This window comes from Dermacentor variabilis, chromosome 11 (assembly GCF_050947875.1).
Source record: "Dermacentor variabilis isolate Ectoservices chromosome 11, ASM5094787v1, whole genome shotgun sequence".
In the NCBI taxonomy this organism is placed as follows: domain Eukaryota; kingdom Metazoa; phylum Arthropoda; class Arachnida; order Ixodida; family Ixodidae; genus Dermacentor; species Dermacentor variabilis.
Genome location: NC_134578.1, coordinates 19,902,599 through 20,046,777, shown reverse-complemented (window position 1 = coordinate 20,046,777; position 144,179 = coordinate 19,902,599). Strand labels below are relative to the sequence as shown.

The window sequence follows — 144,179 nt, the reverse complement described above, 5'->3', positions numbered from 1 at the left end:
CTATTTTATCGTGATCAGGGCGTACACCAGAATAATCGGTGAGATGCCCGAGCACAGAAATTTCACGACCGACGACCGAAGTGGTACTTGAACGAATTTAGTTGTAGCCCCGCCTGACGGAAAGCAGATAGGATTGTCGATAGACGTTTGAGGTGTTTGCAAAAGTCGGAGAAAAAATTATCACGTCTTCCAGGTAACAGAGGCAGATGGACCAGTTGAAACAGTGTAGGAGGGCGTCCATCATTCGTTCAAATGTGGCCGGGGCATTACATAAACCGAAATACATAACTTTGAACTGATACAGGTCATCCGGAGTAATAAAAACTGTCTTCTCGCGGTCCATGTCATCGACGGCAATTCGCCAGTAGCCGGAGCGAAGGTCGATGGACGAAAAATATTGTGCTCCATGCAGGCAATCAAGAGCATCGTCAATGCGTGGTAGCGGATAGACGTCTCTCTTTGTTACCTTATTGAGGTGTCGATAATCGATGCAAGATCGCCAATTGTTGTCCTTCTTTTTAACTAGTACAACAGGGGATGCCTATGGGCTGCAAGAAGGTTCGATGATGTCTCGAGAAAGCAACTTGTCAACTTCATGTTGGATGATATGTCGCTCAGTAGGTGAGACGCGGTAGGGTCGCCGAGGAATCGGGCTCGCATCACCGGTGTTTATTCGATGTTTTACGACAGATGTTTGTCCTAGAGAGCGCTCTCCAAAGTCGAATATGTCCCAGTATGAGGCAAGGAGGCAACGTAGTTCTTGAGCACGCTGGGACGGAAGGTCGGGAGCAATCATTTTTGTTAGGGCATTAAAGTCTGAAGGGACAGAAGGCGAAGCAAGAGTTGAACACGAAGAGCTGTCACAAGTTAAAGCCGAAATGTGCTAGTCTCTGGCTGGCGTTATTTGCGCCAGGGATATTCCGCGCGGTAGTACTTGTGTACAAAGTCCAAAGTTCACAAGCGGAAGGCAGGACGTGTTGTCCGAAATGGTAATGACGGTGTGACGAAAAGCGACGTTATGCGAGAGCAGGACATCCGAATTAGGGAATACGATGTACTCATCGTCTGGTACAGGTGGAACGGGGGAGACACCTATGTAGATAACGGCACGGTGAGGGAGGCGAATATGCTTTGTGGAGCATAGCCGTATGGGATCACTATCGGGAGGGTCAATAGCAGCAGGTAGAGCGAGTTGCACAGCATCAGCAGAACAGTCTACCAAACCATAATGTGTAGACAGAAAATCAAGGCCCAGGATAACGTCGTGAGCCCCCGCCTCCACCCCCCCCCCCAGGGTTCTAGGACATAAAATAAAACAGAAGTATGATGTCCGGCGACATTCACGTGAGCCGGGCACATGCCAATTGCGGCTGGTGTTCCACCGTCGGTAACTTGTACCACAGGCGACTTACAGGCGGAGGGGCAGGAATGAGGACTTTCTTGAGACGATACCGAAGCTGAGCATTCATCACAGATACGTGCGCGCCTGTGTCAATCAGAACCGTAACAGGTACACCATCCACGTTCACTATAATGAGGTTCCGATGTGTGGGCAAGGTCAGAAGAAGATTTTTGCGTCGGGCCGGTTTGGCACCATCACCTCCACGTGCTGCACCCGTTAGTTTTCAGGAAGGGTGCGCCGGAAGGTGCTAGCGGACGGTTATCGAGGAGATGGGGGCGATCGGAAGAAGCGGCGACGTGGCGAAGGAGAGCGGCTAGAGCGGGTAGGAAGAGAAGTGTCGCCAGAATTTACTGGCTGCGTTTGCGGGGCGAACCGAGGAGCAGCATGAGGGCCATGTGAGGGAAGTAGGGCCAGGGGGTCGAATTCCACGAAGGCCGGCAGTGACGTGAAATATGGCCGATACGGCCACAAGTGAAGCATATAGGCCTGTCATCTGAAGTACGTCATTTGGCCGGGTTGCGATACCACGTTGGGGCATTCAGGTTGCGGGTGCATATGACAGTGCTGGACGGAGTGTAGTCAGGCCGATTAACTGAGCAGACGTTGGTCAAGTCAACGTTGGCCAATGCTTGGCGCACGACGCACTGGTTCAATGAGACGGTCGCCTAGCAATTGTCGGGGCCATGGGTTGGGGTCGTGACAGGAGATGCTGCTTCTGTTTCACGTCGGATTGTATGTAGGATATCATCAGAGCGATTAAGCGTTGGCGTACTGCGGAGGTCTTCGCAGGTGGACGTGGCAGCCGTGTTGGGAAGGCGGGGAAATGGTTGGGCAATGCGGTGACTCTTGGCTTCTTCGAACCGCCGACATTTGGTAATAATGGCTTGCACAGTGGAAGAATTCTTGAACACGAAGAGATGGAAGGCATCATCTGCTATGCCCTAAATGACATGTGCAACTTTATCAGGTTCGGGCATATTCGGATCCACTTTGCGGCACAGAGAGAGCACGTCCTGGATGTACGCTAGGTAGGATTCAGTGCACGTCTGGATACGTGAAGCGAGGTCTTTTTCGGCGGTGCGCTGACGTCCAACAGGCTTGCCAAACAAATCCTTGAGCTTCTGTTTACAAATGTCCCACCTGGTAAGTTCCTCCTCGTCTGTCTGAAACCAGACGCGTGCTGTGCCAAATTAGCGAGCACGATGGTCTGGTCCCAGTGGTTGCTGGTGCTCACCCACTCATATAGTTGAAGACAGTCTTCACCATCAGTGTCGTCAGTGCCAGAAAAGGTTCCTGGGTTGCGGGGTTGTGCTAGAATGACGGTGGGCATGTGTGCCGACGGGCCCTAAGCATCCTCGCCTTGAGCTGTCATTGTAGATGCAGCCCAGGAGCGCCCGCTGCGTAAATCCGTCTTGATAATGATCCCACAACCTCCACCAAAAACGTTGCGGGGTTAAAAACAGTCAGACGTATATTTACAGGATATTTACGATAATTGTAGCAGCGGACAAGATGGTAGACAGCGCGCGAAGTCCAGAGCGTTGTCTTCTTCCGACCAAGATGAAAACATCTGCGTCAGCGTGTCATATATATATATATATATATATATATATATATATATATATATATATATATATATATATATATATATATATATATAATGTGTGTGTGTGTGTGTGTGTGTGCGTGCGTGTGTGTGTGTGTGTGTGTGTGTGTGTGTGTGTGTGTGTGTGTGTGTGTGTGTGTGTGTGTGTGTGTGTGTGTGTGTGTGTGTGTGTGTGTGTGTGTGTGTGTGTGTGTGTGTGTGTGTGTGTGTGTGTGTGTGTGTGAAAGTGCACTTGCACGATCGTATACCGGCCATATTGTAAACCGGCAACGGATCCATAGCGCGGACGTGAACTGCAACACAAACAGGCTGTAGTCGTCATGCCGTCGCGTTGTCCTTCCGTCGTCGTCATCACTTTATCGCCCTAATTCACTTGTGACGTAGCCTCCTTTCACTTACCATACCGTCGCTTTTTCTGCCATCATTTCAGAGCGGTCATCCCATTATCGTCCTTCTGTCGTTTGTGGTTCCATTGTCGTTACTCCTTCGTCATTCCGTCGTCGTCGTGCCGTCGTGGTCCTACAGCGTTTCGTTTTAGTGCAAGTTTCCTGAGATGTTGAAACTGTTTATTGAAGTCGACGTGACGTCCAGATTTGACGCACCAACCCACTCCGACATTCCGAGTCGCGCTGACCACGCGCACTCGGACATTTTCAGACCTCCGAAACTTTTTCGTCGCGATCGGCGAGTGGATTAGCCAGGGCGAATCTTTGCTTAATCACGTCCCTCTCATTTTGCTTCCCCCCCCCTGCCATTTTGCTAAAATGCTTTTTTTCGGCGCTGCTTCCCGCCATCTGTGGAAAGCTTCAGCGCAAGGTGCCAGCAGCTTAGTCGATGTGCCCAAAACATCGTGACGCTATTCGCTGCTGGAGCATGCAGGGCCGAGGTATACATATCTTGTACACGGTCAAGTTCACGCAAGTGGTTTCAAGGACTGCTCACCCACACCAATCTTTAGTAGGACGTCCTTGAGTTGGTTCATACTTGAAGCAAGGTTGTCCTCGTTTGTTTCTTTTTTGCGCAGTTTTAACCTTCCGCAGCAAACGCAAGACAAAGTGCTAAAAGTGCAGACATTGTCGCCATTTCCACCGATGAAATGTCGTACCTCTGGACGACGAAACTTCGCTGAAAAGTCACCCTTACTGTTTCTTCAAAAATGTCTAATCCATAACTCCGAACGCGTAGCGGCGCCGCACCGACTACTGACGTCAGGCGAAGAGAATGATCAATAAGAAGAATAATTTTAAGTTGTAGGTGTAGCGAGGTCACCTTGCGCCGTCGAAGCCCAAATAAAGGTCGTTGCTGCTTGGAATGGCTGGCGAAGAAAGTCCACTTCGCGAATGGCAGTGCGCGCAACTATAAGTGATCACAACTATAAGTGATAATTTACACTAGTGAGCATGCGATGAACCTACTTGTGTAAATGTGAGGCTTGGCGTCACGGCACGTACACCGAGAGGCATATGTGGATAGCACAGGGGCATGTGTTGAGTACTATAGACTCGTCACCTTATACTACACCTCCGTGGCAGCATTCCGTTGAAGGCGAATTGCTAGAACGATCGTACGCGCACCGCGCATTAGGTGCGCGGTAAAGAAACCCCCGAGAGCTATCCAAGCAGCGCGTGTTTCGAGCGTTCTCTGTGTCAGGTATTCCGGTATGGTGTGTCTATTAGTATTAGTATAGTGTGTCCGGTATTCCGGTAAGCGCAGGCGAGCTAGGCGTTTTGACGGATGGACGGAGGTGTAAAGTCCCTCCGTACTATTACGGCTGTGATGAAGAGACAGCGTAATCGTGAGCGACCTGAGCGGCCTGCACGGTGCAGCCACCTGGTGGAACAGAGCTCTACCAGCCATCCTTTTGCCATTGCGTTTCAAATTCAACGCATAAAACAGCGTTTTCTAAGAAAAAAAGAAAGTCTAACTGGAACCCCAATCCATTTCGTCGGAAACCATAAAAAAATTAATATATCGAAAATGGTGTAGTCCTGGAAATCGTTACAAGTGGATGCACCTTGCGAACTCTCCAGCTACAAATCGTAGTTTGAGGTGTGCCACAACATAATTAACTAAAAGTCCATTTGCGTAATTGTGTTAATTATTCAATTAATTATCTTGATTTCTCCTTGAAGTAATGGCCTCCTGATCTAGTAATATTGATCAAGGGTTAGAATTGTGCTACCTGCCGCAGGCAATTCTTAAGGATTTGGTGCAGCTAGAGAAAGCGCCCTGTATATTCAGTGCCCGATATACGGATATATGACGCAAGTTGAGTTCCGTCCAATATCGCAGAAAATTGTAAAGCATGTTTTGTCCTTGAAGAACGGGCACGTACACAGTGACCCATGTTGACGTCAAAGTGCTTTGCTCGAATTCGACCGATACTTTATGGCTCATCATTGCCAAGTTGGCATCAGAATAGTTCAGTGAACAGTGACACATAGCCAGTACCGTATACCTAGTGCAAAACACCCACGGACCCAAGTTTTCCCGACGGTTGATTTGAAACCCTGCTCCCTCAACCCAGCAGCCCGATGCACTACCCATTTCACCATGGACTATCCAGTGACTTAAGTTGGGGAGAAAATGATAAGGTACATATATAGACTGTCAGCTTCCGGAAAGTTCGTGAAGTACCCTAAAAATGCTAATCACATTAATGTAGTCAATACCCAATGCGTTGCGGATACCAGAGGACCATTCATTGCCCGCGCCGACGCTGCGGGAACACCGATCATCGGCCCAGAAATCTGTGAAAACACTTCTATGCTTTTAATGCGATTGGCATTCTTAGAGTACTTTGCGAACTTTCCAGAAGGCCATTTTTCTATTTATAGTGCCCCTAACCATTTTCCCACCAACTTGGGTCACGGGTAGTCCATGGTATAACGAATAGAGTATCGGGCTCCTGTGCTGGGAGGAACAGAATTCGAAACCAACCGCCGGAACAACTTGAATCACTGTGTCTGGGACATTTGATATGTGCTGCTCTTTAATGGATGTCTTTAATGAATGTTTTTTAATGAAGCAGACCCAACTATGGTCACTGGGTATGTGAAAGAATTTCAATGAACCTCTTTAACGCTAACCTGGGTCACTGGTTAAGTATTCCTGGGTTTCTACACGTCTTTAATTATCCTCTTCGACGCCAACTTGGGGTCACTGAATATGTGCCGCTATGTGTCCCATGAAACACAAAAACAGCTAAAGAACGTCTAAAGTGCGTCTTTCAAGGATGAGCGATAATTTTTTTTTTAAATCTAAGATTAAACTTTATCGTGATGTGCAATTCTTGAAAGCCTTTTGTAGCTGTGATGACTCTACGTTAGTACCTGTCTGGAAAACTTCTCAAAGGAAGTTCTTGATTTTTTTTTTTTTGAGGACGACAGCTTTGTGCGATCGTCTTTGACTTGCGTGGGAATGTCCGTGCGCGTTCACATGTTCACCGCATACTTCTTTCGTCTCTTTCTCTGTCTCTCCCGCTCATTATTAAAATTCAACAGTATATCAAGGAAAGGAGAAAAAAGAAGATGTACGAAAAGATAACTTGCAGAAGATTACTGCAAGTTACACCAGGCAACTTGCAACCCCATTACGCATTCGGTGTTCTGCCACTCTAGCTGTTTAGTAGATGTAACCTTTAGAGTGTTAACTAGCGCTAGCGTTAAATAACTTCTACGCGGGTCTGGAGCGTACTCTCAAGGTTTCACATAGTATACATGAGCTCAGCAGCAGGCCTCTTAACTCTTAGGTCAATGTCTCTTATGCCAACGAAAGGTGCCAAGGCTGCAGAATTCGAGACATTCGTTGTGAAACGGGCGGGGAGAATAAAGAGAACCGAATGATTTATTTTGTTAATTACACGCACAGTAATCCAACACACAATGAAGTCAGGAAAAACATCTGGAAAATTAAATATTCTCTCTTCAGTAATTGAAATGCAGAAAAAATAAGGGAGAAAAAGTTAAAGTAAAACGCAGAGGAAATTTCCACCGCTCCACTCTCCTCAAAGCAAAGAACAAAGAAAAACTAAACACATGTAGATACAGATGGCGCACACACAACATCAGCTGTCACCGCTTCAGCAAGGACTCCGGCAGCCCTGTTTTAAGTACATCCTTGTCTGATACATGCAAGCCGTCACGGTAACAGCACGGTAAACGTAACGCGGATTTCTCGCTGTCGTGTAGAAATCAGGCTTCACGATAGGTTCCGTGCAATGCCCGAATGTGGAGCGTCTTCGTAGTTTCAAATGCTTTCGGCCAGCAATGAGTTTCACGTATACACGTGCCCCGCCCTGGATCATGTCGCGCATTCAATCTCGGTGAAAACATGTCGCGCTGTGGTACGGGTGCGCTTCCCGACAAGAGCAGTCTTCTATCGAGTGACCTAGTTGTTTACAAAAAGAATATCGGTGACTGCATATCCGTAGCCCGTAAACAAGGTCTTTGATATGTTAGTGAAGCTCAAATATACAGATTATGTTACTGGTGACGTTGTCAGTTATGTAAAGGTACCCTTGCGCATGCTCAGGTGCTTCAATGTGCCCGTAATGTGCACATGCGCGTAGACGTAACTATGTATATAGAAGTTCATGTATGTTAGGAATATCTGATGCCGAGGTTTTTTTTTTCCTGTAACGCAGGACAGAGGCGCGCATACTTGGTCAGCCATACAAAGGTTAAATGAGCCACTTCGCAGGTACTTTCATATAACCTTTCTTTATTTAACTCCCCAAATATATCAGCCAAGATAGCGACTGACCCAGCTGCTAGGTATTCATGCCGCACCCGGGGAAGTGTACGCGAAGAAAGCTTCGCCTAGAAAGCTACATTGTTGTTGGGATATAGCAGCCTTTCCCTCACCTCGTCCCTCAGCTAACACGTGACGACAGCCATTTGTTGAGCTTGATCTCCGGGAAACACCCCCACGGCGGCAACGTGGCGGACAAGGCTATATGCGTAGTGCGCGCCGATGGACGCGCCACTGGTGGCCGTTTGGCGAAGTACGCTCGGGAAATTAGCCAGCCACGTGCCGTAGTTTTCTGCGTCGTTGGTTGTGCTCCTCTGCTTGATTCACGTTTTCAGAGGAAAATGAGCAACACCCTTCGCATGTGCGGGGTGGCCAAAGCTTCAAGGCATGTCGAAGAAGAACTGTTGCGGTGGCATGCTCAAATATCGGCGAAAGCGTGCCAGCGACACGGTTCTAATCATTGCCTGCAAAGCCTCATCATTGGGGGCTATGGTAGCAATGGATCGCTGCAGTTCGGCGGAAAATTTCCGACGACCAGAATCGACCTCATACCGAAGAATACGAATCCCGAGTTCAACGAGGGAAGAAGAGCGGCGAGGGCCAAGGCTCTCATCGACCAGCACGCCAACGACGAGCACGTGCGGTACGTGGACGCGGCCGAATACCAGCGGAACGCCTTCGCAGCGTTCGTCATAGAGGCATCAGCCGGCGCCACGAGGACGGCAGCGAGCGTGAGAAACGCCGGAGCGGAACAAGCGGAGGAGGTGGCCATCGCCCTGGCTGTCGCCGACCCAGACTGCCACACGGTGCTGAGTGACTCGAGACGGGCGGTGCGAACCTTCGCCAAAGGCCAACTCTGCAGGAAGGCCGAACGCGTATACTGCGAGCGGCTAAACTACAAGACGGAAAAGTAAGACTCAAGTGGTTCCCGGCGCACGTGGGCGACGCGTCGGAACGCAATGAGAACCACAATGAGACGGCACACGCAGCGGCGCGAGCGCTCACCAACCGCGCCCCGGCGGCAGACCGTCCGACGGGGTTCGGAACTAAGGACCGCATGACGGACTACAACGAAATCACGAAGGCCTACCGCCTGGCTTGCAGGACTCTCCCGCCCCCGCCCCCAAGGCTGAGCAAGCGGAGGCGGTACTGCTGAGACAGCTCCAGACCGGATCGCTACCGAGCCCGGGACTGATGCATCGCATGTACCCAGAGACATAGCCGACCGATAAGTGCAGAGTCTGCAGGAGGGAGACGGCAGATTACACGCACATCTTGTGGGACTGCCTTAAAAATCCAGAAGCAAAATCAAGAACGATCCCACCGCGGCTCGAGGCAGCCGCGAAGAGCTACGACCAAGACGAACAGCTCTGGGCCGTCCGCCAGGTCATCGGGGCGCTCGAAAGGCAGGGACCCAGCTAGCCGGCAACGGCGAGGCCCGCGCTGTAAGATTTGTCGGACGATCCTACTGCTGGCATACAGTTGTAGAAGTTGTCGGACGATCTCACCGCTGCCACCATTTGTAAGGGTTGAAGGTCGTAGGGACGAACTTGGGAGAAACTAGGCGAACAGGGTTTATTTGCAGTATTTACATTTTAAACAAGAGATACATCGACAGTCTAGCGTGGCTCCCAAATGTAGCACGCAAGACGAGCATACAGCAAACGAGTACTATGCCGAGTACATTGACGAGCACGATCACGAGCACTATGACGAGTACATTGACGAGCACGATCACGAGCACGCACTAGCAGCTGAGAACAGCCGCTTATAAACACTCCATTGGTCCCTAGTTCCCTAGGTGAGAGAACCGTTCGACCAGTCATCGAAGTTGACCCGCCGGTTGTCCATTATCTTGAGTCTTGAAAGGCGCGTCGGTTCCCCGAGCTGACCCCCGCAGCGCGGCTGTCGGTTGCCCATTGTCTTGCGCCTCGAAATTTCAGAGCTGCCTTTCTCCTGTAGTCGCCACGAGTGTCAGCAGACTGTGACGAATCCTGGGGCCCCCGTACCGCAAAGCCCGATTTTGTCAGGGAAAGCTCTTCTTGCTGCAGAGACCATGACGACCCGGCAAATCAACCAACAATACGTTGGGCGCCAAACGTGGCCCGCCCTGCTGTCGTCACCGATTCTCAGCACGAGGCACATGGTGGAGTAACGCTGTCGTCCTCGCTGGTTCTCCGAAGGGCGCCAGCACCGCGGGTCGATCGAAGCACGTGCAGCGGGCTGAAATAGCTTTGCAGAGCAGTACCCCTGCAGGCCGATCCTAACAGCGCTCAGTAACGGCGACTTCGTAGATAACGTAGGCCCTCGTCGGGGCGCGCGAGCGCCCAACGTCACGCACAAATAAAGTTGGCTCCAATCCAATCCAATCTTGACCTCGTGCTTTCTTTTGTCGTGTCGGTGTTTCTTGCGCTCGATCACGTTTCCACGCGTAAGCAACGAAGTTGATCACTGACTACTTATGTTTTGTTTGGTTCGTCCGCCATGCAGCACGTGGTTTAAATGAATTTCGCTAAAGTTATGAACACCGCTTGACGCTCATTCCGTTTTCCGCTTGTTTACCGTGTTTCCCTAGCTAGGCAGCCCGATTGCACGAGTGCATCGTGTTGTGTGTTAAAGCTACTGAAGCTTGCAATAACTGAAATTATTGGTTTTATGTGGCCCGGTAAATCCTCGCAGAGCTGTCGCGTACTTCATGATTTTGCATTTATTTTATGAGCGGCATCACGTATGTTGAACTGTGGCTAGTTGCTTCATGCACAAGTGCTGTCGGTTTTTTCTTTTTTTAAGTGCGAGGTTTACACCTTGCCTCGTTTGTAAAGGCGTAAATCACGCTGTGTCTTATCGGGATGATAGCATGCAAGTGCTTCTTTAACGACTTTATTCTCCGAATACATCTTAGATATTGTGGTTTCTTGGGATTTGCGTTAAGAAGACAGGTAGTTCATGGCGGGAATTGCTAATAGCTGCTGCATATGGTATTTCTGTTCAATTATCGCTGAAAAGTTCGCGTAATGTTTGGGAAGTTCTTACACTTCGGTGCTGTCTGAGCAGACTTACCACGCCGAGTGATTTGTTTGTTTCACAACGTAGTCTCTTTGGTCATGTGCATTTTGTACTCTACTGAATTAGTTTTTATTATGCGTACGCCTCACAGGACTAAGCCTGGCGGCGCATGTATAAACAGGCGCATGCTACTCGTTTCCAAAGAGCAGTAAACCGTTTCTTTGAAACAAGGAATTGACTTCTTTAAAAGTGCAGTATCTATAAGATAACCAAAGCAACGCGGGATCTAAAATCCAAAGGTCCCGACAGTTCCCTCAATTTATATTTAAACAAATCAGCACGCGATAAGCTGCAACATCACAATGGCGAGATTCTCTGACGCCCGTGAGCAGCTGCCTGGTTCGTTGGTTGTTGGCGCCACGTGGTACAGTTAGTATAGTCCCAAGGAACTGCCGACAAGTTGCGGGGTGGCCTTCGCAGTGCTCTGTGCTTCGGCAGGTTGGACAAAAAGAAACACAGAGTCATCATGTACGCCACACTGAGCGGTCTTCTGCGGATTTCCCCTGAATTCAGATAATATATAGGCGGAGCTCAGTGCAACCGCACTTCGAATAATACGGTTCAAATTGAATTCACCGCTGTCGGATCTGCGAAGTTGTAGTGGGGCTGAGTCACCCAGCGTCACAGAGCGTTTTATCTCTTCACATTCGACGTCACGCCCCCTGCCTTACATGCATCGCTTCCTGTCGTCAATAAACGCTGTACCCCGGGCTGTACCCCGCCCGTACCCCAGCCCGTACCCCAGCCCGTATCCCAGCCCGTACCCAGGGCTGCCGGCCCACTTACACAGACCGTTAGAATAAATTTGAATAAAGGAATTTTAGTGAGGATTTGCCGCACCTTCCAACAAGTTCTGACAACCGCACGAGTCACCTTTCCGGCATCTTTTTCCCGCTAATCACGTGACTTTAAGTGCACTTTGCGTTAGCCATCACAAGCTAATTGACCGCGACAAATAGCGCTGTTTAGCCATTTCGCGTGAATTTATGGAAGGGATGGAAAACTACCTCCACGAAAAATTGCGCGTTCAGGTACCTAATTGAAAATATTTACTAGTTAAAATTTTTATGATTTTCGTTAGGCCACATGTTGAAATTACGTAACAGAAACTGCGTAGTAAGGAACCTTTGTTTGGTTAGCAGAAATATTAAGACTAACGCCCCATTTCAGATACCCGTACTTGAAGAATCTAATAACTAATGCAGTGGCGTTTAACTTAGCACTTGCCTCAAACGCGTCCCTCTGTAGCAATTCGCCACCATCTTTACTTGGGCTTTGATGTACCTTTTAGCACATTTTGGGCCCGGATATCTCTGAAGTGTAGCTAGCCCTAAGATTTCTGCTAAGCATACATGACTCCAATATTAAACAGGTTTAATCTCGCAATTACAATACCTGCTCTGCACCGATCTATTTAAAGAGAGTTAATTAGTAAATGTAATTGATCACCGCCGTAAACATTGTCTTTGGTCGTGCAAATCACACCAGCCTTTCCAGGTAATCCAAGCCGAATCGCGCTATATGTTCCATCAGATGTGCTACATCATATCAGATCAGCTTGAACCAAGAAATGCTAAGATGTGTATGGGATTTCAGGCAACGAGCTAGGCAGAAGAAGAGCGTAACACAAAAGCATTTTAACACCTTGATATTTTGAAAAATTGATTTGCACTGTGACCTTATATTCTCTCGTAGCGTTCCCTGATTCTTTTCAGAAAAGGGCAGTTGTATTTCTTTTTCATTCATTTAGCTTTTAGTTAATGCGTTTCGCCAACCAAAACATTATTTTGCAGCATAACGTCATCTTCGCTTTTAGCAGACCGCACTCGTTATAAGAAAAAGAGTGGTTTACGTCGCTTGCTGCTGCGAACATAAGAGTGCGCCTTTCCAGTTTTACCCGTTGCAAAGCTCACATCACCCTTTTGCCGCTGTGGAGGTCAATCGGTGTCTGTTGCGACAGCCTGCGATGTCCTGTCGGGTTGTTTTGCTTCTTTGACATATGACCGTGTACCAATGCGCGAGCTAAGCCGGATGCGTTCCGTCTGTCGCCATGCAATTCGCAGAATTTAGAGGTTGCAACGGAAAAAACTGCCTCGTGGTTATGACAGCATAACGCCAGGTGATTGACAAAAAAATGTTCTGTCTGCGCGTTTTCGATTAGGCTCGCGGCATCGAATGAAAGTCCACCAACGCGTCTTCATCGTTGCATAGAAACGTAGGCTTCTCGCGCGTAACACAGTGGCATTTCGCTAGTGTAGAGGTTCGGGACCACAAGACGTCCTCGTTTGATATGCCAGAGTATAGGCCTCGAAATGCCGCACATGGCTTCATCGACATTATCGGGATCGTTACGGCAGGGCTAGCAAAGCTTGCTGTCGTAGTGTAGCAAATGAAGGCTGCAGTTGCGGCGACGTTGCTCATTGCAAAATGAAAGGGAGCAACGATGCCGCCCAACGACAGTGCTGCGCATCTATTTATTTATTTCATTTCATTTATTGTCACCTTGAAGGCCCGAAGGCATTACACAAGGAATGGGGGGGGAGGGGGGTCAATACAAACACGTGTATCTCGCATTTGCCTTCTGGTTGCGCTCCACGTGTTCCAGCCGTGAGCTATAGATGTATCGTGACGTCATGACGAACTCAGTGGGTACCGAAACTGGCCCCGAATTCACAAAAAAGGTTATGTCTCCAGAACTATTCGCAAGAACCAATGCCAGCCGATTGCAATGTTGGATATTTTAAAGCGTGCAGTGGCCGGCCAATGCCTCACGAACAAAAATACTTGTGAATTGGCCTCCTGATTGATAGAGATGAGTGCTATACAAAATTATTTACGGGGGCTTAACTCTCACGGATAATTTTCTTTTCTTCTTTCATTTAGATTGGTTTGACATGAAGAGGAAGTTTTAGCTCTGGTGCTCCTATATATATGCACGGGGAAAAGTAAATTGTTTTTCTCGACAACCACTGCTGCAAACTTGATGAGGTCTGTTGTATTTAAAGAAAAGGAAGTTAAGGTGTAGTGGCTGCTGGTAGCAAATTTTCGGTTTATGTCGTCAGTTCTTTAACTAAAATTGATAAAATGTGCAAATTCTCAGAAAGGAAACTATCACGTTTAGAAATCTGTTACTCAGGAATGATAAAGCATATCACGGTTCTGCAAATTGCGTCTAATATTGCGTCTAAAGCGGACAAAGTTAATATATAACACACGGCTCTAGAAAAAACGAGTAATATGTGAGTAGAGTTTTTGCAAACACCTTCGTAGCTATATAATGTAACAAATTGAAGTAAGATGTAATTTAACGTGCCAAGGTGTTTATCGACAGTGTACGCAACCAGCGAGAGTCGACCTTGGTGCAGCAGTCAGAACCCTACAAGCAGTCAGAACCAACCCCGTGCGTAAAACGCTGGTGAAGCTCCTGATTGACCGGCACTTCTTCATCGTATATAGTTTTCTCTACATGCGCCTGGCTAACTGGCGGTTCTTCTTCATACAGACGTAATAAATTTGTCCACTTTGGATGGTCTAATGATTGCTGTTTACTGAAATGTGAAAGCAGTTCCTGGTGCATAGCTACAGATATGTAAACTTAGTGCTTATATTTTTTTTTCAAACTTACGGACTGTTGAAAATTTCTTTTAGGCAATCCAGGCCCAAAATCAATATCCAGCTTTCAACAGTCACTAGAATTTATGTTTCTTTTTTCAGATATGCAACCGATTTCATTGAAATTGGTACAGGGGCTATCTCAGAAAAGCGTTGCCGCGTTTTACGTGTATTTGAATAGGCGGCATCGGACTTGGGCCCGGGCTGACACTTTCCCTTCACTTTAAAAGAGAAATATACGCTCTTTTATGAACGGTAATGCCTCACTGGCCGTCTGGCCGGCCCACAAGGCTTTCTCAGCGGTAAATGTGTCGCGTTGAGATCAGAATCCGAACTTTATTTTCCGACGACATGTTGGGAGTGCAAAAAATGTCCGGGCCGGCCTGCTTGAGTGTGCCGAGACATCCTTGAAGACATCGGGCAATACAGGTACTGCAAAATTAGTCTGTGGTATTAAACACTATTTAAGTAGCAATGGTCACTAAGGGTTACGGACTGGATTCCAAGGGAAGGGATGCGTAGCAGGGGGCGGCAGAAAGTTAGGTGGGCGGATGACATTAAGACGTTTGCAGGGACAACATGGCCACAATTAGTACATGACCGGGGTAGTTGGAGAAGTATGGGAGAGGCATTTGCCCTGCAGTGGGCGTGACTAGGCTGATGATGATGATGATGATGGCATTCAAAAAATAAGTGATGCTATAAATAATGTCCGCACTACGTTGACTGCCTAATAAATTGTACATTTCTTGTTGCCAAAAATCAAACAATGCATGATTACCAAGGAGATACTTTTGCTAAGTGTATGTATATATATATATATATATATATATATATATATATATATATATATATATATATATATATATATATATATATAAGTACTACATGCAACTTAGAACTAAGCTTATATAGAGTACTGCGCGCCTTGCAACAAGGTGTGCCCTGAATTGAGAAGCGCTCCATATTTTTCCAGATTCAGTCAACCGCTGTATATGTTCAGCTTACTGTATCAGTGCGCTGAGATCGCGAAGAAACCGTGCACTGAAATATGCAGCCGCATTGTTGAAGCCGCGCAAAAAAATGAAAGATGGTGTATACAGCTTCTCTTATTTGCCTATTAGCTGCAGCCTATACGGGCTCATTCTCTCCGACGTCTCCTCTCTCTCACCTATCGAATCCCCTGGACCCTGCCCCAGTACAGGGTAGCCAACCGGAGATAAATATCTGGTTAACCTGCTTGTCTTTCTTTGGCCTCTCTCTCTCTCTCTCTCTCTCTCTCTCTCTCCGACGTCGCACGCCACGTCGACACGAACCACCCACCATTCAAGGGCACCGTTTGCCAGCACTGCGTGCCTGGGTAAGAGGCAGCGCCTGTCTCAGAGCCAGTGTATTAACCGAATTTCGGCAATACAAACGAGCGCATCGAAACGAGTAAACTCAACGCGTCGTGCGGCGCGGTGGCTGTGGGAACGCTGGCTCTTTGTTATCCACCGAATACGCGACGCTCCTTTTTCCTGGAACTGTTCGCTGTCGACGGAGAGCGTTCGTACGTGGAGCCAAAAGAAATTCTCTCCGCGGCAACCTTTATAGTTATAGCGAGACGGGCATTGTGTGTGCTCGGCGTGTTCAATGGCGGCAGTTGACATTTCCAGCATCTCTTTCTCTCTCTCTCTCTTTCTTCTCTTCACAATCACGTTGAAGTGGCGTCGGCGTTGATTGCCATCTCTAACGCCACGAATATCCGGCGGCGCCGGTGCCCCAGCTGTGTATATAGTAAACGCCAAGCTTATTATATTCTTGTCTATTCTTTCCTTTCGCGTTCTTTGAAGACCGCGACACTTATGGCTAAGTCCATATAGTCGAGAAGGAGGAGAACAATGCAGTGCGCCTTATCGACCGCATTCCTCGTCAAATGTTCTTGCGCAACAATGGAAAGTTTCGGACATGTCCGCATACTATTTATTACTGCTTACAGAACACCGAAACACCCTAGTGACGTAAGCGCTGGCTGTAGAGCATGTGGCACCACCTTGAGACGATGATGCCAAGTAGAGCGTCTAGTGTCGTAATTGTAACGACCGTATTCTACGACCGTCGCAAAGGCGTCGGCTGGAACAAGTATTTGCGCAAGGTATATTTGTTGACTATTTATCTATTTGTTTGTTTCTTTATTCATAGCATCTTAAAGGCCCCTGTGTGCAGCATTAAGTAAGGAGGGCAAACAAAATGCGAAAAGATTGCACTTGGTGACAAACAATAATAACAGTAACAGAAAAAGAGCAGAATGCATAAAAATCGAGGTTACAGTAAGATATATGTATAGCGTTCTCGATACCCCGCACCGGTGCGCACCGACCATACTCGATCACCGGAAGCGCTCCCTGTTGGAGTGGTTTTCCGTTGCTCCGTCTCGCCCCGAGAAAATCGACGGTGCGCCGGGGTGCAATCCCAGCAAGCACTGCGGGACGCGCGCGCGCTCTGCCGACTGCAGAACCGTGGACGCTCTGGCCCGATAGCTGCGGTTGCAACGGAGTTGACGGAGTTAGCTAGTGGAGATGTCGGGTAATGAAAAAGGAAGCGCTGCTAGTTGCCGCAGTCGATGAGCTTTTTGTCACGTTCGTCTGACAGCGAAGATGACATGCTGATCGACCTCGTCCAAAAACAATGTGGTGAAGAGCGGCCGAAAGTGGACAGGATCGATGAACGGGTCGTCAGGATCGGGTCGTCAGGATCAATTATAAAATCCATTGGTGTTTGCTTGCAACCAGGTATGTCGGAGCACGCAGTTTGACAAGGTTCGAGCGCTTGCCGCGGATGCTCAGCACCTGCAGACAATAAAATGTGCGCGCGCACGTTTTGCGCGCCAGGGGCAAAGTAGCGCTGCATGCAAGCACCCTGCACGGTGTGCAGTTTTGTCCTCGACGTTGACCCTCCGCAGTGCGACACCACGGCGGTGCAAAGCGTACCATTCTGGTTTCGGGGCAACCCCGGGGCAAGGTGAAAGAGGACGCTCTTAGATATATGTATATACAGGATCACATCCATAAACAAATTTCTGAGGTAACAGACTTACATAGAGTTTTGAAAAAAAAACTTTTTTTCTAACTGTATTCTTTTATTTCTCCTTCGGCAAGTGCAATGGCGAAACGTCGAACCTTCCTGATGCGTTGTGGCTGAAGAAAGCTTCACATGATGGCGCTGTCAGCGGTACTGCTGCCGTCGACGTCTACCGCTATTCCGCAAACTGTAATGCCTTTTTAGAGAAATTAAAGCTCTCTAATGACTATATTGATGGCGACAGCTTTGTGGCAGCGGCTATGCATAACATAGACACACATTGCAATAGTAGTGGTACTAGTAAACTTTAACGGTAATGGCTGGCTTGTGGTCTAGGTGGAGTTGAGGGGGAAAAAATCTCCCAGGTGAATGATGGGTGAGGTCATATATGGGGTAGGATGCCGGCATCGTGCACGCGTGTAACTCAGAATGGCCTTTTACGAAGAGTGGGCATCGCAATAGTTATCTGTCCACTACTTGAGCACAGCTTCACAAGATGGCGCGACCAGTGCCACTGCTCGCAGTTACGTCTTAGGTATGTTCATCAAATTGCAGCGGACATAAAGACAGGCTGAAGACTAAGGGTTCAAAACTGTCACGTACGGCTGTGCGCCACCATCATCATCAGCAGCAGCCTGGTTACGCCCACTGCAGGGCAACGGCCTCTCCCATACTTCTCCAACAACCCCGGTCATGTACTAATTGTGGCCATGTCGTCGCTGCAGACTTCTTAATCTCATCCGCCCACCTAACTCTCTGCCGCCCCCTGCTACGCTTCCCTTCCCTTGGAATCCAGTCCGTAACTCTTAATGACCATAGGTTATCTTCCCTCCTCATTACATGTCCTGCCCATGCCCCCATTTATTTTTCTTGATTTCAACTAAGATGTCATTAACTCGTGTTTGTTCCCTCACCCAATTTGCTCTTTTCTTATCCCTTAACGTTACACCCACCATTCTTCTTTCCATGGCTCGTTGCGTCGTCCTCAATTTGAGTAGAACCCTTTTCGTAAGCCTCCAGGTTCCTGCCCCGTAGGTGAGTACTGGTAAGACACAGCTATTATACACTTTTCTCTTGAGGGATAATGGCAACCTGCTGTTCATTATCTGAGAATGCCTGCCAAACGCACCCCAGCCCATTCTTATTCTTCTGATTATTTCCGTCTCATGATCCGGATATCCGCCGTTACTACCTGCCCTAAGTAGATGTATTCCCTTACCATTTCCAGTGCCTCGCTACTTATTGTAAATTGCTGTTCTCTTCCGAGACTGTTAAACATTACTTTAGTTTTCTGCAGATTAATTTTTAGACCCACTCTTCTGCGTTGCCTCTCCAGGTCAGTGAGCATGCATTGCAATTGGTCCCCTGAGTTACTAAGCAAGGAAATATCATCAGCGAATCGCAAGTTACTAAGGTATTCTCCATTAATATTTATCCCCAATTCTTCCCAATCCAGGTCTCTGAATACCTCCTGTAAACACGCTGTGAATGGCATTGGAGAGATCGTATCTCCCTGCCTGACGCCTTTCTTTATTGGGATTTTGTTGCTTTGCTTATGGAGGACTCTGGTGGCTGTGGAGCCGCTATAGATATCTTTCAGTATTTTTGCATACGGCTCGTCTACACCCTGATTCCGTAATGCCTCCATGACTGCTGAGGTTTCGACAGAATCAAACGCTTTCTCGTAATCAATGAAAGCTATATATAAGGGTTGGTTATATTCCGCACATTTCTCTATCACCTGATTGATAGTGTGAATATGATCTATTGTAGAGTAGCCTTTACGGAATCCTGCCTGGTCCTTCGGTTGACAGAAGTCTAAGGTGTTCCTGATTCTATTTGCGATTACCTTAGTAAATAGTTTGTAGGCAACTGACAGTAAGCTGATCGGTCTATAATTTTTCAAGTCCTTGGCGTCCCCTTTCTTATGGATTAGGAATATGTTAGCGTTCTTCCAAGATTCCGGTACGCTCGAGGTCATGAGGCATTGCGTATACAGTGTGGCCAGTTTCTCTAGAACATTCTGCCCACCATCCTTCAACAAATCTGCTGTTACCTGATCCTCCCCAGCTGCCTTCGCCACCGTTCTGTTATAATGCAGGGAGGAAGCCGCAAACCGCTGCCCTGCTGGCAACATCTTGTGTTATTGTGTTCAACCAAAGCCCATGTGCCCCTGATTGCATTTTATGGCTATATACTCTTATTGAACACACGTGAAACATTTGAAAACGATAGCTGTGCGAGCCCTAAGCCAGCGTGCCTTCCAATGCCTTATACCTCAGAAAGATGCTGCAAATGCAGGATGTCGACATTGCAGTGAAAGAAGCATGACATACCTGAAGTTGAAGAACAACAGCGTTCGCAATTTGAAGGTGAACTAGTTATTTTACCAAGCGACCACCGCCACTCGCTACCACAAGCAGTTGATTTGCATGCGCTGAAGTGATTGCTCAATAAATAAAAGCATATTACCCGTCTCTGTAGCATTTGTTCACTTTATCGCTGCCCTTTCTAACTCTGAAACTTATAATTCAGTTCAATTGAGCTCAATTCAATTTTAATCATCTTTGTAATACGCCATACAAATATCCGTTATCTGTTTGGACCTATAGGCAAAGGCAAGTGGCGGATTCAGTACAAAAATACATTTCGAACTATAAACGCATACTACAAAAAGAAAGCAAATCGATCTTATTCAATCGCAAATCGAACGAGGAGCAGAGACGTACAAACGTCAACGGGAGTGCAATGTAATTCAGATGATATGCTTTGCTCAGTAGCGCCTCCCGCTGCAACATAGTCTTGCTCAGCGTCTCGTTCGGAAACATTGTCGTCATGCTCTCCGTGACCACCTGCAACCGCATTCTGGTTAACATGGTTTGCGTCTGTACGCAGCGCGCAATAATTGTTCCTGCTTCATTATATACCGTTATATACGAACTCATCATGCGAAGAAGCATGCAAAAGAAGTAATCTGTGCAAGGAGAGAAACGACAAAACCTCAATGTTCGTGCAGTCGTTAAAACTGCAATATACCGTCATTACAGATTGTCGGTCACGTTCTTCACTGGTTTGCTGCTATACATGCGGAGCAGGATTTCACACGACAGCTCGTTAGCGCAGACTAATAGCCATAACTATCATAAAGGAAGCGTTGAAAGCGCACGGAGAAGTAATGTCAACCGATCTCGGGCCACAGATTGCGCCCAGCAGCAAACTTTGTCTTGCGTAGACGAAGCTCGTAATAAGGGCACAATTTCTGGGCCGAAATCAGCCGACATTACTTTCTTCGCGACGCTGTCTCCTCCTCTCGAAGAACGTAAGAAATGTGTGCATTGTGCAGAATGGAAACAAGTTTCAGACAAACACAGTTTGTTTCAGCGCAAGTTTACTAACACTAGAGCACTCCTACATTCCCGGCCATGGCGGCCGCATTTCGATGGGGGCGAAATGCGAAAACACCCGCGCACTTAGACTTAGGTGCACGTTAAAGAACCCCACGTGGTCCAAATTTCCGGAGTCCCCCACTACGACATGCCTCATAATCAGATCGTGGTTTTGGCGCGTGAAATCCTACAATTTAACTGAAGGACTCCTGCAGAAGAAGATAAAGATAAAGCTATAGGTAGTAATATAGATAGCAACATCCTTGCGGGATAATCTAAACGACATCTTCCTGCACACGCTTCTTACCACTCTGTCCTCGAAAGACATTCAATGTCGAAGTCTGGATAGCGTGAAGGACGATACACCAAAACGAAGAACCGCGTACCTTCAACTAACTTTTATTGGTTGCGGCACGTGGAATATAAATGCACTTACTGAGGCTAAGAAAATTCCGACATCATTACAAGTGAATCTATATCAACTGCCACCCCTAAAACAGCGAGAGAGCCCTGGAAAAGCAAATATCGTAGCAAAGACATAACAAGAATCAATCAGTCAATCAACTAATAATAATCAATCAATCAATAATTTATTTACCATGCTCAGGAATAACCCTAATATCTGAGTGCTGGCGCAAACATGCATTAAAGAGCAAGATATATATATATATATATATATATATATATATAGAAGAGATAAGAAAGGCAAAACCAAAACAAAAACAAGAAAAGAAACACTGCAGGGGAATATAAATAAAAAACACACAATTAAGAAACATAACATTTGTGAGAAGACGAGTGTACTACAACAAAGCGCGATGTAAATACGAAAGAAAAAGGTGGAAGAAGGCAATTGAACAATGCATGAAACTATGACACAACTAGGCAAACTTCGGAAAAAAACGCTGACAGCGAGTTATTGAAAAATATCAAGATCGTGAAAGTAAGTGTTATAAGGACTCTGTGTTCTGTGGACGGTTGACCGCTGGTGATAACAGGGAGGAACATGGAAAGGTACTACGTTCTCTGTTGATCTTGCGCTGAATACGAGTCATGGTGCAACTGAAGAGTTCGGGGCAGATATTCGGAATTCTTCATTCCTTCTGTATGCCAATGGCAGCAAAATTTCAAAGGAAATTGATACTGTTGATGACTGTCGCATCCTGCAGTTCGACCTGTTTTCTTTTTCTAATTCCAATGCGCAAATTCCAATGGTGCAGAGATCCTGAACCTGAACCTGAACCTGAACTTGAATGCTGCTATGACTTAAGTAAAGCATTTCACGCGAAAAACAGCAAGCACGTCTTTTTTTCTTATTCTGTAGACTCTGTACCATTGCTAAGGTCTGTGAGAACAATGACCTCGGTGTGCTTTTTGATACACCCTTACACTTTTCAGCGTTGCAATGCGAGATATGCGCTCTCTTGGCTCTGTTGAAGACTATCGAGAGAATTCAATTATCCTACACCGTTAAGCTGTACACAACTATCTGGTGGTGGTGATAAACTTTATTGAAAGGGGGGAGGGGGCCCAGGGATCGGGCTCAAGTAAGGCCCTGGGCCTGCTTGGCCTTCTCCGCCAAGTCCACCAGTACAAGCTCTCGCTCGACATCCCCGGTGGTCCAGTCAGTCTCGCTGCTGACCGGGGGATGAGAAAACGGGAGCGAGGTGCATTCCCACATTATGTGTGTCAGTGTCCCTGTTTGTGAACAGAGCCTACATAGATCGCTTTCCTTGCCCGCTGTGATTTTGTTAGTGTAATTTGGGTGTGGGTATGTGCTTGTTTGGAGTCGCCCAACGCGACCGCTTGCGTTCTGTCTTCCTCAACTGGACTACGTGGCGGTCGTTTGGAATGGCATTTCCAGATACAGCATTATAGATCGGGTCCAGAAAAAGATGCTATGCATACATCATCACCACTTTGCTAACACGGACACTGGACCTTGTTCTGGCACCGTTGGATCATTGTCATTGCCCTTACTTCGCTGCCGACGTAATCGCGCTGACATTCTTTTTCTTTTGAAAGTCCTTCACAGTGTCCGCACCTGCCCCGAAATCCTCAGTTCCGCGCAAGATCACCAGAGAACGCAGAGCTTTCGATGTTGCTGCCTGTCATCGCCGACACTCAACGTTCGCAGGATACATATATCTTAAAAACGCTTACCTTCATGATCTTGATATTTTCCATAACTCGTTGTCATTGTTCTTTTCTGAGCTTTGTGCTGTTGTGTCACAGTTTCACACATTGTTCAACAACGCTTCTCCTCCATTTTTCTTTTGTATTCACCTTGTGCCTTGTTATATCTACACTCTTCTTTTGAAGATTATTTTTCTATTCATTTTTTTGCTTATATTCGTGTGCCGTTTTTGTTTCTAATCTATGCGTGCGCCAACATTTTGACCTCGTGATTGTTCCTGGACACGGTAAATAAATGATTGATTGATCGATTGATATTACTATTATTGTTGTTGTTGTTGAGGGTACGATTGCGGTAGCAAGGCTGTAGGCGTCGAAATAAAGCTATAAATTCCCAGTGTTGGCAACAGACATACGCGTGCTCTGTGTGACGAGTCAATACAGTACTATTTTGCAACTTACAACTTAACAAGACGTGCGTTGTCGCGTTAATGGCCAATAGGGGCAAAAAAAAAAAATCAAGCGCGCAGCAGACACCCGCCGCACAGCAGAGCCTCTGGAGGTTGCTCGTCCTAAAGCTTGGAGCTTTGCTATGTATTCGCGCACCAATTTGGTCACCTGGTCACTTGGTCACTTTGGTCAGGCACGGGGCTGAGGTACGGGTGTGGGAACGGAGCTGGCGGCTAGAAACCACGTGATGTGCGACGTTATCGAGAGCAGTACAGTGCAGAGGCACGAGTGTAGGTACAGAGCCGGTGCGAGAAACCACGTGGTATGTGACGTCGTCGAGAGCGGCGTGGGGCAAGTGTCCCCGATGTGGGGACGGAAGTGGGCGCGAGAAACCACGTGGCGTGTAAAGTGAATCGAGAGCGGCGCTATGCAGAGGCATGGGTGAGGGTGGTGGAACCAGGTGGAACTGGTGTGAGATACCACGTGATGTGTGTCGTGCCCGAAGAGTGGCACGGGACAGAGGTTCAGTTGATAAGCAAGTCAAACAATTAGCTGTCTTGTCGTGTGTATGCATACCTCATTAACTCAAACAGGCTAGGCTACCATTTGTCACTGCTCCGTGTCAAAGGGGATGCCAATAAATCATCGCAATCATATCGCTTGAGAATACGTGGGTGAGAATCGTCGACGTACTGGTGTCTATCGGCATCGGATCGAAGCGGGCCGACAAGTCACGTGTGATTGTGCTCAGGTCTGACGATGCTTAGCGCAGTATAATTGACTCGATGTTGGAGAGCATTTTTTTTTCGCTATAATTCATCGCTGTCAGGCCTCAAGTTCAGACGCCATTGCCGGTGAGAAAGACAGCGGCCTCGCATTGTGAAGCTACGGATGAGCTCACGGCACACGACGGGAAAGTCAAGCCGATCGCCAACCATGTGCTCCGCCAGGAGCACACCGGGATACGTGGAGTCTACGTACTCACCGGCGCCATCGCCGCGCCGTTAACGCAGCTGTGGAACGAGACACAAGCTCTTCGGGTGACGATCGAGCCTCGGTAGAGAAAAGATCGCTCGCATCTGTCACTCGCTCTCTGTCAGCATTCGACCAGGAACGCGAAAAAGAAAACAAATTTTTCAGCATTGCAGCAGTTAAGAGAGCGACACACTACTAGCACAAAGTTTAAAACAAGGCACGTTTTCAAACTCGTTCATCGTCCAGACTGCTCCTCCTTACGTCGCAGTCAGGGCCTTGTGACCGAGAGGTTACCGTATAGTTGGTGATGTTTTTCGTCACCCGTAGTAGTCCTAAGGCAAAAGCGATGACCGCGGTGTTCACGTCGCGTTAGCCTTGCAGAATGGCTGGTGCCATTTTCCTCGTTACCGTGACTCCTATAAGCATGTACACCATACAATATTCATTTCATCTCGAACAAACTACCGCACTAGCAAGCTTTGTCACGTGGCCGACTAGAATGTCACTTTCAAGAAGCGAAAGAAGGAGACAAGCGTCACCTCGCGTCTTGCAACGCGAGGTCCATTACTAAGCAAGGTGCCTGTTGCATTGTCTGCGGTCAGTATCTTAAGAATCTGCCCTCAGCGAGACGTCATTCTCTATTGCCAATGCGTGTATTGGATCGCTGCACAGCGGCGGTGTCGTCTCTCGAAATCATTAGTGCAGTAAGCTAGCATGCGAGAGTCTACAGGCCTGTTGTGCGACACCGGCGGTTTAATGGGTGCTTCATATCCACCGAACCATGGCCACGAGTTGCGCTGACTAACAACTCCAGGGCTAAATTGTAAACACGTGCATGTAAATACAAAAGAAGTGGAGAGAGTGACAGTTTTCGCATCTGGTCAATGGGTAGGACATGACACGCATCGTGTGATGGTTGCGGGTGTCACTAGTGTCAAAAGTGTTTCTTGTTTTTGCTGTCAGCATTTTTGGGGCGCCTCTCAAGACCTCATTAAAATTCTCTCTCTCTCTCTCTCTCTCTCTCTCTGTCTGTCTGTCTGTCTGTCTGTCTGTCTGTCTGTCTGTCTGTCTGTCTGTTACACCAGTTTGCGGTATGTCTCTATATATCCATTTATCTGTGTCCGCGCATAATCTCCCGCCAACTAGGGTCTCTAGGAAGTCCATACTATTGAAATGTTCCGTATGCCATTCCAATAACTCCGTATGTTTCCGTATAATTCTTACCGAACCTATATAGATTCCGTATAAATTCCGTAAAGTTTGTATAAGGAACGTATGGAAAACATAGGAAATATGCGAATGCATATACAAAACGTTTCAAGAGTTCGAATGGGTAGAGCCACAGGATACTCTGTTTGGGGAGCCGGGTTAAAAACCAACCATCGGGCCAACCTGGGTCCCTGGGTATATGCCGCTGGGTGTGAGCCTATTTACAGTGGACCTCTTTCACGTCAGCTTGAGTGACTGGGTACGTTACTCTGGGTAGGAGGTGATCTTATGTGAGTTTCTCTGTCGCCGGCTTGGGTAACTGGGTGTGTGTCACTCTTCCATTACCCTCCTTCGGGAATACTTGACGTACTGGGTATGTGCCGCTGTTTTTATACCATTGGGAATGTACCATCGCCCATAATAACCATCATATAAAGCATATTGCTAAGAATCAACCACGAACCATAAGATAGATGGCTAATATCATTAAAGTCGCTAATTATCGCTAGAAAATGGGTGCACCGCTATATTTTTTAATATCCCATTTTCTTTCTTATGAATGTGAAGTTTATCGTAAATTTAAAAACAATCTTTAATTTATTCTAAAAGAACGATTTCCTTGTCTTCATTTTATATCAGCTTTTCATTGCGACTTCTAGAAATCAAATCCTTCCCATGGCTCCAATTCTCACTCATTCTATCTGTAAGTATAGGTCATCCTCTCTAGAACGCGTAACGTCGCTCACGGCATCATAAACATTCGTGCGGAATGTCTCTTGAACTGCAATAGCCAGGCTAGCATACATGGAGACCCAGTATTCAAATATGGTGTTGAAGTAGGTTTACTCCTTCCCTGGTCAGTCCCTCGGAGACGCTGGCATTTATGATTGAGAAAAGTCGGCGGGAGTAGCAACGCTCGAGGTATAGTGCCAAAATTTAATTCATCAAAGCCCATGACTCGGCAGCTAAAACCAAAACCGCCCCCTTCTTTTTGGCCCGCATCTGCGATAAGATACGATAACTATTTGGGCAACTAGGCACTGAATATGGAAGGTGGAGGCCCGGGAAACCAAAGCTAGCGTAAGCGGTGACAAAATACTATCGCGGATTATGAACACCCGGTGTGGAAAAAGGATCGGTGAACACCATGTTATTCTTTTTTTTTTTCGAGTAGCCTCCCTTTCGGTCAAAAGTCTGCCTTGGGAAAACATCCGATTTCACTACCCACGGAATATCATCCAAACCCTTCCAAAAATTTCGCCCACGTCACTTTCATGCCGCTCTTCGTGTTCTTGTTGATCTTGTTCTTCGGGAATCGCACATCTGCTGGTTTGCTTGTTTCCTTAGTGTGCCTTCGTTCCTTGGGGCGTTAAAACCAGTTTGCGGTGTAATCGTTGCGGTGTAATCGTTGCTTCTGTTGTGACCATCGTTCTTAGCTCAATTATGATGTCAGCGTAGGGTAGCTAGATCCACCTGCAGACACGAACTTCCCCTTAAGTATATTTCATTTTAAAAAAGACAGTTTTCAACGATCTTCGGTGACACTTATTTGTTTTTTCTTGTTTGTTCGCGAAATAGATGGTTTCCCAGCACCATGTCCAAACCGAAAAACGTTTGTGAGGCATTTCGGGCATTTGTGGTTCGTATAGTGGTCAGGTATTGGTGGACGTGGGCAATGCGAGGGAGGTGCTTTTGATGAATAATGTGCCTTCACAAATAGTTTTTCTTTAATGTATCGCACGAATGTTGCACAAGTTCGCTGCGCCTCTCACTTACGCGTACAGGCTCAGCAATGAAAATTGAGAAGCACGATGAGATTTCCAAGAATGAAGGCCATGCCGACATAAGAGAGAAGACAATAAATCAATCACTGCCCGATAATAGACAAGAAACGTCACTTGGGTTTTGTGCGTGACACATCAGTATTTCATTTCTGGTTGCCGTGTACATTAAAAATAATCGCGATTATTCTGACGTACCTCCTAAAGACTGTTGCGATTGCCTTTAAATTAATGTATGCACGAATCAGCTTTGCACACTGCATGCACTGCGCATGCTGCACCTAGCTTAGTGCATGTGAAAGCGCTATCAAGACTCATGTCCTCCCTCTCTCTCTTTCTTTCACTTCCCCCTCCCCCTCCCAACGTGTAGGTTAGTAAACTGGACTAAGTCTGCTTAACGTCTTTGCCTTTCCTAACCTCCTCTCTCTCACTCTTTCTCTCTCTATCGCATCGTAGTTTTCCTGCTTAAGGAAAAAGATGAGAATCATTTTTTTTGTGTGTGACTTTGGCTGTTCTTGTTGAACATGCAGTATGACATCCTCGCTTAATCTTAGAAGTACGGTCCTTTCTGGATACATAATTAAGGTTAAAACAATAAAGTTTAAACGCTTCCCTGTTTCCGTTAGCCACACTTGACTTCGAAAAAAAAAACATTTGTTGTTGTTACACTAGAGTCGTAGTCGTCATAACGCTTTCTAAAAGTATGATTGCAAATTGGCTGACACCTACCTCATGAATAAGGCACACTCTGAGTGCCGTTACATTTCAGGTCGAAATCTCAACTGTTAAAGGGGCCCTGAACCACTTTTTCTCAAAGTAGAGAAAGACATTTGAAGTGAAGACAGGCTATTTCAGAACCACTTTGCCGCAAAAAGTACTTCAATGCGTTCAGCAGAAGTGCAGTTATCGGCAATCAAACAAGGCTTCCGCTGCGCTCCCCTTCCTCCTCCAATGCCTTGCACTGCGAAGGCTACGGAGGAGACGTCACCGTGGCGCGCAGTTCACATTTCCGATTTGGTGTCTATGCCGCGCTAAACGTAAGATAAACGAGGCTGTCCTCACAGAGCCGCAGTGCGCTTAGCCAGAGAGCGAGGATCACGGGGTTTTTGAAACGAGAGCGTTTGAGAGAAAGGTGACTTCGTTCTCCGCTTGCGAACTCCACGGACCGCGTACGACAGCAGGACTTGGTTGAGATGTTCACAACAGCGTATGCTACCCGCAGACTATATTTCACCAAGCCCGAGGGGTGGCTCAGGGCCCTTTAAAGAAAACGTTCGTTCCTCGCGACTCGAACTTTGACCCAATGCCATGTTCCACAATGGCAAGGACTCCGCAAGCTATAGGCATTTACTATTTCGTTGACAGGAGGTTATATTGTATTCCTGCGCCTTACGGATCTCCTTCTTCCTCTGTTGCTGCTACTTCTTCTTTTTTTCTCTTCTTTTTTTCAGGCACACAAAGATGTCTGGTTTTGCAAGAAAGATGCTTTTCTTTTTCTTACGAATTCCCTGTTCCGGGGCTCTTCGATGGTACATGTGAACATTTAGTGAAATGTGCTACTCACTATATATATATTTCGGATTATCAACACCATCATAAGTAGCAGAAGCAGTCTGTGTATGCCCATTGCAGGACGAAGGCCTCTCCCAAATATATTCGGTTACCCTCTGTCCTGTATCAGTTTAGAGGTTTAGAGTATGGATACCGCCCATATGTGTTCGTTAAATTACGCAAACTTCTCAATAATACGGGCCAACGTTCTCGTTACGTAGACTTTTACGTAGTATAACTTTTGTGAATACCAGCACCGACTGATTGACAGGAACATGTATTATTGCAGAATGAAACTCTCAAGTGAACAGCGTACTACGTGCCTGAAAACGCAGCCATGAGTCTTCTGTGATGCGTCCCTTCACAATGTATCGAACCATTCTTTTAAAATTGAGCCATCTTTTGACATTGACATGCCGGAGGCTTCGAAAATATCAGCCATGCCTTCACCGCATCAGGCTTAGCGTGGCCTGCACGGACTGCTTTAAATTAATGCAAACCTCCATTGTCAGACTTGCCACTGTGTTCCGTGTGTAATCTTCCCGACTGCAAGATGTTTCAAGTGACTGCTGTCGTGAGTCGTTGCGAAGACAATCGCTGAAAACCGTGTCGTATGTGTACCGTGACTCGAAGCTGTGGCACATTCTCTGCTTGTGAAGAAGCATTGCGCGGCTTTGCGCGCATCGAAAGCGCATCTGATATTCGTGAAAGCTACAGGTCTGGTGCGTGTCCGTGGACATATGGTGCCACCTGTGTCTGTTGTTTTTTTTTATCAGTCAGTACGTCACATTCCTCACCGAGCAGCTGCAGTAGCGTGCCATGTACGGCAGACGAGCAAACATTTCCAGCATTGCATTTAGGTAATCTATCTATCTATCTATCTATCTATCTATCTATCTATCTATCTATCTATCTATCTATCTATCTATCTATCTATCTATCTATCTATCTATCTATCTATCTATCTATCTATCTATCTATCTATCTGTGTGTCCGTCTGTCTGTCCGTCTGTGCGCCTATCAATCCATCTGGATGCCTATCTCTCATCTGGATGCCTATCTCTCAAAATAAAGCCAGGTCGAAAACACCGCCCGAAATGGAGTTTTGCCACTCTGTACTGACTTCACACGTGATCCGAAGGGCTGTATAACCTTAGAAAGTTCTCTCAACCCTAAATGCCCAGACAACTCCGCTGTGAACAAAACCAAACAACTAGACTTACCTTTTCACGGCGAAACAGGAGGTGCCGGAAGCCTCAGCACAGCGCTTTCCAGGACGGGCCACGAAACGTCGTCGGCCCTCGCGTTATCGAGTCGAAACCCAGCGTTGATCGCGCCAGTTCCGCGTGTACACGGCACACCAGGATTTCAATTAATCCCGAAAGAGACGAGGCACTCTCCCCACTCGCAAGCCGTGCGGTGGAACACCTGACTACCGATACATGTGCAAAACCGGCGCGCTGGTTGTCAGGCGCGGTATTGCACTGTCTGCTTGCCGAGCCTCGGCACCCCGAAAGAGCACGTCTGGTATCTCTATATTTTATGCCATCGCGACCTTTTCGCTTTATTCGTCTTTCTCTTGTTCTTTTTTTATTATTATTTCTTCGCTGCTACACATATCATGTGACGAGGGCACAGACAGGCCCTGGCAATGCACGGTCTATTGCAACGGGAAACAGGTGCGCCTGGGGTCTTTTTACGCACATGCGATGGGGAGCCGGCCAGACGCGCGACGTCCGTGGGGCGAAATCATGAATGAAACGGCAATGAAGCAATGTAGTAGTGGCGTAGAAAGTCGGCACACTATGTAGTAGTCGTAGCCAATAGACTGTGTAGTACTTAATAGTAGCAGTAGTAGTAGTAGTAGTAGTATAGTAGCCTCAGTGGCGTAGCCAAAAATTTATTTCGGGGGGGGGGGGGGGGGTCTCCGCCGACAACTGCACTCCTCCCCCCTCCTTCACCTCTCTCTCACCTGCGAGGAAAGAAGTTAAGCACAATTAAGACTGCTTACGTGTGGTAATGCGAAAGCATTATAATCGCTTAGGTGAAATGTTTTCGATTGACGTTTTCCACACGCATTGAAGTTCTTTGTGCTGAATCGGTGTTTGCGTTTGCGCATACGTTGGCCACAGGCTGGAAACATTTGGACCATTTTGCTGCAGTACGATTAATTTTATTTTATGCCTAATGGTAGCTCTGTCGTGACTATGTCGTCTTTTTTTGTGTTCCCTTGCTTCGTCTTCTTAGGCGTGCTTCTGTGGGCGACCGCATTTCACAGACGCTTCGAAGTGCATCGCAGTAGACACAGCACACCGATGAAATACGAAGAGCAAGTGACACCCATGAGGCAGCGACGTGACATGTGCAATGACACACGCACTAGGCACAACTTCAGTCAACGTTAACCAAGGAGACACTGTGGCACCGGGGAAGCGCACTCCTCTAGCATCCCGGAGGCTCGGGTTCTATTCCCACCCAGGCCGAAGTTCCCCTTACTTTATTTTTGAAGGCACTAATTTACTTTGTTTACAGAAACCTGCCTGCCAAATCTGACGTCAATGCGAGCATTTTTTGACGAGTTTTGACGTGTTTGACGCCGCGCGAGGCAAAATCCATGCAACGCGCGGCAAACGCGCGAATGGGTGCGAGACCCATTTTTTCGGGGCAGCCGCAAAACGAGCACCAATAAGAAGCGAGGCGCGCTGTTGTGGCGCCGCCTGTTGCATAAGCAAAGAAGCACAATCTATGGGCTCTGAGATCGAACAGTGACACGCATGCCGTAAAATCTGAGAGGCCATTTCCAGTCAAGGGGGCTGTTTTTGTTAACGGGACACTAAAGGTTAATATTGTCAACGTGGACTGTTGTAATACTATCCCAGAAACCTCTAAACACTTGTTTCATGCGAAGAAGAGACTTATCTTAAGAGAAAATGCGTTCTGAAGCGTCCGCGTACCTCTAGCGCAGTTCAAATCGCCCGCCCTCCGATCGAGGAGTGGGGACGTCATGGTCTCATAGTGACGTTGCGCCGTCGATGAGTAAAACGGCGCCCGCAGACGGCGCTACGGCTTTTCTGCGCAAAACGCAAACGCGCGGCCAGAAACGGAGCCAAGACAGAGCCGACAGCAGTGTGAAAGCGGAACTATGGTGGCTAGCGGAAGGGAAAGCACGCGACGATAAGTTGGTTCTTTATTTTATGACGCCAACTTTGACGCTCGTTGCAATGGACGAACCTGACAACGACACATTGGCTCGCGATGCTGGGCTCGATTTCAGTGATTTAAGCACTGATACGGCGGCAACTGCATGTCATGGCTGTACGTATTCGCACATTTGTAGCTTTTCCTTCGTGATAACCAAATGCCGCACTCACCTCCCAGTCTTCGACCTGCAGTTCTTGCACTTCGGAGTATGCAGGCAAGACCGACGGAACAGCGCTACGGGAAAGCATTGCTTTGAAAGGCACTCCACACGACTTCATTAAGTCGGCGTTTAACTCGTAATCATCTGGACGAACGTGCAGCGAGCGCACTATGATTTTTCGGCTCTTTGCCAACGCGCTGTAGCAGAGGTACGGCACTTAACCACTTCGAACGGAGAGGTTCACTCGTTGGCACACAGTGATAAGAAACATTGGATTCACCGCTGCAACTGCCCTTGGCCAAGTTCCGCGGACCGTTGACATGACATCCCATGACACCACATGGACGTGTCATTCTCGCTGCTTGTTCCAAATGCAAGTTTTGCGAGCCAGCAGAACCAGCGCAGCACGACGCGATAACGAAACAACTGAAACTCCAAAGCGCGCGCGGCGCGGAGTCGAGCGAAAACGAAACCTTTCGACATCCAATACTAGCGAAGGGTAACGTCAAAATGTTATTTTTTCTTAGAATCGAACAGAAGTAGACAAGTAGCATATTCTTCCGTCTTATAACGTAATGAAATGTTCTTTTTAATACAAGTAGTTGAGTACTAGTGACATACATAAATTATGATAAGGAGTGCCTTCGTCATCGCACCGGAATGTCGCGGGGGGTCTCAAATCGTGTCATGCATTTACCTCAATTTCTCGGTTACTAAAGCTCTGTTCGCGATTACATTGACGCCTTAGACGTTCTAGAGCATTGCTTTATCACTTTAACTTAACTTCATAGTAAACTTTAGTGTCCCTTTAAGCCTCTTTTTCCCACACCGCCACCGAGACGTCGACCAAGTCTCCTCGCTATGGCGGCGTTTTTGGAAACCGTTCGCGGATATGCGTGCCTCTATGACAAATCGAACGTCGATTTTAAGGACAAGGAGCTGCGCGTCAACCGCTGGCACATTATTGCACAGCAGTTTGGCATGACAGGTGAGTAATTGGTGAACTTTTCTGAATGTTGCGGGAACATATGCGAGCATGTGTTTGTGCATACCATGCAGGCGAGCAGGCAGCGGGAAAATTTAAGAACTTGCGCGACCGCTGGCTCAAGATAGCCCTGGATGGAACACGAAATCGGCAGAACGGAGAGCGCGTTGTCACGAGAAGTATCGAATAGAACGAGACAACGCGGGACTCCACGCGCCGTTGCCGCTTGCCGCAAAACGCGACTGTGGACTTGCCCGCGCTTGCCGCGTGCGTTTTTGTCTTTAGTGTGGACGTACCTTTAATGGGGCACATAATGCTTTCGCATTAAAATGATCCACACTCTCCTTGCAAGGCCGTGACGTGTGGCGCTGGCTAACAACGTCCACGTTTAGTTGTAGTAGATAAACATAAATACCCAGAAAGAGGTATGATAAAACGGCGCCGCGGTAGCTCATTTGGTAAGAGCATCGCACGCGTATTGCGAAGACGTGGGATAGTGCCCTACATGCGGCCAGTTGTTTCTTCATACACTTTCATTTCCATTAATTTATCATTTCCTTAATTAAAGTAATAAGTAGTACATGTAATTTCTCCTATGCTGTCCTTTGTGTCTTTGTTTGCTTATGAAAAAAAAATTAACAAAAATCGGGCCATCGGTTCCCTCTTTACTCCCCCACCACTTCGGAGCGGCGAAGGAGGAGGAGGAGCACATCGAGGCACCTTGCAAGACATGCGACTGTAGCGCAAGCGCAAGCCCACTTTCAGCTCACTATTTTCGTCTTAGGAAACATCGTTTCGTATTAAGCGTGAACTGCTTTTAGCGCATGCTGTTGGCGACCTTCAAGCGACCTTGAGCCAAAAGCCAGAGCCATTATACGGGCAAGTTGCGCGAACAAAACGAGATCATCCGTGCAACCAGTTAGGACTTCAGAAAATGCGGTCTCTGGTCCCCACCCCTTTGTACAGCATTACATGCGTTAGTCACAGTCCAAACAAGTTGCAAAAAATATTGCTTCCGAGTTAATTCTTCCTAATGTTTGTTGACGATATCACTCAATCCGTAACTTCTAGTACGCTGAAGTTTTGTCATTTCCACCAGCGATTTTCAAAAAGCAGATACAGGGAACCGTACGCTTGATTGTCTATTAGCACTGAGACAGGGTTGCCTGTTCCAACGCCAGCTGTCCGCGAGTTCCGCGGCGCGAGTTTTACGCCGGTTCGAGAGATGGTGCCACACCGCGTGTAGAAGCCGGCAGCGTCCAGCGCGCCGCGGATGGCTGTTTGGCCGAGACCACAGCTGCAATTAAGGTCATTTCAAAACAGGTTCGTATGCTGTGGAGTGGTGGGTTGTGCCGCTGTGAACATGCACTACACCCATTTCAATATTGTGGTTGGTATGATCTCCAACCAATCTGCTTTGCCGGTAGCCATTTCATGCTTGCATATACTCTCGATTACGGGAGAGCCATCTTTTTTTATTGGTAGCAGTCTTAGCACGTCGATGGGGAGCACATGGATTTGTCCGATATTCGTGCTTGTGGATTCAGACACTCATGTGGCTTTATTATACGCTTTATCTGCCTCTTACCTCCATGATCTGCCTCATTATCCGAAATTCCAGAGTACTGTATGCTTTTCCAAGTGCAGAATACTCTGCGAACACACCTAATTGCAGCGATTTGGCCTGTCGAGGTGGCCGAATTGAAATGTGCGAAGTGCCGTATCGTGCTGACCAGAGCACGAGAATTTCACAAGGGCGTTCTATGCTGCTTGTCAATGCATGCATCTGTGGCATAATGCCTTCAAGATTGGGCCTCTATACTGCAGATCCTGCGTTGAAATCCTGCGGTAGGACACATTCAATGTTTACTCAGTTATTCATCACACAATACTTTGTTGAAAATGACGAGCTTACAAAGTCACGAAACTGTTTGAAGGATGAAGTTTAGGCAAGTCCATCTACTTCCCATAATTCATGCTGCCCCGACCAGCCCCATTGCAGCTCCCATAGACGCCAGTGCCAGAGCTCCCTTCAGTAAATAGTGCACGGAACTCTATGGATCTATATGCTACTGTGAACATCTCAGCCAAATTTTGCCGTCATGCGTGGCTGTGCGGAGCGTGGTATCCTTTCCCCGAAATGCTCTTTTCAATAGAACCTCACTCTTTCCTGAACATGTTGATACACGGAAGGAGGACCATGTCTTGCAATATCGTTACGTACGGTTACTACCCACCAGTCAAGCTCGTGCTGTACACAGTCAGTCCGCACCGCATAGCACAGCCCAACAGGAGGATGTGCACGCGAGCGCACTTTCTAGCCTTGCCGTACACAAAGCAATCGCTGCAGTTGATTGTAGCCATGGTCTGCTACCTACCATAGACGCCACAGTTTAAAGCTATCCTTTTTCCTGCAAAGCAAACATAAACATAATGCAGCCGCTCATGTTCCTCCAGTTTCCCTTTAGTCATGATCAACTACGAAATGTTATATATATTTTCTTGAAGTGCTAACAAATGTATTTCAAGCCATGCCCCCCCCCCCCCCCCCCCCCCCCAAAACACTAAGCAACATCGCAAACATTTTGGCACTTATTACTATAGACTATAGAGTACACACTCACCTGTTGGTCTAAATTCTGTTTACCTGTATGTGGGCTTTAGTTCAAAACACCTGCAACCCTTAAGACTCACAGTTTTATCAATTTGTTGTGCATATTGAATAGCTAGGTAAAGAGTACAGCTATAAGCAAGAAAAAAAGAGCAAACATATGTTTATTGACCAGCAACAAGGAAAGGGAAGTATAACAATCAAGTTAAGTAAAAGGACACGATAGCAGCAGTGCTTGCGAGTAACGTGACACAGCACCCGTGAAACAACTGTTATTGGCAGCAGATTAAGGCCTACGTGCACCATCTCCCAGGATGAAGTTGATCAGTGAAGGGTTCATGTAGCAGATGATCCTCAAAGTTTCGCGCTCTGCAAAGAAACAACAGATCTCAATCAGGAAAAGCTTCACGAACATATCTGTTAACACACTAGTATCTTTCTGTTGAAGGGAACAAATAACTCCAAGAAAAGTTGTACAAGGAGTCTCGCAGTCACCAGAATTGACGTGCACATCATACGAGTACCGAAAACAATTCCAGGAAATGAGACTCACGAGAGTGCCGAGATTAAGTGCCAAGAAAGTGATTCTGGTGGCAAATGTTGCAGATTTATATATACTACACACTGCAGCAGTTTCTTGCCATGCAATATCCGATAAATACCAAGGCTATATGGAAAGCTTTATATCGCACAACAATTCCTTGCGGAACTGCCAATGACTGTATTGGGCTTCAGAAATCATTTCTAAGCAATGCAGCAATGTATGCGACAAGAGGACAGCTGTCAGCTCTTATCGAGCGTCTTGTTGCAAGTGCATACGAAATAATGAGAATTAAAGTAAAGTGCATTCGTGGAAGTAAACACAAATGTGAATATCCTTCTGGCCTTTACAATGAGATACCACTGCAGCAGCACTGCAAATTATAGAAGTGCATTAAATTTATGCTTGTTCAACCTGCTGTGATGTGGCCACAATTGTAAGCACTGTGCAAACGCATTGTGCATGAAAAAAAAAATACAGGCAAACATCGTTACACAAAAGGAGTTGCATATTATTGAACATAAAGTAAACATAGTACCCCTGGAAGTTCTGATAAAAAAAAAACATGAATTTAGAATCGGCATAAGGAAACAAATATGCTACAAATAGATATAAATGATAAACATAATTGACTGAATGAATATAAAATTTTTTATTTCCTCCTTCAATTTCCTTTTGCTGTATTTCAAATCAATCTTTGGCAACATAGGTAATAAGTAAATCACACAGCACAGGGTATTCCTGGATGCTTATGCACCGAAGTAATACAGAACTTTGAACTTCCTGTGAACATGTCAACCTATAGGTGGCCGCTCTGAAAAGGCTGCGATAAACATACTTCAATATTGTAGTTAGACATACCAAATTCAATACCAAATTGTGCTTAGCATTAAATATCCTTAAAGCTGTCTTTCAATAAGTGCAACTAAGGTGCTAAAGTAAGGTGCAGAGAAGGTGCAAGTAAGGTGTAGTGGGTGGAAAGCAGCAAAAAAAATTCACTTACAGCTGTGTTGCTGGAGCGGCGCTTTAATACAAGAAAACATTATTGACATCTTACTTTCATGTGTGAAGACATTTGCAAAACAAATATTGAAGCAGTGACCATTGGAGGTCAAGCAGTAGCATCAGAAAACGAGCAGGTTGTCAAGCCTTCCCACTTTGTAACATAGCCATGCTTGTGCTACGATTGTGCCAAGCAGTGCAGGCACAGCCCACATTGATTTCCCCACCAAGTGAGTAAGTAGCTTGCAGGAAAATACAATTCAAAAACGTGAAGCACGAGGTGGTGTGAAGTATCGTGGTACAATGATAAAGTGGCTACGACAATGACAGCTGCTCCTGAAATTTATCAGAACTCGAGTGAAAGTTTGGCACGCAGTGTTGCGTAACGGTGTATTAAAAACACAGTATAAAAGAGCCGTAGTTATATATTCCTCTATGTTCGATCCCTTATAAATTGAGCCAAAGTGTGGTACTGAAGACTTCTCATTAGGTTGGGAAGCAGAATTGATGTTATCTTTGAAGCATTAACTGCTACAAAATTGGGTTTTACAATGCGCAGCCTGCCTGCATTTTATTAGTGCAAAAAGTTTCAAGTGGCTCAAACAAACTTTTCCAGCACCGACAAAATCCTTTGGAGAAGAAAAAAAAAAAGGACAATCATTGCTACTGGCACTAAGATTATGCATAAGACTACTGAAAATTATGTTGATTCATAAAAGTTAGGTCACTTACTGCATAATGTAGTTTAGTGCAATTGTTTTTGCTTCCTTCATTCAAATGCTACCAAAAGAGACTTCCAACCGTGGCTTCAATATAACCCACCTTTAGCAATTGCACCATTAGCCCACAACATAGAAACTCTCAACAGCTCTATTTGGTTCTTTGACTCATGATATGCTGCACACTCAATTAGCAGTTTGTGCTTCGAACATTACATTACAGAGTGACATAGCCGATGCTCAAACTCTTTCCCAAGACAGATTAAAAGTAAACAAGCTAACCGTAGGATTTGATAATGAACTGTTTCTGCAGTGTATCTATAATCTGTCTCAATGATCAAAAACTGGCATCTGTGCAACAGTGATTGTGGGATTAAAATAATGTGCCAGTGCGAAGTGTTCTGTACTAGCGCGTGTCCATTTCACATGCAAGCAAGCAGGCTAATGTGTAATTTTCTGTGCATGATAGGCAATTCACGACTCCAGCTTTTCTGCGGAAAGACTTAAGGGGGAAGCTGAACATGCTTTTACAAGTTAATTGTTGCATTTTTTGCACAAGTGAAAGGCAATAAAAAATTATTACAAATGTAGTCTTGACTTTAATCCTATTTGCACAGAAATTACTTAGTTCAGGACATCAGTAAAAACACTTGATTTACGAATTCACGTGAAATCAGGGATGACTGTCCTGTCAGAAAGAGAAAGGATATGGTTACATGTCAAGCACTATTGTAATACGCTAACTGATATTACTGTATAAGTGGCGAATGAATTATAAGCAGTGAAGAATAATTTTACAGTGTGGGAAGTGAACAAGTTCTAATGCAAAAGAATGGTTAGAAAAAAGTTGTACCCCAAGAAAAAAATATCCGAGACTTCTCTTGCTTGAATGGGAGTCTTGAAAGTATCACAACCAACAAAACACATGAATGTACACGGTCCAAAAAAGTTTATAGGCAACTGCACGCAGTCCGAGCATTTGGTGCAGCAAAGGAAAGCTATGTTGAAATTCTGCCAGTCCTGAAGAGAACCACTGTTTTTCACAGCATTCCTGCAGTCTCAATTTTCAGGATCTGGTGCATCAAGGTGTTTGCTGGAGCCGCGAACAGCGGAAGCTGCGTTTCTAGCATGCAGGAAACTTGTCGGGGTGTGCGGGACGCAACTGGTGGCTAAGCAGTGCTGAAATGTGTTCATGGGGAGGGGTGCTCACCAACTGCAAGCTGATGTTTCGATACCATGCGTTCTAGGTTTTTCCTAGAGAGATCCCAAGAAATGGCCTCGTGAACCAGGGTTTTAACTGGTACAGAAAAAGTGGACAGCGCATGCGTGAACATGGGCAACCATCAACTTGCACAGTTTGAACGAGACAAGCACTAACCTGACCTTCACCTAACAAAACTAGCAATGATTTTAAGATTTAGAAAAAGAAACAATGTGCTATCCTATGGTATACTGAACAATAGTGGTGTGCAAATTATTCATATTTGTTGAACACATAGAATATTGTCCTATTTGATTATGTCCTCAAATTGAATAGTCTATTCAAAACGGAAATTTTTCTAATAGTTTTTGAATATTTCACGTCATTGATTGTGTATAGAACCAAACATGAAATTGAAGCAAAAATGTGATTACTGTTACCCTTCCGTAGTGGACATATATGCTGGAGTACACCACACCACACAGGGATCCAGGCTTTTCTGACAAAACCACGATCAGTTAGAATAAAATTTTGTTTGGATGCAGAAATCAGCTGTGGGTATTGTTTGATACTTGATACAATAATGGCACTACTATGTGCCATAACCATTCGATCTACAGAACCTTTTTTTCAATCTGCCACCAGCACAGACTGCCCGCATTTCTGGTTTGGTCACCAAGGTATACACAGATGCCGATTGGCCCACAAATCTTCCTAATGCATGTGGTCCAAAGAGCCTCGAGTTTACTAACAAACTGCTTAGGTGTTCCTAATACTCTCTTCATTCTCCTAGAAAAGCATGTTTTTGAGCATGCAGCGAATGCAGTCTCTATGGCTGGGGACGCACACACGCACACGACTTTCAGCTTCTCATTACAGGCTGTCCTCATGCTGACTTGCAAGTTCAGTGCGAAAGAAAACACTGCAGCTCAATACAGGTATGCCTTCAGCAGTGATAGTGGGCCCCAGGACGAACCCACGTAGTGCAGTTTGTACGAATTCGACGTACGTGCATATTAACGTGACATCTTCAGCTCCCCATGCATGTAATGAACATCCCAAATCAAAAATGCTGTTTCTGAAAGAACTGCACGATTTCCAAGCATGCCTTAACTCCTGTCCCGTGCACCTCAAGATTGCACCTGCATTTGTAAATATTTCCAAGATACACATTACATACCAAGAATCAGGTCTCAGAATTAATGGCCTTTGCTTCGGTCAAGCGCAAAGTTGTCGCTACTTTGGGAAAAATCGATTTGGAAACACAATCTTCACTTGAGAAGACTGAAAGGCAAATTATGTTACATCAAAATGAAAAACACAGGGAATGGGAGGGAGGCAGGTTAAGCGACCAAGGAGCTGTAGTTTAGGTCCAAATGAATGGGCATAACGCGAATTGTTTCAATCCAAGGATGCCAAATCGCAATGAAGGAACCACATGTTTTGCATACATTTAAGAAATCCACAAGTGCTTGAACTGGAGAACTTTGATGCAAGGTCACCGGAGCTTACAACATAAGACTCACCATAAGCTAAAAGCACCGAAATATCGCCTATGCATTAAATGAGAGTCCTCTCGGAACATAACTTCTATGAAAACAATTAGTCATGTTATAATTGCATTTAGAAGTACTACTGAGTAGCAAGAGCAAGTCACTCAGAACACAACCGAGTACAAAGCAATCCCTGCCACATGAAATATCAAGCATTTATAGAGAGTGCATCTTAAGTTGCTACCGATGGGCAGGAGTATGTTAAACATATTTTTCAAAGACTACACAGGCATGCTAGCAATAGCCGACACAGGAATTTTCACACAAGTGACTTCTTACAGAATAGTAAGCACCTTGAGAGCACCTTAAATATTTACTCTCATGTAATTATTATAGCAGAAGTAGCTTATGTTCAAATTCGTTATCTCGTATGGCTCCATACCTTGTTTTACATGTTTTGAAACATGATATAAGTGCTGAGCTAACATAAACATTTTTGGAGCAGCATATGCACATCAAAAGTATGGTAAGCTTGCTTGAAAAGCGAAGACTTTAAATGGAAAGCATGCCTTGATTTCCGGAGGATAAGATTGAGTTCCCCCACTAATTTCTCCAGACTTAATTTTGGCTATACACATGAACAGTTGTGACATGAACTAGTTAGGGTAAGTACTGCTTGTACACAAGGTCAGTAGCAATATTTGTTGCAACGGCTTTGATGCTATCGAGACTCCCATGTAGCTGGTCAAGGTGACTCGAGACGAAACCTAATGAATCTACACTAGATCACAAATAAGCTCATTTATTGTTATTCATAGTCTGTTGCATTCTTGCACCAAAATTGCAACAGAAAGGCACATTAAATGACAACCAGCTTTATGTGACAGCTTTGAACCACAAGCAGCACGGCAGCGGACAGCGCTGAAACGCGGTTGGTGCAGGTGGACTCACCTGCACGAGCTTCTCAAGCTTCTTGGCGATCTGGCCCCCGCATTCGGGATGTGCCTTGGTGAAGTTTGTTACTGCCCGCTGGCGGATGAAGTCCTGAGCATCCTTCAGGTGGTTGGCGATGTTAGAGGTCAGGCGGTCTCTTTCCTCAGCACTCAGCATCTGCAAGACAGAACATAAGAGAAGATGTTTGTAGTCGGACATATGGTGTTAAAATAAAATGTGGTATAATTAAGAGTGTTTGCAATCTACAAACACTGTGTACTGCGACAGTCTATAGTGAAAAAGCCATCTCCTCTTGTCTCACTGAATCTCATTACACAACAAAAGCTGAAGTAGCAAAGCATTCAGAATTAGTGTAAATACCGTTTATTCATATCTAAGCAGGTAGCTTAAGAAACACGAGTCTCAAAACTCAAAAATAGGCTCAGATTCAAGGATTCTCTTGGGAGCCACTGAAATGGAGAAATGACACTGCTAGTGCCACCATGAAAAGACATTGAACCCGTCGTAATACGCTGGGCAGCCAACGGAAGCACAGGTGAAAGCACGCTATTTCGACTATTTTGAGTGCACGTAGTGATTGTACATGCTAAAATATTCTTCCTTCGTGCTAAAGATGCTTCATCCACGCACCATCCTGCTCAGCAGAAATGAGTATTGAGGGACTTTAGAGCATGCTGCAGGGACATGAGTGTTTTAGGAAGACAGTGACAAAGAACCCAGCTATGATGGTGGCGAGAGAGCTTGAAGAATTTCATGGCTGGGATCAGATGCTGGTATTAAATGCTGTTTGTGTTTTGAGGTTATTTACTACTTATCTTGCTTGGCTTGCATTCAAGGAATTTTTTTTCTTATTTTCAGACATCCCCAATTTTGAGGATCAGATAGGATCGAGGGTGGCTTGGATTCGAAGAAATACAGCACCCAATAGCATTGTACTTTGTTTTTCTTGGGTCTACATTTTCCACACACAGCATTTCGAACAATGAATAATTACAAGCTCACTAAGCTTCATGTACTTAGCTGACAAGATCCAGCTCAGTCATGAGCGCCTAGCTTATCACCAACTAAAGCAGCAATTTTTCGAGAAGAGCCGAAGTAGTAACGAACATTATCAGTCACTTGTACATCACAGAGGGCTCGAGTTCAGAACACAGTTAGATTCACAAGCATAGTTTGTTATGAAAGAAATAACATGCTTGCTTTTGCAGTGGCATAGTATACACCTTTGAAATGAGAATCAGTAAACATCCTAACCTAAGATGGAATTATTACTGCTCAGCCTCGACTATAATGCATGAAAACACTTACATGCTGCACATGTTATGAATGAATGACGATTTAGTAAATAACACCATTGCAGAACTGTACAGGAGATCTTGCACAATTCTACAGGTACTCATTTATCCACTGAAATGTCTGGTGTCCCTGCAGACTCCCACGCGATGCTCAGCGCAGGAATGTACGTACCAATTAATCACACATTTCACAATGCTTGCACTCTGAACATGTCAGAATGAAGAAATGGAAAGCTTCCCAAGATAACTTAGTAATCAACATTTGTACTTTCAAATCGTGTAGCTTGATGCCTAATAAGGCCTCTCTGGGAACCAATTACAACAAAATGAACAAACTTCATAAGATTGGTGTTTGATTACTATTCCAATGTTCATTGGTGTTAATGAACAACATGGTTCACAAGAGGATGCAGACATCAAGTGGCGAACAGTAGTTAAACAACGATCCAGCAGCATTCTTTGTTCAATCAAACTGAGTGAACAGCTAGCCAAACAGCTACATGTATAATAATTGTGCAGCTTCGAACCTTCCAGAAGTTGCCTGGCTGAGTGAAGTTGTCTTCATCAGAACTGTTCCAGCGGTCAACATCTCCAGAAACTGGGAAGCTGTGTTCCTTCAACTTGAGGTTATCCACCGGTCCAGAGAAGCTGTTTGGGAAGTAGTTTGGTGCTCCATCTACGAACAGCAATAATGAGATAGACATGACAATCAGCACATCTAGCAACAAAAAGCCTCTCTGAGAACACAAATTATGTCGAAGATGTTGCGCTATAACAAAGCTACATTATGGGAACAAAGTACTTTGGCTGTCTATAGCCTTTTAATGATAACAATTTGATTTAAACAGATATGTGGCAATTCACAGGCATTTCCTTGTTGTGGATGATCTCTCAAGGGCCTATGTGCATCCCAATGTAACCAACCAAATATTTGCAAATGAAGCAATGTATTTAGCATTAACGGATGAATATCAATAACTTGAGTCAAATATTTGATAAAAAGCAAGGTAATTTGGAAGTATCACAGCTGTACATGCAATAAAAAGCAAGGTAATGTCATAATGCAGTGACCCGGTAAAGGAAACGAAATTGTAAATGGGGATAATAAATTTGTATTAGTTTCCAAAAAATGAGTTGTCATTTTATTCCGAATCGTGTTATGGCTTGTATTAAAGCTCTTCTGTTCTTGCAAAACTTGTTTAGTGGTCTTGCTAAATATTTACCGTATTTATTCCATTTTAAGGTAGTCGCGAATGTGTAGCAAGGGTGCAGTAGAAGGACCCAAGAAACCAACTTGGGCGTGCACACTAACATAAGGAGATATAGAGAAGCCGACGCAGAATTGCAACCATCAAAGGGGGGGGGGGGGGTCAACTTCAACATGCAGAGGCAAGGAAAGGGTGGAGTTCTTTGGGAGAAGACAAAACTGGATTTATGGGAACTTTCCTTTGAGGTGCGGCTTAACGAAAGTTGCAGTGTGGCGAAGCCACATTGCAAGCTAAAATTATCACTGCCATGAAACCAGACGACAAAGCAAAATTCATACATAACCCACACTCCACCTTTACTGTTGAATATTTCGAATTCTTGGTGTGGGTTATATGTACAAAAATACGGTACAGCACCATTGTCGTGATTAGTACAGTTTGCACTGCAGTTTAAAATCTTTATCACCAGGAATGTGGCAGGGCTGCTGCCATATGAGAACAGTAATTGCCTGGCGCTCTTTGGCCACATTTGGCCCTTGCGCCACGAAACACCACATTCATCATCGATCAGCTTCGCATATAAGGCAACTTAGAGGACAAGGATTCTGGAATAAAACCTTGCCCTATATTCTAATAAATACGGTATTAGTGTGCATTAAGACAGGCATAGTAGCTTTTGGATCCTACAGACTGCATTTATGTATACAAATCCTACACTGAAATAAAAATACTTCAGATACATCCCACGCATATGAATAACAAGTAATGTTGCTCCTGACTACAAGTGCAGTTACATCATGTTTTACTTTGCCAATAAGTGGTGCACTTGAAAAAAAAAGAATGACTGTACCTTGCTCCTTCACAGCCATAAAACCATCACGCTCATAGTTGGCTGTGCGCGCCTTGTAGGGGCAGTTCACAGGGATCTGCAAGAAGTTGGGCCCAAGGCGGTGCCTGTGCGTGTCACTGTAGGAGAACAGACGTCCCTGGGAAAAGACACGGGGGGAAAAACGTGAATATTTTGTAAACGACATCGCTCAAATTTATTCAGAAGTGAATGATATCGACGGAATATCGAAATTCACATCACAGCCCAAGGCTTAGCCCTTTCTCGACCGACGGCAAGCCAGGCTCATTATTTGAATTTGTACTGCTCCTACCAAGGACTTATTCTGGGCCTGTTCAAACTAAAACCTGCAAACAAAAGGTGGGCTTCACAGCACATATGATAGTTCAGATTCACTGCATGCATTTTTTTAGATGTTGCTTGATTGGTAACATGAGAGCACAACATGTTTTGTGCTGGAAATCAGCTTTCCTAAATGACATCATCTTGCGAAGGCTTCGATTTATGAGAACTCTGAATCTAAACCTCACAGAAGGGATGCAAATCCTCAGCTGCTGATGTCACGACTTGTCGCTCGCTGCTATCCCAAGTACATTCTGCCAACTGCTGAAAGTCAAAAGCCAAAGAAACAGATACTTTGTATGCTCAAAATGATCCTAGAGTCACTGGAAGAGCGGCGCTCAAACGGAGATTAGGACCTGCTGCGAAGGGGGCTGCTTCGTGCAGTGCCCTCTACTTTGCTTTGAATCGCACCTCATGGAGGCGAGTCTAGAAAGTTCAAAGCCGAGGAGTGTGGGGTCCTGAGGAGAGACTGAGCAAAACAGTCATACAAGTATTCACCAGAATGATAGAGCTGTAGTTCAGAGCAGAACATCTTTTCAGCTAACCTAGAATTTTGAAACCTTCTAGCAAAGTTTTATTAGCACTGAGGTTAAGCAACATTTTTTTTTCTCCTCAGGGTACGTTTTTGAAGCGTTCCAGGAAATGGCAACTTGAAGTTATTATATTTTTAGCTCTTTCAGCTATGTTTGTTTGAATGAATAAAAACAATTCGTATATTTAGGCCATTTTTTGCAGAGTGCTTGGAAGTAAAGAAAGAAGCTAAAGATCTCTGAACACAGATACCAGAAGCCAACCTCACGTGCATATAATGGACCACCATTTTCATTCGTAAATGATTACGGTCAAAGCGGATGAAAGTTTGCCCGTGTTTTTGCAAATTCTTGAATGACAAAAAATTTAACCATGACATGCTTCACTGTTAAGTTCATCTTAATTTATACCAGCTCTAGTCGAACAAGTGATACCTGTAGTTTCATATATTCAGGTTGAAGCTCACCACTTGATCAATGCTTAGAAGGTGTACAGGACCAATAGGAGCACTAACATACGTGTTCACTAATTGATTGGTTTAAGTGCCTCAATCCAACTGCCGAACTATGCTTACACTCAAAGACTAGGGAAGTAAACTTGAGTGCCAATGAGAGAAACTGATATAGGGCGAAATGTAGAGAATGAAAATCTGAACCAGACCACAAATCTATGGTATCTATGAGAAATTCCATAGAAGCAGGCCAAGGCTGGTTGGAAATAATTCATTTAGAATTTTTTGGTAAAGCAGTTGAGCAGTGTTGAATATGTTCCCTTTTACCATCTACCGCTACACTTATTCTGCATTACAATGCCATCTGCCTTAGTTTTCGGTGCTGAACAAAAATGCAACCCTTCCTCATTTGGTCCTCTTTAGGTGCGTTGGCACGGTCTGTTTATCTAGACACTATTGAACTATTTGATGTTGAAAATAGTATTAAATTTGAGTGCAGATCCAAATGAAAAGATACTGCATCATTGTGTGAATTTTCATATCTTTTCATGCCTGTTCAGCACCAGTGACACTTTCAGATCAAAGTGTGGCTGTACTCGCATTACATTACTCGCGAAGTATTACCCCCAAGTTTTATCAGTGCCCAGATGAGATTTGCTGAAGATGACATAAGCACATTTTCAGCATTGACCAACGATCATGATGAAGTGCAATGGCAAACGGTATATCAAAACTTATTGTGCGAAAGCTACATGTGACCTGTTGTGTAGCTCCATGGTTGAAGACTCTGGATGAACTTTACTTTTCAGGTCTGAACAGGTATTTGCAAACTGCTGCTTGTTTTTAACCAAAGCTTTCTTTAGTTCTTTCCCCACTATGCAGGAATGGCTCTGTGACAAAGTACACAAGGTGAATTATATTGAGAGCATAACCAAAGGTGGTGACTCAGTGCGTTTATCCTAATACCACGCAGTGCGCATGTTTTTGTCCTTGTAATGTTTTTATTTTAGTTTCCATATCCTCGAGGCAGTGCAATGTTACAGCACCCACACGCATCGTTGCATTAAAGGGACACTAAAGGTTACTATTAAGTCAACGTGGACTGTTGAAATACCATCCCAGAAACCTCGAAACGCTTGTTTCGTGCCAAGGAGAGACTTATTTTAAGAGAAAATGCGTTTTGAAGCGTCCGCGTACCTCTAGCGCAGTTCAAATCGCCCGCCCTCCGATCGAGGAGAACTGACATCATGGTCTCATAGTGACGTTGCGCCATCGGTGAGTAGAACGGCGTCCGCAGACGGCGCTACGGCTTTTCTGCGCAAAACGCGAACGCGCGGCCAGAAACAGAGCCAAGACAGAGCCGACAGCAGAGCGAAAGCGGGAGTATGGTGGCTAGCGGAAGGAGAAACGAATTACGTCCCACGTTACGTCCCACGGCACACGGAGAGTCCGTTTTCGTTAAACTATAGGCTGCAGCGAGCTCGCAGCGTGGTCGGCGTGGTCTATGAGAAGCGACGAGCCTTTTCGCACTCGCAACAGGGCATAAAAATGTGCGAATCGACGCAAAACTCTGCCTAGAAACGTGCTTCGCCACAGCCAGGGCTCAATACGACCCAAGCTGGCACGACCCAGATGTCGTTTCCCGCACCGCCACCAGGCGCCGCTACTATACCTCACACTCCAGCGCAAGACGCCCATAAGCTGGTACTTCATTCTATGACGCTAACTTCGACGCTCGTCGCAATGGACCCTGACACCGACAGATTGGCTCGCGATGGTGGGCTCAACTTCAGCGATTTGAGCACCGACGAGCGCGACCTGCTTCTGGGGGCTCGCACTGCCGGCGTCGTTGCGTACTACGACGGCGGCCTCGACACCGGCTCTCCGGAGCGGGAAAGCAACGAGGGCTTCCCACGACATCACATGGACGTGGCATTCTCGCTGCTTGTTCCAAATGAAAGTTTCGCGAGCAGAACCCTCACAGCACGACGCGATAACGAAACTACTGAAACTCCAAAGCGTGCGCGGCGCAGAGTCGAGCGAAAACGAAACCTTTCGAACACCCATATTACTGAAGGGTAACGTCAAAATGTTATTTTTTCCTAGAATCGAATAGACGTAGACAAGTAGCATTTTTTCCGGCTTATAATCGAATGAAATGATATTTTTAATACGAGTAGTTGAGTATTAGTAACACAAATTATGAGGAGACCTTTCGTCATCGGTCTAGTACCGGAATGTCGCTGGGGGGTCTCAAATCGTGTCATGCATTTACCTCAATTTCTCGGTTACTAAAGCTCTGTTCGCGATTATATTGACGCCTTAGACGTTCTAGAACATTGCTCTACCACTTTAACTTGAGTTTCTGGTAACCTTTAGTGTCCCTTTAACCAATAGCGCTAACTAACAAGTGCCTCTAAAAGCACCTCTCAGAAAGAGCACCAAGGAACTTGACATGGACATCCACATTGCAATTAATATTTCTAGAGCCTCTTATCCCACATCCCCACTCTCTTGCACATTCTGTTCTTATGAGTATGCACCCTATCAATGGCAATCAAATCCGTAATGTGACAAGTTCATCACATTGGCGACATTGCTTTCAAGTTGCATCTTGAGAGAATGTCTAAAAGCTTGTACTCTAGTCCAAGTGCTACAAAATATGCAGAGTGCAGAGCAAGTGCAAATCAAGTGCAGATCATAGTAACACTGGGTGCCTTCAGCAAATTTCCGCACTGGGTGCCTGCAAACCTAATGGTGCGCAAATAGTAATCTGAGACCGAATTGAATACAGATCAAATAGAGGCAGAAGTGGAAAATCAAATATTGACCGGTTTTTGAATATTCAATGGCTGTTTTCACAATATGAAACCATGTTCACCTTCTACTACTTTTAATGTTTGCAATTTTCTGTCATTGCATGACACGAATTAAATGTTTATTATTGGGAGCACAAATGGAGCATTAGGAACAAATAAGCATTTTGTTTGCATGTACAGGATTCTTCAGAGTGCGAATGATCAAGTATCGCCAGTAAAATCTGGCTCCCCGAGCGACGAAGCCTGCTCCACTATTCAAGTACTTGTGTTCAATGCCTTTGTTGTGCCTGCACTGATGAAATTTATTGTAATTATGCTCCAGTTGCATGTTTGATTGTGTACACTCAACATCTTCAAATACAATTTGAAAACTAAGAAGAAATACGTACGTACAAATAGTGAAAATACAAGTGACAACTATTTGATTAGAAGACCGAATTGAATAGGACACTTTGATTTCTCATTAGAACGTTTCAAATATGTTCACACCCCTACTGCAAACGATTCCCAATAACAGTACTTTCTGTACTGTAAGAGACTTCAAGCAGCACTCATGAAAGATGCAGAATTTTGCAGCCTGTGGACGTTGAGAGAAGAGCAGAAGGCAACAACAGCCGAAGTATGGCGAGTAGCGATAAATTAAGCCACCTGTGCAAGATGCCTACCTGAAGCATCTTGTCGGGACTGGGCTCAACGCCCGGCACAAGGTTCGCAGGACAGAACGCAATCTGCTCCACTTCAGAGAAGTAGTTCTTCGGGTTGCGGTCCAGCACCATCTTGCCCACAGGAATCAAGGGGAACTCCGCATGAGGCCACACCTACAAAATATGTGAAGGAATGTATGAGAACTTTGCCAAGTGAGCACAAATCAATAAGGGACATGGACATAAAATGCCAGAGTCTTCTGCATATCAGCAGAATACAGCAAAGCAGTTCTGCAGAACTCCGAGGTCGAGGAAGTTTCACAAACGGGAAGAACAGTCACCAGCCCGAGATTTGACAAATCTAGGTGCTACTCTTAAGTGAATAACAGCACTATCTTTTTGTCTGCCTTCTCAGAATTGTAGCTTTTGTTGAGCACCCATGCTGTTCTGCAATATTACATAGACATGCATTGAGAAATGCTATCTACAGAGCTGCCAATCAAAATTCAAACACAATGACATGGAGTAAAAGAATGCACATAATGAAAGATTTGAAGTCCTGGAGAGGAGCACACGTGCGATTTATCATTTCACTGTGCATTCATTGTAACTAGAACAGAACACCATGTCTGAATTTTACGCTGTCATTGCCAGAAGCACAGCAGTATGTAAGCACAGTTCTTATAGCAACTGCTCAAGCACACATTCCAAAAAAGGTAAATCGTACCCATGTTCTGCACAGTGACAAAGTACTCGTACAGACACCTCACTACTGTCAAGACAAAAAGCGATGTGCGAAAAATGTTAACTTTTGGGTCTGAATTATTGTGCCAAATTGAAGGCCAAGTGTTGAAGCCCTGTAAAAAAAACGTTTTGCGCAATTTACAACATTGAAATTTATGGCAGCTCAATATCCATGTTCCAGAACACTTGCTTCAGTGCTGAAGGTTTTATAAATTGTGCAGATTACCTAGGCAGAATTTATGATGGCTGCAAGTCTTCACACAAATTGTTGCTTTGAAGCAATGCTTAAATGTGAAACTTACACAGTTTGCCAAAATTTGTAGAGTGAATTGCATATGCAACCATAACTATCGACTGCATACACGTAATATGATGCAGTACTTTTTGTATTGTAGTTTAGCCAGGCATCAAAGGAAAGCATTCACAACTGTGTGTAGAAACATATCTACTATATAGCAAGATGCCACTGAACATGTAGCATCTATAGTTTGGCCTTTCACCTTAGTCAAGTCGAAGGGGTTGAACTTCCAGGTCTTTGCCTGTTCGAAAGTCATAACTTGGATGTAGAAGGTCCAAGATGGGTACTGCTTGTTGGCAATGGCATTGTAGAGGTCACGAATGGAATAGTCGGGGTCCTTGGAAGCGTACTCATCTGCCTTCTGCACAGGCAAGTTCTTGATTTTCTGGTCAGTCTGGAATAAACAAAAACGCTTGGTCAATCCGAGGACGATTTAGCATGTACAGTCAATGTCAGCTGCAGAGTAGCTTCTGACAAGCTGGGCAAGTTTCTCAACAGATTAAAAATGTGCTCCCTGGTGCTTTAATGTCGTGAACACGCTACATGGTAGTCAAATATCTGGTCATGTGATAAAGTAAAAGATATTTCAAAGCCAGTCCCCATATGACCAAAGGTTACATGCAAGTGACATTTGCTGTCTAGTTGGAGGCAAGTAGCAAGTCTAAAGTAGTAGTACAAGTTTATAGAAAGTGCAAAATTGAACTACACAGTTCAGAAATTGACTAATTCATCCAAAAATACTGCTAGCATCTAGAGGGTATTACTGTACTGGCAGTACATTGCATACAGTAAAAACCCTGCAATGAAAGAGCAGAAGCATAAATGTGAAATCAAGAGAAATTACGACAGCAAGAGGGTACACTAGGGACATGTGTCGGTCACGGGTAGAAAATCAGAAGCTTAAGATACTGTTATAGGTAACCACAACTCTGACATGACGATAAATCATGAAGGACTGTGGCCTTAAATCAGCATCAGAATTAGGTCATCGAATGCAGCAACAATCGCGTCGAGCAAATTGTTCCACTCCCTGTCCATGGAAAAAAAAATGCTTACGAACCAGAGTCCGACAACGTGTCAAATTTTTCTGCTCTTGTCTACCCTTTAGGAATGAAGCAAGGGAGTCCTTATATAAAGTCAATTGCACGCATCTTATGACATGCAAATTTAAGATAGGAACACCTAGAAAAGCAACGGTAAATTACTTGGTTGTTCCAAGATGAAGTATTAAGGGCAATTACACCAACAGCAAGGCTGTGCAAATTACTAAAATGAGTGGCATGATTTTGAATGGCTTATAACCTGACAGTAGTATGTTAATCAAGACATGAAGAGTACTCAGCCTCATGCATGACAATAGTACTTCAAAATTTTCATGCATTAAAAAAAATTACACAAATGCTATGATACAGTTGAAGTGCTGAAAGCCAATTGCCGACCTTGTAGTGGAACTTGCAGTAGACAGCTTCACCCTTGGAGTTGACCAGCTTGAAGGTGTGCGAGCCATAGCCATTCATGTGCCTGTAGCCATCAGGGATACCACGGTCAGAGAAGAGGAACATGACCTGGTGCGTGGTCTCTGGGCGGAGGCTGATGAAGTCCCAGAACATGTCGGCATCCTGCACAAAAAATTACGAAAATCACTATGGCATATATGCTGGAATAGCCACTCCTGTTTTGGGAACAGCATTCTGAGGGCACTTGCAATAAAACAAAATGGCTGCAAACAAAAGTGCCAAGTGTCATAACCAGCAAGCAAGTTTTATAGAGCCATCTTACCACTTGCTGCATGGCTAGTAATTAATGCTTGCCCAGGTAAGGAATTCTGTTAAATCAGATGTGTTTTGTTGCCTTGGTATGAATTGATTTATTACAAAAGGCAGCACGTTTATATGCATTAGCACAGTATTTGTCACTACAACAGAATTTGGCCTAAAATACAAAAATTAATGTTATTGATAAAGTGCTTGAATATATAGAGCATTCAGGGATTATTAAACCCCTCAAGCAATATCAAAGGGGAAAAAAAGGATTGTTTTCAAAATGCTGCAATGGCTAAACACACATTTCCAGCATGAAAGTTCTCAATGCCACTAAACGTTATAGGAAGAGCTACCTATTTCAAGTTAAAATGTCACGTTTGAAGTCAGACATCATGAGTACCTGTTTCTTGAAAACAAATTTGACGTTCCCACTCATATTGCTCAGGACAGTACATACAATAGAGAAAAAAATATGTCTATATACACACATGTAAGAAAAAAAAATACAAGGCAAAGGAAATTGTAAGTACGAGCCAAAATTCCAAAAACGAGGTGTACGAAATAAAGATCAATACTCCTATGGGTCCTAAAGCTACTATACTCCGAAGTCTTATTTAAGGCTAATCTGGATTAGTCATGCTCAAGAATTAGGTGCACTGAAAGCAAAGATTTTATCACTATAGACAGGCACCTATAATCATTGCAATTTTGTAGCTGCATCTGTATGTGTAGATGCTAAATGACTAACAGTTCCATTTTTCACAGGCTCATCCAAATGTAGCAATGCACTATTTTGACAAGTTCAGGAAAAAGATGTATGATGAAATGAATGTATGTTGCTACGAAATCATGTCCACATAACGTATCACAGGCAAATAATTGCTATACGCCAAATCTGAGAGTGCACATGTCCTGCATGGTCAATTAACCACAACTTCATGCACCGAAATGACTAGCAAGTTGTATGTTTAAAGCTAAGACTGTCGATAGCTCTTTGTGAAATTAAGCATTTGCTTTCTCCCTGTGCAAGTAGGACCGTAATTATTCAAAAATGAGACAAGGTTTCTTTTATTTTCCAGAACCCTTAGCCTCGAAGTCAGCCTCTGCCTTATATGTGAGACCGATAGATTCAGGTAGTGTGTTAATATGGTGGCAGCTATGCTACATTTCCAGCAAGCCAGATATTAGATGGCAACAAATTGTAGCAACTAATATAGCTTGGCAGATGAAGCAGTCCCATATTTTTGCGCATATCATCTGCACCCGGAATTTGAAAATTTTAATAGTAAAGGCAGGGCACAGGTTATACATGAGGTGCAACTTTAGGTGTAATGCCCCCATAACATGGCACATGTAATGTCATTTACAGCGAATGAGATTACATCTTAATGCCATTTTTGTTGATTCTACACTGGCAAAGTGAATGACATTCACAGCTAATGGCAGTCGCCAATTGAATGAGCTTCCCGAACTCATGCAAGCACGACTTATGTAATCTCGATGACAGGGGGCTTGGACAAAAAGTATGAAATCGATAAGTTAAAACGAAATGTAATCAGAGTAAAGGTTGTCATGATTGCTGTTATGAACTTTAATTTTATGATGTACAGTACGATAATTGAAGTAGTTTGCACAGCTATATTCTTGTTCCCAGTCTCCAACTGGATGCTAGCACCTCTTGTCAGCCACATTTACAAAAGCTAGTCATTTATTTTTCATTTCTGCATATTCTTTTCGAAGTGGTGCCACACTAAAGCCTATCTACCAGCCATGGAAGCCAGTACTGCAGCCTCATCAGCAGAGAATGAGAAGCTAAAAGCAGACTGGACCGACGACAAGACGCGCACGCGCTGCTATAAGTGTGGAAGGACTGCCTCACCAATTAGTACAGGGCGAAGCGCAACCTGAAATTATACATGTCGATAGCCGACGGCCTGTGTGCCAATAAACATCACAATTGCAAATGCAATTTTGTATGCCTGTATAGATAGGGAATGTAAGACCGCAATGACTTCTGATATGAATGTCATTTACTTTGAATCATTTACATCTATCACATGTGCCACATGACACGAGGTATTACAGTGCAAATTTTGCACTTGCTGCTGTAAAGTGCACCTCAAGGGAATGTTTTTATAAATGTAGTTATCTCCTAGGGAGGGCCTTCCAATTATTCGCTATATGGGGCGATCCCAACGGACTTCGAGCATTTTGTTGGCTACTCTATATCCCCTTATATTGGTGTACATACTTAAGAGAAAGCATGAGCTAGGGGTTAACTCTGATGCCGCCTATTTAAATACATGTAAAACACAGAAATGCTTTTATGAGGCAGCCCCAGACTGTTTTCAATTGAATTTGTTGTATTTGAGAGAAAAAACGAAATTCTTGCCATTGTAGAAAGTGGAATACCAATTTAAGCCCTCGATATTTTTTCCAGACATTGCCATAAATTAGCTTGAAAAGAAAAATTGAAGTAGAATGTTTACAAATCCATAACCCTAAATTCAAAACATCAGTTAGGTAAGCTGCATCCATTGGATGCATCTAAAACTGACATATCTGATGTATTGACACCTTATTGACAATGTTTACAAGGGCTGTTCAAGTCTCACACAAATTACTATATTTCACAGGAGGTGTATTATTAGCTGCATCTGACAGAATTGGGGTATTATTTCTGAGTGCAGAATTACTTGGTTACTTGTAAACTTGATTGTTTTGTGTGTGGAACATTTACAATTTTCAATCATCGTCATCAGCCTGGTTATGCCCACTGCAGGGCAAAGGCCTCTCCCATACTTCAACTACCCCGGTCATTTACTAATTGTGGCCATGTTGTCCCACCGACTTGTTAAAAATTAATAATGTTTATTCGAAGAATTCCTGCTCTAAATAAAAATGTTGCTTCTTTTTGCATTTCTCTTCAATGCAAATTTCATCAAATTGAGTGCAGTGGCTGCCAAGGAAAACAAACTACGTTTTCATGTATTTAGAATAGGAGCCCCCAAGCCAACATTCTCTGTAAAGTTTTTACTCTTATGTCAGTCAACTGCACCCTCACCTTATAATCATGATTTGCCTTATATTTGAATAAATGCAACAAGTAAGATGAGCACGCTTTACAGGCCTTGACAGATCTATACAAAATACCAACAATGTACGTAGCCATATCCACCATGACCTTGCACATGTAAAGAATTCAGAAGAGTGACCAACCTTCAGGTGGGTGGCTGGGTTCCGCTTCTGCGTGTGGATGAAGCTGGGGAAGAAGAATGGGTCCCGGATGAAGAAGATGGGGGTGTTGTTGCCAACAAGATCCCAATTGCCTTCGTCAGTGTAGAACTTGACAGCGAAGCCACGAGGATCACGGACAGTGTCTGCCGAGCCACTCTCTCCACCTGAGCACACACACAAGTGCAAGTAGTGTTGAAATTCATGCCTACTTTCACATACTGCCCTGATGAGACAACTGAAATGAAGCAAACATTTTGGTCTCCTGAACATCTGAAGATATTGAACTTGTACAGGTTGGCCACTTGGAAGCGATTCCAAGGTTTCAGCCCTATGTTGCCACCAGGCAGCAGTAAGCATATCATGCATATAATTATTGCCAGAAGTAGGCTTTATTATTCAGTTCTACAGCCCAATATGAAACCCTTATTTGAACTTTAATGACACTAAGTAGATGGGAATTTTTTTTATTCATCCATAGTAGCAACCATCTCTTGAACTCTTTTCAAGCTGAAATTCTTACAAGCGAGGGAGTAAAACTATTACTCTAATGGCTCTCTAGCGTAGGGAGCTCACAAGTGTCTCAAGCTACAGATTAGGTCGTGTGGAATACTCTACAATGTCAATGAACTATGCAGAGCGAGTTGTGCCACCATTTAAGATACAATTCATCTCTGGTGCATTTCAAGAAGCGTCAATAAAACTTTCACACTGCCTTTATGTTTTCTGTTTGTCTTCTGTTTCAACAATATAAGGTACATAAATTTAAATGTTGAATCAGATTTCAAGCAGAGGGCATTTCACAATTCAGTAGATATTTGCAGCCGTTAGGATCCATAGACCATACCTTATTGTATGTACAGAAAACTGGTTAATCTGACCTTGATAGGATCAGCAAAATTGATCGAATTATCCAGCGGCCGAGTTCAATGAAGACAAATCGTCAAAACATCACCGCTTGATTTGGCAGTATTTTCTCGATGCTAACGTGCTCTCAAATTGAATGCATACCGAATTTGTATGGCTTTATATTGCAAAACAATGTGCACCCAAATTTGAGGTGCTCCAGATATTTGAAAATTAGCATGCCTAAGATTCTGGCAATGACAAAGCAGAAACCTGTTGAGTTACTAATAGTGTGTACAGGCTGCAACATATTGACAAGATAACATGTAGCCAACGTATTTGAACTACACATCCATAGCAAAAGACTAACCACTTTGAGGGAGTTTGGAATAGGGGGAGAGGCTCAGCTTTCCCCCTTTAACCTGCGTAAATATTTTGAGCCACCCCACTTCAAAAACACTTTCGAAGACTGACTTCAACTCGTTTCGAGATGCAAGCAGCCGTCGGGAGCGCCGAAATCGCGCATTAAGAGGAAGCTTTTGCTCGGGTGCTCCTGTCTAAATACATGTAAAAGGAGAATTCGTTTTTCTCGGCAACCACTGCACCAAATATGACAAGGTTTGTTCCATTTAAAAGACAATTCGAATTTTCGATTCAGGTTGTCCATTCCTTATTAAAAATTGGCAATAATTGCAAGTTTTCAGATAATGGAACTATCGATTTTACAACTGTAACTCAGCAATGAAAAATGATGTCACAATTGTGTGAATTGCATCTAATAGTACATCTAAGGTGGACAAAATTGATATGTTACACGTGAATCTCAAAAAATTTTGCAATATGGAAATAGGAATGGAGCTCCATGCTTGGGAATTTATGCATAAACTCAGGGCCGTCCAAAGGGCCCGTGAAGCAGCGGTGAGGCTAGCCTACCCGTCCCGATGTGGGAGCAGCCCGCTGCTCCACCGCCTTGAGCGGTAGCATACCTCAGGACCTAAAGTTCTGTCTATACAGCTTTTGTAGAACCCTGGTGCCCAACGCAAGGACTTGACGCAAGATAGAAACAGACATATCGAATTTCTGCGATTTGAATGATCTAATGGGTGCCGTTTACAGAAAAGCGATATCCGTTTTTGATGCAGCGCTATTAGTTCGTAAACTTCGTGCTTCTTCGTACTTTCAAATTTTTGAAAATTCTTTGAATACTCAGGTCCTAAACCAAAATTCCGCTTCTAACAGTCACTAGAGTATAACTTTCTCAACTGCAACAAATTTCATTAAAATCGGCCCGGGGGGTTATCTCAGAAAAGCGTTTCTGCGTTTTACATGTATTTGAATAGGCCGCGTTGGAGTTGGGCCCGAGCTAAAGCTTCCTCTTAAGCCCGTTTCACATGATGCGGTTTTCCTGATGAGTAACGATACGCGTTGTAATTGGTTCCCCGTTGTCGCCGCATGTGCGTTTTCGCAGAGTTGCGCACTCCGAACATCGAAAAATCGCGTGCACGAAGGGTCCGACGGCTCCTATGGCGCAACTGCGCAAGTGTGAAAACGCAAGCAAATCCGCACCACGAGAAACAGGCTTTACGTGACTGCTACATTAGCATGTAAAATACATCTTTGAAATCAGTCTGTAATTAAATCCTGAAAGCGGCGCGTCGTTGTCGCCATCAGAAACAACTTTCTGTGCCGCCATCTTTTGAAGATAATGTCGATGACGCTAGCTTGGACGGTAGGCTGTTGCTGGCGCCGCGAATGCGATTTCAGTTTGCGCGCAACTTCCGCGCATTAGAAACGGGTAAAGAACAGTAACCACTCATTGTGAGCTGCGCGTTTTCATGTCGAAATCGCCTGGAGGCATGTCGAATGTCGGCGTTTCAGAGGGACTTCGTTGCGTTCACTGGACAACTTCCGCGCATTAGAAACGGGTAAAGAACAGTAACCACTCATTGTGAGCTGCGCGTTTTCATGTCGAAATCGCCTGGAGGCATGTCGAATGTCGGCGTTTCAGAGGGACTTCGTTGCGTTCACTGGACAGACGCTGACGCTATTTGGGTCACAATTCATAATATTTTTTCTTTTTTGGGGGGCGGAGCGGAAGGGGTTCAATATTTGGGCCAGACGTGTACGTGGGTGAACAGTAAAGCTTTAATTATGCTGAGAGAACCAATTTCAGGAAATAACGAAATTTCAAAATAACGAAACTTCTGGCCCACAGAAATGTATAGACGCCAACCAGAAACTTCGGTCGGGATCGAGTTAACCGAAAAATTGAAAGTATCGGAAATGAACTATGTACAATTGGCGCCGGAATAACACCGCCACGTTTCTCGTCAACCACTCAACGAGACATTGAGTAACCCGTACACAGGGAACAAACGCCAATTTATTGTTTTAGCCGGTAGTGCCTTATAAGTGGCAAGGGCGCATCTAGAATAACGGACGTTTGTTTTTGTATGAATAAGGAAAAAAAATACGCTTCTTGTAGCACAATGTACATTGAGCGTGTTGCAAAGCACTTTCTGCTTGATTACATGTATATGCAAGCAAGTACACTTGCTCGCATCTAAGTAAGAAACAGGCTAACATATGTTGGACATCTACAGCAACCAGAACAAGTATCTGAAGAAAAGCAAGAAAATATTGCAAACTGTCCTGGTTATTATCAACAGTCGCGTACCGACGGTGGAGAAGCGCACGGCCATGGGAGTCCTCTTGCCAACCTGACTGAAGATGGAGGCCTTGGTGTATTTGGTGATGTCGTGGGTCACTTCAAAGTAGCCGAAAGCTCCGGCGCCCTTGGCGTGGACAACGCGTTCCGGAATACGCTCCCTGGACGGAAAGAACGGACACACGTCAATACGAGGGTCTGCAAATCAAATGCGAGTAATGCAGGAAAAGCAGTCATTGTACGCCAAAAATAAAAAAATCGGTCGGCTCCACCTTCAAGTTGGCGAACCACCCGCCGTGGAGGCCTACAGTGGCTTCGGCTTCGCGCTGCTATAAGCCCGAGGACGAGGGATCGAATCCCGGTTGCGGCGGCTGCCTTTCGATCTAGGCGCAATGCAAGAAAACGCCGATGTGCAGTGCATTGGGTGCACGCTAAGGAACCCCAGGTGGCCAAAATTATTACCGAGTCTCTCCACTACGGCGTGCCTTATAATGATATCTTGGTTTTGGAACACAAAACGCAGAATTTAATGTTGCCGAACCAGTCACTTCACGTCACGGCTTTCGACAGAGCCTGCTCAAGACTGCACTCACTGAGAAAGCTTTCATTGCACTCGAAAGGATACAAACACAAGCTATATAAAGTGCCTTAAAGTTATTTGCGCGCAGGAAGGGGCTCAAACGCGTGTGAGCCGCTACGTCACACCGACATAGCGGCTGTGGTTTGGGAAGGCAAAAAAAAAAGAAGCAACTTTCTGCTTCATTTTCTCTTCAAGTAATCAACGTTTTCCAGTTCAATAAACGACGTTTCAGTTGAATACATTGAAAGCATAATGTCCGTTTAATGTACCTTTAGGTGGTAATTAAAGGCGATGGTTTTAGGTGTCCACACGAATTCTTTGTCACCAACACCTCTACCGCGCCCTCGTACGTTGTCACTGCAACAATGCATGACACGGCGAACATACTTCACGCAGCACCGCAGAAAACATTCTTTTGCGCAACCGGGTATTTCATGTGTCGGCAAATGCAATCACCTAAGCACCGCCCCTTCGCAACACACAAATCCAAATTAGGTCGCGGCTGATGTGCTTTTCTTTGTTTACCATGACGCTTACCATGGCAACATTCTAGCATAGGCAGACACGTACTCGCTACACTGGCTGACACGTGAAACTGAAGGAATCGCCGAGGCACGCTTCACCCACGAAAAGCTTTGTAATGCAGGGAAGCCAGCTTCTCGTTTAGAAGCACTTTCATTATTCTGCGGACACATCCTTTGCACGTGTCCGTGTGACATGCCGAGCGTGTCGGGGCCCTTTGCACAGTACTTCTCGGAACGACATGGATTTTCTGCGATATCACGTTAATTAACCATACCTGCAGGTGCTGAATAACCATACGTAAAAATGGCATCAGTGGGTGTTAACACATCGAGATGAAATACACACCGTATGCGCACAACGGCACACGTACGCGCAAACGTCGTAGGCATTCGCCTCATTTCTGCCTCTTCACCGCCATACCAATATCCTAATGATGCAACCACCTAGGCGACGATTCCATAACAGAGGGGACCAGATTCGATCCGTGCTGAGGCGCCTGTTTGTTTACTGCGGCGCTTACTATTGTCATGGTAACGTTCTCGGTAACGCACACACTACTACTACAAATATTGTCGCACGCGGAACAAAATGCCTCATTGAAACAAGCTTCTCCTGACAGAACGCCTTACTGCAAAAAAAAAAAAAACAGCTTTAAAGTTTTCGAAGGGGGCTGCAGATGGATGTCTTGTGCTTTCCCAGATCGCGAACGTACGAATTCAGTTGCGATGACGAAAGAAGCAGGCACGGTGCATGTATGCTGCTATAGTTACTAGACGTAACAGTGGCAATGCAGTAAAACAGTCGAGACGGTCTACATCGTAAACCTACGCTCAGGCGGAGGCTCATCGTCCTCGTTTGAACATAGCTAGGCGTCTATCACCGTTACCTATCTAACTTTGCCACGACAATGAGTTGCACTGTATCGTGCTTATCGCGCGTTTTTAGCGCAGGTTTGAGCCATTTGTCGCGCTAAAGCTATTTTACCGCGTGCTAAGAAATTCTCTTCTTTAGCATCAACAGACAAAAGTTCAGCGTGAGAGTGAGCTGACAGCAAAAGGCCTTGTACACTCGAGGCTGCTGAAGGCATTGCGAAGACCAGTTCGCTAGCAAAATTACACAACTATTTCACATACGAAAAAAAAAAATTGACAGAGACAGATTGCGAACTTCTGTGTTCGCGCCGCGACAATACGCTGTAACGATTCCGAACGCCTGAAAAACGCTTTAGAACGCATTTTAAATACGGACGGGTTCAGTTTCGTTGCACACAAAGGTACATTCTTTTTAAACAGCCAGCTCTATAGTATTTTCCAGAGACGTGGAGCGTAATATTTAAGGCGGTGAGCAGGTGCTGCACCGGTCCGCACAAGGAATGCTTACGAATCTCACAAACATGCACCTTATCGCGCTGTCACTCTTAAAAAAAAAAAACAGGTCTCGAGAAAGGCAAACTACACACGACCCCCTCAGTCTTTTTTGCTTACTTCAATATTGAACTTGACACGCTTGCTTCGTTTTCTCAGTTTGCCCAGTCGGGTGCAAGAGAACCGCGCTCTACAGGTAGGGTATGTGAAGGTTTCGGCCTATCAGACAGACCAATTGATGCCGCAGAATTTCAAACTATGAACACTGCAGGTGGCAATGTGGCGTCAGTGGTCAGCATGCAACGCGCGCGCGACTGCTCATCTGGCAGGGATATTAATAGATATCATGGTACGTGGATTCGACTGGAGTTATAGTCCGCCTGACTTCGAACGACGACGTGGACACTGCGTTCACGTCCGTGACGTACGCTTGCACCCCCCCCCCCAAACTCCCGCAAGTTAAACCTTCGTGTGAAGTCAATTGTGCTGGCTGCATTCGTTGAAAAGCCACGTGAGAGCGCTACCATCCGGGCACGCATGCACTGAGCGAAACCATTTTCTTTAGATATTTTGCTGCAGAGTTTAAAAAGACAAGCACTTATAGCACATATCAGCACGGTTGTTTCAAGCGACGGGGTTTGAGTCCCAGCACCTGTACCAATTGAGAAGAGGTTTATTGGCGGCTCCTAATGCAAAGGCACAGCGACCGGGAATGGAGAGGCAGCCCGAAGCACTGTCCAAACGGACGCCAGCAATCAACAGCGGGAGCCGAGGCGAGCCGCGCGTTGGCGATGCGGCTGCGCCGCGAGGCGCGTCTTCTTCACACTTTTTAACGCGACAGCGTTAAGGAGCTCGTGTCGCAGAAAAGCCGGTCGTGTCGCAGAAAAGCCGGTCGTGTCGCAGAAAAGCCGGTGTCGTCGGCGGCGTTGGCCGTGAGCGATAAATCACGGCAGGCACTTCATAAATAAAAAGCAACTTCCAAGATGGGCTGGGTGGGAATCGAACCAGGGTCTCCGGAGTGTGAGACGGAGACTTTTTTTAAGTATGGCGTGTAGCGCCGCGTATATTTGGTTCACAAAGTTTTCTTCTTTATTTGCAAACATTTTATCCTCCGCCACTTGCTTTTGTTTCGTTGTTGCTGCCTTTCCAACTTTATCACATCCGTTTTATACGATTCGCGCTGAGCATCTGCTTGAGATTTTATTCGCATCGTCTTTCCCTATCTTTCATCTTAAAGGAAAAAGGATACGCACCTGTCAAAGTGCGCCATTTCGTCCAGAAAGACGACATCTTGCAGCAGCACGGGGCCTCGGGGTCCGACGGTGAGCACATTGGTCTTGTCGGCGACGGGGGCACCCCACGAGGTGGTCAGGGGCTCCGGCTGCACGAACGGTAGAACGAAACCCTTCTTAAGAATGCAAACAGGCACTATAATTGCAAGCAAGAATAATTTCGATTAAGTAAAAATGCGTCCTTAAATATTCTGAAGGCAGCGACGACACTTCGTACTGCGACAACTAGCACCGTTGGAAGCAGCTCGTGAAAAAAAAAAAAACCAATTCTTACGGCCAGGCCTTCCGAGGCTGTCCGCTTCCAGGTATGAACGAAAACTTATCGCAGATATATTAGGCGTAGAGCTTTTCGTACGTTTTTGAGCGGTGTGGAAAGATTAGGTGGAACATCAATGCACCCGCGGCGTTAACTTAGTGACCAGATAGCGTTGCTGTACTTAGCCTGATGACTTGATTCCGGCCGTGGGGGCCGTATTTTGATGTGGGCAAAATGCAAAAAAAACGTCCTGTGTAAATTCTAGCTGATAAAAATTATACCGGAGTCCATTACACCATGCCATGTAACAAGATCGTGGTTTTGGCATGTTAAACTCCATTTTCTTTTATGAGCCAAACAGAAGATTATTTACGTGTGTATGTATTAACGTAGCAACATGTTTGTCTCGAAACCAGTGCAAGACAGTTCCTAGCAAAATGATATGCTTTGAGTGATAACCGAGTTATCCCGCAATAGCGACACGCACCATAAAGTCACGAAAGGTTATAGGCGAAATGTTTTGTAATAATCGCTAGGCGATCATCGCGGGAATTTCGATGTACGCCACTTTTGCGAACCTTGGTCAGGAGAAATCACTGTCCGTTGCCCTATTAATAATGAGTCGTTTTAGAGAAACGTGGTAGTTTTATATTGTGTGGTACATACATAGCACACTTTGCTCGACGAACCAGTCGGCAACATCTCGCACACCATAACACACGCGCATGCACACACAAAAAGATATTGCCGCTGATTCGCTGGACAGTAATGCTGAACTATGTGCCAAAATTCATGGTCCACATCATAATACGTTAACTAATTGCGGGAGGCAGAAACACTATACAAGCGTCCTCTCCCACGACGTCCAAACTGCAGGCGTGAGACGACCACACCCTCGGGTGAAATTGTCGCTCGTACGTTCTTATCGCAAAGTAAAAGCTGGGCCCCATAAACGACGCGTTCGGTATCGTCAAAAATCGGGGCGTGTCCGAATGGAAGAGCGTAACGCTTAACGATCCCTTCTGCATTCGCCAACAGCTTTGCCTCGTGCCTAAAAAGAGGGTGAACGCCTTGAAACTGGTCTTTCAGGCGTGTCTATAGTAACATACAAAGTTTTCCCCCCTCAACGTACCACGCTACGCTCGCACACAAGTTTAAAAAAAAAAAGGAACTAAAGATCAATTTCGCTTTTGTACACGCGACGATGGAAGTCCAGAAGCGAGATTATATATCGTTGATCGGGCACTCCGGTTACAAATTAGGCTTGGATCGCGGTGCGGCCTTCGCCAAGGGAAGTGCGTCGCGAACCTTTTATGAAAGCTTTCAATCCCTTGTCCGCGCGAGTCAATTAAAATGCCTGCCGGCGTTTCTAGGTGGTTCGAAGCAGGAAACCCCCCTTTGGGACTACGTGCGCTTTCAAGGCCGAGACGGGAGGTGTCCGCGCCCGCACGCAGCAGACACGCACTGCGCTGATATCGGGCCGGCGCCACCATCACTTACACAGCTGAAAGAACGAATGTGTAACGAGCAAGGCGCAATAGACCAGGACAGAAGAAGAACACAAACGACTGGACCACAAACCAGAAGAGGACCGCAAACGACAGGCGTCGTTTGTGTTCTGTCCTGGTCTATTGCGCCTTGCTCGTTACACATTGAAGCATGAACCAACTAGCCCAAGCAAGAGTTTTACGTGAAAGAGCGACCAATGGGCCCGTTTTCAGCTACACGACAATTCCTGTTCTTCTGCAAGTCTCTAAGAGGCGAGCGAAAAAGAGATGAAACTGTGACAAACCGAGCATTCAGCACAATTCCCCGGCCACAGAACCGTATACTGCAACTTTCGTCTGTGCCGTCCACACGTCGAAGGCATGTGTAGTTCCCGAGAGACGCAGATATATGTAGAAAAATGCTCGCCTCCGCAATGTCGTCACGAAAACAAGCGAACGCAAACCGGTGGCGCATCTGTACAAGTTTTTTTTTTCCGACTTGTATACAGCGAGGTATTTGCCGCTGCATTCTTAATAAGTTGTCGCCGAATGTAGATGTCCGACCACACGGACTGCAAAGTACACGCTTACACTTGGGGCGGCAGGAAATGATAACTCACTTTACACGAGTACCGCCCAATGTAGGAAGGTCATTGCGATAGTTACCCCCTTACATCGCCTTGCATTGAAATTGTTTCTTATTCCTCCCAGTTTCATCCGCCTGTGTGTGAAGACCGTTTTGGACTTCGCGAACGTGAACTGGACGCAGTCCTAAGCACTTATTAAAGAATCGAAGACCGGCATTTGTGGAAAGATTGGAAGAGACATATGCAACGTTCGCGCTGCACAAATGTGGAAAATTGCTCATCGTGTAAAAACGATGTAAGCGAAGAGAGAGAGACAGAGAGAGAGAGAGAGAGAGAGGAGCGATTGTTAAGAGGAAGAGGCGCTGCAACCCTTTACTGAGCATAGCGCCCAGTGTAAGCGAAAAAAAGACTGCGAACTCGTTGTGCGAACACGTGGATAAGAGGCGGAGCGTGCGGTACCGAATTCAGCGACGTCAAATGCGAACTGGCAAATCTTTTGTAAACCATTAAGCGGAAATGATGTTTGTACCAAGCGGTCACTCGGCATCCCCGTACATAGAGGCGCACACCTTCCTGCCTGCCTGCCCGATGTCACTGCTCAAGGTTGCGCATGCATCTCCAATGTTTTACGTATACGCTCCCGTCTGCGGGGAGCAAAAAAGTTTCGAACGATGCCCTGCTTACTCTGGACGCGGAACAATTAAGTTATAAAGATCAGTAGATGATTGCTTAGCGCTGTGGCCTATTAATTACGGAGATGTCTGAATACGAAGAGCGGGGGATAACCAAACCGACTTCGTAGCTTCGCTTCGTACTTTTCGTGAGGTCTACTCGGGCAAATAATGTCAACTGTTTCGTATAGTAAAATTGTAAACAACAATTTAGCTCTATACCGTCTGAATAATGCATTCTGGTTGTGTGTATGTGCGTTAGATCGAGAGAGAGAGAAAAGAGTACGAGCGCACACGCCAGCGGAGAGTCGCGCTGCTTGTGCAACATTTCACTGTCTATAGTCGGAGCGGATTCGTATTGCTCGTGGCTGCTTGGAATCGTTGCGCATGCAGCTGGAAGCGTACTTTTCTGCAATGTAGGAGGGCATGCGTTTTCGCCACGAGCTTCGTCGTGAGCTTGAATATACGGCACGAATGTGTAACCACCGAACGTCGCCCGCCTACTTTAAACGCTGCGACATAGAACGCTTGCAACGGCAAAACGCGCACGCAGAACTTGCAGCAGCAGATGCAGTACACGTATACTGCAGTGCAGCAGACGGCATGCAGATCAAGAACGGGCTGGTACGAGCACTCTTGTGCATTTGGATAGCTCGCTGGCTAGTTAGGATAAGCTTTTAGCTCAGGCGCTCTTTTACCTAAATTCATAGGAGCGAAGAAATCTGTATGCTCAGCACGTACTGCACAGAATTTGACGAGGTTTTGTTGCAATGAAAAGAAAAAAAATAGAAGCTACCCATAGTAAGGCCGTAGATTTGATTTAGGTAGTATTTCGTTCTTACATAATTGAGAATTGTAGGACAATTTAGAAAGTATAAAGTTTTTTTTCATAAATAAAGAACATTGATTCTGCATAACCAGGACTATAGAAACATCTAAAACAAACCAAATTGAATTATGTATCGCTTTATAATATACCACTGAAGGGGAAGTAGGAATTTCCAAAAAGAATACCTTCGTGGTGTGATGTTTTATTTTCCGCTTGAGATGCCCCAATTCCCGTAGTTTACATAAAATGGGACATCGGTATTGGGACTTACGGATTTTTAAACATAGTCTTAACGAAAATTTTGAATTAAATTTTAAATTTTTGTGCGTTTCCTGCTGTTTGCGGTACATTAATATTTGCCGATCTGTAGACGAGGTTCCTGCATACACGTGAGACAATCTCGTGTCACAAACGAAAAAGATATGGCCTGCTCTTGCCTTCGCAATGTCGTTACCACAGAGCTGTATTTAGTGTTTCAATGTAGCGCCTCCCTTTAACCCTTAAATGTCTAGTATCCTACATGTAGTACACCGATTCTGTTCGGCCTCACTCCACACATCTCATAGAAAAGAACAAAGCTCCTAGCGTGCAATCACGAGGTGATAACTATCACCAATGTGCGTATAACTAGTGTGTAGACCTTTCACATGACGCAGCACTCAGTTGAACAGTTCGGCACGCTGCATATCGTAGTCGTGAACGGACTTACCGGAGGTTCAGGATGTGCGTTCGGAATGTGTGCAACGAAATGAATTCATCTAATGCCCATCCCTTCGAGCAATCCAGACCAATGATTAGAATTGCGGTATCTGTCACGGGCGATATTTTTTTGAAGTAGTGCTAACGTAAAAAAAAAGGGGGGGGCGGGTTACAATGTACGTATCCACAAAAGCAAGAAAATAGGCAAGAAAAACCGATACAAGAATCACAAGAAATCATACAAAGCAGAACAAATAGAGAGCGCGGTGTTTGTTCCTAAATCCAGTAGAGGCAGGCTCTCGAGGCCTGCCCGAGCAAGTTGAGAAAATTGTGCACGAAGCGCCAACGTCACTCGGTTGTTTGCGCTAGCTACTGGTACGATTATATCTCGTTTTCCTCATATAGCGCCCTTCGTTCGAAATGTGTACGTGCTTCTGAGTGCAAGCGAAAGCGGAACCTTGAAGGGGAATTCGTTCGTTACAGGTGAAGCAGAAATCCGGGCATGCCAGACGGGAAGCCGACCGTACAGACAAGGAGGTCCTGCGTAGCAGCAAACACCGCCGCAGAAAGGGGGGGCCCCAGAAGGCAAAGAGGACGCCCGAAAACCAGCCAAGCCGGATCGGCCAAACTGGCCGGGCCAATTTGAAGAGGCAAGCGGGCTCGCGTGAAGCAAAGGTAAACGAGACAGGGGACGAGGGGGCCCTCCCCGCCTCGGCAAAGTGAGGAGGCCGGAAAGCGCGTCTGCAAACGTCTGAATGCTACGTCGTCTGCTGAAGTAGACATGTTCCCCGAAGAAATCGACGCCGACGTAGAGGAATTGTTAAAAAAAAAACAAAATTGACGTTTCGGTCCCTATCAAGCTCCCGTGGAAGGAACCAAAACGTCGGGGTTTTATAGAAAAATTTCCACGTTGGTCCGCATGAGTTCCGTTTTCTTAACTGATCCAGACCAGACGAGATGTCGTCAAAAGCTCGACATTTAACAGGGTCTGAGAGTTCGTAAGCTTCGTTAACGTAAGGCTAGCGAATACAATACTGCTAGTAAAAGCCATGATTAAGTTACACGTAGAGGTGCATGCGGACGACGCGTACTGTCGCGAAGATTTCCGGCAATGCATTGCAATAATACGTTTAGTTAGTTCACCTGGTGCTAATGTCTTCAGGCACACTTAACGCGGGAATGCTTATGAAAGAGCACGTTGTCAATTCAATATACGGTCCGCAAGTAATTTTATAAATCGCAGGCAATAGGCTATCGCAGCCTACACTGAAAACACGCTGTCACTTTAACGGCCTTGATTTCTTTTTTTTTCATTTTTGAAAAGCCATTCGCGTCGTTCCGACAAGACGTTTTATCACCGCGAACACGGGAAGGAGAGAGTCAGGAATAAAAAGAAAAAAAAGAAGTACTTAGGGTAATAAAGAGATTCGACTGACTGTCGCACTGTGCAGTACGTCATAGTGTACGCCTTACAAAATGACAAGCCTGCCGACATTTTGATGGTCAATGCTTGGAAATAGAGCCACGAAAATATGTCCCCGATTTACTGTAAGATTATTTTACAATATGGTGTTTTGTTTTCATACATTGGTCGGGACGCTTTGATTGCTGTCGTAGTGCCCAAGTAACATTACGTAACAAGAGCGTATTTAGAAGCAATGCCAGCACGTTTAACACATACTTGGGCTTTACTGTCTAAAGGAAGCGTCTTACATTTGGAGGAGGTGCGTAAGCATCGGAAGAAGCAATTATCTCTGAGTTTTTTTTTACTTCTACCGAACGGTAGATTCTTTACAATTTTAATTCTGTTTTAATGAAAAAAAATGTGCACTCAAGGTTACAGTGACGATAGTGTACGATCCAGATCATCAGCACCGTCCATCAACGTTCAGTGATAACCAATATCTTTCAAACGCACTTCCTATTCAATATTATTACAGTTCCAATACATCGGATAAGTTTTCAGTTCTGCCCCGTTTCAGCAAGAAGGTCGGGCAAGCTCGCGATTACTGCAGGCAGTAGCGGGAGCGTCAAGGTTCAGTGCTTCTTGGCCGATTAGCATTGATCGCGTGCAAGATAATTAACCCTGAAGCTACCGCTGCAAAAAAAAAAAAAATATACCCCATTTCCCCAGTATCCAACCCCATCAGAATTATGGGAACTTACGGGTCTTCATATGGGCAACCAGCGCTGAAACATCTCATGTGAGCAACACTGCCATAATACGCCACCTAGCGAGCGGAGGAAGCAGTTTTCAGTAGCACATGCTTTCGCGTCAGCAAGTTCACCGCTTGCTTGAGGTATACGTATTCAGACTGGGTACTGGCATGATCGACCGTTGGAGCCCATGCGCTCGTTGCAACACGCTTGACAATAGACAATGATTGGTTGGGCGCATCGGGTCGAAGCAGACGTTCATATCGTTATCAATCAAAATTATGACGTGCCATGAATTTATAGCCTCCCCATCGGACGGCGCCAGCATATTTTCGTTGCACACTTGTACCACCGTATATAGCGCCTCCCGACCAGCTGCATATCCCCTTAAGACGATCCATAACCGCCATATATCAGATGCTATTTTAGATGTGTTACGGGGTGAATGATTGTCTCCAACAGAAATTCCTCACTCCTTGATCCCCGCGCGTCCACCTTTCTGGAGGCGAGGGTTTGCCAAGGAGATTTACTTGCTGGAAGTAAAGAACGCCTGTTCGCCTGGTGCGGAAAAAGATTCTATAGGAAGTGCACATACTCGAACCAATGGAAAACGAAACGTTCGTGTTTTCTGGTATATCCGCCTGTATCACTCTCCTTTACAATTGCGCCTGGACGATCGTAGGTCGCTGAACGTCGTGACTGTGATAAAACTGTCCGAATTGTAAATCTAGCATTGCTTTCCACTAGAACAGCTCGTCCGTGAGCTCACGGGGGAAAAAAAGGAAACGCTGAATTACGAAGTTGTGTCAATTAGATTAAGTAACAAAGGTATTCTCGAAGGAACAAATTCAGCACAGGTTGGTAGACTACCACCTTTTTAAGTTCGGTTTATCGTGATTTGACTGATAGAGGTAATATGAGATAAAACAAGCTCGCTTCTAGACCTACGTTCAATTTCTGCGAATGAAACGCCTCGCTGTAATATTGCGCTCACAATCCTAAACAAGAGCGAGGATCTGAAATTGGCAGGAAAAGAAAAAAATAAACTATGTTAACACTCTCCGGCTACCTGCTTGCGCAGCATTGGAGTCTGAAACGATTTTGGAGATCGGGCAAGTAGGTATCGACCCATCTTCGACAGGACCACTGGCGACAAGGATAAGTGGAGTCCTTATCGTCAGTGGGGCTACCAAGATGAAACTGATGCATGCACCAACAAAGCCCAATCGAAAACCTGAAAACGAAAAGAAAATCCGCGGAGGAGACGGTATACGGCAACATTCTATCGTCCTAACATCCTATCGGCGCCATCTTATTTGCTCAGCTACGTGTCTTGCCGAGTCGTAATTACATGATATCAAAGCAGTCATCGAGTGATGCAAGCGCCTATTATCTTGAGTATCCTGCCGAAACTTCTGACGCAAACGCACACATCAAGCGAGCGATCGACTTGTGAACGCCTTCAGAATTATAAGTTTGATGCGTTCAGCACCCTTGAAACTCGCTGCCATGAACAAACTAGTAATTACACTCAGAAAGAGATTTCGCAATGTGCGACTAAAGGGGTGTAGGTCTGTCAACAACAAACACAACAACGACCACAACGACAATCGCACCACAGTCACAACCACAACAACCAGAGTTCAGAAAAGAAAAAAAAAGCACGCGGGTTTCGCAATACATGTAGGCTGGACTGCGGTGAAGCGATTGTTGTTCGCCGAGATCACGAGGGAATGAAGAGCACCGCCGGCATACGAGGAAAAAAAAAATGAAATTGCAGCCCCGGCGGCATCCGAGGTCGGCGAATGGCTGTGTTTTCGTCGAGTGTTAGATGCGCAGTTCGTGCAGATATACGAGACTCGCCGACGCCGGCCTGTTGTGTACGCGCTAGCAGATCGGCAAACAAGTTAAACTATTCCGTCGCATGTGTATTTGGTCGATTACGTTGAGTAAGCGTCGCAACAGGGGCGATGTTGGAAACGACCTTCCCGGAAACAGCTTTGAGTGCGATAGCGTTTGTGCGCGTCCCATCATCGCCCACTTTCCTGAATCGAACACGGACGATGTTCCACCATGGCTAGCACAGTAGAGGCCCTTTCAAAATAATTGAACTTCACTGTAAGCCCAATACAGACATTTGTATAGAAATACATCTTAGATGCTATATCAATGATTTGAGTATGAACCTCCCACTGTATCCCGAATGGTCAGTGAACGAAAACTATAATACAGGAGACGAAGCGCGCACATTCTCGTTTCGTCGCTGTTGTCTGCTCGCGCAGAGACTGCGCAGGTGTGACGTCATCAACGTAATGGGCGGACCAGCCAGCATGCACTATAGCTGCGGTTTTCGCCCTAATCACAGCCAGTCATTAGCTATCCGGGAGGTAAACACTATTCTCTAACAGCGCCGTGGATTAGGCAACCTGCTCTGAATTCCCTGGCCACGTGCCAATACACGCGTCTATTTGGTATACACAGATTGGTAACACATTCAAAGCGACGACGAGCTTGCGCTGCAAGCGGGTACACAACGCAGGCGGCGAATAAGTTGTGCACAACGCACGGCTTCAAGTCTGGACAAGAGCTAGCAACAGCGATTTTAAACACAACCACATACTCCCCTGAAACCTGAAGAAAACCACAGAGGTACAATGTTTCGTCATTGACAAGTCCGCTCTTATAGGCGGTGTCGAAATCCGCGCCCTTGCGACAGCTCTCTGCAGTGGATAACAGAAGCTGATGTCGAAGGCTATGGTTTTGCTACCTGCGTGTGCCGGAAGCAATCGCAGAGCTGTAAACACGTCATACACGCCATGTTTTGGACACTGAGGAATTACGTTAGGAAAAAAGTGCAGAAATTAAGCATTGTTTGACCACTACCACGGTTGGATGAACAGAGCGACACCGCAAAGAACTTGGAGGAAATGACATTTTTTTCTCGACTTATTCAACGTATTGAAGGAAAATTACGCTTCACTTCATCAAAACGGCAAAACGAATATGTAGCATCGCGTGATGAGCTACATTCGTTCTGCAGCCTGGATTGTCAGGTCGCCTGAGAGCACTGGAAGTGTACTTGGCGGGCGCTTTATTCAACAGTCACGACAGAATGGTCTCGCACTGCAGCTATCAATTTACTGGAAGACAAATGGCGCCGAAAATGTGACATAATCGCTAGCATATCGTACCCTTCCCCACATGAACCTGGTTTTTAATCCTTGGCGAACGTTAGCGGACACCGGTTCTCACTTATTTTCAAAAGGAAACATACAAGGGGCTTCAGTCTCGTCTAATACTTGCCATTGACCGTCGCATGGTGCGGGAAATATAACGTACACGTGTGAAGGCGTTCAGCCATTAAGACATCGTGGAACGTCGTAGATTGCGGTGTACCCTAACTGAGCACAGTATACGGTTCACTTCTATGCGGGACACGCAGTTGACGTGTTATAGTTCACGCATTGCATGAATCTGGCCTTTCTATTGTGTCGATGTCGTTCGAATGAGTCCCACCGTCAGCCATTTATTTATTTCAACAAAGTAGAACTATTTCAGTTAGCTATAGGCTTTATTACTCGCAAGGCGTTTCTTCTTGAGAATGAATAGTGCTGTACACGCAAAAGAAAGAAAAGTGGAAAAAACAACGCAAGGAAGATTTGACAGTTACATTGCCTCCCGAAAAAGTGGTTGGCGGGATTAACGAATTGGTGCACGTTTTACGATTCTGTACAAGATAGCTAGCATCACCGTGTGCTGCGTTAGAATGTACTGAGCACAAGCAAAAAGGGAGATGCTGCCGCAAGGGAAAAAACCCGGGGACGGCTGAAATACTGAGTGAGGAAAGAAAAACCCAGCGCAAGCGAGCGAGACTCGCGAAGCCAGCCATTCGAATGCGCTACACAAGCCAATCGAGAGCGAACATTGTTAAACTGCGCGAACAAACGGACCGAAGGCAGGTCGCGTTTTGCATATACAAGGTTTTTCTTATTTTATCTTTTCTTTCGTTTTCCGTTTTGTTTTTTCGCGCACGCGCAGTGGTATATGTCGGGGGTGTACTTATACGTGGTCTGTGGAATACACATTAGTTGCAAGTCTGCGCCCGTCCTTGTCCCATGCTGCCTCTGTGGTCCGTTTGTTTGCGCTGTTTAACAATGTTCGCTAATACGTACCAACTCGCCCAACAACAAGTTCTTCCAATCGAGAGGATTTATTAAAATCCTGTTCAAGTAAAGAGAACAACGGTCATATAGTTGTGTGTGGTAGGATTCAAAGTTCTGCTCCTTCAGCTCTATTACCAGAAAATACATGACTTGCGTGAGAAGTCGAAATGCGTAATTGAGTAAACAACAAAATTTCGCTAAACAAGTATTTGCCAACTACTTTGGGACTCGCATTTCAATGCGCGCATTGCAGCCAGTTATCATGGCGCATTCACTTGGAACAAATTCGAAACTAGCACCAGTCTTGATAAGTGTCGTTGGAATTACGGTTACAGATGCGCTGCTACAACTATTGGAAAAAGAAATGCCTTCTCAAGCAGTTCAGGACAAATTTAACTGGAACTGCGAGGCACCACGTCACAGTTTGTGAACGAATATATGTCAGATCTGATGCCTGCTACAGAATTCCTGCTCCTAATTGGGCATCTCTCGCAAATTGACCAGGCTGAATTAGCAAACTGCAATATGTGCCGCGGAGAGATTATTTAAGCTTGTTAATTTTATACTTATGCATTTCAGTTTCTCGTGTAAAATCTCGGTGTCCGGTTATCCCGTTCACGGAGTAAAACTAACTGCCGCAGGCAGTCAATTCTGGTAAAGGTAAAAAAAATCAGCTGGTATACAAAGGTGTTTACGTGATACGGTCCAAGTAGAAGTTTCCGAGTTGCAAGTACCTCGGCACAAACGCTAAAGAAGCAACTTCATGACGGAAAGCCAAAATTCGTAGAGTATCCATGGAAGTAAGTCACTGAAACCAAATGCGCTGAACAAAGCCACAAGAGCAGGGGATTGGGCGGGCTTTTCCTCCGACACGTAAAGTTCTGGGGGGAGTCATTCGAAAGCACACGTACAGTCAATCACAAAAGTTTCCGAGCAGCCTGCAACAGTAGTCAGTAAAACCGAATATCACAACGCTGATCACATATACTGGCAGAGGCTGTCAATGCGAACAGTATGCTGCGCTGTGAGGCTACGCACATGTTCAGCTTTTTCTCATGTGTGTTTCATAAAATTTTGTGGTTGACTGTACGATCCGTGTAAGTATGTAACACGCATGTAGTGCTTGTACACTGCCATTGAAACATCGCAGCTGTTGCTCAATGCAAGAGCAAAACAATGTACTTTTTTTTCCATGATTAAGTTATTGCGTTGTACAGCGTTTCGGCAAGTAATTACGATATTTAAAGCAAAACTTGCTAAACGACAAATTTTACTTTCGTCTTTGAGAATGACTGCCACTGTGCTCGCGAACTGTTCCAAAATGAAAACTCCTTTAAGCTTTGATGAACTTGGGACTGCGGAAACTAGTGAACAGATCCGTATGATCGCTACAAAGCCCAACGCAGCCATCGATGTGCGGAGTTCGGTGCATTATAATGGTGATTTAAGCGAAAGAAACTTGACTCGAACCCATACAGATGGCGCTCTTCCAGTTTTCTACCTCGTCTTCATTCCCTTTCGAGCTCTTTAATCAGAACGAGCGGAAACCAATTAAACCTCTCAACTTTTTTGTATTTCTCCATATATAGCGTCTCCAGCACGCTGTAGCGAAGTTTCACTTCTCTTTAGCTCATAAAACCGGTTACTAATTATATAGTCTATACAGTGAATATTATAAATAGAGTGAGCATTTCATTTATTGCACGAATGCAACGACCAGAAGCGAATGACTTGGCTTCCTGCCAATTAACGTGGCTTCCTGCCACGTTAATTTCGACTCCCTCTTGCATTTTAAAACTGCCCTAATATCAGCACACTGGCGTGTACTATACGCCGTCTTTACAACTTCGTCGTCTCGTCAGCTTAACTGGCCGAGAGGGTGAATGCGGCCCGCTGCGAATGAATTAAGAAAACTCCAACATGGCGAAATTTGAAAGTGCCCCGAGTGGCATTCCTAGACCCTGAGGAAAGGTCACCGAAGAACAGATATTTCAGAATGCCGCCGATGCGGCCGGTTTAAGTCGCGTCTGGTCGCGTGACAAATTTTGCCATTAGGTTCAGCGCAGAAGAGCAGACGTCCCCGTTCATTAGGCGCACGACGCGCTTCAACTTCCCACGCTCAGAGGCGGTGCGGCAGGGCGTCCTGTCAGGAGAGAAAAGACTTCCTGGTACGCCCCGTCTGGACCTCATGGCGCAATAGCGGCTCGATGCTCGGCCCACGTGACCGCGCTGGACCGGCGACCTCAATACGGACAAGGCGCACTGTCCTGGTTGCAGTGCATACCGTGCCAAAAAACACTGCGGCGAAGTGGTCAAACGGGAACGACGTATAGCACTGCCCTCGGCTCGAAGCAGACGATTCTGAGTAGCTTTTCGACCGTCTGGATCAAACAGGCGAGGCTGAACAGTTGCCACGATCACACGCACACCAGTGCCACGAATGCTGCGGGTAGGCGAAATAAAAGTACACCACCGCAGCAGAAACTGAACAGCATAAAAAAATGGCCGCCGAATCGTCACGCTTGGGTGAGGAGCGGTATACATGTGGGCAGATGTCGACGACCTGGATGCACTGCCTGCCTAACAGTTTATGCTGGCCGCTGCGGGTTTTCGCTTCTTCGCAGGCTCGGCGAGACGGTAGACGTATTGACGCGAGGATTCACAGTTGCGCACGAAGCGGCGGTCGATGCGCGATGAAAAGCTGGCGTATCGATGCCAGATTTAAGACGGGATAGCGAGAGATCCTTGGATAGCGAGAGATCATTGGAATTGCGGACACGTGTCGTTTCAGAGAGTTAACGGAATATCGGTGCTTTTAAATGTGTCACACGCTCGGACGAAAGCCCAGCGGAAAGAAATGTAATGACAATACAATTTCATATTGCGTTGGATCTCCCAAATGACTAAAGTAGCCAGATTGTCATGTCGCCAGCTGGATGGCACGCACGTTCCGTATAGACGACACCTGCATAGCCTCCTCTTCGTGTCATATCTTGTGCCCTTCTGACACAGCTGTAACCTCGAAGTGCTGAATGCCTCGAAGTTTAATGGAATGCACGCGTTGCGACACGGATGTACAATTAACGGCGCAAGAGCTTAGTTCAATTGAGGTCATAGCGCGTTTTCAGAGCTCGTAATCAATCGTCGAATGCGCACTTGCGCTCGCAGTATTAGCAGATACAGCTGCACACGGAAGATGGATTTCTACAGTTGACAAGCAATTTCACACAAAATCGTTGGGACGGAATGCAAACGTAGATGCCGGTTAATTGATTTGCATAAATCGAGACCACAAATTGATATACAGGGTTCCTAAAAGCGAAGCATTATAGGTTATCATCGCACATTCGGTCAGTTATTGGTGCCACGGCGCAACAACTGCGACTGTTTTGCTGCAGAATCATTGAGCAATGTCCTCACTTGCTTCGATCTCTATACCGTAGGAGAGGCCCAATAAATGTTCATAATCATTATTGTCGAACAGAAACGAAAAATGTGGAAATTCCGGATAGTGAATAGTCGAATCGAATAGCAAGTACTTTGATTCGCATGGGAACTTTGGGATGTTTTTTTTTTCAGATGCCATACTTTAGCTGCGTTTCTTCGATCAAGTGTTTTTATCTCCCCTTTCGGCGGAACATATTTGGTTCGCCGAAGCCACAAGTGCAGCCTCGCTGTTAGAGCGGCTCTCAGTATGCAGCTGGTGTGGGCGGATGTGCACAGAAATAGCTCCGGATGTTTCGACTTTGTTTTTTTTTTAGACCAAGCCACAGGGCTCGCTTCGAGAACGCGATCGTTGTCGATAAACGGTCGTCGTCGTTTTCACGGGGCGAAGTGGCTTGCGCGGCACGGTGCAATGTATGTCGGCCACGCCGTGTGCAGATATCGCGCAGTAAATGAAACTATTACCCGCGTCTAAGCGACGAAAGAGAGGGCGGCGAAGGCGGCGAGGTCTTCATGAGAAGGCGGCGAGGCCTTGAAGTAGAATTGGGGGGCCCAAGATGCGGCGGTGCTCGGGGTTAGATGGATTATGCGATCGCGTCGAGGCGTTCGAGGCACGCGGCGATAATCGATCGGGTTGAACGTCCCCGTAGAGAGAGAGAGACCTGGGACAGCCTGCACGAAGCGGACGTTTAACATATGTAGTCGGCGTCGAAAGTTGACGGACGACATAGGGATCTGAGGAAAGGGCGCATGGCCGAGCACTTTGTGACGGTATGTGTAGCCAGCACAACCGCAAAAGGATGTGCTGTTTGCACATGTTGTAGCACAAGCTGCTCATTTATGTGCATGAAGAGGCGTTCGCAGGTGGGTTAAATATCCCGCTTTTGTTTTTGTTTTTCACATCATGTGATCCCTAGACTTGACGTCTGCCGTACATTGTGCGCCGAAAGGAAACGGGACACTGCAACTATGTTAAAACAATGATTCCCGATTGGTGAAGCTATTGCTGATAACCTATAACGTCAGAAAGAACTTAGCACGGGATATATGACGGATGCTTTAACTCTTGGGAGTTTGATATAGACTAGCTGGGCCGGGTTCTTTAATATGCACGGAACACGTGGTGCACAAGCGGCTACCGCTGTTACGGGAATGGGGCCGCGGAAAGCCGGGACTCGAACGCGTAACCTGCGTTCAGCAGCGAGCCGCCATAGCCACTGCGGCGACCAACCCAGCAGACGCGCAAGTTTGCTACCTGCAAACTGCAGCAAGTTCTGGCAACCTTGCCATGCACTTAGGACCACGATCCGACACCGCCATTTTAATATGCTAAGTGGGCGACAGAAACGCGGCGACGCAGTCGATACTTCCGACGCTGTGACACTCGCGCATGCGCTGCGAAATATCCTTGACCGTCATTGCCAACATCTGCCCACAGCTGTAAAAGCAGTGGTACGCAGAAACAAATAACGAAGCGCGGTTTCAACGGCGCTTTTGCGACTGATTTGGCCGTTGGCATCGCTTCGTTCGCCCGTGGCGACGGCGTTGCAGTCTCTCGCCGGCGAACCGCATTCCAACGTGTTTTTCGCTGTACATACATATTTGAAATGCCTACCCTGCCACGCCTCTTCGCCGATACCTGCAGTGCTCGCCTGCGTCGGCCGTGCTTAGACCGGGCGATCGACCTCGTCCGAAGGCCTGCGCTTGTACATTGCAGCAGTCGAGAATTTTTAATACTCTGTTTTCCACGCGAGGAGGTAGGCCTAACTGCTTGCTGCATGTGCGGTTGTCATGCAGCGGATCTTAAATCGTAAAAGTTATTTAATGGCCCAGTGCGTTAGACACACCTGTTACAAGGTGACGCAAATAAACACAGTCGCAACGCAAAGTTCGAAGTACAAGCGCTAACTAATCACCTCGTTAGAGTGGATCACTCGAAAATGGTCGTTTATGCGCAGGTTCTTTGTCTTTTCAGATGGCAAGGAAAGAAGGAACTTTCTAATCTAGAACTGCAGTGTCCGCTTCACTAAACAGCGCTTGTTTGAACCCTTACTTACGATTGAGCTGGTTAGACTACTTTATGTTACAAGCTTTACCTTATACTTTATATTATTCATCCCAGCTTATTCACTTGTGTAATATAACGACTTTAACCGCCACACAAATCCTTGGAGCGCAATCTATACACGTATTATTGTGAATAAATGAGCCTGTAGATAAGACGACTTTAAAGAGGCTGAAAAAGTGTACAGCAAACATGGAGTAAGGTTTGTCTTACGTTAATTTCCCTTTTCATTTCCCGGTATGTTTATGCTACTAGGTTTTCAGTATAGTAGTGTATGAATTGCTGTATATCGAGTGTGTCCACGACAAAGTGATGTTATATACAGGGTGTCCGAACTATTATGCACCAAGATTTAAAGATATGCAAATGTCACGTACATAGCTAGACAGAACCAATGTTATGTTTGCCGTCGCTTGGAGATACTGAGCATATTTGTCTTTCCACCTAATTGCATATCTAGTCTTAATCAACTCCTGAAGTATTAGTTAGATGGGAAGTGTCAGTGAGAAAATTGTAGAGCAGCATCAGAAACTCCCGACACAGCTTTCTGCTGATCAATATGTGCTGCAGAAGTTTTTTCCGAGCGTGAACGAAGCCCGCAAATACGCGCAAGATCGCCGCGCAACTGGCCGCGGTATATCTGCATGTAGATACATACAGGATGTTTCAGCGAACACGTTTAAAAATCTTTAAAAGTTACCTATAGCAGATATCAACATTCTAGTTCATGAGCTGGTCTACTCAAAGCGGCGGAAAATGCTTGCAGAAAAATTGATGGGAAATCGACTAATTAATAAAAATCCACTAATTAAGTTAAGTAATTATGAGCCATATTGCAATTTACAAATTCTAGCCGTGGAGTTCGCAAGGCGGATCCACTTAGAACGAATTCTCAAGATAACACCAGTTTCGAGTTATAAATTCCCGAACTTTGCGGAGAAATGCATTGGCGTTCCAGTTACTTGTGTGCTGCAGTGCATGTAGCGACGTTTTGTTAACAACTTAACTGGAATGCCAATGCATTTCTCCGCGAACTTCGGGAACTTAACTCGAAAATGGTGTTATCTTGAAAATTCGTTCTAAGTGGATCCACCTTGCGAACTCCACGGCCAGAATTTGTAAATTGCATAATGGGCCATAATTTAACCTAATTAGTGGACTTTTTATTAATTAGCGGATTTCGCATCTCAATTTTTTGTGCAATCATTGTCCGCAGCTTCGTGTAGACCAGCTCATGAACCAGAATGTTGATATCTGCTACAGGCAATCTTTAAAAAATTTGAAAGTGTTCGCTGAAACTGTATATAGCATACGTATGTATAAACCGCAACTTATCGACAGACGCTCGTCGCACGAGTGTGGCGGGAAAGAACGCCTCGAAGGATCGCCGACAAACCGGACGCGGCCTAGAAAACAACGCACGCAACGAACCAATCACCGGCCGGAGAAAGAACAAAAAAAAAAGGGGGGGGGGGGGGTCAACGCCACCTGGCACAGATAAGGAGGATCGAGAGAGCGGCATACAGGAGGACCTTCCCATGCAACGTGTATAGATACCCTGTCGTGAGCGCTGGACAGGTGTAGACATGCAAAACGCTAGCCTGTCTCGAGGCTGTATGTGTACCATTCACAAACCGCGCGGGGCCGGGCGGACGTGCAGTGAACGGTCACCGCACACACGGGCCCTGCGGGAAAGGAGGTGGTCAGTCTGGCCTCCTCGCGACTGACAAGCCGAGCGCGACTTGGGGGGGAATGGCGTATGTGGCGGCCGGATTTGAACGGTTCGAGGATAAGTTGCGTAACGCTGGAACTGCCACGAACACCGAGCAGCCCCAGCCACGCAACTACTACGCCTTCACTGAATGTTGCAGTGTACGTCAACTAATCGTCCGGGAAAAAAAAACGATTTGATTAAACGAGAGTATTGGCGAAGAGAAGTACTCCGGCAAGCAAGTACACGGAACGAGTGCGGCGCCGGGAGGGGGAGGAAAAGAGGCGCAGTTGCGAAATGAAGCGAAATCGAAACTAAACAAGTAAACATGCCGGGTACAGCAATTACCCGTTAATTATTTGTAGGTGCTGAGCGGGAAATGCGTCAAGCTGCGTTATAATGCCTTCCGCGGTACTGGCCTCACTCGTGCAAGACGTACATTACCAGCCGCGTCGCAAACGCAGAACTAGCTTGCCAACACGCACACGCAGGACTGGAAGTGAGGATTAGGTGGCTTGAATTTCTTGGGCGCGTACGCTACTGCGATCAGACCCGATTAATAGGTGACGTTCAGTGAGCAGGAAGCTGTTCCGGAAGATTTGCTCTTAGTGTAACAGCCTGGATTGCTTTAACAGAATCTGATTTCTGAAGGGAAGGTTCATTTTTGCTTCATTGGAGGACCTTTTAAAAAGGCAAAGAAAGAAGAGAGGCGTTCTTCGTCGAGTCTGCGTATAAATGCACAGCAACAGCGAATCCACTATTGTATTGAGTCCAAAGTCTCAGTATAGTGAATGCTTGGAGACTAGGCGCCACAGATCTACAGGGGCACGTCTATACGGTCTCGCAAGGCGCATGTCGAGTCCGCGCATTGTTCGTGCCGACGCAAGGACACGCCGAGGCGAGACAATGGACCGAGCGGAGGTCCGTGCTTTTCCAGCAGACAACAGTATCTAGAGACGGGCGTTTTAAGAGAAGCACCTCCTCAGATTTTCTTTTTTCTTTTCTGGCTTTCAGTTCCACGTGAAGTGACCGAGGAGGACCGCACGCAGCTTTGTATCTTGAACGCTCCTCCGAAGGACGCTGTCAATGTGAAACACAGCCGGACACCGCAGTCGCACGGTCACGTGGGTTCGTACGGACTCGACCAACAGGCACGGAATGGAAGGGCGGGCCACTGACCACCACACACTGGGCGGACAAGGCCGGCGCCATTTTTTTTTTTCGCGTTGCGTCGGCCGAGGCGATGATATCGGAAGGCAGGTGGTCGTGGCTGTACGCGAGGAGAATGATTATGTGGTTGGCGCGTCATCGACAAACCTGCACTAACATGTCGCTTACCAGATGGGTTAGCGCAAGGCACGATCTGTCGCATTGATTAGATGCCCTTTGGTAAAGAGACAAGGTTCATTAGTGCATTTGACCAGACCATTCGAGCCTGAGTAAAGGGAGCCCGACAGAATGGCATACGAAATTAGACACTGACACTAGAAAGATTTCTAACTAAGTGGATAAAATGCCCAAGGGAAAGACACGGCTGACTGGAGTTGGAGCAACAAGGGCTCTAATTCGCTGACACACACGCGCCAAGTTAGAGGAAGGGAGAATAGGGAAAAACGGCGCTAAAAAAACAAAATGGAGCAGTCAATATAGCGTTGAGTGCACGTGACCAGATTACGTAGCTGTATAGCTAGCCCACACGGATGCTATGTGAAGCAGATGCTATGTGAAGCAGATGCTATGTGAAGCAGATGCTATGTGAAGCAGATGCTGAGCTGCAAATTGAAATCAACGGACTAAAGTATGGGACCGAGGATTACTGGAATACTTACACAAAAAAAAAGGTAAATAAATCAGAATAGCCGAAGACAGCCAGACCGATGGATTTCAGATCTCGTTAATAGACGATGTCCGACGCAGCGGATTAGAGGTGGTGCTGCTGACATGGCTCTGTGCCCCTAGGGACAATATTTCACCAGCATTCAGTGCTGCAGAATGTGGACATTTCATCTATATACTACAAAAGGAAACGCAAGTGGTACGATGCCTAACAACCATAAAAGATTATTCTGCTGGAATTAGACGTCAAAATGAAGATGGTAGAGCGCCGACTTAGTACTAAGGCTCCATTACTATCACAACCTGAACTGGCTTCAAGCAATAGGGCGCCACCCTTTGAATTCAGAACTTCCTTCGGATTTCACATTCTTACTGTTCAATTAGTTCGATAGCTGCCTGCTTCTCCAGTGTGCCTATATCTAGTAAGCATCATTCTGCAACACGCTGCCGATGTTGACGCAAGCATCCCCTCCCTGCGCATTCCAAAGCTGATGCCTTAATTTTTGTTCTGTGTATGGAGCGCTACCGAAAGCCCAATCACTTCACGCATTGCAGGTGTCACGTAAATCAGTGCCAAGATCTGTTCTGCTTTCCCGACGCCGTTACATTCACGCGTGACAGTTCATGGATGAAAAGTCGCACTTTGACTTTTGTGCGGTGCTCCAAGATATATGAACCAGTTGTAAAAAAAACAAGAAACGGACTTAGCATTAGGTACCGCACGCTTTGAAAACTGCATGCACCTGCGACAAAGCCGCTACGCGACTTCGAAGAAAACGCGTCGTAGCATTTTTTATATCTTGTCGAATGTTAGTCGTAGGGCAACACGACATCGCTTGTTTCGTATTTTTTCTCCGGCCTGTCAGTTGAGACTTGAGAAATGTGACGTGTGTGCAGCCGAAAGAAATACCGTATCAACGCATGCGAGCTGCAAGAAGAACCCGTTGGTTTCGAAACGAAAGGCATTCAGTGCGAAGTTGGTTGTCGTCAGAACGCGTCTCATTCCTGCATGAGAACAGAACTGTAACGACGTGCTGGGAGATTACACACATGCACACGAGTACATTTAGAGAACTAGATCACAGAAGTTAACAGAAATCGGATGGTTGCTTCCTGAAACTGCACCGTGGATTATGGGAGACACCGCACGGAGAAATTTCGGCCACCCAAGGTTTGCATGTGCGCCGAAGGCACGATGCATTCTGCATTTCTGAATTCGAGGCTTACTCCGACTGAACTCGTCCTTAAAGCTGACGGAAAGAAAAATATGAAAACATCCAAGCTAGGGCGGATACCGCCACTATTTGAGGACGAGTCCCCGGTATATCAGCAATGTTATACCGGGGCTTTGTCCTCAAATAGTGGCGGGTGCACTTTTTTTGCGTGTTGAATTCGGACAGGCGTACTTAAATTCGAAATAGCACTGTTCCGTCCTTTCGGGCAGATTTCTGGAAAACGTGCGGAAATTGTATACTCTTGAAGGAGCTAGTCAAAAATATTACTTATTTGTGTAACATGTCCCAAGAATCCCGTTCGTATTGGCAGTCCCTAAAATGTGCTATCCAGTATACATACAATGAAGCAAAATATCCCTAAAGGTCAGTAGCAATTCAGGACGACCTTAACTGGAACGTTAATGGATCTTTTATATAGCATACAGATTTTGGAAACCGAGACCTATATAAAGCGATTCCAGCCGTAGTAAACACGTTTCAAAATGGAAACATGCCTAATGATACGAATAAAACAAATAAAGTTAATATGAATAATTTGCTACCCCGACATTGCGATCTTTCGTGTGTTTCGGCCTCTTCAGGTAAGGCACCTGAAAGGCCGATATGCACTACGTGCTGCATGCGATGTTCCATAAATCCATTCGAACTAAAGTAAAACATCTGATACAGTTTTCATCGTTCAGAGCACTTACTGTACAGACAAAAATAGCACGCTCTATATCGTGTAAAGAAAAAGAACAGAAAAATGGTACTCGCATCCAAATACCACCTGTTAAAGAAGAAGAATACTGCAAGGCCGAAATGTCATAAGGCAGAATATATATCGCAGTCTTCAGAGCTACGAAAATAGACAATAGCCTCTTACGTCACCGTCGAGCTGTTCAAACCAGGATTGTCTACGCATCGTCAAGTAACTTTACATATACCAAGAACGTATGGCAAGGAAGGTCACAAAACGCACGTGTAAGAGAAAGTTACGATAATTGTATAGGTTAGCCGATAGTCTTGTCACCTTGCTCTAGGTGTAATAGATGCCGAGAAAAGAACGCAAGAGGGATAAAAAACGCGGAATGGGTAGCTAGCTCGAAATTTAAAAATGTAGGCAAGTGCGAGTACCATTAACTGAAGTACGTGTAAAGCGAGATTGCGCCAACAGAATGGTATTCATGTTTGTCCTCCTGGAGGCAAACGTGCCCATAATGAACAATACTGAACGTGTTACCCGATTAGGTTACATAATTAAAATATAGTAACCTGTAACTGCAGATGCTTCATCGCAATAAGAGCGATTGTAATTTTTTATCGCCTGTAAAATCTGTTGTTTCTGTGCAACACTGTTCGGGTACTTTTGGTGTTACAGAGCCATTACCGAACTACTACTGTTACTGATGTGCTTAAATGTCTATAATCCACGAAGTAAATTATTTTTGATCATTGTCGAGTAATCTGGAGCCTCCGTTTCTAAACGTACATTTTGGACGTGTCGTAAGAGGAGGTTTCCCCCGACTGAACAGTGGGGCCTGCTCTGTATTATACATTTTAACAAATACCAAGTTTACACAAACTTGAAGACGGCAGCTTTATAAACGTAGACGTTAAGTGTATACATACATATTTTTTCGCACCAATAACAATACGGCATACCTTTGTTCATTACTCTATATCGGGAACAGCTGTGCCAACGACGGCTGAACTTCCCCTGCAAAAGACCCTGCACGACGGCCTAAAAACAGCCTGCGATCACGTATAACGCAGTCATCATCATCATCATCATCATCATCATCATCATCATCATCATCATCATCATCATCATCAGCCTGGTTACGCCCACTGCAGGGCAAAGGCCTCTCCCATACTTCAACAACCCCGGTCCAACAACGCAGTCACGGGTCGTTTATTTTGGCAAGTCGAGACAACCAATTTACCGCATTCGCGGGGTGTTCAACAGAAGAAATCTGATAACGAGGGGGTCCGGAAATTTCAGCAGCAGTGTTCGAAATTTTCGGTGCGAAGAAGGTAAGAAAACGCGAAGAAAAAAAAAATGTGCGTATCTGGAAACAGTGCACAAATATACGAAAATAAACTTCAGGATTTTTCTAAGGACAAGAGAGAAACAGAAAATTTTAATGGCCGGTCAGGCAATAGTAGATTACGTTCTCCCCGTTAAAGGGAACACCAAATAATTCTTTAGCTAAGAACTACAGTGGAATTTTGGCATCATTGCATACTAACTATATTGCATAGAAATCAGCCTAATGAGTCCTATCAGCATTTGTTTTTCTCTCAATAAGATATAAATGCTTTAGCGATATATTTTTTCCTGATCAGCCAAGCGAGATATAAAAGTAAATCGCTCTGTACATTCTAAACACTGCAACTATTTAATGCCACTTGGCAAACCGTGCAGTAAAAAAAAAAGCTTTGGTAACTTATAAAACATGATCATTTTTCATATTTCTATAGGTCGGTGGTGCTCGTTACCGTAAACATGAAAATGTAAAGGTAGCAATGATGTTACCAAGGGTTTGCAAGGCAATATGCACGTGAACTTCAGCGTTACACACCGTGTTACACACGCCTTGACGCGACACCTGAAGCCACAGATTACATATTGTTGCTTCGTCTAAACTTCCCTTTCATTAACAAATATTTTAAGACTCTTTTTGCCATTATTTGTGGCTATACAGGCAACCAGCAATAGTTAATTTGCAAATGTTGCGTTCGCTCCGGTAAAATAGCTGCCAGCTGGCTATTTTGATAACAGGTAAGAAGTGCCCGTTACCTATACAATGTGAAAATACGCACATACATACAAGTTACCGCTTTCCGCTCAGAGTACAACTATAGTCTACAGTGTACAACTACGGTGTGTCATTCAAGGAGCGCCGACAAGGGCAGTGAACGCGAGAGGACTTCCACTATCATCCACACACTTTTCTCTCATGTTATGAAAACGTGAAGTGTGGACTAGAGAGCAAGACAAGAACCTGACACTTGGCGTCAAGCGAAAGCCTAAGGATAACACCCACCGCCACAACAGGACGTCAAAACCGAACAGCTGTTTTCTTGCTCAGTGTGCGATATGCGGTATGTGCGATATGTGCAACTGTCTTTTCGCTAACAGGGCTATAGCAATAAAAGTTACGCCGCCAGTAATCGCAAACAAAACACTTCACGCGTCGCAAACGCCGCGCCCAACTGATAACGGGAGTGGCCAACGGGAATGACAGATAAAGAGCTCGAACCAGACGGCAGTCTCGGAGGGCATACCAAGATAAGCCCAAAGTACATATACGTTGGAGATGTTGCCACGAGGAGTGTGCCAGTTATGGTGCTCCGATAGCTTGTACGTAAGTGCGTGCAAGTAGTAAACTCCAATAAAATCAAGCTCCAATATTTCCTTGTTGGCTAACAATGGGAATATATAACCACGGAAAGAGTACAATATGTCGCACTGAAAGAGAAAACACGCATTTGGCTTTTTGCTGTGGGCTACAAATCGGAGACTCAGATCCCAAAGACTTTCTACTTGTAAGTGCACTCATGAGTAAGAAACTGAACACTTAAAGAGTCCATAGGAGGTTAAATACGCATTCCCTCAATAAAAGTATTTAATGAGGCTAAACGTTCAACAGGAAAATGAAGTTACGTATCAAAGTCCTAAGTTTGACCCCGTGCATCATGAGCTACCATAGTAAAAAATTCGCCGTTCCCTTTTATATTAATGACGAGTACACGTCTTGCCCAATTTACTATATCACTCACTTTTGGAAAAAAAGTGAGAAAGCTTTCTAGATGTATGTTGACCTCATTACATGTTAATAGTCTTCGTTAACGCAGGCTTGTGCTATACACATCGTCGTTTGCGGCTATAGTGTTCAGGAACTCTATTCTGGCTCGGATAATGTTGCCATCGTAGCATGTAAAATTATTTTCGATCCTGCTCATTTTCCGTTTCGCGTGACGGCACCCGTCCTTTGTCACACGCGTTCCGATGTCAGAGAGTACGTGAAACTGATGTCGGGATAATGTAACAATTCTAGGGGTGGACGCTTCGTCAAGCGCTTTCTCGCTTTTATGTCTGCCTCCTGTCAATGTGTATGCGTTGTCGGGAATAAATATATTCCAAAGCTATTGCTTACTGCGCCGCGTTATTAACAATATCGGCGGGTTGTGAATGGTCGGCGATAAAGGACTAGAATACAGCGGAAAGAATTACGTTATAGGGGCCTGGGGCTCTACGAATATGAATAATGCTTAGTGACAAGTTGAAACAATCGTAGAAAAAACGCAGCAGCGGTTTCAGCGTACAAAGCTGGTCGCATAGCGCAGCTGCAGGTGGCCACACATCTGTGGACAATGTTGAGCCCAGCAATATTTCCAGCAAGAACTGAAAAACTATACTAACGATATCAAATTTCTTTGAATAGAAACTACAGATATTCTTCGATTCAGGAAATCTTTAATTTCTTTTTTTTAACAGTTATTTCCTATGGGGTGAAGTGAAGATAAGAGTAAGAGCAAAATTAGTTTTGTTCGTTTCCCTGTTTTCCTTAACGAAGGCTTGTGTGTATAGCTTCAACGCCAACGTAACTGTAAGACGACAGATCTCGCATGCGCGAGCCAATTATTCTCAGTTTCCGAAAACAAGATACAGCTGTCCACCAGGCCATGGTCCTCAGACCATGGCTACGAACAATGGTAGAGCTCATGCTCGAATGTGCCGCGCATAGTGCGGGCGCTGTGTCGTTCCTCATATGTGTTTTATGTAGAGTGCTGATCTGCAGTGTGTCCCACGCAACTTGAGCCAAGCATTAAGAATGTGCAAATGCCACGTGGCTGGGCAGAACCAAGGTAATGCTTACCGTCGCTTCCACTCTCAGACAAAGGTACACCCACTGGGGTGTATATCTGCCACAGAACAATAATCGTTATATGCCTTGCTTGCGTTTCCTTTCCTGAAAATGCCGCGCCCGCTACTTTCCTGTCGGCAACGCCATGTCATGCTGATAACACGCATGCCGTTCGTTACTGGGAAGTAACGAACTCGCAGCGTTAAAAGGAAATAGGGACAACACAGATGACGTTTATTGTGTGGCAAGATACGGCCCAAAGGGTGTTGTTTTAGAGTGTGGAGATACTCCGATTATTATTTTCATTCCGCCTAATAGGAGAATTCTTCGTAATCAATGAGCTTCTCAAATATAAGTAGATGAAAAGTGTAAGAGAAAATAGTGGAGCAAGATGACAAACTACCGATACAGCTTTCTGTTCGATGCGCGCTACATAAGAGTGCTTTTCCGAGGGTGAAAGAATCCCACGAATACACGCAAGGCGCCTCGAGCGGCCAGTCGCGCGGCAATTTTGCGTGCGATTAATAATAATAATATTTGGGGTTTTACGTGCCAAAACCACTTTCTGATTATGAGGCACGCCGTAGTGGAGGACTCCGGAAATTTCGACCACCTGGGGTTCTTTAACGTGCACCTAAATCTAAGCACACGGGTGTTTTCGCATTTCGCCCCCATAGAAATGCGGCCGCCGTGGCCGGGATTCGATCCCGCGACCTCGTGCTCAGCAGCCCAACACCATAGCCACTGAGCAACCACGGCGGGTGTTGCTTGCGATTTGCGGGCTTCGTTCACGCTCGGAAAAAACACTTATGTAACAAGTATACTGCACAACAAAAAGCTGCATCGGGAGTGTTTCATGTAGCTCGACAATTTTCTCGTTGATACTTTCCATCGAGTGACATTGTTTTAGAAGTTGATTAATTAAATAAGACTAATTGTCTAATCAGCCGGAATTTTAAAAAAAATTATCCGAGTATATTCAAGGAACGCCACACAACATTAACTTGGTTCTGTCGAGCTACGTGTCATTTTGCCTATTTTTATAGTTTCAAGTTACGTGGGACACCCTGCATACAGTATGATCCGTTACAATCGCATCGCAGCACGACTTTCCTACACTCCCTGTAAAATGTGGTCAGTAAGTACGTAAAAGTTCCTCCCGTAATAGAATGACCTATATACAACATTTTTCTTGTCCGTAAAGTGATGAAAAAAAGGCCATCAACAGACTATTTTACTCGAATAGCAGCAAGAAAGTGAGAAACGAAAGTTCCCGCTAAAATTGACGCACTTTTTTGTGTTAAAGTATTTGAAGCTGCGTGAAACAGGTTGCTTGCCTACGTCATTTATAGTGTATTCCTTCAGCACTTCCAGTATACTCCAGGGTACTTTTTTTGGTTTGATACGTACGCGAGCCTCCTTGAGTAAATGCTTTAGATCCCAGTACAAAAGGTGGCGTCATAAAAAAAGTATGCTTTGCTCAGCGGCATGTTGACCAATTGCCGTATAGAATGAAGCGCGGACGTTTCTATTCGAACTATAATGCTGATGCTGTGCCGAACGCGTTTACTATACAATGTAGGAAACCACAGGGAAAGAAAAGGAGCCAGCAGAGATGTTATAAGAACAAGTCTGTACCGCAGTTATTCATGGTATACATGTATCACGTGACAATACAACCCTCGAATGCAAAGCCACTTCCGGTCCAAGTCGCTTAACGCACACCGACGCCGCTCGAGCTCTTCAAATGCCATTCGAGGTGCGACGGCTCTGCGAGGCTTGTTTTCGTTCGCGTGCATTTCTTTTAATTAGGCTCGCTCCTGGGTCACGTGTCTGACAGGCTAGCTTTTGCAAGAATAGCCGCCACTGTCAGAAGAAAGCCGCCCACTTTTTTTTTTGTCTATCTTTCTTGACACCGGCATCGTGAAGCCATTGTACGGCGACCGCGTCGAGCTTTCTATTCCCAGCCTTGAAGGAACCACCCGAGTCCGGCGGACTGTAGCGCGAAGGTCACCGGTGAAAGAAACAGGCGGTTTTACGCGCAAGCCGGAAGTGCGCCTCCGCTTTTCATTTACGCCGAATCTTTTAATGTTGCCAGCTGTGGCGGCAAATGCTCGTTGACAGTGGCGCCGAGTTTCGGACATAGCTTTCACGACGTCGCATTCACAACGCAATTAGTTTCTTGCGCATTCGTTGTCAAACGCAGGCATTTAACTCATCACCACTACCAAGAGCTATTGCGTATTGGAACCGTCTCCCGGGTCACATTGCATCCATCTCCAATCGTGAAACATTATGTGATAACGTGAATTCGTTGCGTAATTAAATTGTATAAGAATGTAGCACTTTGCTATTTTTGTCATGTAATTACTGTTGCCCCCTTACTCAATGCCCTTCAATGGGCCTGTGAGGTAATGTGAATAAATAAGTAGCTTTCACATGACGTAACAGACAGCTTTTCACCGTGTTAGTACCAAAACATGGCGGCCACAGTCACGTCAATGCACCATATCAGCACCCCGTGTGCATTGCTTTTTGACGGCGACTGTTTATCACTACAGTCTCACCGTTATCAAACTTTAACTTTGTGCAAAACGCATCAGTTGTGTTGTGCTGTTAACGTTGCTTGTTTAGGCAGCTTCTTGACGTTCTGGTACCCCAAGATGGCGGCCACGATGATGTCATTGCATAACCATCGAAGCTAAAATTGTTAGAGGGAATTCACTCGAATATTCCAATCGTTCAGCTACCATGAGAATAGGGTATTGGATGTGTCCGATTTTCGCGCTTGTGGGTCTAGATGTTCTCCCGACTTTCTTTACAACGATTTACCTAACTGCGAAAGGCTACAATACTGCACACATGCGTAGTTATTGCAAATCGCCGATTTGTAATGCAACATTTCGTCCAGAATGATGAATGTGCAAAGACAAAGCCGTTTGAAGCCAGAACAAATTTGAGGCTAATTTATGTACAGGTGCACACACAAAAAAAAATATAATTAAAACACGGGAAAACTGTGGCCAATGTCAGTTTGCAGCGTCCATAGGAAGCAGCTAATTCTAGACGCACGGGCGCAGGACGGCGGTCAAAATTTTAAGTAAAGCTCCCTAGAATCCTCAAGAGGGCATTTTGAGGCAGTTCCGACTACAGTTCCCCTGTTGCACTTAGTGTTGTATCTGCACCTGTACTACTATAACCAACGCTGTAAATATAACAAAGAGCATTGTTTGCAACTCTCATGGACACTAGTGCTGCAGTCTTAGCCTTAGCCAGACTTTGCCTAAGCCTTAGCCACCGGGAGACTCCAAACCGCTAGGCACAAATTGAGAGAGAAGGCACGTAACGGTGAAAAGTAAAAGCCTACACGGCGCAGAATCGGCATTTTCAACTGGCCCACGCAACAGTAAAAGGATACGCGTACCAGAGGTTAATAACAGACTGCGTGCAAGTATGCGCACGCATGCAAGCTGCGCACATCTTTTTTTTTTCTTTTCTTTTTTTTTCGCGCTGTTCAGCCGGGGACTATGCGCGCGGAAAATTATAGCCGTCACACAGTCCTTCAGGTACCCTCCTCCGAGACGGGTGGATAGCAGGATGTTGTACAGTGCGCAGGAAAAGAAACCCTTTACGGATATTACAAGCGGTGTACGGATAGGCTGCACGAAGAAGGCCATGTCTTACGGTGACAATTGTCATACTGTCAAAAAATAAAGTCGTAGAACAGGAACAGCACAAACTCGGATATGTCAGCAAACACTAAATATTTTGTCTGGTACAGTTGTCGAAGGCGGCAGTGCGTTGAACGGACGCGCAGACGTTGGCTGTGTACCGCTTTTCAGTGTGGATGCCTTGGCCATAGAAGAAAAATTCGCGGCCTCTGAGGTCTTCAAGCTTTCGCTCACGGCTACATGGCCGGTTTAATGCCACGTGAAGTTTACTAAAAAAGACATACTTCAGCTACAGAATATTACGTCAATATTGCGCCGGTTACTATGCATAAAGACGTGCACTGGAAACAATTTCCGATGTGCAGAAGCAATCTTGGGCGCCTGATGCCTCATCGACACTGAAGCTCCACGCGGAAACTCGGACAGCAGCGACCTTGGGAAGTGCGCGTTAAACGGTGACAAGTTTCCTCAACTCAAGCGAGAGCGTCCTTCCAACACACAGGAAAAGTCCAAAGGGTCTGCGACTTGTAAACACGATCGCGACCGTCCTGCAGAAAAACGGCTCGACCTTACTGCTACCGGCCAAGCAAACAAAGCAAAGCGATTAATGGTAGCACATGAAATTATGTAGCGATGGACAAACATGAATGCACGAACATGTATAATCAAGTCGAGCCATCGCTTGCGTTTTGGCTGGCACCGCAGACGAGGTCATAGCCCTTGGGCCTTAAGCGTATGCCAGATATTTCAAGTATTCGGCGAGGAAGCAAAGCCTGTTTACCTTGTGAGTCTCCTTGTATTCCTTGAGCTGGTCGGATGCCTTGTCGCGTTCCATTGCGCTGGGTCGATGTCGCGGGGGCTACTTTCGAAACACGGGCAGAGAAGAAGGAATCACCGGGAGAGGGAAGAAGACGAAGAGGCGAATGCAGCCGACAGTCGGAGGAGGAAGAAGAAAGTCGGGAAAAAAATAGGAGAACCGAAAGTTGGCGCTAAAGTTGACGTGCTAAAACACACACGCACGCCGGTTACAGAGAGACGAAGAAATAACGGCGGCTGCAGACTCTACGAACACGCCTCCCTCGCAGATGTTGTCCCGTGCGACGCTTTTATACCGCGACGCCGGTTCGGCGAGGAGGTTTGGAGGGAGGGCAAGATGGCCGCAGCGCATGCGCGCGAACGGGGCAAGCGGACGCAAAGCAACAAGGCGACAAAGCTAGACAAAGCGAACAGACGCGCTCTCGCGAGATCACGTCGCCGCCGCGGCTGTCGTCTGCTTCTATCCGTGGCGCGGTTTGTTGTTTTTCTTTCGCACCCTGCCCCCCCAGACCGGCTCCCGGTTATCTCCAGCGACGCCCTGCCACGGAGGCTGTGTCTCGCGTAAAAAGCTAACGCCTCCCCGTAGACAGATACGCCGTCCAGTGCGAGTTTACCGTTTTCTTTTGTGGAAATTGTAAGCTAAGCACGTAAAGCTATAATACCGTTTTGCATTCTCTATACGCGTTGCAGCCACCGCCGTGGATCAGTAGCTGTGGCCTTTTCTGCTCCTGTGCTCTGTCATGTCGCGGGCTCAATCCTCCGCTGTCGAGTACAGTGCTGGACTCTAGGTGCACACTATAGCTTATCAGATAGGTAGATCAATGTTATCAGCTACTGCTTTGGAACGGGATGGTACCAAGCTCATCATAATTGCTTCTTTCTTTTTTTGCAGAGTTTATTGGTTCCCGTTGACAAGCCGTCGATTCTCAGATAAATTTATTAGTTGTTCTCCTAAAAAGCCGGCAGATCCCATGATCTGTGGGGAACCGATATTGTGCGAAGCAGTGGTGCAGGGAGCCTATCAAGTTAACGAAACCACCATGAGAGCACCAAGACGTAGGCGGCTCTTTCAGGACCTACGTGACACGCATGTCATGGCATTCATGTCATGACCTATCAGTTATGTTCGTCATACACTCCTGTCAAGTTACGCCACTTTTGGTACATACCAAGTTAACGAAAAGACAATGAGAACACCAAGACATATGCGGCTGTTTCAGGACCTACATGACACACATGTCATGGTATTCATATCATGACAGATCATTTATGTTCGTCATGCAGTCTTGTCATACTACGCCAATTTGGTACATATAAAGGCGTAGGCGGCTGTTTCATGACCTACATGACATAACAGATCATGACCTATCATTTACGTTCGCCATACACTCTTTTCATACTACGCCAATTTTGGCACCTATCAAGTTAACGAAACGACCATGAGAGCGCCAGGACGTAGGCGGCTGTTTCATGACCTACGTGAGGCATATGTCATTAAACTCATGCCATGACCGATCATTATGTTCTTCGTACGCTCTTGTCATACTATGCCAATTTTGGCACCTGCCAAGTTAATGAAACGGCCAAGTGAGCTCCGAGACGTAGGCGGCTAGATTGATAGATACATGGATGCTGCCAAAGTGGCAAATGTTCGCCAAGAAATGCTTCGCATCTAAAAGCAATATGTGAATTAATTCTGCTTGTCTTCCTTTACGCCACAAATACTCCAGCCGTCTTTTACCCCTGTTTACCGCGTAACCATTCACCTTTGCAATACACGAGGGCAGGGCAGGTGGAGCAGGGAACTTAGGTTCGAAAATGATGATGATCATAATGATTTCTACTGACATTTCCTTTGAAACGCGGAGGTTACAGATAGTCGCCTAGCCTGTTTCAGCTGAGGAGGTTTTACCATACATATATTGTACTCTGGCCTTTTTCCGTTATCTCTTTTTGATCTTTGATCTCTTGCCTAACTCCTCTATTTTTACCATGTATAGTTACATATGCCTGTAGATGTCCCGGTTCTATCAATCTCTGCTTTGCCTTTTTTTTGCACCAATACTCTAAACGTCCATTAATTGTCTCGGCTCCTGACCAGTTAATGCTTCCATCCGTGCTCGGATCCCAGAGCTTCTTAAAGATGGACGTTCCCTACGGTTCTCGCTGTGTTGACATCTTGGCATTCCATGACAAAGTTCTGAGTTGCCTCCCGAATTTTGTTGTAGCAGACACATGCCTAATTGCGATGCGAATATTTGCTCCTTTTTCGTCTTCAGATTAATCAGAAGTGCCACTTGCATTGCAGCGACTGCCACCGTCACGACGCAGAACTGGCCGATTTTATTTGTGTTTACCTTACAATCTGGTGCTCCTTGCAGTATTACTGTCAGGCATATAATATTGCGATTTATAATTATAGTCAGAACTAAGAACACGTGAGATGCGTTTTTTAAGTGAGCTCAAAGACTGTCCCGTGTAATCCTTCGAAGTATTTTCTCAATCGTCGCCTAATTTTAATATTCCTAATGATTGGCGAAATAGCCAAGGACATTCCAATTTTTAAATCCGTCGAACGTTCTTCACCGCTCAGCTATAGAACCACGTCCTTAAAAAGTAAAGTCTGCAAACTTGTAGAATATATCATACACTCACAAGTCGTCAATTACTTGGAAGAGCATAAACATTGTCTTCGGGTATCATTCCGGTTTCCGCAAGGGCTATTCATGCGATGCTCAATTGGCTGGTTTTATTCATGAGTTACTCTCCTCCGTAGATGCCGGCCTCCAGGTTGACGCAGTATTTCTTAATTACTCGAAGGCTTTTAGACAGCGTTCCTCAACATCGCCTTCTAGCAAAACTAGCAATGTGTAAAATTCACCCTCTCGTGCTAGCAAGGATGAATTTCATACTTTTTATCTCCCAGGCTGCAGTTCTAACTTTACAATGACCAAGTGACATGAGGTGTGCCTCAAGGCAGCCGTGCTTCTGACGTTACTTTTTCTTATTTATATTAACGACTTAATTACCAGAGTGCGTATTACATTGAATCATACTTTTGTGCAGATGACTCCGTAATTTACCGCATTTCCTCTCTCACCTGCAGTCTGATCTTAATGGTGTCAATGCTTGGTATGAGACATGGTTAATGCCGCTAAATCCCTCGAAGCCTAAATTTATGCCTTTTCTGATTGAATTTCTAGAATTTCTGAGGAAAAAAAATAAAATGAGTGCTTTGTGTGGGTGTGTGCGTGAATGCGAGAGCAAAAATTTTGAAAATCATGGTGTTTAACGTGCCAAAACCACTTTCTATTTATGAGGCACGCCGTAGTGGAGGACTCCGTGCACCTAAATCTAAGTACACGGGTGCTTTCGCCCCATCGAAATGCAGCCGCCGCGGCTGGGATTCGATCCCGCGACCTCGTGGTCAGCAGCCCAACAGCATAGCCACTGAGCAACCACCGTGGATGCGCAAAAATTGTGCCTAATTACTTGAACATGTGCTGTATCTACGTATATGTATGCTATACGTTTATCTAAGCACATTACGAAAGATTGATGCTATAGCATCAATCTTTCGTAATTAATAGTATATATACTATTGAACCGCCAAAGTTTTACGTTCTTGGCTGAATTATTCCTCAGTTTTTTTTTTGGAATGGTACCTTGTAGCAAAAGGCATTAAACATTTCATTGACAGATCATAAATTTTATCTTAAATCTTCTCAGACTATAAATATACAAAACAGTAATCGCATCACTTTCAGAATGTGAGCACTAACACTAGTGCTCAAATTCTGAAAGTGATGTGATTTCACTGGCACCACTCTTTACGGGCAGCACAATGGCGACTATATGATGCCATTACAGGCCCCACACGGTAGGTTAAAGCTTTTCAGGGTACGAGAAATTTTGGCGCAGTCACTTTTGTCGCATCCGTACGCAAATAGTCACACTATCATAGTTAGAACATCTTTCGAGACCTTAGAATACCGTCCACAACTGCAAACCTTGCTATAGCTGTCAGTGCTTCGCCCTTCGGGCGATAGTGCGAATTCTTTACTGCCATTAGCTTTATTTGCTTACTTGAGCACTTTTGAGTCTATCTATCTATCTATCTATCTATCTATCTATCTATCTATCTATCTATCTATCTATCTATCTATCTATCTATCTATCTATCTATCTATCTATCTATCTTACCCCGACAAGTTCTCGAAGGTGCCTTCCAGCTTGCGCCACTGAGTTTGTGCTGCCGTCGTGGTCGTTCCACCAGCGTCAACTCCGCTTCATCGTTTGACTCTCGTCGTGCCGTCGTCGTCACGCCTTCTACGCCCAAACCCAGTGGCACGAGCTATCTAAAAGCCTGGGCTATACAAGCTACGTGCTCGTGGCTGTTACGGCGTCGTGGTGGTCGAATCGACGTCATTCCAGCTAAAGCCCCGCCATCCTGGTCCAACCTGGTCGGCGGTGGCGCGTGGATGGAGGGGCTTTAATACCAGCTTTGTCATTCGACTTCCGTCATGCCATCGTTGTCATACGGTCTTCATGCGTTCGTTATCATACCGTCGTCGGAAGGCCGTCATGGTGGTTCTGTCATCGTCACTGCAGCTTCGTTATTCAGCTTACGTCACTCCGTCGTCGTTACTGCATCGTCGTCATACAGTCGTTGTCATAGATTCGTTGTCCCGTCGTCATGAGGCCGTCGTGGTTTTTCCCATCAAACTCATTTAGAACTTCGTCATCCGACTCTCAACACGCCGTCGTAGTCACGTCATCATCCTCACATAGTCATTATACCATTGTCGTCGTGCCGTCATCGTCATAGCGCCTTCGTCGATCGATCGACATCATTTCTTTTTCATCATTTTATCATAATGCCACTTGCAGTCATTAAATTGCGATTATGCCATCGTTGTGATGGCATCTTCGTTATTACGTCATCGTCGGACAGTCGATGTAGCGCATCCGCTGTTATTATGTCGTCGTCGTGCCGTTTCGGTCATATGCCATCGTCGTCATTACAGTTTCGTCATCCGGCTGTCGTCGTACAACCGTCGTCATCGCATTGTTCTCATGCAGTCATCGTCACGCTGTTACCGTTATACTATCATTTCCTAATCGCCATATCGTTGTCGTCATACCATCGTCGTCATACCGCCTTTGTCGTTTCACCGAAGCCATTTGCTATTTCGCCATTTATCATCATCGTGCCGTCATCGTGCCATCGACGAGATTCCTTCATCGTCACTGCGTCGTCGTTATACAGTTGTCGTCATGCCGGGATGCTCATGCAAGTGAGTGCATTAGCACAGTACCGCAAACAGTGTAGGTCGCATGTACAGCCGACGCAACGGAAGTCTGAGAATAACCACTGCAGATTTTAAACGAGTGTGATTGCAGCGATCGGCCTGTAGCTACACTGCTTTAGTGCTGACTGCATTACCGTCCGCACTAATCGTGAGATGAGTTCTGCCGTAATTTATTTCTTTCGCGAACTAGTCGACGCAGAGTCACGTTGGAATGAATGATAATGAGGATTTTTTTCTTATGGGACTTTACGGCCTAGTACAAGCGCTATTTCACCGTTATCCTGCTCGATATTCATCGGGCATCCGAAGACGGTGGCTATTCAATGATTTTCCGTCAGGAATTACATAGCGAGCGGCCTTCAGAACGACACGGACGGCGACGAGAGCGTCATATGCGAGAGAGAGAGAGAGAGAGAGAGAGAGAGAGGGGACGCAGGTGAACATGTTCCACACTCCCAGGATGTGTTATCCTTAATGGACAGGTGACGTTTGACCGAGACTGATTCTTTACTTCTGCTGTTGGGATTGTAAAACTATTGAATCGAACATAATAAATAGGAACATTCGAGAAGAACGGCCTCCGAATGTCGAATCGAATACTGAAAAAAAAAAAAATTTTCGCTTTTAAAGAAACTGAAATATTTCCGCAGAGTCTGGAAAAAGAAAAACGACACGTGTATACATAATTTGTCACAATGATGTCGTCCCGTTCCCGAAAGCATGTCCGCACAACGGAGCAGCTTGTAAATGACAAATAACAGCCACAACCGGAAATATTCGACATTGTTATATTTCAGGAGTAGGCAGAGTTTCCATAACTATCAGTTGTGAAACACAACTGAAATATGCGAACGCAAACTGAATAACATGCGTACCTACGACACTTAGTCGTAACGTCTTTGCTGCGTTATAGCAGAATTTAGTCTGGGTTAAAACACTTCTATAACGCAGCAGTGAAGTGGCAAATAAACACGCAAGTTATAGAAGGGCGCACCCTCTTCACGTCGCCAAATGAAAATTGTTTAAATTCGAGCGGTCTCGTGAAATATCATTTTTCGAAAATGCCACCCATTGAGTTAGGCTAGTGCACTGCACTGAAATTTGGCAGATAAGCGAAGGGCAATGTTCAAAATTCCTGGACATGTTGCGGTTATCTACGACGCCAGGACAGTGGAATGAATGAGGTAACGAAACAAAGGAAAAGAACGTCACCGGATCTGCAAACAGTGTTGTATTCGTTGAAAGAGGAAAGTGTGATACAACATCTCCACTCGTTTTATGTGAAATAACGCAAACATGATGAGACTGGCCTAATAATAAATAAGGGCAGCACATTCGCATTCGCACTGCCTGAAAATTATGCAATCTCATGGAACGTCAGGAAATTATTGAGCAGACGTTAGATAATTTTGACAAGCTGCGTACGTTTCTTCCATCGTGCACTTTAAGTACAATAGCGTCCTTTAGCGCTTCGCCCCCATCGGAATGCGGCCGCAGGGGCCGAACCCTCGACCTCGGTCTCAGCAGCGCAAGGTCATAGCCACTGGGATACTGCGGCAGGTGAGGAGGTCGAGAGAAATGCCTTCTCGTTTTACCTCTGCGCATGCGTGTGTCGCCCCCCCCCCCGGCCTGGCTTTCCGTACCATACATCCCTATCAACTTGCTCGACTTTCAGTCCTTCTTCTATGCGAGAATATTTATCTTCACCATAAGGAAAGAAGGGGCTGAGCGTAAGAGCTGCAGCTAGCTTGGTTGGCCCGCGGCTTAGTAAGTACCACATACAGCTGCAGCAGCACAAATGCGCCCTCATCATAACAACGCCAACAACACAAAACAGACATAAGCAAAAAAGATACAGAAATAGAAGTAAAGACAACTGCAGCGATAGCACTGAAAACGACAAAGAATTATTCTAGGCTGAATTACAGAGCTCGTAAATTTCCTTTTGGACATACAAAACAAAACCAAGATTCATTACTTCAAAAACGCGGAATATTTTGTGCAAAACAAAAGGTCGTGGCCTACGTGAAATAGTACTGCATCACGTCAACGAATGTCGCTAGTGAAGCAGAGTCTTAGACGGATGTGTTACGAGTGCATCGAAATTACCATGATGTGGGCGATTTAATAGGATTGGTTGACACGCGATCACTTGCTCACCCATATACCCTTCAGCCTGAAACTATACCGCGTGTTTTCCCTTTTTCTTTTTTTAGACGGTCCGTAATTTTTAAAGCTCGCCTGTGTCAGGTAGCACAATTCTAATCCTTGATCAAGATCACTCGGTGAGGCGGCCATTACTTTTACGAGAAATCAAAATACCTAAATGAATAATTAACATATTGGCCCTAACTAACTTTTTATTTATTTTACAGAGCATACTTTATTCTACAAGTTCTAGCTAGTGAGTTCGCAAGGCGTTTCCACTTGGAACCAAATCTCTGGAGTGCACCAGTTTCAAGATATTAATTTTCAATGTCTCCGACGAAATGCATCAATTGGCGTTCCAGTTAATTTTGCGCTTCAATGCATGAAACTGCGTTTTCCTAAAGGAAGTAACTGGAACGCCAATGCATTTCGCCGGACGCTTTCAAAATTAAGATCTCGAAACTGGTGCAGTCCTGAGAATTCGTTCCGAGAGGACACGCCCTGCGAACTCAGCGGCTATAATTTGTCGATTTAAATATGTGCCACAATGTAATTAATTAAAAAGGTACTTATCGTAATTAAGTTAACTGTTTAATTAGGTATTTTCATTTCTCGTAGAAGCAGTGGCCGCCTCATCGAGTAATTGAGATCAAGGGTTAGAATTGTGTTACCTGCCACGGGCAATTTTCAATTATTTTGGACTTAAAAAAAAAAAAACACCTGGTATATGACCGACTGCCGATCAATGTGTCCAAGTGTCTACGTTCTGGATGCCCGAGAGCCCACCCCGACAACAGGAGACACACCTTGTGCTTGGTGTGTCTTCTTTGAGGCCTTATAATTCGAGAGTATAAAGAAATATCGATATGTCGTACAGCCACGCTTTTTTAATTTCTTTATAACATGATATTGAATGACCGGCCCGAAGCACGCTGGAACGAGTAAGATACTGGCTTAGAATAAGGAACGCCTGAAAAAAGAATCAGTTATGTCGCCATTCATTACCGACCCCCAAAAAATAATTAACGCCGCATGTCAAGCATCCCCGTTAGACTGGTGCCTCGGGTCGTGGTAAATTATTCGGTGCGTTGAATTCAAATGCAGCCAAATGAAGCCGCATTTGGTATGCAAGGAGTTAGCTTTACCCGCAGCGCAATACCGCATGTTCTTTCTTTTTTCCGGTTTTCATTCGAGGCCACTGGTCTGAACCGACAAGAACAGGCAGTTTCACAGATGTGTTCAGCGTAGGTAAATCAGACATAATGTGTGCGTTGGGCACGATGTGTAGGGTAAAAACAAAAATAAATTTATAAAATAAATTTATTAAGGAAGAGAAAAAAAAAGTTGTTTCCGCCCGTGATCGAACCGGGGACCTTGCGCGTGTGAGGCGCACGTGATAACCACTACACCACGGAAACCGGTGCGGCACGGATTCAGATTAAAGCGGAGTTGAGACTGAGACCTCGTTCAGATGTGCGATTTAGTCATATCGCATGAATTTGATAACGCGTCGTACATTTTAACACGTGGCACATAGACTGATGTACTCAGCTCAGCTGCCGAGCACGAAGTCGCGTGATCGAGTCCCAGCCGTAGCAGCACAATAGCAGCAGCACCGTTTCGCTGGAATGAAAAACATATATGCTCTTGCACAAGATTTGAAAACGATGTTAAGGCTATATTGGTAAGCTGCATTTCTAAAACACCAAAAATGTCACGTTTACCGTGAGGAGACGCTCGATAAGCCAGAAAGTACGCAAATACGGCTCACGAACTGCCTTTAAGGTCCCGTCCAACGTTTTTAGATAAATCTAGAAACGTTGGTCCCGTCCCAGCTCGCATAGCGACGTCATGGATATTGGCGGCCTCTACTAGGGCGCTGTTAATTTTTTTTATCAGCAAGCATGTACAGTGCATTCTAATGCAGTATGTTCCGAGAACATTTGCTCCGCCATGCCACCGCATGCACAAGAATATATTAAAATTAATGACGTCACATTTACGTATCAGCTTGCTTTCGGCGCCAACTTTTTTTTTCTCTTCTGTTACCAACCTCTGAACGCTAAATTAACGAAGATAGAGTCTTCAACGAATACTTCGTCATTGCAAACGGAGTTCGTATTTCTCAATAGTGTTGGTTTAAAATCAATCAATTAATCAGTCAATCAATGTTACCTGCTACTGGAAAGACTCTGAAACAGATGAAGAGCTTGCACACGCTAGAGAGAGATAAGTACACCTATAAATTGGTATCCATGGAAACGAGCATGCGCGGAAACCGATCTTTTTGTACACAAGGCAGATATATAGCGACCAGGTCTACACGCAAGCGCGCAAGAAACACCGCGACAGCCAACGCGCCAATATTCTATCGCGTCAAGCAACACTGAAGTCTACACCGCGTGACGAAATATGCAGCGGGAAAGCAATTTTTTACAGTATATGCATTCAGCGTCAGGTTCGCTTCAACAGCTGCTGAGTGATCATTGCCTGAAAAGAAATCAGTCGTCTTATTTCACATTGTTCGAGGATATGCAGTTAAATCCCCGTCTAACGCTCATTATCATCGTCATCAGCCTATATTTTATGTCCCCTGCAGGGCGAAGGCCTCTCCCTGCGACCTCCAATTACCCATGTCTTGCGCTAGCTCATTAAGCTCATATGCTACCACAATTTCAACATATATTAAACTCTATGGAGGAAAATGTGGATATAATATGTCGCGTCAGGCAGGAATCCCAGAGAGAGACAGATAAACTTCATTGTTTCAGATCCCAAGTCCGGGTCGGAGATATCCGCGATACATAACCGGCATGAGCAGGTCTTGTGAAGTTTCAGCTCTAATGAGTAATTTAATGCTCTAATGAGTAATTTAGGAGTTTCGTTAGGACGTGGACAATACTGTACACTCGAAGGCTTGTGGACTCTTGTGGCGAGGAGGCAGCCGACGTACGTGTCTCGATCAAAAACAGGCAATCCGACCGCTGACAACTTCGTCAACTGAAACTGCAACTGTATATTGTATATAGATATCTGTTGGCGCGCCGTGCAAAGTTCGGCGCTTGTGGCTGTGGCCTCGTCCTTTCCAGCTGGAGTGCCCGCTGTCGTCATCGCCATTTTGATAGCGAAGTGGCGCGCTCAGCGACAGCTTCGGCTGGTTTGAAAAAGTGCTAGCAGCAACTGTCACTTCCATCTGCTGTCAGGTGAGGCAGCTTGGTCACACACTTGGGATGTCTATCAATAAAGCACGTCGTTGTCTTGTGCGTATGGTCGACTGAGCCCCCTATGAGGCGTAATGATGCAGGCGTCTCATAGAAAATTACACAGGAACAACACAATTTTATAACCGGCGCACAAATCGACGTCAATGAAGTCTCATCCACGTACGATGGGTACCCGTGGCTTGCACGAATCACGTGGTACATGCTGGATGCTCGCACCATACGATGCCATGACCGCGTTGCACAGCCATACAGCACCGCGAATGCCTCTGCGTAAACCCACGCAGGCGCACACGATTATGTTTATTGACATCCCCTTAGAAACGAGGCGGGGACAAACATAGCGACTTCGCTTTTGTTTTATTTAATTGGGTTTAGCTACATATATGGCTCTCTAGCATTTTGCCTAAGTGGTCTCGATGTTAACTTTCGTATTTAAAACCTGTATCACCTAAAATTGAATCCTGCGGTTTTACATGCCGAAACCATGATATCATTATGAGGCACGGGAATCTCTATCGCTATACTGTGTCATTACCCTACACTTGTAATGACTCCCGCCAGTATCTATCTCTTCTATCCTTTTAATGCGTTAGTATTCTTAGGATGCTTCGCGCACTTTCCAGGGGCTATCTATGTACCGTATTTTCGCGATTCTAAGCACCCCCCTCTATTTTCGAGAATAAGTTATGAAAAAAGTTTGCATGAGAATCTAAGCAACCTCCTATTTGTTAGGGAGAGCGCGTAGCCAAGGCCGTCAAACGCGCTTGCTCACTCTGGAATCATTGCTCGACGGACCTGCAGGCACGCGGTCGATGCTTCTGTTGGACGCGTTTCGCGGCCATCTGACTCCGGAGGTAAAGACAAAGCTTCGCAACATCAATAGCGACGTGGTTGTGATTCCGGGTGGCACGACGCCAGTGCTGCAACCCCTCGACGTTTCAGTCAACAAGCCACTCCGAAGGAGTACGAAGGGTGGGTGCAAAACCCCGACCGGAAGAAGACGCCGATGGGAAAGCTGCAGAAAGCGTCCCCATCAACCATCGCAAAGTGGATTTCGGGACGCGTGGAAGAGGGTCCAAGTGGACGTTGTGGTCAAATCATTTAAGAAGTGCTTCAATCACAAACAACTTCGACGGAACGGAAGACGACCGTCTGTGGGATACGGAGAGCAGCGGTTCAAGCGGTGCGACGAACTCGAGTGGCAGTGATACTGACTGAGCATCCTACACAAGCCGTGGGTTCACTGTCTGCACCGATTTTTCTTTTGAATGTTTGCAAAATAAAATGTTATTTCTCTCACCCATCTCATCGTGATGTCGCAGCGAAAAGAGGGAGGGGGGTCATTCTAGATTTTTCGTATCTAAGCACCCCCCCCCCCTCACCTTGGGCATCGCGATCACGAAAAAAGGGGGTGCTTAGAATCGAGTAAATACGGTATGTTTGCATCTAACCGTTTTCGCGTATATCTCGTTCACTGGGTAATGGGTGGTACCATCAGGCTTCGCGATAGCAGCGCCTGATGGCGCCGAGTGTAGGAAGCGTGGGGAATCCCGCTGCAGTACAGGCCTCGTACATCACGCATTTCGATGGTGGCAATAAGATGTGACGCTATATTGATTCAATGCTAACGCATTACCGTCGACAGAGATCGTGAGATTTGATGTTTTCTTTTTCGGCTTTCTGGTGTCGGTGTCTGGGTTTCTTGGTCCTGTAAACCACCAGCAATACGTCGGTGCTACTTCAGGTAGTAAAAAAAAAAAAGCACAACCTCCGCACGTGCGAGCGCATAGCTTTGGCTGTGCTGCCACAGAAAGTTGTCCTCGAGTATAAAAGACGATGTAATTTATTTCTTGTACAGTGTCGTCTTTTAGTACATATGTTCCTTCAAATAAAAAATGGTTGTTAGTCAGCGTCCTTTGTGTTGTCTTTCTTTGTTCCGTCATTTAGCGCTCCCCCAAATGAGTTTCAAAATGTACCAACAAGGTCAATTTTCAAGCATTCTGCAGAGAACAAACACATTGTGCGGTAGTATCACAGGTGACATTTATCCCTAGTCCGATGCCGTGCTTTCGTGTTTACGCTAGAAAGTTCCACTTCGTTGATCCTCGTTCCATTCGTTATGGCTCATTGTCTTCGTGTGGGCTACACAAAGGTAACTCAATGACTCAAAGTCCCTAACGACTGTCTGATGAGAACACTTGTGTATTGTTTCAGGTAGGAGACGAAAACTCTTTATTGAGTGACGAAGGTAAAGCTTCGCTGTTTCTTTTTGTATGTGCTTTCGCTGTGACTTTTGTAAAATGGGCGAGTTTGAGTAGTCTCCACGTGACCTCGCTCTATGCCACACTCTGCGAGTCAGCCCATGGCCGGGCTAGAGGGGCTGTGTTCTCGATCTCTAACCCGGCCGTGGTCAGCCATTACTGGCGTCACACGAGAGGTACCATGGTCCACAACAGACGGAGCCACTTCGATTTTTTTTGTTCATTTTCGCCATTTTCATTGTTTACTAAACCTTTGTTCTCGCTACGGATGACGAATTCCTTATTGCAGATTCCTAAGCCTACAATCTAGTTCGACTTAAAAATATCATTCCAGTGAAGCATGGATAGCCTGTTATAATAACAAATTATTGTTCAGTGCGATGCTAAATAAATGAGATGATTACTGACAGCCCATAATTTTGTTATTAACTATAGCTATTCATTCTGTGCCTTTTCTGACATTTGCTTTTATCGTATTTTTCACAACAGAAATCGCCATCTCTCTTGCTTGCGTCCCCTTTCTCGAAAACTATGCGTTCGCCACTTTCCAGTCAATAATGCCATGTCACGCTGATTACGCGCACTCCGTAAGCTACGTGGAAGTACCGGGCGCATAGTGTTAAAGAAAAGGTACGCACGATTGATTATTATTGCTGTGGGACAGATACATTTCAAATCGTGCAAACTGCAGTGTTCACAGTAATGGTGAAATAATCGAAGATGAAAACAAGTAAGCGTCAAGATACTTATATATTAAGTGGCACAGGTATCACTCTGCTTAGTAAAACAACAACATGCCGACTGAAAGTTCTGACGCGCTGGCTTGGAAACACGCCACACGTATTTCACGAGGGGGCCAAAGCAATGTAAAGCGCCTGGCACGGTAGATTGCGCCCGACTGTTGTTTACGGATCCGATTCGCTGCATTCGCGCTTTCGGGGATGCGCACACATGTAATGCTGAGTATGCGATTGGAAGATATCCGGAGAGGGGAGGGGTTCACGCTTGGCTGGTTGCGTCGGTCGCGTCAAGTGGACGGGTCGCGTTATAGGAGTACACAGATCAACCATATATGTACGTTTCGCGTTACCGTCCGAAAACAAATTATACTGCTCCGCTGCCAAGAATGTGCGATCATGGGCATCCAGTAGCTTCGGCAGTTGGCCCAGTATTTTTATGGTGTACTGTCTTTTTGGGATGATTAAACCGAATGCTACAAGATGAGATGGAGGTTTTGCGCTTTCGCAAACGTATTGCAGTTCCCGGACTACTTGAACATCGGGGACACAAACGTGCACAGCAGCGCGGTGGTGCCACGTACCTTCCAACTCTGACGTCAACTAGAGCACACAGAACCACGGTGCACAGAACTACAATCGCAAAAACCATGTTCTACCTATCTTTATCGTTATGTAAGTACGTCAATAGCAACAATCATTAGTGCATTGTTGCATTCTCCTTTTTTCCCCCTCTTCTGCGAGAACAGTGCCGCAAAACGAAAAGGTTTCTCATAGGTTGTGTTTGAAGAAAGTGTCACAAGATGGCGCTACCTGCGCCGCCGCTGCAGTCGACGTCACCGATGCTCTGGTGTTCCATAAGCTGTCGTATTTCTCATTAAGGAGTTTCAGCCTGTACACATAGATGCATATGTGGATAGGCTAAAATTCGTTAAGGAGAGACGCTCCTCGAAACAACTTTTTTTCTTTCCTACTAGTGCTAGAGGTTTCAAAATTCAGCCAATTATAGTTTTCTAGAGAGATTTCAAATATGACACTGCTTTTTGTGTAGATGATAGTTTTTGAGTTATATGATGCACAATGACAAAATATAGTCATCTTTGTGGGCACATTTTTGTGCACTAAATTTTCACAATAAGCATTGTGCAGTAGCTTGCTCAGCTCTTTGTAGATCGCCAAGTGCTGATATCTAGCCAAACAGTGTGTACAATTACTGGAATTATGCAAACAAATTAGAACATTTCAACTAATTCTTCTTGTCAATTCTCTGAAATATAAGCTTGCACTTTCGCAACTACTGCTTGGAGATATTGCAATTTCAAGTAGATATTAGCACTGTACATATATTCAATAGTATGTGTGCCAAATTTCTTTAGTATAATACAATTATAAGTGTACAAGGTTATTTTCATGCGATTGTGAAAAAATTAGTTGAAGTGTCCTCATTTTTTTGAAATAGTTCCAGTAATTGTATGCTATGTTTGAATAGATATAAGGACTTTGGTGTCTGCAAGGAGCTAAATAAGTTACGGCACAAAGCTTTTTGCGAAAACTTATGACGCAATAAAGTGCCTGCAAAATCACTCTATTTTGCCATTGTGTAGGACTTAACTATAGGATCTGCAAAGAAACTAATTATGTATTTGAAGTGTGCTTGAAATGCTCTTTAAGTGGGCGGATTTTCAAATCTCTAGTACAAATATTAAAGAAATGCTTTTTTTGAGGAGCGTCTCCCCTTAATGAGAAGTACTCAAATGATGCGAGCCTGGCTTTCTACTCTGGGTGGTGGATTAAATGTGACTGAGATTATATTTTCTGAGGCACAGTTTTTGCTTTCGATACATCTGGTTCAATAACGTCTTCCCAGAGCTGTTTTGGAGGATTAACTCCTCTTATGAACGGGTCCAGCCTCAACACAGCCGGTCACTCGTCGACTGGTTCAGACCTTGACCAAAATGATGTATTGGAGTAAAATGACTCAAATTCAGCATAGCATATCACTCGTTGACTCCTTCAGACCTTGACCAAAACGACGCCCTCGAGTAGATTGAGCCAAGAAGTACTGGTCTGGCAACGCCCCAGTTCATCCACAGTGGGTATGCGCCTTCTCTCTTTCACGATATAGGACTTTCAATCACATCGTCAACACACAACAGTTACAAGTTGTGTTGCTTTGGTTACTTAAGATCAGTGAAGCAGCCTTTCTTTTGTGGAAACAAAACTTTCATCGCAAAGCCCCTTGCATTAGGCATGTCCTGGTGTTATGTGGAGAACTAACCTGGCATAAGGTCGTGCACATACTCCCGACGGAAAACAAAAACACTAATTGCCACGACACATAATTTTACTATTTTCTATCATCTCCTTGCACCGCCACTCGACTATTTTACCTACTAGAGATGACCACATACATCACTGAATGCCGTGGTAGTGAAAAAAAGATAAACTTCCTCATCACACCTAAACATCGCCAGAGAGTATGCGTAGTGCTTTCAGAAAAACATGGGAATTTCCCAACCGCAAAACACCACGCGATAATGTGATATTGGCGCCGGCACCACATCAGCGAGGCTTTAAACTCTGATGTGCTTGACACATCGACTATTCTAGGTTCACTGATATTACTAAAGTAAATTATGCAGGTGGTACAGGAATAAATATAGCAAAGTGCACATGCAGGGAGGTGGGGCCGGAAAGGGGCGTCAACAACTATCATTACTATGTGCAAAAATAGAACATGCGAAACTATGCAGACGAAAATAAATGAAGAAACAATAGAAGATCAAAACCATCAGAAAACAGCCAAGTGCAAATGATAACACAAGTGAGGGGGAAAAGCATCGGCACGTGCGCACACACACACAGAGATAATGGTGAGATAAGGGTGCCATCCACAGGCGCAAGATATGGCCAACAAGTGGCTTTCTAGAAAGACAAGAGCGAAGGTCGGCCGACACTTTGATTCCCAGTTGTACAGTGCATGAGGTGGCCGACGTACGTGAGTTATTGAAAGAAAAGTTCTACTGATACAGTTACCAGTGCTGTTTATTAGACTGCAGTCTCCACACACAACAGCTTTGTTGAGAAAGAGATCAAAGAATAAAATTCATGTTTCTTGATTTTTGGTGCAACTGATCCTTCATTTTGAGCACACTGCATAAAATCACACTGCTGGGCTATTCCACCGTGCACAAGTGACAGTGTTAACATGTCATTTTTCATTCAGTGCAGAGATCATAAGCAGGGCTTGAAAAAGCAACGAGTGTGATCCTTTTGAAGCTTCATTTATAGTGTTAGAAGTGCAGTATGCTGTACTTTCTAGTGAACCTAGAGAATATTATGTGGTTCACATAAAACTAGCTTTTCAATGTGAACAACAAACCTACTTCTTTTGCGAAGAAAATTTGTTGGCGACGAATGTGGGTCCTCTTTACAGTAGCAAATTCTGAAAGTATGGGCCTGTGCATAGAGGGGCAAAGGGCAATGACTCGCACCCCATAGACTGATAAAACTACAAAGGGGGTGGTACACAAACACATCTCTAGTGCTTCATATCATATAGAGAGAGACGAGTGGAAAAGGTATATTATTTCAATGCCACTTGTGTTTCTGTGTGCGAGTGCATGTGTTAAAGAATGGTATACTATATGGCTGGGTAGAGCCTTGTGCATCTGCCATCATTCTTCTAATCTTAGTGCTTGTACTTGGAAAGAAACTTGTTACTATAAACAAACATGAAGCCCGCATCTTTTCATGTCACTTGCAGTCTTGTTACCAGAGTCTCTAGGAAAGGTCAAAAGGCAACTTGCAAAGTATGCTTCACATTGTAGTCATGTCTGTGAAGAGAATTCAAAATGCAATCATAGGTGTACAGAATGCAGCAGTGGCATAGCCAGAAATTTACTTCAGAGGGAGGGGGTTGTTCCCAGCCGACAGCTACCATTCCTCTCCCTTCCCTTACCCCTCTCTGTTTATATATATATATATATATATATATATATATATATATATATATATATATATATATATATATATATATATATATATATATATATATATATATACACACACACACGAGGGATGTTCCGAATGTAATATTCGTCATTTATTTAAAAGATGGTGCACCAGGTGAAACAGACAATTGCCACAGGAATCCATGCCTGTTGCTGGCTCAACGATGGAAGGAGTGTCAGCAGAGGTGGAATGATGCATGTGCATGGATGGATGGATACAACTTTCTTGTACGTCCGGCAAGGAAAAAGAGAGAGTAGCAGCAGGCTGGCGTGCCTGAGGTTATTTGAGTGCAAGTAACAATGGCAGACAGACCTGTGCTGACGTAGTCACTGATGGAAGTATGAGCTCTTAACCGGTATGAACGGACACTTGTTCCCTGCATTGAAAGCCATACTCTTGGGACATCACTTTGAAAACAATGCTGAGGTGGAGCAGGCTGTGCGACAATTCCTTGCATCGCCTAGATCCGAGTTTTACCAGAGGGGTTTCTTCAAATTGATTGCACGCTACGACAAATGTTTCAATGTCGGTGGCGACTATGTGCAAAAATAGTCTGAGGTGTATAGTTCATGATCATGTATTTTTCTTTGGCAATAAAGCTTCTGTGTGAAAATAAATGATCGAACTTCCTTTTGGAACATCCGTTGTATATATATATATATATATGTGTGTGTGTGTGTGTGTGTGTGTGTCGTGTGTGGAGGTTGTAAGCCACACAAAGAAAAACTCCTAGCTCTCACTGGACAAGAATTGTTTAATGAGGATGTACGTATTGCAGTCACTTCACATCAAATTATGCTTTCATCCTCATGCTATATTTCAAAATGATATTAAAAAAAACTAACGTTTCGTTTACAAATTGATGCTTTTATATACACATATGTCGATGACCTAGCTGCTACATGACGTGGCAAAACTAAGGGCACTAAAAATGGGGCACTGAAAAAACAAGACAGCACGCTGTCGTGCATCTTCCTGTTTGCAGGCCAGGCTTGTTGCAGCACAGGTAACAGTAGAGACTAACAGTTGCTTTCCAGCCAGGTCTCCTAGTGAGTGGTGTGGCCACGGCTACGTACGGGATAGGGCTGACACTATATTGCAAGTTGCCTATCCCTCACTCGTGCTTTCGGTGTTGCGGGCATGCTATGTTATTCTAGATTTAAAAATACAGGAACAAAGCTTTGCACTTGAACTTCAATAGTGTCATATGATGCAAGTTTCACTCACTCTGGTGACCTGCTATCAGACCTTATTGAAGAGATGTTTGGAAGTAACTTGGGATCATGGTATTGTAGTCATCAAGAAATGCATATTGTTATCTGGTCAAACTTGGGAACTGATGAGGAAGACAGTCCGAAGCAGGGCTGCTTCCTGTTTAGAAGCTTTCGTGAAAATTGTGGCATCTGTTGTTTACAGCAAAATAAGGGCCAGTAGCTCCGAGAGATTTTAAAGCGTCATGTCTCCTGACACTCGTGTATTCTGAAAATTGACGATGTTTAGTTAGGATGCACTCTTTGCAGGAATGGGGTAGGTGAACCTCAGCAAGGTGACTGGCTACGGCTGTCTGGTGTAGAGTGATCGGGCAGTGACGAGATGCTCTTTCTAAGCCCATAATCATCCACCAACTTCGTTTTTGACGCCCATTTGATGCACGTTCCAATTTCCTCATATCCATCACTCCACTCCCCTTCTTAACATATTTTTCCGTTAGTCACGGTCACGCTCTTCAACATCACGGGTTTGTTGAATAGTGCGGTGGCCGCTAACATTCCTACATTTCTGTTTCTGCATGGACTTCAAGGCCATTCATCTACTTGCTCTCCCACCTGTTTGTTGTGGTTTTTTAACTTTCCTAACCTAGCCTCTCCTCCGTCCTTGATATATTTTGCTGTGAGCAAATCAGCATTCTGTAGGTCTTACTTTATTGTCCTGTTTTAAAATGAAGCTTTCTTTGCCACTTCCTTCAACTTTCCCACTGCTGCTGTAGCTGTCTTGCACGCCGCGTTGAGGCTGGTTCAGAGCACGTATATACATGGAAGGAGTGTGGCAGAAATGAAAGGAGACGCGCAATACTCGTTTGGAGCTTTGCACTGCGTCGAATGTGCTCAATGGCCTCTGGAGCTCCCCAGGGCGTCAATCGCCACATTAGCCTTTTGACAGCTGTAATTATTCATGGCCCCCTGCAAAAGCACTGAAGAAGTTGCAGGGCTTACCTTTCTACTTTGCCCAAGTCCACAGGGAAGCCAGATAGAATGGTAGAGAGGAGTGGGGGAGAGGTAGGAGAGAATGGGCAGAACTGACGGAGTTGCAAAATGAGTAAATAACAGCCTTGCCACTCTTCTTTTGTAGTTCCCATGCGAAAGGGGTTGTATAGGGAAAAGGCAAATTGAGGAGGCAAGGAAACGCTGCTAGCACTATATACACGATAGCGGTTGTGTGGAAACTCGATAAACTTATGTACAAGGCACGGTGACATGATAAGCCCCCCTCACTCTTCGGACCGCCACTAGGCCTCACCTTGCTTTCACGTTCAAGCTTTCCCTTTCATCCATGTCGCTCTTTCGGAGCCCACCTCCTGAAGCTTTCCGTTACCCATTGTGGCTATGCCAATGGAGTACAGACAAGTGAAAAATCTGGAATGTCACCGATAACAACCCAATGGAAACAGCGCGTAGATAAAACATGGCTTGTACTGCACAACTATAGCCAACATTGTCCACAGACAGTATAGAATCAACACAATGCCTTTGTATGGGCATGAAATGTACGAACATCTGGGAATGCATTATCACATTCTACTGTATATACACCAAAGTTGGTTTAATAGCTTAGCTTATTGCCTGGTCACTACATGACCTGTCAATGCAGTTTGGTAGATGTCCACGAGGTGCACAAACCTTCGTTGACGATACGTGCAGGTCACTGCACTCATGCCCAGCACTTCATGTTAATAATGTTACCATGAAAACCGTAAACTAAACAATAAAGTACGTGTGTTTAAAAAGCAGCGCTGCAAAGTTGAACCACAGAGACAGAGAACAGCACATAGGAAGCATATCTATCAATGCAAGCCTTGACCAATGAACAATAAAGGCCTAGCAACTAGCCAATGACATGCACACATTTATCATCATCATCATCAGCCTGGATACGCCCACTGCAGGGCAAAGGCCTCTCCCATATTTCTCCAACTACCCCGGTCATGTGTTAATTGTGGCCATGCTGTCCCTGCAAACTCCTTAATCTCATCCACCCACCTAACTTTCTGCCGCTCCCTGCTACACTTTTTTTCTCTCGGAATCCAGCCCGTAACCCTTAATGACCATCGGTTATCTTCCTTCCTTGTTACATGTCCTGCCCATGCTCATTTCTTTCTCTTGATTTCAACTAAGATGTCATTAACTCACGTTTGTTCCCTCACGCAATCTGCTCTTTTCTTATTCCTTGATGTTACACCCATCATTCTTCTTTCCATAGCTCGTTGCGTCGTCCTCAATTTCAGTAGGACCCTTTTCGTAATCCTCCAGGTTTCTGCCCCGTAGGTGAGTACTGGTAAGACACAGCTGTTATACACTTTTCTTTTGAGGGACAATGGCAACTTGCTGTTCATGATCTGAGAATGCCTGCCAAACATACCCCAGCCCATTCTTATCCTTGTGATTATTTCAGTCTCATGATCTGTATCTGAGGTCACTACCTGCCCTAAGTAGATGTATTCCGTTACCACTTCCAGTGCCTCGCTTCCTATCGTAAACTGCTGTTCTCTTCCGAGACTGTTAATCATTACTTTAGTTTTCCGCAGATTAATTTTTAGACCCAGCCTTCTACTTTGCCTTTCCAGGTCAGTGAGCTTGCATTGCAATTGGTCCCGAGTTACTAACCAAGGCAATGTCATCAGCGAATCGCAAGTTACTAAGATATTCTCCATTAACTCTTATCCCTAATTCTTCCCAATCCAGGTCTCTGAATACCTCCTGTAAACATGCTGTGAATAGCATTCGAGAGATCGTATCTCCCTGCCCACACATTAGATCACCAATATCACGATGATTACTAAGGCCCCGATAGTCTTGGTCAAGGGCTATAATGAAACATTCAATAGCAATGCCGTATCACATTAGTGCCTAAGGCACCATCCTTTTTTGATGTCATTGTCTATGGTGTCTACTAAATTACTTAATAGATATTACCTGAATTTTGCAGGTTTTTTTCTGATAATGTCAATAAAAGTTCCCTGAACATTAAAAAAGAAGGTTTGAGAGTCGAACAGAGGCACAATTCACACAGACGATTCCACTCACAAAATGGTTTATTGCCGCGCCAAAGCGAGATTTCGAGCACATTTATTCACTTTAAAGCGTACACTTCCTCCTGGAGAAGAGAAGCCTCATTCTGTGCTTCATCGACGAGCCTTTGCTTCTTTTGTTGGAGCTCCTTGATGCGGGTGGCCAACCTTTTCCTGTTTTGTTCAGCCTCAGATGCATCCAGCCTGTCTTGCTTCTTTTTCTTGAGCTCCTCTTTCCACCGAATACCCGAATACTTGCGGCACACACCATCTCCACCATACTGTCTGTAATGTCAACACTGGCTACACCACCTCCATCACACACCATTCTCTGTGCTATCAGAGATTCTTCATTGAAGTTCTCTATGAGGGATTCTTTATTTACAGAAAAACCTCTTTTGACAGCAGCATTCCCATGGGACACGGTGAAGATGATCTTGACAAAGATAAGCAATTCCTTATGGTTTCCCGAGCACAGCTCAAACCACAAGGTGTCCAGTCTCCTCTGCTGTCCTACCAAAGTTCTTCAGAAGTAGCTGTACAGAACTCAGCGCATAGACTTGCACGTAGACTTGCACAAACGATTTGCACGACTTGCAACAGACTTGCACGTAGGATTGGTGCGCCTGTTCTGCTTCGAAGCCAGTCAGCCAACAGTGTTCTGTGAGTATTTCCAGTGCAATCGCTAGTCGTTTTTTGCCAGCCTCCAGTGACAAGGCGCAGATCGGATCCAAGCAACTTGTTCTTGTCGTTAGCCAGTATTTTAGAGGCGACCTTTTCGCAATCTTCTGCGAGCACACCTTCAAAAAAGAAATGCATTCCTTCTCGAAAGTAAGCACTGCAAGTTGAGATGGTTTTCCAGCTTTTCGAAGTTTGCTCTTGGCAGCAAAACCACCATCAGAAGCGTTTGACAAAAACTATGTTCTGGGGCTTCTCCAAATCTATTTTAAGAAACTTGAAGCGCATGTCAGCAGCGCACAAAATTTCTTGCTTAATGATCCTTCCCAATAGCGAGCGTAAGACAGCCTCCAATGCTGCGGCAAGGAAGGGGACCATTGGACTGTCTGTTTGAAATTTGGTCAGGGATGGCTTCAATTCCTCAGCCACTGATAGCATGAAAGCCAGTTTTGCTGGCAGCATCATGTCAGCTACTAGCGTCTCAACCGTGGTGTAGCTGGTGCACTTTGGCTTGCTCTTGTCTTTAGCTGAACAGTATTTTATCAAGTGTGGCAGTACTTGAAGAGCTCTCAAAATCACCATGCTGTTTCCAAGCCATCGAACCACACAGAATTTGAGCGGAAACAACATGCTTGCTGTGATGCGAATGTAATCATCACGATGTGCTGGAACACACTTGAAAAGGTTATGAATACTTCACAGAAATACTACCAAATTCCAGCCAGTTACTGCATGGCTTGTTTTGAAGGCACCATGAACCTTATGCAGGCCACAGCTTCCAATTTCCAGATTTGTCAACTGTCATGACAATTGACTTCTTCCTTAAGGGATCTAAGAAACTTGGAAGTTTACATTTGGTCCATCCATTGATACTAGCAATATCTTGTGCTTTATGTCCTCTGTGAGTTTCTAGAAAGCAAGTGTCAGGTCTTCAGAACAGGTGTGGCCGAGAAAACATGAAGTCAGGTATCAAGTTTTTACAGTAGCGTCAGCCGAATCGCAGTATCTGACCAGCACATCCATTTGCGTTTTCTGTGCTACTTTATTTAGTGATTCACCGAATGCTACAGCTATGTATAGTGCTTCAGCAAGAGCTGATAGCAGCTTCTTTCGGAAGAATCACGCGATGCCATGACAGATAGTATATCTAGCTTTGTCTTTTCCCTATTCCATTTTCTTGTAAATTTCACAAGACTGAAACATCAACTGAAAGAGCACCGTCGATATGCCGTGAAACAGAGGGATGCATGAGTCATTACAGCATTCATGCACCATACGAGCTCAGCTTTCGCAACGTGTTTCATTAATAGTAAACCATGTACCATGATGTGTGCAGGAGCTAATGTAGCAGGAGGCATTGATGCTCTCTTCGCCCATTCGTTGATGATCATACTTGCAGCGTGGCCAGACACCCTGGTTTTTCCCATGTTGCTCAAGTGAAACATATTGCAGCACACTGCGCATTGTGCGCTACTATATACATTCTTGGGCATAGGCCCAACAATGCTCGCAAAGTCGGATACGTTGGCGTTGGTCCAGTCAGCATTGAACGAGCATGTTCTTGACTATGACATTGCTGATTTCAAGTGTCTTCAAAAGCAGCTTGCATAACCTCACTGCAAAACAAAACGATTAAAATGCCCAGCCACGAACAAAGCACAACATACCCAAGTGCATCCACGAGCACGTCGCATATTACCACAGAATGGAGATATGACGCTACTCATCCGGTGATGATGATGACAGTTGCGTCTTAGACCGCTTGCTGCTGGCTGGTTATTGGCGCCACTTAGTGGCAATTAAACTGCTGAGAGCTACAATGTATGGAGTTGGGGATCTACAACTCTATCCTGGAGGATGTGTGCGTAGTAGCGCCGTTGTTGCACATGGCCTCAGATATCTTCGTGGTATTCGTGCCGGTTTCGGACACCGTGTGCAGCAATGGCGCTGCTGCACGTGGCCTTCGCGATTGAGCGGTAGCTCGTATTCATCGCTCCGTCAATCTCGCTGGCCACATTCCCTGATTTGGCCGCGTTTTTTGTAATTTCCCTGACAATTTCCCCAAGTTTTCCAGACACATTGAGAATCCCTGATAATTCCAGTTTTTCCCATTTGTTATACACCCTGTTGTCTCCAGGTTGAAAATATCCTGTGTACATTTCTACAAGATGACTGTGTTGCCATGGCCACAGTTTGCTTCTCTATTGTTACAGCTAAAGCAGACTGTCAATTTCAAGCAGCCATGAGACAATGGTGCACTAGCTGCATTGAAATGCCAGTGAGGACCCGTTACACTTAGTGACTGCCTACATTGTCGACAGCTAGAAAACAGTTTGAACTGACATATCACCCATCACAGCTAAACATGCTACTTCATAGCATCACAAAGGCCAGGTTAACAATAGTGTGAAACAGATAAGATGATGCATGGACTCACAACAGTTTGATTTTCCATTAGAGAATGGAATGGCTTATGTACAGAATTCAAAAGACAGGAAAATTTGAGAGAAGAGAACTTGACAGAAAGAAAAAGTTGGACAGGTATTATTTTCTGGTAGAGCATGTGAGTGTACGTACAGAACAAGCCACCTGCTCTAACAGAAAATAAGATGGTTCTGAATTCACACATCACCTTGTTGACGTCATCTTGTGGTTGACCTGTCTTTCGTTATGCTACGAAGCAGTGCACCTAGTCATAATGTTCCATGAGCTAACCCCCATCGCTGCATTACTTGTCACCCAGTTCAGATGGGCAACGAGGGCAACGCCTACTTTTGATATTACAATCCTCCAACTGATTTCGCTGTTCTACTGACCAGTGACATCTGCCTCAAAGTAGCACTACTGCAAAACTCATGCAAGTGTGCTTGGAGGCTGCAAGGCGCAGTCCTCTGCTTAGAGGCCAGCAAAGAAACATTTATCTGAAGGCAAATATTTTAACAACAAAGCTCCCTTGATTGATATTGTATTGTAACACAATACACAATATACTATGCAATATGATATGGTAATACAAAATATTATTATTAGTGTTACAATAGGTGCAGCCTTCATGCTGCTGTATGGTAGGCAAGAAGCATGTACAGATACCCTAATACACCACACCAGCTGGGCTAAATATTGCTGAATCAATCTTCAACCTATGACACAATTTCACTGCAGCTGAAAAGTGCCTGAGACTACGATCAAACCACTTACGACTTGAAACATTCAAGCCATGCATTATATGAATGTCAGCCACTTCATGCAGATTTAGAGGAGTCAATAATCATTTCCTGGGTGCCGCTATATGACTTAGTTGTAAAGAAAACTGCCATCGAACACCCTGCTGTTGCTCCTCATTTTTAACCGCCAGCACCAAAAGTGACGCCCTGACGTAATCTCCACGTTACCACTACTGACGCTCTATAAAAACCAGCCACTGTTCCCTCGGCTTGCACCTTTGGCATTCCTCGAAAAGCCTGCCTCATGCCTGGGATAAATCTCCCAGCTGGTGGGCAGAGTCAGTCGCCTGGTGCCCTGACGTCACACCAACTGTCCCCCGTCATGCCACCCGTCACTACACGACGGGTGTAGCCACTGTTACATGTGCGTCATTTTCTTGCTTACAAAAGTTCCATTTTCGCTTTAAGTGACGAGTTCGTCAATACACAAGCTCGATGTTTCAACCTAGCTTGACACAATATATTTTTATTGTTCCTTTAACTTACAGCTGTGAAACAAAGCATAAAGGAACTTTAACTACTGATCAGCTGCGGGTTCAAGCTAATGTTGCTGGACAGGCACGAGTGGACAGACATACAGAAATAAGGACGGACAAGACAAGGTACCTGTCCTATCTGTTCTTGTTTCTGTATGATCACGCCTGTCATCCATGTAGTAATGTTTCACCAGCCAGATCAAAAAGAAATACTTCAAGTTAATACTTCTACGAGGCAGATCAGCTAAAGTGTATTGCACTGGAAAGCACTTAAATACGATTTTATTTACCATTTAAAACACTACTGAAAGCAGTTTGCCGAAGTCTTTTAAAGCCAAAACATCACAAACGTTTCACAGCACTAACATTCAGCCAGTAACCATGATGAATGGTTCCAGCTGTTCCTCTGGAGGCAGCAGCCGATTGAGTTCATCCAACTGCTGTATTGTTTTTGACAACATGCTCTCTGTTGTATGAAGGAGGCTTGAGAGTTCGTGCACTTTGAGCAGTTGCTCCACATACTTTCCAAACTTTTTTTGTCGCTCTGTCATCATCGTGCTGAGCGTGGATACCGCATAGTCAATCTGAAATGGAAAAGACGATTTGTCATACCACTATCATGCACTATAGGCAGGGCTCTTGAAAATTGGAATTTTTAATTTTAACTGTACTATATGAATATTTGGAAAACCTTGAATTTGAATATCAAACTGAAAGCTGAATATTTCCTAAAAGGGAAACAGAGCCCCACTTCAGAGTGAACATATTCAAGTTCAATAAAGATATGCTCCTTAAATTTGTTTAACAAATATTCCCAGAGCTTTACAAAACATTGCTAAAAATATGCTGCTCTGTCTTGTATTTCTGAAATCGGTACCCGGTATTCTGTGTTGGCTCAGTGTTTCAAGTAATGATGAAATAAGTGTCACCGAGCGGAATAAGGGCAGAAATAAATTATGTGGAAAGGATACACCATGATACACCGACTGGCCCAATAGTCAACGATTCTGAATTAAGTAGGATACATGTGAGGCAGCTTTGCAGTGTTTTTACCCGTGACAGCCACTAACTGCTCTTATACTGCACTCAGCAGCAGATGAACATACCTCAACACTTGAATACCAAATTCTGTTAATGAATACATTAAAATATAATATATTATTTTCTTCATATTCGAAATCCAGAATATTTGCACACCCCTAACTGCAAGAGGCTGAATATCAGGCTGATGTGTGAATGCAGATACCACGTCACAAATTCACTCTTGTGGCACGAATCGCGTGCTTTATTGCTGATTGGCCAAAACACTGGAAACAGTTTTGTGGACCATTAAATGTAGACATCAACATAAATAAAACTGCAGAGCTTCCCTTAAAGGAGCATTAAAAAACGCTTTTGAAGTTGTGCGAACGTCTTCACACACTTCTCACACATAAAAAGTTTACACTTGGCAAATACTAGGGTTGGGAAAGAGAAGGCATTTTAATTTGATACTAAAGTCAATCTCAAAATGCTTGATATGACGTAATCAACATTATCGTGGCAATTATACAGAGTAAAACTTGCTAATGTCGAGTAGCAATAAAGGTTGCTCGTAAAAAATCTGAGGGCACCTAAGCACTTCTTATGAGTTATGAATGTGAAAGCACTAACTTCCACTTGAAGCATTTCTTTGAGTTATGGACTTCTCACGGGCAAGCAAATGTGTTGAGCCGGTTGGCACATTTTGATCTGGCCTTACCAGGGCGCAGTTAGAACGCAGGCATGAGCTTGCGCGGACGAAGAACGTGCGAATAACACAAGCAAGCAGACAACAGCATCTGAACGCGGCATCGTGTCGCTGTATCTGCTCTGTCAAGGCACACTGCAGGTGCTCCCGAATCCCCCACTCTGCTCCGTCGAGGCGCACTCATGACATGGCGTCGCAGCTAATGGGAATTTAGGTGCCGTTTCGCTGCTACAGATGCCGCCAGCTTTTTCGCTCAATGGATCATTTGATGCTTTTGCATCAAAAACTAACAAGAGTGCCGCATGCATTTCTTTTTGCCTATGCTCATGCATGGCAGCTGCAGTGATAGCAGGAACAGGGCGAGCCAGGGTATCATGATGTCGACTACTCATCCACCTCTTGAGCACTGAACACAAGATGCTTCATAGAAGCAAGTATATATTATGCTAAACTATTTAGGGTACCCTGACATTTGCCAGTATTTCTTCTAGGGTCCTCATGTCTTCTTGCTGCTGTGTTTCCATTAATTTTGCATTTCACATAAACATACTTTTCATTGTGGCTTGATGCTATGATTAATCTGTTGCTGTCCTCAATCGTGGCTGTGTTAGACAAGATTTAGGTCTTTTACAGTGTATAGACAGACAGGTGTATATATAGAAAGCTGAAAGAAAACTTGAGGAAGTTAGCACCGCAAAATCAGTATTTTGATGGAACTCGTACAAAGCCCTGCTACTGCAGTGACAGCACAAAACAATTTCATGCTTGTCAGCAAAGGTGGTGACTGCACAGTCATCATATTGGCACTATTCCACAGAGGCTAGAGCACGCACTGCTTGGATTATACTAATGCTTTGCACGACTTGGGGGGGGGCTAAAATTGGTAGGCTTGTCGATAATAAACAACCATTACACTTATAACGTGTATCTATCACGTTCACAATGACAAAAATGGCTTTGAAGAGTCCGAAAATCATTTTGTACAGCAAAGGAGCTCATTACTCCATATGTAACAAAACTTTCAAAGTAATATATTACTAAGTGTTGCTGGGCTTGTTAACACTTCCTTGTGGCAAAAAAGACACAAAGCTGTTTTCTAGCCCATAACTGCCTGTTCACAGTAAAACAGTATTTTCTATCATAAAAGGCAAAAACAACCATTAATTCCCTAAAAACAGTGGTGTCCAAATACAATACTAACAAAAAAGCTGACATGTGAGAATGCCAGAAAGAGAAAGTTCTGTGTTATCTGCAAGATTTTATGTCACTTCTGGCTGTGGCTACAATAGGTGTTGCAACGTGCCTCAGAGAGGATCAATGACACGTCCTTCCACCCTAAAGAAAAAGAAAATTACGCGGACATGCTGTTCTTTCACAAAATGAATTTTCAGCAAAGTTTTGGTAGCACAAACATACCTCACGAATTCTTGCTGCCAGTGCATTCTGCTCCGTGCTGACCATTTCAGCACACTGCCTCAGGTGCTCCTGGTAACGGGAAGCCAACCGGTTCACGGCCCGGTGATCCAGCCTCTCTCCCACGTCGCTGTCGCATATGATGGGGCTGTGAAGGCTGCCCTTGAGGATGGGCCAGAACTGCGGTATTGACTGACAAAAAGAGAGAATAGGATTACAACGAGAAGCAAACATCAGGTAATGCCATCTCATTCAAGCTAAATAACAGGCAACCTTGAGCATCATAAAAATTCAGAGCCAAAGCAGCACACATGAGAAAGAAAACACATAGCATGAGCAACAGAATGAAAATGAATAGGCATAGCATTAAAGGGCCATTTTATAAGATCCCAAACAATATTGTGGCTATACAACAGAAGCTTTAAAGCACCATCTAGGAAGCATTTTACCATTATAATTTTGCAAACTGGTTAAACACTTAACCACTTAAACAACTTAACAACTTAAACACTTAACCTTAAACTTAAAACACTTAACCACTTAAGCAACGGCAACTGTGATCCAGATACATATATTATGGGCTGTTAACTCATTCTCGCTTTTCTTTAACTCCATCATGCTTACAGTTTTAGCGGGCCATAGAGCATTATTAGAGAAAACAGTGCTCGCATAAGTGCTCATGTGTAGGCCATGTTGTTCTCTCACGAAAACGCACACATACCATCGCTCACACGGCATTGGTATAAATGAGCGACGCAGTTGTTTATGCTGCTGTATGTCGAATACACCATCTCTTGTTTGCCGCTTGACGCAGACGCAAACAGTGCACCTCTGAAATTGAGAAATGTGTCGGCAAAGCAACACGTACAGGCCCACTCATATACGTAGCGAATGCGGCCGACTGCCAACAAGTACGGTGACGTACAGATGTTGGCACCGCGCTGTGTCGCCGCTTACCGCTTAATGTGTACGCGCCGTGCAAAGTGTAGCTGATTTTAAATCGCGAAGGCCAGAACTGAACTACAAAAGCAGTTTCGTTCGACCTAACTGCTTACATTTCAGGTCAGGTCCGCCGGTATCAAGTGCACGAACTCGACGAAGCCAAATTAACTTTCGCTATACAGGATCGACATTGGCTCAAACTTCGTGGGCACGGATTGAGAGGGTTAAAGTTTGTGCATTTCAACTTGGTAGGCGTGCTTGACTCATTTTGAGCATGACTAATTCTATATACAAGCAAAGACGTTGTCGCTATTGTGTTGTCGGTTCGACGGCCGATCGTGCGGGGTTCGGTCGAACGATGGTCGGCACGCTGATTTTGCCGGTGCCTTCGACAAGAAAGCCTGTCGCAGTACAACTAACGCTCGTCGGTTGCGTCGTTGTCGACCTGGTATGATAAAAAGCTTTCATTGACGCACAATAGTCGGTCAATGATAGGAGTGAGCATCTTGTCGGTCCCGTATTGACCCAGTGGTATCGGGCCTTAAGAGTACGTGCAGTCAGGAACGCGCTGCCACTACCAGCAAGTGAGGACCGACGCTGCAAAAAGACTTTGTCAGCAACGTGATGTACTTAAGTGTCGCCCAAGTGTAACGCACAGGTTTTTCGTTAAATCAGACAGCCATTCATCAAAGGCGGCAACTACCTGGCTCACGGTGCAGTCCGGACAACTTGGACGATGGCCTGGCCACTTTCTCTTTTAAAGTGGAGTTGCGGTCTTATGCTATGTTCAGACTACGTTCGTAAGGTGCCGATTTTTCATGACATGCGTAAGCGGAAGAGAAACAAGCATATGCGTCTAGTTCAGACTGCGAACGTAAAGGTACCAACGTGCGCAATTCACGCGAAAATCGTGGGTGAGAGTGTTGAAGGGTCGGCAACATTTACGACTGTGATACTACGACTGTTGCAACACAGCCAATGACTGATAAGCTTTCGGTTTTCAACAACCGGTGACGACACTTCCGCCCTCCCGTCTGCAGACAGCTCCGGGTGCGGGAAGTGCCATTCCGCCATTCCGTGTGCACGATTAGGTTGGCTGTGCTCGTGAAAATTTGTGCAGTGCGCCTTGTGAGACTGTTTTCAGTTCATCTGGTTTATCCGCCGAGGAAATCGATGGCCGCATATGCGTGCTCCGAACTTCGATGAGTGGTCTCACTAGGTTTTCAATGAAGCGGAACTGCTGGGGCGTCATGCGCATGAAGTTATGAAACATCACAGCGTCACCAACTCGGAGCTTGGCGAAAAGGTTGTGAAAATCGCCGTCCACGGCCCTGTCGAGAAATACTTGCCGCTCCCAAACCCTTCTGCATCGCCTTCATTGTCTTTGTGCGATTGAATACATGACTATAAGTTTGTTTTGAGCGTGAATTTCTTTGATCTCGGCCAGCGCTCGCATGTTGACAGGAGCCATATTGGACCGCTGGTGACGTCGATTCTGCAGCTCCAAATTTGATTGGCCTGTTGTAAAAGCTGTAATTTACGCAGCAGTAAATGTGAACAAAGGTGCCGGCTTAGCTGCCGTAATGTTTTTTACAGCCGTTACATTCGATATGCCGAAAGAGCTGTTACGCGTGTTACGACCGTAGTGTGAACATAGCTTTACGCTACGCACGTTTTCGGCACCGCACCGACGTCGAGCTACCGGTAGAGTTTTAACGCGGCACACAGCATGAGTGTTTGCAGCAGCGCGCGTCTGAGCGCTTTTTTTTTTTTCGGGGGACTTCCCAGCACGCGGCCACGCACACTACCCTTCCAAAACGTTTCGTGACTAATCCGCTAGGGCAAGGTGCATGCGCTGTCGCGCCATGAAAGAGGCGGATTGGCGACTTTGCAAGCAGTGTAGTTCATGTAGAGGGATTTATGCATGTCCCATTAATTTTGTGGCAAAAAGTGGTACTCCCTCGAGAGGCAATCCTGCACGTGGAGTGTACAATCTTCCACTTAAGAATTTCAGCCTCTTTCATGCCATGTAGCGGTCTTATACCTTGCAGACATGATCATCAGTGCTTTATCTGCGCACCGTATCTGCTTGTTTCCAACACCCAAATTTGGTGACGAAGAAAGGGAGTTGGGCAGGTGTGTAGCACAGAAGACTAGTGGTAAGTGAAGGTCACATCATGGCTGTCAAGGGAAAGCAACTGCCACTGAGGATGGTAGAAGGTTAGCTAGTGGGATATTGAGAAATTTGCAGACATAGAATGGAGCTGGTTTACACAAGGTAAGAGAATTGGCACTTGCTAGGAGAGGCTTTCATTCTGCAGTGAACCCTAAATAGGCTAATGACGATGATGATAAACTAAGAGAAAGAAAATTGTTGCAAGAACAATCAAGGATGACTGTGAAAGTAAGATAGTAGGCCCTTTATATGGACCACAGAAATCAAGCGGACTCAGTAGAAATAATACTTTTGAAGTATATACTGCTGGCACTGAGGTGGTACAAACTGTCGTCAACATGCTTTGGTAGGCAGCATGACAATGGTAGCGGTATGATGGCAACAGAATGATGACAGCATGACGTCAATGGCATGACAATGGCTGGTGTTCAGGGACGAATGTGCATCGGTTGCCTGAGAGCACTTGTTCTTTCCATCGAAGGAGATAGTCTGACCACCTGCCACAACAAAAATGGGCGAAAGAGCCAAAGAAAGCTATTCACATTAAAATATTTTGTGTGTGTACAAGTGCACCTTTCTACATTTGATTTCTTATGGTCATTCAGGATACCTACAGAGACTGTGAGACTGTTGCTTCCACAGCGAAAAAAAAAAAAGGCATTTCAGAAGAGAAATCTTTTTGCTCATTCAATGCCAGTCCCCCTTCACATGATCATGTGAGAGATCATGTGATCTTTCACACGATCCCTGACCTTTCATCCAAGTGGTAGATGCCAAGTGAGTGATCGTATTTGAAAGAAATGTAGAAAAGTGCTCGTCAATCCACCAACTAGCCGCAATTAGCGAGACTTATTCGAAAAGGCCTTGCTGGTTAAAAAGCTCACAGGCTAGACCATTTCGCTGAAATTCTATCAGTGGCCTAACAAGGACCTTTTTTAGCTTGTGAAATACACACAACGCCACACATGTAAATATTGGAGATATGTTACTGTGAAATTCGTGTGGTTAAGCGAAACTGGCAGGACATGTAGAAAAACCTAAAACCAGAGAATACTGCCAGAGTTTACACATTCACCTACGTACTATTCTGAGTCATACCTGCCGACACCTGTGAACATTGCAATTAGTAAAAATCCAACAGAAGCTACAAAGGGGTGGGGGGTGAGAAGAAATACCATGCATTTTCTTTTAATTTGCCTTGGCCCTGAGCAAACACCTTTCTTAGCATACATATGCGCCTTATTAACTATGATTTAGCTTTACCCTCAGCATGCAAGCCGCACCAAACATGGAGAAGAAGAGAATGACAAGCAACAACGAACAAAGGTTCATTCCTATATATTGAACTCACCGTGAAATAAAGAAAAAAAATTATTCAAGTGTGGGTCGACTAATATCTTCTTAAAACAACCAGAAACTTTGAACACGGCACACCTTTATTCATCATCATCATCATCAGCCTGTTTTATGTCCACTGCAGGATGAAGGACTCTCCCTGCGATCTCCAATTACCCCTGTCCTGCGCCAACTGATTCCAACTAGCGCCCGTGAATTTCTTAATTTCATCGCTCCACCTAGTCTTTTGCCATCCTCGACTGCGTTTCCCTTCTTTTGGTATCTATTCTGTAACACTAATGGTCCAACAGTTACCTAATTGGTGCAATACATGACCTGCCCAGCTGCATTTATTTTCTCTTGATGTCAATTAGAATATCGTCTATACCCGTTTGCGCTCTAATCCAAACCGCTCTCTTTCTTTCTCTTAACATTATGCCTAGCAATCTTCGTTCCTTCGCTCTTTGCGCGGTCCTTGACTTGTTCTCAAGCTTCTTTGTCAGTATCCAAGTCTCTGCCCCATATGACAGCACTGGTAAACTGAAATGATTGTACACCTTCCTTTTCAATGATAATGGTAAGCTTCCAAGTCAGGAGCTGACAATGTCTGCTGTATGCGATCCAACCCACTTTTATTCTTCTATGAATTTCCTCCTCATGATCAGGGTTCCCTGTGACTAATTGACCTAGGTAAACATACTCCTTCACGGAACCTAGAGGCTGACTGGCGATTTTGAACTCTTGTTCCTTTGCCCAGTAATTTATTTATTTTATTGTTATTTTTCATTTATTTATTTTATCTTATTCATTATTATCTTTGTCTTCTCTATATTAATCTTCCAACCCCACTCTTACACTCTCTCTGCTAAGGTGCTCATTCATTTTTGCAACTCGTCTGCATTGTTACTGAATCGAACAATGTCATCGGCAAACTGAAGGTTGCTGAGATATTTGCCGTTGATCTTTACTTCTAAGCCTTCTCAGTTTAATAGATTAAATACTTCTTCCAAGCACACAGTGAATAGCATTGGAGAGATTGTGTCTCCCTGTATGACCCCTTTCTTTATATGTATCTTCCTGCTTTTCTTGTGTAGAACTAAGGTAGCTGTAGAACCTCTGTATATATTTTCCAACGTACGTAAGCATTCTGTACTCCTTGATTCCGTAATGCCTGTTGGTATCTCTATTGAATCAAATGCCTTTTCGTAATCTATGAAAGCCATATAGAGAGGCTTATTGCACTCTGCGGATCTCTCGATAACCTGATTAATGGCATGGATGTGATCCATTGTAGAGTATCCCTTCCTGAAGCCAGCCTGTTCCCTTGGTTGACTAAAGTCCAGTGTTGCCGTTATTCTATTGGAGATAATTTTGGTAAATATTTTATATAATACTGGGAGTAAGCTAACGGATTCTTTAACGTCTCCCTTTTTGTGGGTTAGTATAGTGTTTGCATTCTTCCAGTTTTATGGGACCCTTGCAGTCGATAGACACTGTATAAGGAGCCGCCAGTTTTCCAAGCAGTATGTCTCCTCCATCTTTGATTAAATCGGCTGTTATTCCATCTTTTCCTGCCACTCTTCCTCGTTTCATGTCTTGCAAAGGCCTTCTGACCTCATCTCTAGTTACAGAAGGAGTTTCTGTATCCTGTTCATTACTGTTTCTAATGGAGGTATCCCGACTCATCTGGGTATTGTACAGGTCAGCATAGAATTCCTCCGCTCCTTTTACTATATTTTCGAAATCGCTGATGATATCAACCTGCTTATCCTTCAGTGCATATATCTTGGTTTGTCCTATGCCAAGTTTCTTTCTCACTGATTTCAGGCTGCGTCCATTTTTTACAGCTTCTTCAGTCTTTCTCAAGCTATAGTTTCGAATATCACTTATTTTGCCTTGTTGATCAGTTTTGACAGTTTCGCAAATTCTATCTTATCTCTTGGGTTGGACACTTTCATTTTTTGTCGTTTCATTATTAGGTCCTTTGTTACTTGGGAGAGCTTGCCTTCCACTTCAGTTGCTGCCTCTGAAGCCAGCCTAGTTACGGTTTCATTCATTAGCTCTAAGTCATCATCATCTCTCTGTTCTAAGGCTGCATATTTGTTTGCAAGTACCAGGCTGAATTTGTTTACTTTTATCCTTACTGCCTTTAGGTTGACCTGTTTCTTCTTGACCAATTTTGCTCTTTCTCTCTTCAAATTGAGGTGAATCCTAGCCCTCACTAACCTATAATCACTGCACTTTACCCTACCTATCACTTCTACATCCTGCACCATGCTGGCATCAGCAGAAAGTATGAAGTCAATTTCATTTCTTGTTTCACCATTAGGGTTTTTCCAGGTCCACTTTCTGTTGCTATGCTTCCTGAAAAAGGTGTTCATTATTCGAAGCTTATTCCTTTCTGCGAATTCTACCAGCATCTCTCCTCAAGCGTTCCTAGAACTGATGCCGTAGTTGCCAATTGCTTGTTCCCCAGCCTGCTTTTCCCCCACTTTTGCATTGAAGTCACCCATTACTACAGTATACTGAGTTTGCTAATTCAACATCTTCATAAAACTGATCGACTTCCTGATCACCGTGACTGGATGTTGGAGCGTAGGCTTGTACTACCTTTAATCTATACCTCTTATTAAGTTTGATTACTACTACAGCTACCCTCTCGTTAATGCTGTAGAATTCGTCAATGTTGCCCGCTATGTCCTTCTGGATTAGAAATCTTACCCCTTATTGCTTCTTATCCGGGAGACCTCTACAGCAGAGGTCATGTCCGTTCTTGAGCAATGTATAAGCCTCACCAGTTTTTCCAATCTCATTAAAGCCGATGATATCCCAAACAATACCTGATAGTTCCTCAAAGAGTCCTGCCGAATCTAGCCTCACTCGAGAGGGTTCGGGTGTTAAACGTTGCAAGGGTCAGTTTCCATTGGCGGCTTGCCTAGACCAAGAGATTCTTAGCACCCTCTGCGGCGTTAAAGGTCTGACGGCCTGCTTGGTCAGGTGCTCCGCAGCTGCTAGGAACTGAGGGCCATTGGGCAAGTGAGCGATTCATTTGGGAGGCAGTGGCCAAATACTGCACCAGGGAGGCCAATTCCTATTCTGGTGAGGGAGTGTCTTGTTGAAGCTTAGTGGGCCTTCCTAATTTGGTTATACCTGGATTAGTACAGCTCCACTCGCTCTCGGCATCTTTTGCCGGTGACAGGCGTCACTCCAAGCCTGCAGATGTTGTGTACTAGAGGAGGTGAATTTCAACCTCACCATCATAAAAAAAAAAAAAAAATCTTACGAGGGATTCGAACTTCCAACTATGTCACCCAAGCATTCGACATAACTCAGTCAGATAATCCCATAGGCGGCGAGGCTACCTTATCGTCGATAAGGACAGCCCAGAGGGCCCTACATGCCTAAAAGCTTCGTTGATTTATCCGCAATAGATGTGCTTTCCTGATCGCGGTAGGTAACTCAATAGAGAATGATTTCTAAATGGTTCTGGCTTTATAGTTCCGGAATTGCACGTGCGTAGACGGCAGTGAGCTCGGCTAGGCAAACCATACAGGCAAACCATACAGGCATACCGATGACCATTCACCGTTGCAAATACATGCTTGTGATCTACAGGAATACAAACGGAAACCTGCGAAAACGAATATAAGTGCAAATGTAGAAGAAATAACTGGACGCAAACTACAACTTTTTTTTAAAATGAAAATCTGTATATGGACTTTGCAACTGTTGACATTATGTTATCTGTTTCTTATTGTTTGTGTGCTACTGCAAACCTTCTCATCACTTTTTCTCTTCATATAGCGCTGCAAATTTTGTTTTCCGTTTTTGGAAGGGGGAGGGGCTCTCATTAGAAGGTCAGGGCGAGGCATATCGGTAGACCTGTTGCCACAAGATGCATTCTCATTGGAACCGCCAGACAAGTCATCCTCGTCAGATGCTTCGCAGGAGTGCTCAGCACCTCAAAAAACGTCGCCTTGCTGCGTTTGATATGCATCATTTCCTAAAGCCGATCTGGATAATTTCCAGACTGGCTTTACGGCAAGTGCAACAAAGGAACTCCGTTAGCTTGGTACTGTTGCTAGCTTTGTTCACGAATACAGGTCGATATCTCAGTTTGGGTATATATTAAAAAAAAAACGTCAACCTACAAGCGCAAATCAGGAAGACCTTGCCCCTATTGTTTTTTTTCCCCAATTTTCAGCTGCAAATGCGAAGTCAACGTAGTCATTCCCAGCGGTGGACCCTTCTTGGACCGGCCCAGCCTTATCTGCCAGTAGCTCTACGGCACGACGCTGCTGTCTGTTGATGAAGATGGCGGTTGTGCTTCACATGTTCGTGGTGTACGAGTAACTACGCGAGATTCGTTTTCTGTGGGGCAAGGGAACACCCATCGAAATCTATGGGGAAATGCCGCCTACGTATGGGAAAAGGTGTCTCGCTTCGAGAACTGTGAGGTGGTGGTGTTGTGAGTTCGCAAAAGGCCGCAAAGACAATACATCAGTCCGATGGTGGTTCCACTGTAAGCTGGATGAATTGTACCACAGGGGCATCTCAAATTTAGTGCTGCAATGGGACAAATGGTCTGAACCAGTGTGGGGACTATGTGGAAAAATAGTGTAAGGTCTGTAGAATAGTATGCATATTTGTAATTACCTGTATGTACCTTATTTTGGCTAATAAACAATAGAGCAAAGACTTTCTGATTTGTCCTTGTATACTCGAATAAAGGTTCTACTTTTTAGCTCACAGCGACTCTTTCAGCACTGTACTCTTGCCTGCTTCAGGAAGTTGTCTTTAATATATTTGCTCAAAGCAAGTAGCCGTCTGGCCATGGCGTCTTGTACTACTACAGAGGAGTGGGGCAGGTACCATCACAAATTATTTTTGTGCGTTTTTGCAATCTTTCGCTGGCCGACCTTTCAGCACCTTTGAAACTTTTTTGAGGATTGAATCCATTTCTTGTAAAATTTGACACAACATTAATAAAACCATAGAACAAGCTCAAACTGATGAATTTCATGAAAAATTCGGGATATTTTTCAGTCATGCTCTGAGCAGACAAAAGGACAGGGCATAGAAAGGTCATAGATGAAGGAGGCCAAGGGCTCAAAAATGTTTTTAGAAGTCTAAGAATGAGGCAAGCAAAAACATGATTATGATGTGTAAAGGTATGACAGTGCACGACGAAGGTGTGCCTGATGGTATTCTTAAGCAAGACAATTACACCACTGTCCCACACTGATGAGAAATCTAATGCTCGCCATTTTGTTGGAGGACAAGCCTAAGGATGTGGTATTCTTTCCGGCCGCAGTAGTGGTTTTTAGGAATTCAAGTTGGTTTTGCTAAGTTAACAATTTTTCCTTTCATTTTTATGAGCTGGGCATTTCAATAAAACATGCTCTACTTTCTTTTAACACAAACCTTACAGAAAAGCCTTCTTGGAGACCTGTAAGGCATTTTAAACAGATACATAAATAACTTCACGCAGAGCCACCAAACTACAAACTTATTTCTCTTGATATCAGAAGCGCCACAACTGCGTCTGACCATCAACAATATTGTGGCCTTTCCATAATGATTATCATCAGCCTATATCAAGTCCACTGCAGGACAGCAGCCTCTCTCAATGTGTCTTCAAACTGACCTTGCCGTGCATCAGCCGGCTACAACCTGTGCATGCGATGTCCTTATCTCATCACACAACATAACCTTCCGCCATCCTCGACTGCGTTTCCCTTCCCTTGGTACATGCTCTAAACAACAAACCAACACTACTTCTTCCTTTTAGAGGAGCACCGGCACATGTCTTAGAACTTGCAGAAACTTTGACACATGCTTCTTGCACATAAAAGCATGACACTTAGCAAGCATGAAGGTTGGGAAACAAGAAATGTTCACTTGGTATGAAAGTTGGCTTTGAAATGATGAATTGGGCATCATCGATATCACTGTGACAGTGTGACACACACCAAACTTGCCAACGTCAACCAGCAACAGGGCCGGGAAAAATGTGCCTCACGGAAAAAAAAAAAATGCAAAAGTGTGGAGTGTCTTTCATCTGGCTCCTGTGTGGCAGCCACAAAAACCACAGTAGCGGAGAACGTTGGTTGTGCCATGACCTCATGACACAACCGTCTCCGGGGTACCGAAACAGGAACAGGTATAATTTATTTAGGCCCCCTCGATTATTATTATTATTATTATTATTATTATTATTATTATTGTTGTTGTTTTTTTTTGGTTTGGAGGATTCAGAGCTTTGTTTAACTCATTCTGCGCTTTGAACCAGCTGGGTTCATCCACCCATTTTCGGTAAAGCACAGCCAAGATCAAGCGAGGCTCGTCGACAGTTACTTTTCATTTTCTGGCAATGTCATGGACGAGCTGGTTTCATATGAGTACAAGCAGGAATGAATTTATTCAGGTGGTAAAAGTAAATAACAAGTAAATGAAGTTGGTAATCAGGTTCAAGAGGACAGACTGGTGGGTTAGTTGGTATGGCATTATTTAAACAGTAGCACAGAAGCACATGGATGGTGAAAGAAGCAGACGGGACGCGGTGCTGTGTCCCGTCTCTTTCTTTTGCTGTCCATGTGCTTCTGCGATACTGTGTAAATATTTGGTAATCGGGGTATTTTAGGATAGCACAGGCAGTAGCTCAAGCTTCGTCGGCTTATTTGCGAAAAAGAAACGGTGACTTCAGTGGTGAATCGAGTGCTTACAAGGATTAATTATACTGCTCTTCCGAGTGAGGAAGACACCGAAATTGCTGATGCACTGCTCGTCTTGTGAGAGTGAGCATTGCATGGTATACAGTATAGTCCTGTTAAACTTAAAGCACTGTCTGCAGTATTCTTTAATAAAAGGTTGTGCAATTTTCAGTGGATATTTCAGTGGATTTCTGCTCACTGTGGCATCGTCTGCAACAACCTAGCTGACAAGGCTGGCCAATGTGCCCATGAAGATACCCAGACATGTCCAACACCTTTGACGAGGTCGGACGCTGCCAGGGAACCTCGCCTACTTGCACACAAAAAAGTCATAAGATCTCCGGATTTGAAGTGCTTTCAATTGCCGATTATGTAAACTGGACCCCACGCTATGGCTGCAACTGCCATCTAGCCTTTCCCGCGGCGAAACAACCTTGTTGTGCCATTTGTGGTTGGGAGTGGTGTTCATAAACGCATACCCCTATCGTTCGGGAATGGCCGAGAGCCCGATGTGCGACTCCTGTGGGTGCGAGAAGACCATTGAGCACTTCTTGTGCAGCTGCCCTCGCTATGATGTACAACGCCTCTCTCTGCGGGCGACTTTGCACCAATTGGACTCAAGAATGTTCACTGAGTCAAAGATACTCGGACCGTGGCCACACCCGTCACTGGCATGAAAAGCGATTCGTGCACTAGTGCAATATTTGAAGTGCACCTGCTTAAGAGACCTTTTATAGTGTCCCTTTGTATACTGTCCCTCCCACACACATGCTGTGCTTACTCTCTCCCTTTTTCCTCTTTCTATTCCCCTTTCCCTCACCCCCAGTGTAGGGTAGCAAACCGGGTGCTCTTCTGGTTGACCTCCCTCCCTTTTCTGTCCTTGCTTTCTCTCTTTCTCTCTCTTAGCAATTTTTGGTAAGAACTCAGGATAATAGTGTGGCAGTGAAGGGGTTAATGCTAAAGATGACAAATCAAGAATGTCATGACAGTAACTCTTTATTACTCAACTATTTCAACTTATTTGAAAAGTTGTGGCAGTTCACAAGTGTTGCCCCAGATACTGATTGTCACTAGGTCTACTGATTCCTTTTTCAAATATTTAGTGATTCAGGGATAAAGCTTCAGAATCTACAGATTTCTGGCATCTTGCAAAAAAAGAATAGCAAAATTTACTTTTTAAGAATTTTCTACTTGCTATACAGCTACTTTTTCAATATGTAACTGCTTATGCATGATCCGATCTTACTTCACACAAGTAACAAGCAAAATGTGTCTTTCTTCAGTTTTGGGCTTTACACATATTAGTCCAATGATGCTGAGCGCTTCAGACTACAAGTACCAGATGTCATCTGAGGCCCTTTCCAAACTAGTTTAGAGTTTGGAACAAGATGTCCTTTTAGAATAGTCATGGTGTTCCAGATGCACTGTGCACCACATGGTTTTTCAAGTGACGCACCACATCAAGAATTTTCGAAGTCATTGTATTGTGTCAATGCTCCGCAGACGACACATTGTCGAACTAAATATAAGCACTGGATCCATGACAGCAGAAACTTATTTTGAAATAGCTCTTCTGCCCAGAATAATGATTCTCCTAGTTTCTACAGATTTTTCAAGCAGAAATCTATTAGAATTTTTTTTTACTAGACTCATGACAACCTTTCCTCTCACCTGCAACTTGATGAGGTCCTCGTCATTCTCTGGAGTCTGTGCATCCACGCTTCCTTCCTTGACGACCACGATGCTGTGACCTGAAGTGCCCGCATATGAGTGAGGACGCGGTTTGGGCGAAGGTCGCGGCGAGTTTCGCAAGAGATGTGCCGGGCTCTTGCTGCCAAGTTTGGGGGACTCTTTCAGAGGAGCAGCGCATGATGTTACCAGTGCTCCCAGCGCAAGGCGAGGAGAAATGAGTGAAGCAGCATGAGAAAGAGAAGGAGGAAAGTAGGTGTTAGCAGCACAAAAGCAGGTGTTGTTAGGATATGCAGTGAATGGGGGCAAAGTTAGCTGGGAGTCGTAGAAATAGCATCCCCAAGCATCAGAATAGTGGCTAGCCGGGCTTTTTGGTGCGAACACATTCTTTTGCAAACAGCGCGAGTAACGGGACACAGAAAGAGGCACACGACACAGGCGCTGTGTTTTGTGCCTCTTTCTGTGTCCTGTTATTCGCGCTGTTTGCAAAAGAATCCCAAAGCAGAGTACCTTTTTTTTTAGTTGCTCTTGTGCGTACGATTCTGTTTCAAAATTTAATCCACATTGAGCAAAAGATGAAATACAAAGAAGCGCATAGAATTGTCTATGTTGTTGACGAAATTGGCCTGACAATGCATCGTCAAGGCAGAAAGGAAAGGAAATAGCAGGTTTTTTTAACACAGGTACTCAGCGAAGGCAGTGGGACTGCTACTAATAGTGAAATGTGTTACGAGTTTCTTCTGAAAACAGGAGTCAGTAGGACAATGCAAATTATTGTGTAGGTACCGAAAGCACAGAAAATAGATTATGAAGGAGACGTAATAGTGCTACACAAAGTCGTTGCGATCATTTAGACAAACCTACTCTAACGTTGGGGTACCAACAATACGTTGCGCGTATTTGTGAAGCCAGAATAAAAATGTGGTTCATAATGTTACGCCCGTAAACGAGCCTTACAGCGGAAAATTGAAAGTTGACTATAGACTTTGGTGCACGCAGCCTATATTCGTGAGCAACTTCGCCGTTATAAAGACGCCGTGCTCAATGCGGCCGTGTTTTGTCCTGATAGGATTGACTTTTTTTTTTTTTATCGCGATCGAGCTCGATCCAGATCAAATTTCACGGTCGCGATTGGCTCAATTGCGCAAGCTGCGGGCGGGAGCCAATCGCAGTCGAGAATTTCGACCTGGATCAGGTTCAATCGCGATCGGAAGTGGCCGTGCGACGATGGCATTACACCGACCTCGTGACAACCAACGTCTCACTTCAAAGAGCTGGTGGTCATTGGTGCAGCATAACGTAAAATTATTCAACTTCTAGTAGCATTCCCGGTTCCTTTTTGTCTTTCCTTTGTCAGTTACTGCACTAAATAGCATGCGACGTCTACGCGAAAGTCTCACGAAAACGTACCTCCGATCGGGTTGTTCACTGTTGATGAGACATACGGGACATCGGAGTCGGAACTAATTGAAGGGCGTGGCGAAGACGCCTTAGTGTGACGACCCTTTCCAACTTTCAGAGAACCGCCACTCGAGTGACTGCTCTGTTCCAGCCCCATCTGCTGCAACGACAGCGATACGCTCAGTGAGTTTCAACCAAGGTTTCGACACAGCGAGCTACTGTCAAGCGTCGAGCAAGTACTTACGACGCTTACGACTTTTACCGTTATAAAGTGGTGTACAAGACTGACAATTGCGATGGAGAGTCAAGAGCGCGAAACGAGGATCACGGACTCGTTTCGGCGACAGTCGACAGAAAGTTTCGAAGAAATAAACAGAACTGCATTGACGAGATTAGCGTACATAGCGGAGAGCAACAAATAACAAGGGCGCCGCCATATTTGCAGCCATAGTTGCTAGGCGAGCGATGCCTATGAACAACGCGGCGAATCACCAACAATGCTAGTTTCGGCGTTTCGGTACACTCTAGTTTCGGTTTCATGGAACGTGCGCGCTTCTAGTGGTTGCCAGGCATTCTAAGACCTGCTGGAACGAAGTAGATGAGGATGTTAGCGTTTATTGTCACTCACGAGTTTCTAGAAATAAAAAATCTTGACTGAACGGTAAACAACGCTTCTTTCTGTTTAGTTCCCCTGCCCCCTTTTTCGTGAATTTTAAATCGGGCGAAGCGCGGCAAGTGGTTGACTTGCCAATGATTGGCAAGTGGTTTGAGTCTGACTTCGCGCGTCCGTCGAGCTTGCATCCTCTCACTCTTTCCACTCGCTCAGCGATATCACAAATCGGATCGCGCTCGGTCATCTGCTTCGGTTGTCGCGCCAAGTATGAAGATGGGAAAGATAAGACAGAGAAGCTTAATCAGGCGTGCAAGGAACGGAAGACGCAGGAAACCACCAACCAAGCAGTAGACGAGGATAGCTAAATCGAGGCATCACATGTGCGGCTCTGTGGTGTTGTAACAGCAGAATTTCCAGTTCTACTAAGTCTTTGAGGTTTCCTAATTACAACAGGTAAGCGCAAGTATTTCACTGTATATTCTGAGCAGGTACACATTTTGCATGCGTAAACCAGTTCTGTGCAATCCTGAGGGGACTAACATAAGAGCAGTGTCGTTCGACTCATTCCTCATGACTGCAGCCCCTCTGCTGCCGGTGAAATACTTGTAATGAAGGGCTTGAGTGCGTGTTTGTTGAGTTATACATTTTGTTCACTCTTTACTTTGTCGACATGTACAGCCAAGTGCACATCCTTTATGTTTTGTTAAATTTCAAGAGCAACATGACAAAATGATGCACGCACGTAATTCCTTGTGGCGTTCTGATAAAAAGGCATGCATAACATGTTTGAATAAGTTAAGCAGGCTAGGTGACTATTTTTCACCGCCCCGTTTCAAAGGGGATGCCATTAAATCATCATCAGCAGCAGCATGTGACCGAGCATCCCAAGAATGCCTTCCTCTATGGTCACAAGTGACGTGTAGGGAGTTTTCGCACCTTGGACGCCACCGCGCTACGTTTTACAGGTCACAACCAGCTGCCTCATTTAACGTAAACCTAGAGCAAGCTGTAAAAAGAAAAGAAAAAGGAAAACGAGTGAGCGAAAAGGGCACGCTTGCAGCGCCGATACAACGAAATATAATCAGACGCCTCTCGGCGACACGCCACGGCATGTTCGAAGCAGTAAACACGTCGCGAGGTGACATGTAAAAATTGCGCTTTTATTAAGTGCTGACCAACTGTGTAACACCGCACGGAGCTACGCCGCCACAGCCGCAACATTTCGCATCAACTCCGAGGCTGTAGAACTTTATTTTGAAGTTTATATATGCGTGTTTTTGGTTCCCATATGCAGACGACCGTCGTCACCACTTATCGTCGGACAGACAGATCACTTGTCCCAGCTGAAAAATAGTCTCCTGAACCAAGTTACTTCCGTTACATAAAGCTTTCGGTGTAAACGACTTGCAAAATATCCGTTCAAATAATGCGCTGTGGAAACAGCGCGAATTTTTTTCAATGAACGCTTATTACCAGCGGGCTTCGTGAAACACAGACAACGAGAACGGCTGGTGTAATGTATATTTAATGTAATGTGCAGGATGTGAAGTGTCGATGTATAGTACACACATATATGGACAAACAGGCCTGTCGAAAGACAATTTTATTCTTATTTAATAACTGTTCGTGTTTTATTTTTCTATCTTTATCGCTAAATTTACTACATAAGCCATTTCTGCGAACAGAAAATTTAGCTCCCCAATTCTTTCTGCGCAGAAGCTGGTCAGTAGGAAAATTTGACGCTAGGATGGAGCCACGTCAGTAAGCTTTTCCCCTGTCCCTGTGATAGACTCATTCTCATCCAGCGAAGTAGCATTTCCTGCAAAGCGTAGATGCGAAATTCAGCCGTCAGGATTTTCGAAGAGAGATGTCAGAAGCACGTACACTTGCTTTCTGTGTAATGAATAACAATAATAACAGAAAAGAAACGGGAAAACAGAAGTACAAGAAAGTAAAATAGTATTCAACTGACCGCAAAGGAATTAAATATGCCATTGTCAAACTCAACAATGTCTCATTGTTGTGTCAACACACGTATTATGTAGCTATGGAGTTTGAAAAACCCAGGTAGAAAACTCCGAGACTACGAATTTCCTCAAGGCACAGCGAACGTTTGAGCCGATGTGTTACAGCTTGTGTCACGAGAAGTGATTATCTGAATTATTATATGTTATGAACGAGATCAACTAGTTGTGGCTGAAAAAAAACATTTCACAAAGAGGAAAAACAAAGGTCCTTACATGACACCAGCGTGTGCCTGACTTTTAAATTACTGTGTCATTTTCGAGCTGTTTTCGTACGTACACACGCGTGAGAAGCCAACCGTAGCCGGACGTGCGCCTGCTGAGCTATCTATCCATCGCGTCTTCTAAGATAAGAGGAGCGAACTGGGAAAGGCTCTGTTGCACAGAGACAAAGAAATAGCAGTACCGTGACTACTAGCTTTCAAGGTACCCATAATCTCAGGTAATGTTTTTCGAAAGACTTGCTTTATTTTAAAGCCGAAGGCCGCAGATTTATGTGAAGGCATATTTTTTTCTTCCTTGCGGGTAAAGTAGCACGATAAGGTGATTTTATTTAGTTTTTTTAGATGAAGGTTTCTTTGCGATCCCTCCTAGACTTTCCTGATGGTGGCTGCTGTCTTGAATATATAACACACAGTGGGGCACCTTTACAACAAAATGACCCGTATAACGAATTATTTCGAAGACTCAAAGAACATCGTTATAAAGGCGTTTGACTATATACGCAAAGGTTAACTGACTCATATAAATCCTGTATGCTGGCCACGTAGGTCCAGCTTTGTTCTGCATAATAAAAAAAAACAACTAACATTTTACATAAAACCTGTACATATAATGTCGGCTCCCAGGAATCTCTAAAGCATGCCGATCTGTGAATGGAATGGTCAACTATATTTACCGAATTCTTTAATTTGCTTTATATTATTTGATTTAACCGCTCAGTACCTGTCACTGCCATGGGTTATTGGCCACTCCTCCAAAATGGGCATGCCATTCTACGTACGATTCCTACCTAAATCAAGAAGCTATAATGTCGGCTCACAGATATAGAACATGCCGATTGGTTAATAGAATGGCTAATTATATCTTACTAGTTCTTTGATTTACTTTGCTTTCTTTGGTTTAGCAATCTGGTACGTGCCACTGCGGGTGTACCCGTGCTTCGCCAAGCATCAAGAGGTGCTATTTCCCACTGTGACACAACAGGTACAGACATCCCTATGTTGCTTGATACTTGTCGTCCTTCTCTGCGCATACAACTGTCGTCACCAAATTTTACGTATCGCAGATAGCTGTAAAATATTTGATCGCTTTGCTCAAGCTTAGTTTCACATAGATTCCAACATGTGCGTTCGTTCTGCATGACTTTTTTTTCCTTCATTTTCTTTTTTTGGCTGGTGTGCCACGTCCCATTCATTGAGCGTTAAAACGTTTCTTTCACAAGTGTGCGCGCACTTTTCTTTTTCTTTCTATTTAATGTATAAGAGAGAGAGAGAGAGAAACGAGCAAAAGTAGAGAAGTTAACTAGACGAACGTCCGGTTCGCCACCTTGCACGGGGGAGAAGGGATGAGGGATTAAAAAATAAAATGAGAAGGCGAAGGAGAGAGATAGCGCACTGGCTCATTATTAGTTGCAGGCTGTCTTTAAGCATCTTTTCAGGCTCGTTGATTTTAGAAAAGTTATGGGAGAACGTGTAGATTCAGGGTTGTGGACGGATGAGGCCGATCATCCGGGTTTGTCACGACGTGTGAAGTGCTTACACATGCATATATACGAACGCGCGCTCGTGAAGTTATACCCATAATTCTTATTGTGAAAGGAATATGTTATGTTAGTGCAATGTCTCAATGTCTCAATCCCTACTATCTTAATAGTGACATTAAAGACACTGATCGAATATGGACCACAGCAGTGTATCCATACTTGGGCACAAGACGACAGTGTAGTGTACGCGCATTCATTAGTACTGACTGTCACTAATACTGAAAAACAATGCCACTGTGCTTCAGGACATTTCTGAAAGCAATTAGCGCGTGCTTTGCATGACCCTTTCAGGGCCATGGACCTAGTAACACTTTTTTTTTCTTCCTTCAAATTCGACATTAGACACTCCTGGATCTTCGCACACCTTTGTCGGTGACCGAAACTGGCTGGGTGGCAGCTGTCATCGTCGTTACAGTATCATTTTGTATAGGCTTTGCGGTATCTGAAACGAGAATAAGAAGTGAGTCCTTTTTGCATAAAACTGTGGGGGGAAATGATTCGCGATAGTGAGTTCCGGTCTCTCTGGCACGCGGTTCTGCTGACGTAGGCTATATACGCGGTCTCCGTCACCGATGGCCGCTATAAATGCACTTTGACAAACTTGTGATAACATAAACGCAGATACCACGCGCCTCAGTTGGGCCTCGTCGTTTTGCTACGGCGTTGTATTACGTCGCCGTCTCTCCTGTACCCGGCGAATGACGGCTGTTTCCTCCAATACTTTGGTTCTCACATTGCTCCCTTTCCCGTCTTTTTACTTGCTTGTGTGATTATACATATGACAGACAAAAGGCTTCAGACAAAATGACTTCCCCGAAACGGTGCCAACACCTCATACAACATAACTTGTAACCGCAAGTAATGCGATTTGGGCTTCGTTTTGTTCGTAAGCTGCCATGACCTCTGATTTCAAGATTTGATTTGATTTAACGATACCAATTATTTATACAATCATCTGCTGGTGGAACTCTGTTAGTCGGGCCCGTTAGCCGCGCACTGGTAGGGTCTACGATCTTGGTTTCGTTACCCACATTAGATCCTACAACGCAAGATGACAGTGCCAAACGGCCGGCAAAATTGAGCATTCTCGCCGTATAGTGAGCCGCTAGGCGTTCTATGTAACGAAGGAAAACCAGTAATTCAATTACTGATATTATGATTCATCTCTGCGAGTTTATTTTGTCGTTCAAGTCGTATCATTTTTATTGGTTCGCTTGTAATCTAAAAGTGCAAGACAACAGACTGCTGACGAATTTTAGCGTTTGAGTTCGTTCACTGAATAAACCAATCACTCAGCCTATCACTTTATATATCATATATTCTTGTCGAAAACAATAGAAGGAATAACGCACATTGAAATTCCATCGGTAACTTCATTGTTTTTGCTGTCATTGTTACCAATTTATTTTCTCCTTTCGATTTAAATTGTAGCTAACTGACAAGCGAGAAAGGTGGTCAGTCAGACTCTAGCGAATCTTCGATTCGCTTAATAAATAACAGTATTTATGAGCTCCCCAAATCTAGATGAAATTAGAAAACACCACGTGATTTAGAGCAGTATCTCCCTGCGTTCCCGTATAATAAATAGTAAGAACATTGCGGGGCCGCCAGAAGAACAACTAGAAAATCCTGGGCAAGCTTCCATGTTTCTAACCAAGGAAGCCATGACGCCGATAGCGCGCAGGCGATTGTTGAAAGTGAAATTTTTCGCCATTTCTCGATGAGCCACTTCAATTTGTGCCTGCAATATAATCTGCGGCTTTGGTAGTTTTCCTGTACGACGATAAATGGCTAGGGGCTAAAGACCAATATAATCACGCGTGTCTGGGAGAACCGGCCGCTTCGCTGTATACATAGTATGCATGTGACGTCACATCCTCTGCTGTCGTCTGCTTCCGCTATCTTCTGCCATCTTGAGGAACCTTATCAACAGGCGCGCGCATAGGCCTATAGGTTCCCCAACATGGCGCCGCCGTAAACCGGAAGTCGCGGAGTATTCTTGAATGACATACGTGCATACTATGTATAGGCAAAGGTAGACAGCTGTAAATATGACGTCATGTCCTAAAGCAGGTCTACATAAGAGTCTCCATCGCAGTCTAAAGTAGTATGCAGCATTTCATGCAAACTAAATGATTATTCGCTGCTTACTGGTTGGTTCTGGTTCGGTAACTGTGGTTGATGTCTGCGAGGTGGTCGATGGCATGGCTTCATTAGGAGCGTTGCTGGTAGCTGC

The 144,179-nt window shown here is 45.0% G+C and overlaps 3 protein-coding genes, 1 long non-coding RNA gene and 1 other non-coding gene across 14 annotated transcripts in view; 1 reads left to right on the top strand and 4 right to left on the bottom strand.

Moving 5' to 3' along the window:
* Positions 1–36,089: 36,089 nt before the first annotated feature.
* Cat (Catalase) lies at positions 36,090–94,062 on the bottom strand. 3 transcript variants are annotated; one of them, XR_012824405.1, is made up of 13 exons: positions 93,750–94,062; positions 63,266–63,393; positions 59,553–59,704; positions 56,015–56,196; positions 52,472–52,651; positions 51,235–51,426; positions 50,012–50,164; positions 45,207–45,342; positions 43,676–43,824; positions 41,851–42,009; positions 40,587–40,690; positions 37,488–37,508; positions 36,090–36,312 (listed from the first exon to the last, which is right to left on the bottom strand). XR_012824405.1 is itself a non-coding variant. In XM_075674388.1 (12 exons), the coding sequence occupies exons 1-12, from the start codon at positions 93,801–93,803 to the stop codon at positions 36,298–36,300; spliced, it is 1,521 nt and encodes a 506-aa protein (XP_075530503.1). In that variant the 5' UTR covers positions 93,804–94,062; the 3' UTR covers positions 36,090–36,297. The 3 variants fall into 3 exon arrangements, 2 of the variants coding, with proteins under 2 accessions (XP_075530503.1, XP_075530504.1); XM_075674388.1 differs by lacking the exon at positions 40,587–40,690; XM_075674389.1 differs by lacking the exons at positions 37,488–37,508; positions 40,587–40,690 and having other exon boundaries at positions 93,750–94,061.
* Positions 94,063–102,589: 8,527 nt separating this feature from the next.
* Positions 102,590–102,662, bottom strand: TRNAV-CAC (transfer RNA valine (anticodon CAC)). The gene has a single exon. It is a non-coding gene; the product is annotated as a tRNA-Val (tRNA).
* Positions 102,663–120,455: 17,793 nt separating this feature from the next.
* On the bottom strand, positions 120,456–138,001 carry BORCS5 (BLOC-1 related complex subunit 5). Of its 7 annotated transcripts, none has more exons than XM_075674393.1 (5): positions 137,795–138,001; positions 137,551–137,701; positions 136,123–136,301; positions 123,289–123,477; positions 120,456–120,727 (listed from the first exon to the last, which is right to left on the bottom strand). In XM_075674393.1, exons 2-5 carry the CDS (start codon positions 137,696–137,698, stop codon positions 120,512–120,514), a joined length of 732 nt encoding a protein of 243 aa, XP_075530508.1. In that variant the 5' UTR covers positions 137,699–137,701; positions 137,795–138,001; the 3' UTR covers positions 120,456–120,511. The 7 variants fall into 7 exon arrangements, with proteins under 7 accessions (XP_075530508.1, XP_075530510.1, XP_075530511.1 ...); XM_075674395.1 differs by having other exon boundaries at positions 137,551–137,698; XM_075674396.1 differs by having other exon boundaries at positions 137,804–138,001.
* A 1,743-nt stretch (positions 138,002–139,744) lies between these two features.
* The window catches only part of LOC142564036 (uncharacterized), a 13,921-nt gene continuing 9,486 nt past the window's right edge, over positions 139,745–144,179 (bottom strand). Inside the window, exons 8-10 of one of the 2 annotated variants that reach the window (XM_075674854.1) lie at positions 144,095–144,175; positions 142,308–142,385; positions 139,745–139,973 (exon numbers count right to left, since the gene is read on the bottom strand). In XM_075674854.1, the coding sequence (XP_075530969.1) occupies positions 139,897–139,973; positions 142,308–142,385; positions 144,095–144,175 (236 nt within the window). In that variant the 3' untranslated portion in view covers positions 139,745–139,896. The remainder of the gene's footprint in view (positions 139,974–142,307; positions 142,386–144,094; positions 144,176–144,179) is intronic. The other variant, XM_075674855.1, reaches the window with a different exon arrangement.
* Positions 140,342–144,179, top strand: part of LOC142564037 (uncharacterized) — a 16,319-nt gene continuing 12,481 nt past the window's right edge. Inside the window, exons 1-2 of the long non-coding RNA XR_012824471.1 lie at positions 140,342–140,620; positions 141,305–141,384. This is a non-coding gene — a long non-coding RNA (uncharacterized LOC142564037). The remainder of the gene's footprint in view (positions 140,621–141,304; positions 141,385–144,179) is intronic.

Coding starts and splice junctions, on each gene's coding strand:
- Cat (XM_075674388.1), bottom strand. CDS start 93,803: ATGGAACGCGACAAGGCATCCGACCAGCTCAAGGAATACAAGGAGACT. Junction 52,652..56,014: donor ACCCAGCCACCCACCTGAAG/GTTGGTCACTCT, acceptor TTTTTTGTGCAG/GATGCCGACATGTTCTGGGA. Junction 50,165..51,234: donor ACCCCTTCGACTTGACTAAG/GTGAAAGGCCAA, acceptor CATATTTTGTAG/GTGTGGCCTCATGCGGAGTT.
- BORCS5 (XM_075674393.1), bottom strand. CDS start 137,698: ATGGGGCTGGAACAGAGCAGTCACTCGAGTGGCGGTTCTCTGAAAGTT. Junction 136,302..137,550: donor AGTGAACAACCCGATCGGAG/GTACGTTTTCGT, acceptor CTCCTCTGAAAG/AGTCCCCCAAACTTGGCAGC. Junction 123,478..136,122: donor AGGACCTCATCAAGTTGCAG/GTGAGAGGAAAG, acceptor TCTTTTTGTCAG/TCAATACCGCAGTTCTGGCC.